General features: G+C 37.5%; 9 protein-coding genes across 20 annotated transcripts in view; 4 read left to right on the forward strand and 5 right to left on the reverse strand.

The window, feature by feature from the left end:
* jag1a (jagged canonical Notch ligand 1a) overlaps positions 1 to 10,351 on the forward strand; it is a 56,820-nt gene extending 46,469 nt beyond the window's left edge. For 2 of the 3 annotated variants that reach the window (XM_077246081.1, XM_077246079.1), the window contains exons 14-26: positions 1 to 71; positions 161 to 274; positions 395 to 508; positions 1,472 to 1,585; positions 1,672 to 1,788; positions 2,357 to 2,384; positions 3,217 to 3,302; positions 3,408 to 3,521; positions 5,071 to 5,180; positions 5,290 to 5,514; positions 5,633 to 5,764; positions 6,803 to 6,956; positions 7,649 to 10,351. The exon at positions 1 to 71 is cut by the window's left edge and continues 94 nt beyond it. In XM_077246081.1, coding sequence (XP_077102196.1) covers positions 1 to 71; positions 161 to 274; positions 395 to 508; positions 1,472 to 1,585; positions 1,672 to 1,788; positions 2,357 to 2,384; positions 3,217 to 3,302; positions 3,408 to 3,521; positions 5,071 to 5,180; positions 5,290 to 5,514; positions 5,633 to 5,764; positions 6,803 to 6,956; positions 7,649 to 8,202 — 1,933 coding nt within the window. In that variant the 3' untranslated portion in view covers positions 8,203 to 10,351. The remainder of the gene's footprint in view (positions 72 to 160; positions 275 to 394; positions 509 to 1,471; positions 1,586 to 1,671; positions 1,789 to 2,356; positions 2,385 to 3,216; positions 3,303 to 3,407; positions 3,522 to 5,070; positions 5,181 to 5,289; positions 5,515 to 5,632; positions 5,765 to 6,802; positions 6,957 to 7,648) is intronic. The other variant, XM_077246080.1, reaches the window with a different exon arrangement.
* A 13,681-nt stretch (positions 10,352 to 24,032) lies between these two features.
* On the forward strand, positions 24,033 to 25,979 carry LOC143753593 (uncharacterized). Of its 2 annotated transcripts, XR_013207773.1 has the most exons (3): positions 24,033 to 24,101; positions 24,356 to 24,609; positions 25,338 to 25,979. XR_013207773.1 is itself a non-coding variant. In XM_077246083.1 (2 exons), the coding sequence occupies exon 2, from the start codon at positions 25,373 to 25,375 to the stop codon at positions 25,526 to 25,528; it is 156 nt and encodes a 51-aa protein (XP_077102198.1). In that variant the 5' UTR covers positions 24,471 to 24,609; positions 25,338 to 25,372; the 3' UTR covers positions 25,529 to 25,659. The 2 variants fall into 2 exon arrangements, 1 of the variants encoding a protein (XP_077102198.1); XM_077246083.1 differs by lacking the exon at positions 24,033 to 24,101 and having other exon boundaries at positions 24,471 to 24,609; positions 25,338 to 25,659.
* On the reverse strand, positions 25,919 to 29,994 carry srd5a2a (steroid-5-alpha-reductase, alpha polypeptide 2a). The gene is made up of 5 exons (XM_077246082.1): positions 29,605 to 29,994; positions 28,090 to 28,253; positions 27,627 to 27,728; positions 26,434 to 26,584; positions 25,919 to 26,189 (listed from the first exon to the last, which is right to left on the reverse strand). Exons 1-5 carry the CDS (start codon positions 29,877 to 29,879, stop codon positions 26,123 to 26,125), a joined length of 759 nt encoding a protein of 252 aa, XP_077102197.1. The 5' UTR covers positions 29,880 to 29,994; the 3' UTR covers positions 25,919 to 26,122.
* A 1,787-nt stretch (positions 29,995 to 31,781) lies between these two features.
* Positions 31,782 to 40,929, forward strand: psen2 (presenilin 2). The gene is made up of 11 exons (XM_077246084.1): positions 31,782 to 31,910; positions 33,044 to 33,211; positions 35,577 to 35,785; positions 36,566 to 36,707; positions 36,820 to 36,887; positions 37,681 to 37,901; positions 38,433 to 38,531; positions 38,678 to 38,728; positions 38,861 to 38,980; positions 39,165 to 39,280; positions 40,316 to 40,929. Exons 2-11 carry the CDS (start codon positions 33,077 to 33,079, stop codon positions 40,469 to 40,471), a joined length of 1,317 nt encoding a protein of 438 aa, XP_077102199.1. The 5' UTR covers positions 31,782 to 31,910; positions 33,044 to 33,076; the 3' UTR covers positions 40,472 to 40,929.
* A 2,127-nt stretch (positions 40,930 to 43,056) lies between these two features.
* Positions 43,057 to 45,776, reverse strand: dpy30 (dpy-30 histone methyltransferase complex regulatory subunit). 2 transcript variants are annotated; one of them, XM_077246085.1, is made up of 5 exons: positions 45,698 to 45,776; positions 45,369 to 45,409; positions 45,073 to 45,120; positions 44,776 to 44,927; positions 43,057 to 43,270 (listed from the first exon to the last, which is right to left on the reverse strand). In XM_077246085.1, the coding sequence occupies exons 1-5, from the start codon at positions 45,705 to 45,707 to the stop codon at positions 43,198 to 43,200; spliced, it is 324 nt and encodes a 107-aa protein (XP_077102200.1). In that variant the 5' UTR covers positions 45,708 to 45,776; the 3' UTR covers positions 43,057 to 43,197. The 2 variants fall into 2 exon arrangements, with proteins under 2 accessions (XP_077102200.1, XP_077102201.1); XM_077246086.1 differs by lacking the exon at positions 45,073 to 45,120 and having other exon boundaries at positions 45,698 to 45,773.
* Positions 45,777 to 46,274: 498 nt separating this feature from the next.
* spast (spastin) lies at positions 46,275 to 58,498 on the forward strand. Of its 3 annotated transcripts, none has more exons than XM_077246087.1 (17): positions 46,275 to 46,772; positions 48,932 to 49,015; positions 50,124 to 50,207; positions 51,031 to 51,102; positions 51,195 to 51,340; positions 52,111 to 52,256; positions 52,719 to 52,812; positions 53,243 to 53,317; positions 53,412 to 53,483; positions 54,401 to 54,476; positions 54,560 to 54,651; positions 54,733 to 54,812; positions 54,894 to 54,936; positions 55,576 to 55,655; positions 55,751 to 55,821; positions 55,939 to 55,979; positions 57,864 to 58,498. In XM_077246087.1, the coding sequence occupies exons 1-17, from the start codon at positions 46,448 to 46,450 to the stop codon at positions 57,987 to 57,989; spliced, it is 1,707 nt and encodes a 568-aa protein (XP_077102202.1). In that variant the 5' UTR covers positions 46,275 to 46,447; the 3' UTR covers positions 57,990 to 58,498. The 3 variants fall into 3 exon arrangements, with proteins under 3 accessions (XP_077102202.1, XP_077102205.1, XP_077102204.1); XM_077246089.1 differs by having other exon boundaries at positions 46,295 to 46,772; positions 51,201 to 51,340; XM_077246090.1 differs by lacking the exon at positions 51,031 to 51,102 and having other exon boundaries at positions 46,292 to 46,772.
* ugp2a (UDP-glucose pyrophosphorylase 2a) lies at positions 58,413 to 78,749 on the reverse strand. 3 transcript variants are annotated; one of them, XM_077246092.1, is made up of 10 exons: positions 78,684 to 78,749; positions 75,306 to 75,433; positions 71,859 to 71,966; positions 68,698 to 68,883; positions 65,668 to 65,801; positions 64,556 to 64,853; positions 62,343 to 62,540; positions 62,015 to 62,257; positions 59,852 to 59,956; positions 58,413 to 59,766 (listed from the first exon to the last, which is right to left on the reverse strand). In XM_077246092.1, the coding sequence occupies exons 2-10, from the start codon at positions 75,402 to 75,404 to the stop codon at positions 59,659 to 59,661; spliced, it is 1,479 nt and encodes a 492-aa protein (XP_077102207.1). In that variant the 5' UTR covers positions 75,405 to 75,433; positions 78,684 to 78,749; the 3' UTR covers positions 58,413 to 59,658. The 3 variants fall into 3 exon arrangements, with proteins under 3 accessions (XP_077102207.1, XP_077102206.1, XP_077102208.1); XM_077246091.1 differs by lacking the exon at positions 78,684 to 78,749 and adding an exon at positions 75,628 to 76,250; XM_077246093.1 differs by lacking the exons at positions 58,413 to 59,766; positions 59,852 to 59,956; positions 78,684 to 78,749 and adding exons at positions 61,300 to 61,330; positions 75,628 to 75,781 and having other exon boundaries at positions 61,950 to 62,257.
* A 668-nt stretch (positions 78,750 to 79,417) lies between these two features.
* On the reverse strand, positions 79,418 to 87,349 carry mdh1aa (malate dehydrogenase 1Aa, NAD (soluble)). Of its 2 annotated transcripts, none has more exons than XM_077246094.1 (9): positions 86,832 to 87,349; positions 84,092 to 84,190; positions 83,425 to 83,521; positions 82,431 to 82,606; positions 82,125 to 82,247; positions 81,622 to 81,798; positions 80,739 to 80,852; positions 80,534 to 80,623; positions 79,418 to 79,838 (listed from the first exon to the last, which is right to left on the reverse strand). In XM_077246094.1, exons 1-9 carry the CDS (start codon positions 86,883 to 86,885, stop codon positions 79,716 to 79,718), a joined length of 1,053 nt encoding a protein of 350 aa, XP_077102209.1. In that variant the 5' UTR covers positions 86,886 to 87,349; the 3' UTR covers positions 79,418 to 79,715. The 2 variants fall into 2 exon arrangements, with proteins under 2 accessions (XP_077102209.1, XP_077102210.1); XM_077246095.1 differs by lacking the exon at positions 86,832 to 87,349 and adding an exon at positions 84,782 to 84,961.
* A 27,881-nt stretch (positions 87,350 to 115,230) lies between these two features.
* The window catches only part of otx2a (orthodenticle homeobox 2a), a 47,187-nt gene continuing 18,238 nt past the window's right edge, over positions 115,231 to 144,179 (reverse strand). For 2 of the 3 annotated variants that reach the window (XM_077246099.1, XM_077246100.1), the window contains 3 exons: positions 117,957 to 118,074; positions 117,627 to 117,778; positions 115,231 to 116,337 (listed from right to left, as the gene is read on the reverse strand). In XM_077246099.1, the coding sequence (XP_077102214.1) occupies positions 115,606 to 116,337; positions 117,627 to 117,778; positions 117,957 to 118,074 (1,002 nt within the window). In that variant the 3' untranslated portion in view covers positions 115,231 to 115,605. Of the gene's footprint in view, positions 116,338 to 117,626; positions 117,779 to 117,956; positions 118,075 to 119,760; positions 120,351 to 144,179 lie in introns of those variants that run through there. The other variant, XM_077246101.1, reaches the window with a different exon arrangement.

Below are 144,179 nucleotides of genomic sequence, written 5' to 3' on the forward strand. Positions count from 1 at the left end.
TCGAAGCCACGCCGGTGGGCATTTCAGCTGCGAGTGTCAGGAGGGGTTCATGGGAACGTACTGCCATGAGAGTAAGTGCCATGTTCAGCGCTATCTGTGTTCTTTAAAGTCATAGAACATAGAATCTTTTAACATCATATTTCTCACTCTTTACTCGCAGACATCAATGACTGTGAAAGTAGTCCCTGCCGCAATGGTGGTACTTGCATTGATAAAATCAACACTTACCAGTGTATCTGTGCTGATGGATGGGAGGGACCCAACTGTCAGACCAGTAAGTGCATCTCTTTTTTTAATGTCACTTGAAATGTAATTCAATTATTTGGAAATTGGAATGCAATCGTAAAACAAATACGAATATTTAGCACTAAAACATTGTTTGTTTCCAAAACAGACATTGACGACTGCAGCATGAACCCCTGTCGGGACCGAGGAGTGTGCCGGGATCTGGTCAATGACTTTTACTGCGAGTGTGAAAACGGCTGGAAGGGAAAGACCTGTCATTCACGTAAGCCACACCTCCTCATTTGCATACCGTTTACTTTGGACTAGATCATTTAACTAGCAAAATTATATACAAAAATAAAATTAAAAGAGAGATTTTGTTGTCAGGTAAATTAAAAATGTTTGTTTTAAGAACTAAAATACAGTTAAAACCTAGCATGTTTTGTTCAGTGTTATTTTAGTATCATTGAGATGCTTTTTATTTTATTTTTTAATTAAGTTTTTATTTGTGTATTTTCTGTTATTTTAATTTTAGTTAAAGTATTAGTAATTTTGTTGTGTTTTTGTCATTTTATTTTTAAATTGTTTTTATTCATTTTTATTTATTTTAGTTTTTTAATATTATTTTTAATTTTTCTTGTTTTAGCACATCAAGTTAAACTAAATTAAATGAAAACTCTTGCCTTGGCTAATAGCTGAAATAAAATCAGTTTGTTTTTTATATTTTATTCCATTTCAGCTAACATTTTATTTTATTTTAAGTTACAAAAAGTTATAAAAAAAAATGTTTTTTTAATGATTTTAGTTTTAGTTAGTTAAAATAACCCTGTTTTCTATCTCAAAAAAATAGTGATATTTAAACTTTTAATTTTATTCAATCTTTAGAAATAGATTGTTTATTTTAATAAAATATTTAATTGAAATTAACCTTTTATAATGACATTTATTCTTTTTAATTTAAATAACAATATTTATTTATTTTTATATAACAATTTAATTTACAAGTATAATATATATATATATATATATATATATATATATAAATAAAATAACTATACTTAGAAAAATATGTCATTTTTGCTACTGAAGTTTAAATCAGAGACACTTTTATCGTATACAGTCTAATAAATCGTGATATTGATGATATCGCTTAATTTGAAATGTGAAGCAAAATCATCCCAAATATATAGTAGGTTTCTCTGAATGCAGTCCGTTTGTCTGACAGCTGATTTCCTCTCGTTTCTAGGCGAGAGCCAGTGTGACGAGGCTACTTGTAACAACGGTGGCACGTGTTCAGACGAAGGCGACTCGTTCAAGTGCATGTGTGCTCCTGGATGGGAAGGCGCTACCTGTAATATAGGTGAGCTGCTAATGACCGGAAGGAGCTTTTCTGTGAGCTGGGCTCTGAATCCATCCGTTATAATGAAAGTTTATCATCGTCTACAGCAAAGAACAGCAGCTGCCTGCCGAACCCCTGTGAGAACGGAGCCACGTGTGTCGTGACGGGTGACGGCTTCACCTGTGTCTGCAAAGAAGGCTGGGAAGGGCTCACCTGCAGCCAGAGTACGGCAAAACTTCCTGTTCCACTTCCTTACTCCTTCCTGTCTTGACTCCTGTCTACCTCCTGTTTCCAACTCTCACCTACTGCTGCTTAAGGTTCTCTTCCAAACTATATACTAACTGGATAGTTCCTTAAAGCTCAAGTGTGTCATTTCTGCGCTTCGTCCCAAAATAATGACTGACCTTATCTATGAATTACTTGTGTCTGTATAATTCACTGGGATAGAAGGAATTATTTAAGTGTAGATAAATGACACTTTTACCTTTAGCTGCAGACCCACACAGAATCTGCACTGCAGAACTCCAGTTTTTCACAAACAAACACAGAAAATGCCCTAAATAGTCCATAGATTCTGTCTGTGCCTGTTTAGTAGTTTCAGCTCAAATATCATTAGCAGACGCAACTTTAATGAATGATTGTTCAGGTTGGATTATGAGCTAGTATGTTACTATGGTAACAATATTGCGACGTGTTGATTTCACTCTAAAAAGAAGAGTTTTTAAGTGATTTGCTTTTTTTATATCCGTATTCAATCTATAATAACAAAATGTTTGATGTTTCGTTTTACAGATTCCAACGATTGCAACCCACAACCATGGTAAGCTTAATTCTGTCAATTAATTTAATTTAACTTAATCTAATCTAATTTAGTTAAACTTAATTTAATCTTAAAAAATGATATTAAATTTTTTTTTTAAATAACAATGTATAACAATAAAATATAAATTAGTGCTGTCAAATCGATTAATCGCGATTTATCGCATCTAACATAAAAGTCTGTTTATATAATGTGAGTGTATATATATCAATTAATCATATATATATATATATATATATATATATATATATATATATATATATATATATATATATATATATATATGTACACACACACACACACATACATACATATATGTATGTGTGTACATATGTATGTATACATATATGATTAATTGATTTGTCAGCACTAATAATATACACAATACATTTTGATAAACAGCAATATTCACCCACATATATTTTTACTTTATGAATTTAATTAAGTTTTAATTAAAGAAAAATGGTGGAAACTAAGTTTTTATTGTGAGCATTAACTGTACGATTTAGTATATACATATTTTGTGTATTGTTAATGAAGAATTGTGATTTTACCAGAAAATGCAACAAATTCAATACACGAAGCATCCAATTAATAAAATAAATGTTTAAATTAATTAATTTAATAGTTTCTTACAAAATACTATATTTTGTTAAATATTTATTACAAATTAATATAAATATAAATGTAATCATTACAACTTTTTATGTGAAAAAAAAAATAATCCTGACAAAAATGATGCACATCACAACGTATTTGACGTCCAAACTTGTAGCATGTGTCCTGGTGAACTTTGACCCCATATCTGATCACGTGTATGATCTCTGTGCAGTTATAACAGCGGCACGTGTGTGGACGGTGATAACTGGTACCGCTGTGAGTGTGCCAGTGGATTCGCAGGGCCGGACTGTCGCATCAGTGAGTGATTAATGACGCTTTATCTAATAAACTCAGTATATAGACATATATCGACACATAAGATGGTGATTTTACAGTAATCTAAACGTGCGTCTCTCCCTACAGACATCAATGAGTGCCAGTCATCTCCCTGTGCGTTCGGTTCCACGTGTGTGGATGAGATTAACGGCTACCGCTGCCTGTGTCCCCCCGGCAGGACCGGGTCCCGGTGTCAGGAAGGTACAACTCCCATTAACATGAATATTATTAGTCATGGTTGCTTTTGCTTATACAGAGTTTGAGGTTCTTCAAAAACTTTTGTGAATTGACACCTCAAATCATGCGTTTATTAGAGGAACTTTTACTTCCTAACTTTTTACTTTTTAGGATTCTAGGGAATCATTTAAATGTAATTTTTTTTTTTTTTATTGTTCTAGATTTAAAGGATATTTTTCATTTTTTAAATCATGATCTCAGCATAGATCTCATATTATTATACTTTAAAAATGATCATGATCTCAGAATAGTTTTCAGGTGTCTAACGAAACCCTTAGTAATTTAATTTGAATAATTTTTTCATTATAGATTCAAAAGATATATTATAATGGCTTTTACACTTTTTACAGTGACTATTGTTTTATTATTATTTTAGTAGGTTTGTTAGGTGTTGTTACCGAAACCTTTAGTATTTTAATATTGCTTAATTATTTTTGTTCTAGATATATTATAATACCTTTTAGTTTTTTTTTACTTTGACTATTGTGTTAATATTATTATTATTATTCTTTTTTTTCTTTTTTTTTCATTTTAATCATGATCTCAGAATAGGTTTGTTAGGTGTCATTACCGAAACGTTAGTATTTTAATTAATTTCATTTATTCTAAATAATCTAAATAATTGAATAATTTCATTTATTCAATAATTTTAGTATTTTAATAGTAATTTTAACCCAGAATGAATCAATTTCTTTGTATTTTCTTTGTATTTTGTAATAAGTACTAGCATACTTATTGTATTAGCAAAATCAAGGCTCTCAGTTTTTTTTCTCAAAAAACATAAACATCATTACCATCACAAATTGAAGGTGGATTATGGGATGTGTACATTTTTTTTTTTTTTACATAAATTAACCATAATTTGAAGAAGTTTCATTTTTCAAGATTTAAAATCGTCAAAAGTGGCCCTAATTAAAGAATAAAAAGTATACATGTCACTAGGACAGGGACGGTTACCGCATTACCGCAATACCGCGGTCACGTGACTCCAACCGCGGGTCTGAGCTCGTCAACGTCATCACCGCAAAAAAACAAAACAAAAAAAAAACCTTGGCCTGCACATGTGTGCACGTTGTGTCTAATGACATGGATTCATTGATTCTAATGACATGGATTATGTCTAATGATATTGTGGCTTACATGGATTCAAGGTTTTCTAAACAAAACTTATCATCAAAAGATGGAGCAAATCCGACCTTTCGCGAGTAGCGAAATGTTCCGTGACGCATAATAACATTCCATTCGTATTAGAGATGCGCGGATAGGCTATTATTATTTCATCTGCAACCGCATCACAAAACTCATCATCTGTCCGCCATCCACCCGCACCAACATTTTTTGATCAATTTTCGAAACCGCATCCGCGGCGCTGACTGTTTTTTGCTGGCTATTTAAAGCGGTTTACCGCCATACCGCGGGAAAATCTTGCTTTTCAACCGTGGTTAGAAAAAATCCATACCGCCCCAGACCTACATGTCACATGATTTTTAAAGTGGCTTGTTTTTTCTCTTAGTCACCGGACGTCCGTGTGTGTCCGGAGGTCGGATTGCTGTGGACGGAGCGAAGTGGGCCGAAGACTGCAACACCTGTTACTGTCACAAGGGGATTGTGACCTGTACTAAGGTATGTATTGTAGCTGTTGTTTAACTGTTGACAGAAGTTCATAGTGATGCGTTATCATTTCTGAATTTGGTCTCTTACAATACTTACGCTTCCTTCCTCTCGTGGTCAGCTGTGGTGTGGCCCTAAACCCTGCCGCATGCTCGGCTCCGGGCGAGGTGACTGTCCGCTGGGTCAGCTGTGTGTGTCGCTGCGTGACGAGCAGTGTTTCGTAAAGCCCTGCTCGTCTCAGGGCGAGTGCATGTCTGCTCACCGGCCGGCCGTACGCGCGCGCTGTCACCCCGAGAGCGACTGCGCCAACGTCACCTTCACCTTCAACAAGGACACCATGCCACAGGTGAGGCCACTGAGACTGATTGTCAAAGTCTGGTGATGGGGTTGCATGTATATTTAATTAATACATGCATATTAAAATGTGTTCTTATCTTATGATGTGTATGTACTTTGGCTCTCAGGGAGTGACGGTGGAGCAGGTGTGTCGTGAACTGAGACATCTGTATGTGACTAAGAATGTTTCGACTGAGTTTTCCATCTCCATGACCTGTGAACTCTCTTCTGCCGCCAATAATGAGATCCATGTGGCCATCGTAAGTGATCTAACGCAGTATTTAATTGGCTAGAAATTGATGCAGTTTCTATAAAATGCTATAATATCCTTATAGTTATAAAGAACGACTTGAAAAATCATTGAATTACAGGGCTTGACAGTAACTTTTTTGCTCACCGGCCACTGTGACTAGTGTTTCTCCAAAATTTCTAGCCACTCTGCATTTTCACTGGCCACAATTTAGACATCGATACCATGGGGAAAAACTGCCAAATAGATATTTTTAACATGATCTCATAATTTGGCAGCAGGTATATTAGGCTGCTGTCACTTTGAGATCTGACGCACGCATCCATTATACTGTTAAGGCCATTGCACACTGAGTCCGAAATTTTCGTATGTGTTTTTTCGTATTCTTGATTCGGTGGCTCTGAATTGTCAGAGACCATTGAAACACCATTCAAACTGCTTGCCACGGATGCGAAAAGCGCAGAAAATCGAACCCGATCCGAATTTTTTTATAACGGACGAAAGTTTCAGAGGCAGTGTGCAAGCGTGATTGACATAACGTGAGGTCGATTTTTTATTTATTTATTATAGTGCGAAAATTTCGGATGCGAATTTTGGACTCCGTGTGCCATGGCCTGTTTACGTTCACTTAAAACATAACTGACTGTGTTTACGTGAACACTCACCAAGATCGGCATTTTGACTTTTTGTGTGTATTTGACTGTTTAAACGCAATAAGCAACGAAAAATAACTAAATTTAGTACTGAGAGGTGGCTTTATGTGCCTCACTTTGGGTGTGAGCCCAAAATATGCTGGAATGAGTAAAATACACGCAATCACACAGCGAAATTCAAGTCTGGTTCAATGTTACAAATCCACCCGCATTTGACAGGTGTTAATGTCAAGCCCTGTATATATATGTATTAATGTCAAGCCCTGTAAATATATATATGCATACAGTTGCCATGTACAACGGGCATACAGTTAACTGTCTGTAATTTTCTAAATCTAGCTAGGTCAGTATTTTTTTTTAAAGTTGCATTTTAAAGGAAATATTGTGTTTTCCAGCATGTGACTGAGGATGGGATTCACGGCCGAGTTCCAGTTAAAGAGATCACAGACAGCATCATCGATCTGGTGAGCAAACACAGCGCGAACAGCACCATCATCGGCTCCATCGCTGAGGTCCGCGTGCAGCGCAGGCAACCGCAAAACCCCAACGGTGAGACGCGACAGGAACTCCTAAAACCTCACAGGAAGTAGCCGTAGGTCAAAACGAGGGGATCCTCTGATTGGAAATTAAATTACTATTTTAGAACAAATACATAAATATTGAGATATAAAATACAGATTCAAAACTTTGGGTGAGGGAGTTTAAAGAATGAATACCTTTATTTAGGAAGGATGCATTAAATTGATCAAAAGGGACATTTGTAATGTTACAAAACATTTCAATTTCATATAAATGCTAGTAGTTTTCCACATTAAATTAATAAATGTTTTTTGAGCATCAAATCATCATATTAGAATGCTTTCTGAAGGATCATGTGACACTGAAGAATGGAGTAATGATGCTGAAAATTCAGCTTTGATCACAGGAATAAATAACGTAAAAAATATATTCAAATAGAAAATGTTTCTTTTAAATTGAAATAATATTTTAGAATATTACTGTTTTTACTGTATTTATTTAGTCAAATAAATGCAGCCATGGTGAGCAAAAAATCTCCAAACCTTTAAATGATAGTGAGTGTATATACAGTGTTAAATTACATGAGATGAAAAATATTAAGATTTTGTTGTTATTAAATATAATAATGAATAAATAGTGTAAAATACTAAATGCTTTGCACACATTGAATGGATGTCATATTTTGCCAGCTTGTTTTGATTAATCCATTGGTTCTCGTTCAGTAGACTACTTGGTGCCACTGCTGGTTTCCATTGTGACGGCGATCTGGGTTTTGGCCCTGGCGTCGGTGTTCCTGTGGTGTGTGCGGCATCGACGCAAACAAAGCTCCAGCCCCACCGCGATCAACCCCGCCACCCCGTTCTCCACAGGAACCCCAGATGAAAACACGGTGAACAACGCTCGTGAGCAGCTCAACCAGATCAAGAACCACATCGAGAAGAACGCGTCTAACGGCAGCCTGCCAGGAAAAGAGCACCACTGTGACGACAAGAACACCGTTAACGCCAAAATCAGGACGCATTTCTCGGAGTCCACCAGACTGACGCAGGACGACTCCAACGCGCGGTTGCAGAAGACACGCTTTCCACGTCAGCCGGCCTACGCGCTGGTGGACCGAGACGACAGGCTCAGCTCCAACGAAACGGACGGTAAAACCCCGCACTGGACTAACAAACGCGACAACAGAGACCTGGAGTCGCAGCACAGAGCTCCGGATTCACAGCAAAGAGATCCGGACACGCAACACAGCTTGCACAAAATGGAGTTTATCGTATAACAATCATTGACGACGTCTCGAAAGGTCAAAGAATAGCCAATGAATCAAAAAACTGTGACGACAAGTCCGGACAGTATTTGTTCAGACGTTGCGCTGCAGTGGGACCACAGGCTGGTCCGTTTTATTTTAATGTGCGTCAGTCAGTGTCTGTAGGGCCTGAAGGCATTAGCCTGTGCAGAACTTAAAGCCTCGAAGACAAAACCTGAACGTGATTGTAATTGGCCAAAATCTGCAAAAAAAACATGTCCTGGTCACATTTCACCCTTGAATTCATAGACATTATTAGATTATATGAATGACAATTAAGCACATTTGTCTCCCAAATTCTCATTATTGTAATCTTGTTTTTTTTTTGTAATGTCGTTTTTTATTTTCTTCTCAAAAGTGAAATACTGCCGTTTTATACAGTAAAAAATACTGTAATACTAGGATTTGTTTTTGCAAATCAGCATGAATTTAGGGTTCATTCACATGACTACAATGCACTACAAATGGTAAAGTTTTTCCTTTGCATTTTTGAAAAGTTTCTGTTCGCACGGATCCACGAAAACAATTAAAAGAAGTGCTGTGTTATTCATGCCAGGCCAGTAGATGGCGATGCCACATTGTAAAGAAACACTTAGCGCCTAAAAACGTAACACGAGCATTTTAGTTTACACTGAGACGATAATGGTTTTGTTTTTCAAAAACGTGAACCTTGAAATCCAAGTTTTCAGGCCCCAAAAACACAGCTGATGAACAACCAAAATGCATAACATTTTTCAGTATTTTAGTTGAAAGTGGTGTCGTGTAAACGGCCCCCAAAGGCAGTACAATAAATTCTACAATAAAAATAATATACCATTATTTTATTTTTTCAAATAATGAAAATTATGCCTGAATTATGCTGTTTTTGCTTTGCGGAAATGAGAATTACAGGGTAATGTGCTTAAACTTCATAGTGCTAAACGTATAAAATATAGTGTCTTTTTACTTTCTAATGACTTTGGGATGAAATTAGCCATGGAAATGTTCCTGGGGGTTTCGTGAGTATTACCCAACTGTTGAACTGAACGGCACATGCAGACTGTACCAGAAATAGCTTGTAAATCAATGATAACTGGTGCATCATGTGCTTGAAGATTGTATTTAACTCCCATTTATTGGGTTTTTGACTGGATTTTATTTTCCCGCTCTTTCCAGCAGTTCATTTTTATTTATTCTGCTCTTTTTTTTTTCTTTTCTTTTTTTTTTACATGTGTACAGTCATGCTTAGAAGTTGCTGTCCATATGAAATTCACTGTCAATTTAGATGTTGTATAGATGACTTTGTACATATTTTCTAATTAATCATTGTGTATATTTGATTTATTAACTTAATAATCGAGAGCCTATCGTTTGTTTTTATTTATATACATTGTTTAGGTTTGATAATGTGTCCAATCTTTGTATTTTTGGATGGAAAATATTGTCTCTTGTTTCTGAAATGCCAAAATAATAGTTTATTTTTGAAGAATAGCTTGTTTATGTGTGTCTAAATCCAGAATACAATGTGCAATGTTAAGAAAACGTGCATGGCTTGTGTTTGTACTGTCCTGAGACGTACTAGATGGGTTTTCCATCTAGTGTTGATGCAGATACACTTTTCTAGATGTTATGACTTTAAAACCATTCCTGAACATTTTTAGCATACTTTCTGCTCATAACTGTGTTAAATGAATTTGGCAGACCAGGATATCAAACAATGCTTGTCTAGTTTTTTTCTGGTAAACCACAGTGTTCAAATGAACTTGAACCAAAACGTCTAAAGGGAACGAACAGTATTAGAAGTGCAATGTAATATGAAATATGAAGAAAACAGAACTGAATGTGATAAGCGAGACAAACATGAAATCAAAATGATTTTAGTAGACCATTTTTATTAATTGACTGTGGGGCTTTTCTGCTTCAGTCTGTGTTACTACTGCCATGTTGTCTAGTTCATTTGTTGAGTTTGTTCCTTTGATTGTTTATTTCTTGTGTTTGTCTATGAAATGCTTCTATGAAAAAGCAGAGCCATGAAAACAAATCATCCTGGGGTTTGTCAAAACATTTATTTCGATTTTCATTCAGTTGTTGACATTTGGATCCTTAAATCAAATAAAATTTCACTTGGATGTTTTGAATATAAGAATTTGGTCTTTTCTTTTTTTGGAAACAATCCAACAACGAGTTTTGGTTTGCGTGTCATAAACCTTATTTTTATCAAATAATTTTTCTAATAATTTAAAGGAAACTCTATGGTTTAAATACGAATCCTAAACTGTCTATTATGCCATAAAAATACATTTTACACTGTAAAATATTGCACTGGATAAATATTTGTCTTGTGTTGCATGAAACTTGCTTACACATGAGGTCTGATTCGTCAGTGAATCATTCTGTGAGTCAGTTCATTTAAATGAATCAGTTGAACGGGTTCTCAAATTGATCTGAATTCACTGATTCATTGAATGATGAAAAATCCTTATCCAGTATTCACTAACATGTAAGATCATGTAAATTAATTCATAAAAAAGTGTAGGACTCTTCAAATGCTGATATACAACATAAATCTATATTAGTGCTGTCAAATCGATTAATCGCATCTTACATAAAAGTTTGTTAATCGATTAATCGCGCCTAACATAAAGGTTTGTATATGTGTATATATATATGTATGTGTGTGTGTGTATAAATATGTACACACACATATAGTTACAAACTTTTATGTTAGATGCAATTAAACATGATTAAGTGATTTTCAAAGTTTTATATTAGATGTGATTAATCGATAATTGACAGCATTAATGTATATATATATATATATATATATATATATATATATATATATATATAGGCACATATTTACACATATTTTGCTCTGACTTTTATGTTTAACTGAATTGACAACACAAATCTGTATGGAATTTAACGTTCTAAGTGCATACTAACAAATGGAGATTATGTATCAAACGCCGTATGATCTCCTGTCTAGTTCTAAGAATATTGTAAATGTTTCCTTATTTATGCTTGATATAATGTAACCCAGGTTCTGAATTGCAGGTCTGACACGTTGGACACAGCCGTAACCGTCCCAACAGGGTCCACATTGTGTGTGGCTAGACGTTCAGCTGAGCGCGGCGGGTGGGCGACCATGTGAGACAGGTTATGAAAGGCCCTCACACTATCTCTCTCTGCTGTCGTGGGAAAGCTGAAGATGCACACCAAAATAGACGGCATGAGATGCGTTTGCCTAACGTGTTTGCAAAGGCATTGCACAAAGAACGTCTTCTTCTAGCTTTTCAGCTTCAATCAGCTTTTCTTTGGAAACCCCGCGATGACCCTTTCTCAACAGGCCTGATTCGCTGAAGCACTGAACATGTGCAAAACTGTTTTTCTGGAGCTAAAGTGACTGACATGCACTGATCATTAATCATGTCACTGAAATGACGCATTGAGAAAGTATTTGGACACCTGAGACATTTAAAAATGTATGCATGGCATTGCATTACAACAAAAATATCAAACCATGAATTTATTAAAGCACAATCACACTTTTCAAGCATAAACATGAGTTTGTTAAAGGTATTAAACAGCCCACGTTGACAAGTTGACAAAATTCACTTTTAGCACATATGCACATTTAAAATATATAATGACAGATGACATTAGTGGGAAGTCAGAAGTATTAGTGGGAGGGGCATGTTTATTCCAGAGAGTATTTGATTGGACAAAAATGTGTAGTTCAAGATGAGTCATCAATATATTGGGTCAGGATTATAATTTAGTATATACTATATATATATATATATATATATATATATATATATAGTATATACTAAATTATAATTATATATATAATATATATATATAGTATATACTAAATTATAATCCTGACCCAATATATTGATGACTCATCTTGAACTACACATTTTTGTCCAATCAAATACTCTCTGGAATAAACATGCCCCTCCCACTAATACTTCTGACTAGCAATAGCAAGTAGCAAATCATTCATGTGCAAAGTTATGAAGTAAAATAATGAATGGTGACTAAAATGGGATGAGCCCTTAGAAATGTCCTATTGTTCCAAAAGGAAATGTCAACACGGGAAACAACTGCGCACGTCAAGCAATTTCACTTGGTCATTTAGCAATAAAACACACAGATATGCTGTTCAAAAAGTGTTTCGAATCTTTCTTGTCTAACATTAGTGTATCATGTTCAGCTGTGAGAACTTGAGGATAACTAAACTTCATCCATCAGTTGCTTAAATCTTTTTTTTTGAAAACTTAGTTCTGAGAAAAGCTCTAGCAGCATTTAAGCACAGATGACACTTGGTTTGACATTTTGAATGCAATGACAATGCAATTTTTAAGTACTGAATAATCCAAATGCTTTCAGGGGCCACTCATTTTTTTTTTCATTTTAACAGATGTATAGCAAGCAGAAGCAGTCAGAACAAATGCCTTCTGTGAGAGTCCCACAGTTGTCTGAAGACGTAGAGAAATCCATAAACACATTCTGACTATTAATCGAACTGACCCTTCGTTTCCTGGTCATCAGAACAGAAAATATGACCATTTCGCCGACTTCAAAGCCTAAGAACTGGGTCAGGCTGAAGGAAAGTCTCTCTGAAACTTGACTTGGCCACAGTCTCCAACGCTAATGGCTCCATCACGTTAACAAATTTGTCACGGTAACTGGACTCAGTGTCCGCTTCAGAACAACACTGCCAGGGCTGAGGTGATGAAACATGAGCTTCCAGAAGGAGTTTTATCGTCATTTGTTCTATAAAAGCGTATTAGAAACTGATCTCTGTGTGTGTGTTTGTACTGTTAGGAGAGTTATTCCAGAGCAGAAAGTACAATTCCAACACCATTGGCCACAGAATTTTCCGTCATTTATGAGGCAAGTTTCCCCGCCATTGATGTAATTCTCACATCAGCTCAGAGATCCAGTCAGTGACGATCACACGTTGACCTGATTGGTTACAAGGTAGTTTGTGACGTCAGAAACACCAGCGATTTCAAACCGTGTTTTTGAGACTGTCTTTGGTTCACTGCAGTTTTAAGTAAAAAATACTCAGCAATGGTGTTGACTTATGAATTTGCGCATGGTTTGTCTTAAACCGTATTAAAAATATCACACAGACATATAAACAACATTAAAAGCTTGATTTTCACCACAGGGGGAATTTAAATGTCACTACATGTTTTAGAACATTCAGAGAACATTCAAACATTGCCATGATGAATTCCATATGATGAAATGGAATGTTGCCTGAACATTTCGAACTAAAACATTTCAGAAAAAAAAGTTCCATAATCGATGTATAAACAATGTTTGGTGCTAATGCTGTGAGAAAATCGTCAAAGACTAAATCTCTGAACAAACATTGTATTAACGTTACTGGAAGAATGTTTGTTCATAACTTTGAAAGAATCTTTCCAGAACATTAGCCAAAGATTTGAGAACTAGGCTACCGATGTTAGATGGGTATGCAGCATAATAATTCCTCATTTTGGCCAAATTATGAGGCCTTCATGGAGAAAGCAAACCCATAATGCATTGCAATGTGGTAGGTGAAAACATCCATCCATTCAAGATGGTGGAAAAAGTGGGAGAACTGTCAATTATAAATACCTAATACCTAAAGTATCAAAAGAAGTAGACCAATTGTCTATTTTTGTGCCATTGTTAGCTTAGCAACATGTTAGCGACCAACTATTTTGAAATCAACTGTGAGTTAAGTTTCCTGTGAGGTGCTCTACCGGTGTGACTTCTTGCTGGGCAGTACGTGCTTTTGGAACAGAACCATTGTATGAATTTCAGACGCCATATACACTCACGCATTCTCCTAAACGCAAACCAACACAGGTCTCTTGACAGACAACTCAGTACACATGCACAGATTCGCGCACCCTGAGGAGACAGGGGCCTATTCCTGCAGAAACACTTTCCCAGCGCAGCCACACCCGGGGTCAATAATTAGGCCCGTATCATGACTCAGCTGTCTCACATTGTGTGTGAGACAGCGAAACAGAGACACGAGACTGCGTGGGAACTTATGTGTCCTCAGATGATGATGTCGACTTTCTTTTAGGCCGAAGAATGTGCACAATAAAATAAGGAGACAGGGAGATAATGGCAGAAAGAATAGCAGCCGCCCCTCAGGCTTTAGTCAGCAATTTAGACTACAGTTGCATTGACAAATAGCTTATTTACAGACTAACAGAGGCAGTTTGCCACCGATTGTATAGTGATTTGCAAGCACATGATGTTGTTGTACAGGCTATTAACATCATATTAACATCAAAATCATAATTGACTCCATTTACTTTCTCAATGCATGTCCCTGGCAGGGTTGCCAGGTTTGCATAACAAAATCAGCCAAAACCCGCCCAATTGCAGCCAAAACAAGCCCAATCTCGTTCAACGGTCGCTTTACCCGTGCACTAAAAAAACAACTCGCAGTAAGTTTAAAAGTAATTACATGTTATTTGTGTCTATTTTCATATGACCATTGTTGTTCCCTAGTTGAGTTTGTAAATTGATATTGTTTCATAAAATAATAAAAAAAACAGTATAAAAGTAGCCAAAGAGGGAAAGCCGCAGACTTGGTAACAAAGGTCCATGGTTTTATTGTGCATGATTCATCAATGCATGTGTGTTCCAAAGAACAAAAAATGTCTTAATAATCTTTCATCAAAAAACAAAACATACATAAATATAGAAAACAATGAATATTTTTCTATCTATATAATCTATAGCCTATAAACTCAACCAATAAATAAGCAAAAAATGTACATGCCATGATTCACTCTTTTTCAGCCCCACTCCAACGACCTGGTTCATCTTACATTTTGACAGTGCTGAATATATATTCAGTTTCAAGCTAAATGGTCAGATTATTATTATTATTGGTCACTTTACATTTCGGTCAGACAAACCTGCAACGTGGACCAGACTACATTAGACTTGTGCACACATAACTTAACATCTTGTGAAGTCAAAATAGAAATCACATGCTTTCATGCTAATAGCATGAGATCAGTGAAAACCCCCATTTAAAATGGAGAAAAAATAGGGAGAAATGCCAAATACAGTTACTTTAATACCTAAAGAGTCCAAGTTTTATATGCATGCATTGTTAGCTTAGCAACATGCTAAACATAAACACCAGGCTTGTGCTAATAATCATACAGTCACAAAACCACACATTCTTCCATGAACTGATCACACACACTGACACACTCCCGTTTCCTCCGTTCCTTTAATCACTCTGAAACATGAGAGTGTTTAAGAGAGGTCATAAAAACAACATACAGCCTTGCAGCAGAGAGAGAATTTGGCCTTTATCTATAATGTTCCTGTGTCATGGTTTTTAAGGTCTCTTTTATCTGAGCCAAAAACAAAAGCTGGATCTTTGGTTTCGGAGTCAGGAAGTGTGTGATCAAACAGACGGCCGGTGTAAGACAGTCTAGATTTCAGGGCCTCGCCGTTAGCGATTAGCTTATCTGCAAGGCGTTACTGCTGTGTTATTCTTCAGTGTGATAACAGTCTGATTTGCTTCTCTGATGTTGTAGATATTTCCCACAGTATCATATCCTCGACATAGAGCTACACAGGTTTACTTAAACACTTCACAAGTGGCTCGTTGACAAAGAGGTTACCATGTTTTTGAGTAGGTTAAATTCACACATAGCTAATGAACATCACAGCAAAAGCAAACAAAATAATTACTTCACCACAAGTCAGATATAGGAACATGGATGTTTCTGCTCGTTGCATAGACTAATGACATAACTAATATTTGACATAACCAAGGCATTGCTAGGTTTTACACTGTTCTGGATGATTTCTATAGTGTTACTATGCAATTGGGTCTTCTTCGGGTGGTTGCTAAATTGATGCTAGTGTCTTCTCAGTGGTTATTTGGTTATTTATATATGCTGTTCTGGGTTGTTTTTAGGATGTTCTGGGTGGTTGCTAGGTGGTTTCCATGTCATTGCTAAGTAATTGGTAACATGTACTACTAGGTGCTTGTTTCTTTCCTTAAAAAGGAAATAGCAAAAAATCATTCCTTCCTTAATATTGCGTACATCTGAGTGTAACAGATTATTCGAAAAAAGATTATCGACAGATTATAGTACAATCTACAAATGTAGATTCTATGCATGGTTGTTGATTGTGTGCAGGCATATGTAAATGCAAGTTTGCAAGGTTTGTTCAAGAATATTATTTAATCAATATTTTTGTCTTATTTCTCCAGTGTAAATATTTAAACATTCATAAGAGAAGATAAATTTACTTGAGAAGCAAAATTGGATGAGATGTTCAGGCTTGTTGTCAGAAAATAGAACCTCTTATTTTAAATCAATGTAATTGTTTTTAAGAAATAGACTCTGAAATAGAATTTGTTCTATGTTCTGAACATTTAAATTATTTTTACATTTAAAAAAAAAATGTCCTTGGTTATTACTAATCGTTAGCTACAACATTAAGAGGACGTTCCATTGTATAATTTTGCAAACATTATGGAAATATTTTTTAAATGTTATCTGAACAATCTGAAACAAGAAGTTAGTAGCATTTAAATAGCGTACATTAGATGAACGTCCAACTAAATTCTGAAAAACACTTGTGAATAATGTATAAATAATATTTTGAGAACATTATTAACTCTTTCACAGCCAGTGTGTTTTAAAAAAGTTGCCAGTCACCGCCAGCATTTTTGATAATTTTCTCAAAACTTTAAGTGTGCAAGAGCTGATCCTGTTGCAGTGTTTTAGATGGAGTATGTGGTGCTGAGAGTCCAGCTCTCTCTGTGGACTCACCACTGGGCTGTTTGTGTGTATTTTATCACCCTACAGTGCAAACTGTTGACAAACCGCATGCTATTGCGGTGCACGAGGAATGTAGGTCAGGCACAAGTAAAACTAAAAGTCTGACCTGTTCAGGCCCTCTGAAGTTCAAAAACAAAGTGGACTAAAGTCCAGATTCACAGATGTACTGCAAGCACTCGAGAACACACACACACACACACACGCAAGCACGCACACACTCATTCACCCCAGCAGTTGTCATACGTGCTTATCCAGCCCCCACATCTACACAATATATATATTCATTTCTGTGGTATTTGTCAGGGAGAAAATTTTTAGCCCAAGTTTTTTAAATGCGAATGCAAAAATGACATGATGATAAATCATGTTTTAGTCAAGCAGTGATGTTCAGTTCCCAGAACAGCGGAGAGTCATCTTTGATTGACGGCGATTCATTCATTCCCGTCTAACAAATTACTACCTCCACCTTTGATGACAACATCAGGACATCCTTTCTTACATCACATATGAGAAGCTACTGGATTAAGGTGTGTCCACCAAACACACACACACACACACACACACACACACACACACACACACACACAAACACACACACACACTGTTATCTCGGTTTAGATACATCTGCAGTTACAGGTAAAACTTTTGGGTGTGTCCGTGCTGAGTTCCATTTCAAGTGTTCTGGAACAAACCTTCAAAACAAAGTTAACAGAGTCTAGGCAGAAAGCTTAAAAACGATTTTAAAACATTAAATCATTGTTGTACTTACTAATGTGTTTCTAGCTGTTGCCTGGGTATTCTAGACTGTTGCTGATATGTTGTAAGCTGTTGCTAGGACATCTCTCGACTGTTGCTGGGTAGTCTGGAGTGTTTCTAGGGTTTTGCTGTATAGCTGCTGTTGCTAGTGCATTGCTAGGCTGTTGCTGCACTGTTCTCGGGAGTTGTTACTGTGTTGTTAGGTTGTTGCTGGACTATTCTAGACTGTTGCTATGGTGTTGCTAGACTACTGCTGGGATGTTATAGGCTGTTGCTATATCACTAAGCTGCTGCTGTAGTGTTTTAGGGAGTTGTTAAGGTATTGCTAGACAGTTACTAGGCGTTACTAAGCTATTGCTGGGGTATTCTATAGGCTGTTGCTAATACATAGCTGTTGCTGTGCACTAGGGGGTTGTTAGGCTGTTGCTGGTTTGTTCTATGCAGTTGCTAGGCTGCTGCAGTGGTGTTCTATGCAGTAGGCTGTTACAAGGCTATTTCTAGGGTATTATAAGCTGTTGCTAGTGTGTTGCTGTGCTGTTCTTGGGAGTTTTTAGGGTGTTGTCAGGTTGTTGCTGGACTATTCTAGGCTGTTACTAGACTGCTGCTCGGATGTTATAGGCTGCTGCTTTGACATTGCTAGGCTGCTGCTGCAGTGTTATAGGGAGTTGTTAGGGTGTTGCTAGGCTGCTGCTGGGGTGTTCTATGCAGTAATTAAGGTGTTACTATCTATTGCTGAGGTATTCTATAGGCTGTTGCTAGTGTATTTATGTTGCTGTGGTGTAGTTACTAGGTGTCACGATGAGGTGGAAGCAAGGAGGAAGCAGGATCCAATTGCAGCACACTTTATTTAATAAACTCAAACTACATAAAGACACTGGCTAGGGCACAAGACTAAGGAACAGAACCACGAACATCAAGGTACAACAACAACATTATTAAGAACTCACAAAGACTGGACTGAAACACAGGGCTTAAATACAAGGCCAAACAAGCTAAACAAGATAACAAGGGGGCGTGGTATACATGAACACAAACGAGGAGCGGGAAAACTGAACAGGACTGAACCAAAAGCACAAAGACCGGGGGAACACAGACAGACATTACAACACTAGGGTGTTGCTAGGCTGCTGCTGTGGTGTTCTTTGCCTGGCTAGGCTGTTATTGGGCAATTCTGCAGACAAACAAAAAATATATGATAGGTCATATTTTAATTTCAAATATCATTCGAATCTTGTCCCAAACATTTTATTATTATTAGTAGTAGTAGTATTATTATTGTCATTATTATTATTATTTATTTATTTATTTTTTTCCAGTGAAGGTTTGAGTTTAGATGTAGGGTTAGAGTTTCAGGATGTGTGTGTGTGTGTGTGTGTGTGTGTGTGTGTGTGTGTGTGTGTGTGTGTGTGTGTGTGTGTGTGTGTGTGTGTGTGTGTCTGTGTGTGTGTGTGTCTGTGTGTGTGTGTGTGTGTGTGTGTGTGTGTGTGTGTGTGTGTGTGTGTGTGTGTGTGTGTGTGTGTGTGTGTGTGTGTCTGTGTGTGTGTGTGTGTCTCTGTGTGTGTGTGTGTGTTTCCTATTTTTCATGTACTGTAGGTGAAGGAAAATTATGCACGTTTCCTCTTAAAAATTTCCTGGGAGTGAGACAGAGAGGGAAAAAAAGGGAAAAGAGTGGGTGAGAGAGGGGAAAGGTCTCACACTAATATCCGTGGTTACTGTCATCTAGGAAATTGCCATGAAGTAGAAATGGAGAAGCTGTAGTACCAGGTGTTACACTCACACAACACACCCAGGCAGACACGAACACACACTTTTACATTTTTTCATAGAGATGTAACCTGGAGACTGTTGTCCTCCAAAAGTGGTAGTCATTATGAAAAGGAGGTAAAGTAATAAGTCTTCAACATTGCTGACTAACCACAACAAATGCACATGTATTTGCAAACACAGAAGACTGGACTGTGTATACAGTGTTTTATTGCATTCTTTTCCATAATACCAGTATAATAGCAATTGTTGTTTTTTTTACAAATAATAATAAAAAAAAATATTTTGAATGGAAGATCATTTTAAATAATACGCATATCAGTCGGGGTTTTCCCAGTCTTGTTTTGAACAAGGTGGTCAAGTCAGCCGAGGTATGCTGGGGTGCCTTGACAAAATCTGGTGTACAACAGCCTTCGATAAGAACAACAATTACAGCAACATCTGTCCCGGGGAGCAGGTGTTTTCTACAAGGCCCTGAGAAACTTATCACTTGGGCAAGAATGAGTTTCAGAGCCATTAAGTCAAGATCACTGGTGCTGAAGAAGGGAAAGCTGGTGGATACATTTCCGCTTCTTGCTATCTGGAAAGACGCATGCCTCTAGTCCACTAGCCCATTTAGAGGTTATTTTTATAGTAAGCTCTTTGATTCCGCACTGAAAGACTCTAACTGCTATTCAAAAGTCCAACAAAGAGCTTGAAGATTGTCTTAAGCTTGGATCTACCAGCATTGCATTCTGCCATGAGTCATGTGGCCTTTGCTGGTCTATGCTGTCCCATTGTCAACAGTTGAATCTCTAGAGAGGAATACCAGCAGATTTCTCCCTCTAGGTGGTTGAGTTTTCCCTGGAGCTTGAGTAGTGGAGAACTATCTGAAACCAGTAATGCTCTGCAGATCCCATTCACTGCTCTCACTGAAGAGTTTATGATGGCATGAACGAGAGAAGCCCAACAGTACAAAGATCCAAGAGACCCAAAGGTGTCACCAGCCAGAAAATGGAGGGCGGAGAATGCCTTAAAGGTGGAGGAGTCCCAGCTAAAGCAGAAGGCATTGGTGGGAAATGTAGCAACTGGCTGAGAAGGTTTGGGATATTTCCCAAAGGTCCAAGTTTGAAAGGCTTGGGGCAAAGATTGTCACACCTGATCCAGCAGAATGTCCGAGCTGGTTTGGAAGAGGAGTAGGTTATGGATGACATGGGAAGGCATATCTCAGTGAAGGATCACCTGGACAAACATCATGCATGCAGACTACTTTCATGTCAAGTTCCTTGTCCAGGGTGTGTATGACCAAGTCCAGCAAACCTCTGTGTCTGGGGCAAGAGCGAAACACCCTCCTGCTCCCTGTGTCCAGGGAAAGGCTCATTGAAACATTTTCTCAGCGGCTGCCCAAAGGCCTTGGGGGAAGACCGTTACCAGGTGCTTGGGGCAGTTGCTGATAGTATAGCTAAGGCCATAAATACCAGCAAAAACCACTGTGCCCCCATAAAGTCCTTCCATTTTGTGAAAGCGGGAGAGAATCACTAGGTACATGCTAAAACAAGGTTGGGCCTCCTCTAACTTGCCTCTGTTGAAAGTTGACCTGGGAAAACAGTTGAAGTTCACACCGCACGCTGTAATAACATGACTCCGGCCAGACACGATCATTAGCTCTGAGGCCACAAAACAGACGGCCATGCTGGAACTTACAGTGTCCTGGGAAGAGCGGATGGAAGAGGCAAATGAGCGGAAACATGCAAAGTACCAGGATCTGGTGAAGACTTTAGCTGTCTGTGGGTCACTGGGGCGGCAAAGAGAATATAAGCCATCAAATCTGCAGAAACAGCCACTAGGTGGCTTAAGAGAGCTGATCCAAAGTTAAAAGAAAATTGAAATTGAAAGATGTAATTGTTGTCATAGCAGGTGTAAACAAGACCTCTGAGTCTCCACAAGCCCAGAGAGAATGGGTGCTGATTGGAGGATTACCATGTGCGAGTGTGTGTGTGTATGGGGTGGGGTGTGGTGGGGTGGGGGGTGTTGGGTAGTTTGGGCATGTTACTGTAACACAAAGTTTCCCACACTAACTACGTGTGTGTGCGCGAATGTGTGTGATGACTGCCATATAGCCCTGAGCTTTTTAGCCAGTTTAAACTGTTCTGTCATTCCTTCAAAACCTGCCATTTCTCTTTCCCAGTCTCCTCACTGCATGGGAAGATGGCAACTGTTTAAGGAGAGATGGAAATAAACAATCACCCTAATACTGGGAATGAGTATGACACATGTTTTCTGTGAAGTGACTTTGTCGTGATCCATTACTACTGTCTGTTTCTGTGAATCTGAGACGTGAATGAAGGCTACAAACCAAGACTGAGACGGACACTCCCTCTCATTAATCTTTATTTAGCATCTTATAGTGATCGAGGCCTATAGAAGTTGTCTTGACACACACACACACACAAACACACACTGTGGGGGAACCTGGCATGGGGGGATTACTTGTGCAGTTAAAGTGTGAGGGAAAATTCTCATGGGAACTGCAGAGATGCTGGCCTGTTTTAACAAATACAGCTTGTTTACCACACAGGCTAATTACAGAGTAGGCCTGGTGTCGAAATGAGTTGGAATGCTGTATTGTGAAGAATATTTCCAGAGAATTGGATTTATGGAAGCATTAATGGAAGAGTTCACCCAAAAATGAAAATTCTGTCATTATTTTCTCACGTCATTCCCAAACACATACGTTGTGATTTGTGTGGTGAATCCTCACATAAATATTTTCCAAATATTCCGGGAACATTCGGAAAACCAGAAACTAATGTTATGGTAACCTAATGGGAAGCAAAAATAGTTAGTATCGGCTGTTGTTGTAGGCCAGAAAGAGCTGCTTGAAGATGTTCCTACACGTACGAGCATCACTTGCAATTGAGTAAGAGCATCACTTGCAATTGAGTTTTCCTGTAATTCCTACAGTCATGTCAGTGGATCGGAACTATGTGGAACGAATGATCTTGCGTTTAATGTTGGAGTATCAAATCCTCCGAAAGCTCCACACCCTATCATTAGTGTCAGGGGCGCGGCTAGAAATGTTGGGCCCTATGAAAGAATATGAGGTTGGGCCCCCTACCCCACCCATTCCATTAATAACATCGATCTCTGGGGGCCCCAAAAGTGTGTGGGCCCTTAGAATCGTCCTAACTTTTCCCCCCTTAGCGGCACCCATGATTAGTGTCTTTAAACAGATAAGACCCAGATGCTGCACATTCCTGGCATTATAAAAGAAACTTCACAGACTATAATAATACATGAATGTCAGTCAGAATGTCATTACATTTTATAGATGTTTTTGGAGATTGTAAAAGCTGTCAAAGCAACAGTTTTGGCTTTGACTAACTTAAAATTAAAATAATAATACACACAATAACACGAAACAACAATACAAGTTGTATGCACTTCACTAGTATTCCCGTACGAACTATTGCTCATAACTTTTTCAATCCTGTGATCACGTACATGTTTATACTGTATATGAGGCTATAATATATGTGAGTAGCTCCCTCTGCTGGTTCTTTATAGGCGTTACATTTTTTTCTCAAATGAAAACCTACCTGTTTGATTGATTGATTTTCTTTTGAACCAATAATATCCTGCCGCATGAAAAGTTAACCAATTAAAAGTGTCCTGTCATTCAAGAGTTTACAGCATTACTTTAAGGATCAAATCAGCTTTTAAGTCCCCCTTAAATCAACGATTGTATCCCTTAAAACTCATATTTGATCACCAAAATCAAAATGACACACTCACACAAGCTCAGAGATCCACTCGTTGACCTGATTGGTTACTATGTAGTTTGTGACGTCAGAAACAACAGCGATTTCAAACCGTGTTTTTGAGACTGCCTTTGGTTCACTGCAGTTTTAATGAGAAAATACTCAGCAATGGTGTTGACTTGAATTCGCGCATGCTTTGTCTTAAAGGATATTAACACCACATAAACATTAAAAGCTTGATTTTCCCCACATGGGGACTTTAACAAATCTACGGCTGTGGCCGAAATTGCCCACATATACCCTTAAATAGGGCCCTATTTGAGGGTACAGACATTAGTGAACATTATTCGAGTGCACTAATTCAGTCCTGTGTCATGCATGTTAATGTAGGGAATAGTGAATTAGGGTAGCCTATAGGGGGCGATTTCGAACAAAGCCTACATTTTGTTTGTAAATAAATCAAACCCACTATTATAATAATAGAGTCACCCGTTAACAAAATTGATTAATTTATCCTTTTCCTTAAGTAGCTTTTTTACAAATAACCCCCAAATGAGCGATCTAAAAGCAACTTTAGTAAGGAAATTCTTCGTAGGAATAATACTTTAATAGATAGATTTTGCATTACTGTAATAATTTAAATAACATTTAAATGCTTGCGTTGCATTAACATATTTACCTTCAACGGGGGGATTTTCCTACTAATATTTTTAGACAGGACACTTATCGGCGACCTAAGCCTCCATCGTCAGGACCCAAAATGGTGGCGATGTGAAACAAAACGTTGAAGGTGAGTGAGAAATTATACAATCATGTCTACATTTAACACTTGATCGTCTAGAGATATTTAATTTATACACCAGCGTATTTACTTCTAAACATGTCAAAGTAATAAACTAGACCGGTATACAATATTACTGCGTCTGAGTGGATTAATTAACATAACAGTTAACAGAGGAGGAGGGACCCGTCACTTTTCAACTGCAGTGTTTTTAATCTGGCATTAGTTTATTCATGTGTGTTTATGTCTTTTGGTGTCTATAGACATGAGTAAGCTCCGGAGCTTTTGGGATAACTATAAAGTCCTGATTGTTATGGGCTCTGGCCTCGGCTTGGTTCACTGGGGTTGGTACTCGATCAAATCCAATCCACTGCTGAAGAAGAGCAGGGAGGAATATATTCCCGAGCCGGGCATCGTGTCGTACATCGACCCGTCCCCGCCGCCCCTGCCTCCTCTGCCCGAGAAGAGTAGAAAGAGAGAGAGCAAAGCCAAGGAGTAACTGCAGCTACTGCTCGAGGTGGAAAATGTTTTACTTTAACTGATATTTCATCCCGTAATGAAAGTTCTGTCATCATTTACTCACCATGAGAGGCGTTTCTGTCACTTCAACCTTGAGCTGTAACTGACATTGTGCTGCAAAGATTTTGTTTTTGATTCAAGTAATAAAGTCATTGGGGTTTGGAAAGAAATGAGGGAGTAAATTATGACAGAATTCATTTTAACTAGCTCATAGATAAGTGTGTCCAATCTGTTATCAGTCACTTGGGTTCATGTCACTATTTCTAGTTGTTTACAATAAAATATGAGATCACACTGATCTTTCCTCTGATGAAATGTTTAATCTTATCTGTGAAGATAACAGGATTTTCTTGATAATGACAGGTTTGGTCAAAGTGTAGTGTGTGCTATTTTTATAATGGCACTTCTCTGTTACTACCGGGCAAAATTCCCAAACGCTTGTCATAACAACACGCACCCAACACTCTCACCGGCCACTTTATTAGGTACACCTTGCTAGTCCTGGGTTGGACCCACTTTTGCCTTCAGAACTGCCTTCATTCTTCGTGGCACAGATTCAACAAGATGCTGGAAACATATTATCATGACATCATCATCATCACGCAGTTGCTGCTGATTTGTCGTCTGCACACCCATTATGCGAATCTCACGATCCACCACATCTCAGATAACAACACCTCTATTGATTAGCTTTTTCTTTCCTAACTTTCTCACTTGCATTCGCAGGTCCTGAGCTGCACCTCCCCTTGAGGACAGAGAAGATGAGAAACCAGAGCTGGCTTAGGAAGAACTGGTTTTGGGTTGCCGGCGGTGCATTTGCTGGCATCCATTTTAGCACATGGCTCCTGCAGAAGGCGATGAAGAGTTCGGTGCGCACGGAACGGCAGATCAAAAGCAAGATGGCTTCAGAGGAGTGACCGCAAATTCTATGTGCATTTGAGTGATTATAGGGTTTATCACAATACGTTGTTTTCTGTTCGGTGACAAATTAAAATTACACACTCTGTTTCTGATGCACACATATATGGAAATCATTTGAAAGTAATTCAATTTTAATTCTAATCTATCGCCATGAAGCATTTACTAAGGGGAAAACAATAGTGGTGCGTATCGACCGCATTCAGTGAAACGCTTCAGTTCAGTGGACTTTAAACGGCAGCTTTGCTCGGTTTGCGTTTCATGTTTGAGCACCAATGACACGACATAATCATTTACTCATGTCATAATCATTTATGACGGATGAATAGTTTTATGACAGGTCCATGCTCAAATGGGAATATGTATATAAATGACCATTCTCCACTATGTACAGTTGTAAACAGGTTTTTAATGGTGTATTTAAAAATAATAAATACAAACCTTCAGAAATGTCTCCTTGGGTGATGTTTGTGTGTGTGAGCAGGATATGCGGTAACAACATCCGCACTTGCAGTTCTTATTTAGCCCATGGCTTGTTTTCATGAGAACTTTGTAGTTTTTTCCCTTTATAAAATGTTTATGGCCGCCGACTGTTACAGCAGAAAAGGGATCACAGCCTTTCTTGATTTGGGGTAATCTTTAAATTTCTCCAAGTAATACCTGTGAAGAAGACAAGCAGGCATTTACTTTCAGGTTGTTAGCATAAGATAAAGACATAAACACTTTACTATAATCCATTAATGTAACTTTGTGTTCTGGATTGACTTAAAAAGTCAGTCAACATTTAAACGTTAAGATAATGTCATGTATCCCTTTTTATCAAAACTTTTTGGTTTTGAATGAATTATGTTTATAAATAAATAGTATAATCAAAAGTAGAAATCTTTTGGGGTTGGAGGAGCACCTGTGATGATGGTAGGCTCGTGGCCCAATGGAGCAGACGGTGAACAGAGCGAAGGAGAACGCAGGAAAGGACCAGCTGGCCACAGCGTATCCACACCATTCAACGATCTCCCCAAAGAAGTTTGCGCCGGAGACCAACTCAAACATTCCTCCTAAAGATAACACAATGCAAATATTTAGTTTACAATTGAATTAAGAAATGAGGAGGTTCAGTCCCACACAAAACCTTTTTAGGAGTATATATATATATATATATTTGTGATTTTTTTAGACCATAAAGAAATAAATATGAATTGTCTTTATGCTATAAATTAATCATTTATATTGGTTACACTTTATTTTAAGGTGTCCATGTTACAGTGGAATTATACATTTAAGTCCTGAGTAATAAGTACATGTACTTACTATAGGATTAGGGTTTGGTTTAGGATTAGTTGCATGTAATTATGCCTAATTTATAGTTATTAATATAGTAAATACATGTAATGTGTAAAAAGGCACATTAAAATAGTGTTACCATTATATTTATAATAATTATATATATTATAATATTATATGTATAGTAATAGTATAGTAATGTATTTATACCTACCAATACACACATATACAATATAATGTATGCACATATTTATATTATATATGTATTTATATAATTTTATACTATATACTAGATATAGTAGAAATTATTTTATAATTTAGATTTCTTTTCTATTATTTTATATATATATATATATAATATAATACATGACTGTATATTTTATAAGAAATATAATTTATTAATTTATAACAATATATATATATATATATATATCATTTTATATTATATAATATATATATATTTATAAATAATAATAATATGTATAATACATGACTATATTAATTTTATAATATAATTTTTTTATAACAATTTATATATATTTTATATAATATATTATTTAATATTTATATTCTATTATCTATTATTTTATATACTGTACATGTATATCTAAAAGTATAATATATATAATGATTGTATATTTATTCATAAGAAATATAATTTATCAATTATATATATAATAAAATTATAATTATACATTTAATAATATTATATATAACTCATGCAATTAAGTTTTAGTTATATTCAATATAGTTTTTCTTTTCAATTTTTGTACTTTCCCTCACATAATTATTCATAAATCATAATCAAACACTGACCTATAGGGATTTTATAGCTGAGCTCTCCTGGTTTCCGCAGGTTTCGTAAAATATAGTCGCTGTGGATGTTGATGGCCATTCCAGAGAAAAACATCAACACACCTGGAAGAAACATTCATTTCAATTGAGTGTTTTTATTATTTATTATAACCAATGAAACAGCAGCACTAATTGATTCCATTCAAATGAATCACGTAGTTGATCAAAAAGATCGGTCACACTTTATATCAGGTGCTGCTATTGAGGTGGGTGACAGGTTAGGAGGTTTAAGTGTGGGTTAAAAATAACCCAAGGTAAAAATAAAAATAGTCCAAAGTACAAGTACAATGTAAAAACATGCATGTACACAATAAATGCTTTGTATTAAAAGACTTATTGAAACATTAGTACATAGTAGTTAAAGACACTTAATATAAATTGGGACCAAAAGATCTAATGGTCTATTATTATTAGCACCATGTACCAGTTATGAAGCGTGTGTCTCTGTGCCATTCGGTGTGGTACTGAGTGCAGTGGAGCATGAAGTGACCCTGCAGAAAGCCATTCACAGAGCAGAAGATGGCCGCACTCACCACAATGTGGAGAGGAGACGGTCGGCCTTTGGTCAGTAAGGAAAACACAAAGGTCCTGCAAAACAGCAAAGAGTGTGAGCAAACAGTCGCCGCAAAAAGTGATTTTCTTTCATCCTGGAAGAATGTTGATTTCAGCTGGGATATGTGACTGTATCATACTGTATAAACACAGACTTACAGGATATGTATATAGAAAAATAGTATGTTATGTTTAGAGATTTGATTTGCATGGTTCTGGCATTTTCGGTAAAAAAGACAATGTGCCTAAAAATAGACATGTGGGCAGTAAGCCTGAGTACTGAATGCAAGTACATTCCTGTTTTAACTGAAAGCAAGTGCAAACCTGTTCAACTTAAACTGTGTCTAGATTATGTTTCAGTAACATACTGGCGGTTGAGCAATAAAATATTACAACGATGGTATCTTAAATGTTGCTTCTTCAGCTCAAATCAGGATAAAAATGTTTATATTTCCAGCTGGGTAAGTCAATGAGGATATGAGGATGATGATTTTTTAAAATGTATTAATCACATCCATCTTCATGTAAAAGCAACAGTGGTTCAATTGAGTAACAAAAAGATGTGAACGTGATATTTGCCTTTGTTGGTGTGCATTGTTGCTCTGTTATGAAAAGAAGCCAGTTGACTGTTGAGGGGTGCTGTTACAAAACATATTTCCTTCCCGTTCATTCCACTGAACTGAGCTGAACCTTAACTGAAACAGAAACAACTTCTGCCTGTACACCAAAAAGACATAGAAACGTACATCACCGGGTTTAATGAACTTGAGTAACTGTACTTTACTATGCTAAAGTAGTATGTTTGAGAGTTTGAACTTAGTTTGAAGTACAAACTACATTTGTGCAGGCTATCATTCCTTCATTTAATTTGCCCCATTTTATTGAGTTGGTATGCCGGTTTAAATCAAATTATGATCAAATTATACTGACTAGAGCAAGATATATGAATTATAATCACTGCTGAAGATGGACAATCTTAACTCAAGTGTGAATGCAGTCAGTGAACAGCTATTTTCAATTGCTGACTGTTATAATATCAACTTCTTAACAATTTAGGTGGCAGATGTCCACTAATTATAATATATAGGCTAATATATTATTTCAGTGCATCTTACAACTTGTTATGGACGTAAACACTATGATAGTGATTATACTTCATGCACCGCTCACTTTCCTATTCCAAAACTTTATCTGATTATCTGATACCGGCAACAAGCATGCATACAGTCCTGCCTAACCGAAACTGTGTTTAGATTAGCCTATGTTTCAGTAACATACCGGGTGAAACTCAACTGTGCTTCTCTAGAACACTCAAGTTCCTTGTCAGTATTAAAATGTAATGCTTGTTAAGGTATTGCTAATCTATAAGTGAAATGTGAGTTATTACCTTTGAAAGTAGTGCAAACAAAAGGTCCAGAGCAGTAAATGTCTTCCTATCCCCGGCAAGCTTTCTGTTGTCAAAAACAAGAGCGCAGGAACAAGGAATGATGGAAGTTCCTGAATAAACCAGCCCACCCTGGCTGGGACCATCATCTCGGGGGATTTTGTGTCCACATAACGTCCGTACGGCGTGTGCGTGGTGAATTGCCGCAGGAGGTAAAGCAATCCACCGACTACAAAACCCCAGCTGCAATAGTGAATGGTGTTTTCCTGGCAAATCATTGCTTCTTCTGTTATGTTTCTCAGTGCACAGTGTGCTCTTCTCGCAGTTTTGAAACCACCCTCATGTAAAACACTTGGGTTCCTCCCACCACATGTTATTGGCTCTGTACAGTATGTGCCTGAAATGTACAAGAGCAAATAAACATCTGGAATCAATGAGTGACTGCAGTCAAACAAAGAAAGAATCCCATGACAACACTGAGAAACTGGGATCCTGTGAGATGCTCTAAAATACTCCTGAATTTCTGAAATCCATTTGGTACACTCTCAGAAAAAAGGTACAAAAGCGGTCACTGGGGCAGTACCCTTACACTTTCAAAATATGTACAATTTATAGTACATATACCCCCAGTTTCACAGACAAGGGAGGCTTAAGCTAGTCTCAGGTTAAAATGCATGTTTGATCTGTTTTAACTGAAAGCAACTTGCACTGACATATCTTAAAATATGTCAGTGCCATTGTTTTGCGTTAAGGTACTAATATGTATCTTTTAGTGGTAAATATAGTACAAATGTGTACTTTTTTAAAGGGTACCACCGCAGTAAAAGATTCTGTACCCACAGAATAACGTACAATCACTAGACTAGTGATCATCAAATCCCTTTTAACAGTTTATTTCACAGACTTAGACAAGTTTTCTACTTTTTTCCCACAAAACCTTTAGTATCATTACAAACACTGAATTAATACCAACATATAAAAGTAAGAATAGGACATATCTGATTTTGGGAATTGGACAATATTTATAGAATAGCAATAGAATAGCTTTACAGTCAACTGTTTTTTTTGTTTTTTGTTTTTGCAGTAGCTACTATCTCATATTAATAACCGTTAAAGCAAGACTATGTAAACAAAAAAACACAGCAACTGTCCATCATGTTCTATAAGATCATCATGTTTGTAGCATGATCCAGGGGATTACACATACAGAAATGTAATATATGTCAATATAAGTAAATTTCATATAATGTCAGTGCCCATGTAGCCCATGTCTGCTTCCTATATGAGAATATATGCAAAATTCATATAAAACAGACATATATGAAACAATATAGCAAAAATGGCCGTTTTCATGTAAGTATATGCACATAAATGTTAAATATATGTAGCCTAGACGCATATATGTGTATATGCAATGCATATACAGTATGTACTTATTTCAATGCATCAGTATCACATGCATCTATGTTTACATACATTTATTAAATATGTGGGAAACAAATATGTATGTCACATATTTATACTTAATGTTGTCCATATATGCGAGAAACCAATACCAATATATGTAGATATATATCATATATGGATGAACTCAAATATTTTCTTCACATGTTTGGACACATAAATGTTCATATGTTGCAGGCATAGGCTATATTGTGTTCTCAGATAAGTCAAATATATGTATAGATATATGTCACGTTATTTAAAATATAAGTACATCCATGGCCATATATTAAATTTTTGTATGGGTAAAACGTACAAAATATATTTCAGGGCTAGTGGAGTTGGTAACTAATAATAGTAATAAATGTGTAAAGTTGCATAAAATGGAAATACTCAATAAAGCAAGAAAAAACTACCTAAAATATGTATTTAATTATTGGATTGACTGTTATCTGTGCTGTTGTCCAGTAACTCCAGTTGGAATTTTCACCCCAAAATGGCGGCCGCGCTACCGAAGCGCCACCTAGTGGCTGTTTCCAAAAAAGCATCAGAGTTTCGCCTCTTGTTCTTCTATACTCTTTGTTAGTATTGACACATAATATATTTAATGGACTGACTATGAATAATTAGTTGGGCCAAATATTGAAACAACTAAAACTCCGACCACACTCATAAAATAAAATAAAATGTAACTTGTTGACACCATAGCCAGCTCTGGTTGACACGAATGTGGTCAGGTGACGTTACGTAGGGATCAGCTGATCGGCATCACTTCCTCATTGGAATTCGTGATGTTTTGACGGAATCCTTCTACAAATAGCACTGCTGGATCATCCTTCATGTAAATAAATACCGTCACATTAAAGGTATTTCATTCTTCTCACCTGTACGTTTCGGCAGATGTTATTTTTCTTTAGATTCGTGGAGGAACTGGGTTTCCAGACATTAGGAGACGTTGGGAAATCATGGATCAGGATGAATGCTTTAATCTGCGGAACATTATTGAAACATGACAGTAGCCTAACTTATATTAATGAATAAGAGTAGGGCTGTAGAAGTAATTAAAACTGGGGGAAACGCATATATTTGTCCCAGACATAAACTTCCTCTTTTTAAAGATGCATGTTTTCGGTGTTTTAAAGGCACAATCCACTTACTGTATTGTGGAAGTATTGTGATACTTTCATGTTGTGAATTTCATAACAATATATAATAATAATTAGAGATGCAACCATATAGAAATGTAGCCGATACAGATGGATATTATAAATCTATGTTCCTCTGTCTGTTGTATAAAATTGTTCACACTGAAGCTCCAATCTTTAATATTTCATCAATAAAGGTAACGCCACTAGGGAAACATGATATATCAGCACCATATCTGTTACTGACTTACAATTTACTTGTTTCTATATAAGATTTTTATAGGAAAATTTAGTCTTTTTTAATATAAATTTATAATATCAGTTATTGGTCATCGTCATTAAATTAAAATAATTATGTGTGCATCACTAAAAATCACATCTCTAAACAGTTTAGTGTCTATTTTAGCCATAGAAAATATTGTAATGTATTTTAAATATTGAAATATTTTAAATAAGCCCTGATAGTATCCGCTTAATATTATAACCAATTTAGGCAGATACATATAATAATAATAATAATAATAATAAATGGTGCAATTCCAATAGGGTTCTCTCACCATCGGTACTCGGGCCCTAATAACATTTTAAAGATATGCTATTATTGGCCTATACTGATATTGTTACTGAAATACTGTGCATTATATAATGAAAAGTACAATAATTTTCCTGTTTATAACTAAAAAAATCTTGAATCTTGTATAATATCTTATTCTTATACCATGATGCTTAAATACAGTATGGTATTACTATAATGCTGAGTTCCACAAGAAAACAACAAACTATGGTATTACTATGGTTTTTTATGGTTATTACATGCTGTCAGTTGTATTAATCTGGCGTGATGCATCTTTCAGCTCTGGGCATTTGGCTTCGGTCACATTCTCTTCATGAATTCCTCAGACAGTGAAGAGGACTCTTACAACGAGAGGTCCGCTCTGGTCCAGTCCGAAAGCCCAACCATCCCTTCGTACAACCAAGATCATGGTGATATGTCTCTGCCAGAGGAAACAGACACTAAACGAGTAAGTGTAGGCTTTATATTACAGTGGACATGTTAGCTCAAAGAACTAAACTTGAAGTGTGCCAAAATTGACAAAAGATTTTTATTTACATATCATTTCAGTCATGATAACTCTCTGAATAATTTTAACGTGTTATCTAATATGCCAATGTTAATGTATTTGGTCTTGGCGGACTAGATCTTCTGCTGCTTCTGCTACAAGTATGGACTTGCTACAGCTAATAGATACACAGATGCGCTGCTGCTGCATAGAAATACATAGGCTAAATCCCATAGCAGATCTAGGCAGGTGGAGCTGGGGAGGTGGAGGACTTCAGAGGACTGGACACGGGCCTGTGGGCCCGTGTCCATGTTGGTGCCTTGCCCGTGTCCGTGCCAGTGTGCCCGTGCCAGTGTCCGTGCCGGTGTCCGTGCCGTGTCCGTGCCGTGTCCGTGCCGGTGTGCCCGTGCCCATTCCGGTCTGTCCGTGCCTGTGTCGTTGCGTCCGTGCCGTTGCCTGTGCCAGCACCGTTGTCCGTGCAGGTGTGCCTGTGGGCATGCCGGTGTGCTCGTGCCGGTGTCCGCACCGGTGTGTCTGTGCACGTGCCTGTGTGTCCGTGTCCATGTTGGTGCCGTGCCAGTGTGCCCGTGCCGGTGTCCGTGTGTCCGTGCCAGTGTGCCCGTGCCGGTGTCCGTGCTGGTACCGGTGTGCCCGTGCCGTGCCCATTCCGGTGTGTCCGTGCCTGTGTCGTTGTGTCCGTGCCGTTGCCTGTGCCAGCACCGTTGTCCGTGCAGGTGTGCCTGTGCCCATACCGGTGTGCTCTTGCCGGTGTCCACGCCGGTGTGTCTGTGCACGTGCCTGTGTGTCCGTGTCCATGTTGGTGCCTTGCCGGTGTCCGTGTGTCCGTGCCAGTGTGCCCGTGCCAGTGTCCGTGCCGGTACCGGTGTGCCCGTGCCCGTGCCCATTCCGGTGTGTCCGTGCCTGTGTCGTTGCGTCCGTGCCGTTGCCTGTGACAGCACCGTTGTCCGTGCAGGTGTGCCTGTGCCCATGCCGGTGTGCTCGTGCCGGTGTCCACGTCGGTGTGTCTGTGCACGTGCCTGTGTGTCCGTGTCCATGTTGTTGTCTTGCCGGTGTCCGTGCCGGTGTCCGTGCCAGTGTGTCCGTGCCAGTGTCCGTACCGGTGTGTCCGTGTCGGTGTCTGTACCGGTTTGTCCGTGCCGGTGTCTGTACCTGTGTGTCCGTGTAGGTGCCGGTGCCCAAGTCAGTTTCCGTGCTGGTGTCCGTGCCGGTGTGTCCTTGTATGTGCCGGTGCCGGTGTCCATGCTTGTGTCTGGTGTGTACGTGTAGGTGCCGGTGTCCGTGCTGGTGTCCGTGCTGGTGTGTCCGTGTATGTGCCGGTGTGTCCATGTATGTGCCGGTGTGTCCGTGCCGGTGCCCAGACCGGTGTGTCCGTGTAGGTGTCCGTGCCGGTGCCCGGACCGGTGTATCCGTGTAGGTGTCCGTGCCGGTGTCCGTGTCTTTTTCAGTGCCGGTGTGTCCGTGTATGTACCGGTGTGTCCGTGCTGGTGTCCGTACCAGTGTGTCCATGTAGGTGCCGATGCCGGTGTCTGTGCCGTTATCCGTGCTAATGTTTGTGCCGGTGTGTCCGTGCCGTTGCCCATGCCAGTACCAGTACCAGTGTCTGCGCCGGTGTGTCCGTTCTGGTGTCCGTGCCGGTGTACCAATGCTAATGTGTCCGTCTCCATGCCGGTGCCTTGCGTGTCCGTGTCAATGCTGGTGTCCGTGTCGCTGTGTTCTTGTCTGTGCCTGTGCCGGTGTCCATGCCGGTTTCCGTGACGGTGTGTCCGTGTCTGTGTCCGTGTCCGTGTCCATGCTGGTGTCCTTGTCCATGCCGGTGTCGTACCAGTGTGTCCGTGTAGGTGCCAGTGTCCGTGTCCCATGCCGGTGTCCATGTCGGTGTGTCCGTGTTGGTGCCAGTGTTCGTGCCGGTTTCCATGCCGTTGTGTCCATGTGCCTGTGCCGGTGTGCCCGTGCCGGTGTCCATGTTGGTGTGTCCGTTTTGGAGCCGGCGTCCGTATCGGTTTCCGTGCCGATGTGTCCATGTCGGTGTCAATGTCGGTGTCCATGCCTATACCGGTGCTGCTCTCCGTGCCGGTGTCTCTGTGTCTGTGCCGGTGTCCCTATTCTGGCTCCTTTCATTATTTGTTCATTATTTGTGCTTTAAAGCCTGACTGTTGTTCGTGCCATGACAGGAATAAATTACATTTTTACATTACATGAATATATAAAAATAGAAAACAGTTATTTTAATTTGTAATAATATTGTCAAATTTTTCCGTGTCTGTGTTGTCCCATTTTTCTCATACGCACCTTTAATTTTCCGCAGCGGCAGCCGGTCAGCTCAGGCTTGGACGAGCCAGTGCCAGTGGAGAGAGAGAGAGTGGCCACTCCTGATGGAGAGGAAGAGGAGCTGACCCTTAAATATGGCGCTAAGCATGTCATCATGCTCTTCATCCCCGTCACGCTCTGCATGGTGGTCGTCGTAGCAACAATCAAGTCCGTCAGTTTCTACACGGAGAAGAGCGGACAGCGGCTGTACGTGTTTTGTTACTTTAAAGTTCAGCAAAAAATTAAAATACTGTCTATTCACCCTCATGTTCTAGACCTGTATGCTGTTATTTTTCCATGGAACTGGATTTCTTCTCTATTTAATATTTTTTATTTTATATATTTAAAATAGAGATAAAACATTAAACACAAAGGAATATTTCCTCTTTTTAACATTTTTGAAAGTGTCATTTAAAAAAAAAAAAAAATTTATCCAAAAATGGATTTCAACATGAATATTTCCTTTTTTTTATTGTTTCTGAAATATTTAAATTATATTATAATATCAGCCATTTAGTGGTTATATGCCATAATATTAAAATAACTACTGGCGAGCATTGAAAAGCGTGCAAAACCTAACGATTTCGTGATTTTATTGATCTTAGCCACTGAAAAAATATCTGCATCCAATATTAACTGATTTAGGCAGATACGTATTAAAGTAATTTGATAGAAATGCTATTATTGGCGTATACCGATATTTTACTGATATTTTGTTCATTATAAAATGAAAAGAATGAAAAAAGTTTTTCTTTTTTTTAATTCTTTTATTGTCTTTTATTAATGCTTTCTTTTTTTTATTAAATATATATTATAATATATAATATTTATGTTCTTCTTATATTGTTATCATGTATGTCTTACAGCAGGATGCGATCACAAAAAAAAGTAACAGATTTAAGGATGAATAAAGGACAGATTTTTCATTTTTGAATTCATCCTTTTAAAATGAAGCAGAATTTTATGAAGGAAAGTCATGTTTTGCAGCATCTACACTCCGTTCGAAGAGGATCCGAACTCTGTTGGTCAGAGGCTCCTGAACTCGTTCCTCAACACCATCGTCATGATCAGTGTCATTGTCTTCATGACGATAATACTGGTGGTGCTTTACAAGTATCGCTGCTATAAAGTGAGATCCTCTCTATAACTAAAACACTATAACACTATGAAGTTCTGTGCTTTTGATTTTGACAAAAATCATTGTATCTTTAGAGAGGTGTTTATTTTCTCTGTGTGTGCAGTTTATTCAAGGCTGGCTGATTCTGTCTTCACTGATGTTGCTCTTCTGGTTCAGCTTCATGTATCTTGGGTGAGATTCTGCTGAGATTTGCTTTCTTTTCATATTGCAACTGTATGTAACCCATCTCATACAGCAGGATGAGTCAATGTTTGGCAATATAGCTGAACAAAATTATATCTCTATATTTTTAGCCTTTCGATAGGGCTGCACGATTAATCATGGTCACGTTTTTTGCTGCTTTCGATTAATAAAACATTAGCCGCTAAAATTTGATTGGCTGCTGGCCATGATTTTTTAAGTATCCAAGTCATTCACACCATGTTTTAATTACAGTAAATAAAGCTCCGTACGCTTTCGAATTGCTCTTGCTGTACTTTGATGTCATACCCTGATCGTTCTGTGTTCAAGTCGAACAGACCTTAAATCTTCAGTGGTCAGGTGGAACACGTTGTAATTACAAGCACATGAAGGCTTTTTACAGTTCAGAATCGTTACGGTAATTACGACATGCTGTGAAAGCACTGATATGAGAAGATATGTTAGGACACCCACCAAAGAAGATGCATACTTAATGATCCTGGGGGAATTTTGTTTCTAGCCCTTTGGGTTCCAAAGTTGTGATGCAAAATGCGAATTGCCTTATTATAGCGCCACCTAGTGTTGCCCATCGCATGTTTCTGTGCTCCTGAGTAGTGGTGCACGATTGGGACCATCGTGCCAATTTTGGAGTCTTTACGATTAACAGTCTCTGAGACGCCCAATCACTTTTAGGGCAGAAAAATAAGAAAGTAGAAGAAAATCAATAGTTTGGTTTGAGCTGATTTAAATGTGTAATACTTTCGCCAAACCTTTTGCTTTTCAGAGAGGTGTTCAAAACATACAATGTCGCCATGGACTACCCAACGTTAGTGATGATCATCTGGAATTTTGGTGTTGTGGGAATGATCTGCATCCACTGGAAAGGGCCGTTGCGGCTCCAGCAAGCGTACCTCATCATCATCAGCGCCCTCATGGCTCTCATCTTCATCAAATATCTGCCCGAATGGTCAGCATGGGTAATTCTGGGAGCCATCTCCATATATGGTACGTTTGCCTGAAGATTGATTGACAGTCCATCATCTGCTTCTACATTTGTTCTTCAACTTCTCCGTCTCTTTCTATACTGTGATATAAAATTATTTCTTCAAAGGGATAATGACCCATGTCATTTCGTTCCTAACCAGTATTACTTTCTTTCTTCTGTGAAACATGAAAGAATATTTTGAAGAATGTGGATAATTTTGTTTCCCATTGACTTCCATTGTATCTTGTCCATCCAATGGAAGTCAACCGTATGTCTATCAACATTCTTCAAACAAAACATAGAAAAAAATGCATACAGGTTTGGAATGATATGAGGGTGCATAAATTATGACAGAATTTTCATTTTTGGGTGGACTATTTCTTTAATTTTTTCAATGTTAAAATTTTAGTTCTTAAAGGTACAGAGCATAATTTCTGTAATAAACATAACGCCTTTTTCCCAAGCCAGGTCTTTTTTTCGCAATAATGACACAAATCACAAACTTGACTTTTAATCACTGGAAATGCTCATATCGGTGTTTGTTTTTCCAGATCTGATAGCGGTGCTGTGTCCGAAAGGCCCGTTGAGGATGCTGGTTGAGACGGCTCAAGAAAGAAACGAGCCAATTTTCCCTGCGCTCATCTATTCATGTATGTCCTATAGAAATGATCCCATCTTTGAGACTCAGAGTAGATGAGACTGTCTGAAATTTAAGCCAGTTTCTATTTCCACATGTGGGCTCAATTTAAGTCCGGTCAAGATGGGTCATGCACTAATAAAAGTTTCTCTTTCTCAGCTGCCATGGTTTGGATGGTTGGAATGGCTGATGTTAGTAATCCAGATTCAGGTGAGCAGCATTTTAGTTCTTTAAAAGCACTTTACTAGTATTTTAGTTCATTTTAAAAGACTTTGTGTAGAAAGTAGAGTATAATACCTTGTAACCTAGATAAAGGTGAATAAAAGGTTGTTGTCTTCCCAGCTGGTGAAAGGCAGCGCGGCGTGGGCGGAGCCAGGGCACAGGAAGGGGTGGAGTCAGAGGATGATGTGGTTCAGGGAGGGAGCCGGAGGTATTCGGCAGAAGAGGACCTTGAGGAAGACCGTAAGTGCTTTCTACGTCAACGGCCTCAGTGTCATACAGATCATATTCTTGGTTACAAAACATGTAAATAGGGCTCAGATGTACTGAATTACTAATGACAGTGAGGTGAACTAGTTCAAAAATGCCCTGGGGAAGCTTTACAAACAGGTTTAACAATTATTCTTTTCTCATGCCTTTGACACAGGAGGGATAAAGCTGGGTCTCGGAGACTTCATCTTCTACAGTGTCCTGGTGGGAAAGGCGGCGGCCACCGGAGGAGACTGGAACACCACACTGGCCTGTTTCGTGGCCATTCTCATCGTGAGTATTTCAACTAGACTGTGAGCTTCACAACTGACGTTCACTACTGTTCTAAAGTTTGGGATCGATGCGTCTTTTAAAATGATTTTAAGGTCTCAAGTCTGCATTGGTTTGATAAAAATATAGTAAAAAAATAAAAGTGAAATATTGTTTCTATGTAAAGTAAGTGTTTTCTATTTGAATATATTTTCAAATGTAATTTATTCCTGTGATCAAAGCTGAATTTTCAGCATCATTACTCCAGTCTTCAGTGTCACATGATCCTTCAGAAATCATTTTAGTGTGCTGATTTATTTACAGTCTTTGTTGTTTCTACATTATTTTGGAGATTCAATGTCAAAGTATTACAATATAAAAACATATATTGAAAACTTTAATGTTAGATGCGATTAATCATGATTAATTACAGAAAAATGTGTGATTAATTAGTTAATTGACAGCAATAATAATAATATATATACACACACACTCATATATTAACAAACTTTTATGTTAGATGCAATTAATCACGTTTAATCGATTTTACAGCACTGATTACATTATAATTTTTTCTAATATTTATAATCAGTAAAAAAAAAAGTGTAATCTAATTAAATATTGACTGTCATACACATTCTTTGTGTGTGCTATGTATTGAGTGCATATTGTTAGCTGTACATGTTCCCATCAAACATTTGGAGTTGCTGCCTGTGTTGAATGTCCCATACCAGTGAATGATGCCTTAATAGGGCACTAGATCTAGTGATTTAGACGGCTCTCTAGGTTTTGGAACAGACCCTAAAGGTGATGATACACAGGGCAACTTTTTGAGCAATATTGCTGGGCAATGTTGCCCTCAACGGGCGACCAGATGAGACACAGGGCCCACGACCGATCTAAATTATCCAGATAGAAATGTAGTGCCCATTTTCAATGGGAAAGTGTCCAAGCAACAATCGCTCTGCAAGATTGCCCAGCAACATTGCTCAAAAAGTTGCCCTGTGTATCATCACCTTTAGAGTTTAACTTGATTAAGTTGCTGTGGTTGTTTTGTAGGGACTGTGCCTGACGCTCCTCCTGCTGGCCATTTTCAAGAAGGCTCTGCCGGCTCTTCCCATCTCCATCACCTTCGGCCTGGTCTTCTACTTCTCCACGGACAATCTGGTTCGCCCCTTCATGGACAGCCTGGCAGCCCACCAGTACTACATCTGACAGAAACCCGCGGACACGTGAAGGACTTTATGAGAACGTGATAAGCGCCCTTCAGTCATTGTATTTCAACTGTTTTTAGTTCTTATAATTCTGAGCTGGTTTCTGATATTTCTGAGACGCTCTAGGTGAGTGAGTGAACGTGTGAAATGCATCAAAACAAGCCAACCGATATCAGTTTTGAGTTGTCGTGCATCTTTGCATTGGCATTTAGTTTTTTATTGAGCAGCTACACATTAGCTCTTTGGAATTTACTGTAGTTTTACTAATTTTTTGTACTTACTGACAAGATAAATGACTTAGGAGTGTGACCAGCATCCAGACAGGTGTCTTTTTCATCGTATATTATAAAGAGAAGAACCAATTGCAGCTAGATTCAGCCCTAAGACAGAAGCCTGTATATGTGGCCCACGTGCAGCTGATGTTCTGTTTCAGCGTAATAAACGAATGACATTAATAGAGTTTTTCCTGCATACTCTCACTTTTAGAACCACTAACGTTAGGGCAGGTAAAAAGTTGCATAACGTAGATTTATCATGATCTCGGCAAGTTGGTCGTAGCTAGGGCTAGGTGATATATACAGTATATATAATATTTACAATAATTTTGGTGGATATATAAACTTAAACAACATTGTGATGTTTTATGTGCTCCTTATTTGTCATTTACAATTACATTTGACTTCGTTGCATTTTGGTTGCAGTACAGTGTTCTAGAAAACACCTAAAATTTAGCACAATAGATACAATTTCGCGCAATTAATACACAATTAATTATAAATTATAATTTAAGAACACAAATATATTTTACTGCCATTTTTGCTACTATATATATATATATATATATATATATATATATATATATATATATATTATTAATGGTAACACTTTACAATAAGGTCCCATTATTTGTGTGTTTTTTGAATGTTATTTTGAATGTTTTTGTGAAATTACAAGTCAGAGATGTTTTAATAGTGTCTCACATTCACTAAAAATAGTAGCAAAAATGGCAGTAAAATATATTTGTGTTCTTAAATTATATCTATATATATATACAGTATATACACACATATGTATGTATATATACAGTGTGTATATATATATATATATATATATATATAATTTAAGAACACAAATATATTTTACTGCCATTTTTGCTACTATATACAGTATGTATATATATTATAAATGGTAACACTTTACAATAAGGTCCCGTTAGTTGACATTTGTTAATACAATAAATAACATTAACAATGAGCCATAAATTTGTTACAGTATTTATTCATCTTTGTTAACGTTGAATAAAAACGGTTCATTGTTAGCTCAGGTCATTTAAATAATATCAACAGATACAACTTTTAAAATTAATAATGTATTCGTAAATGATGCAATTGACATTAACACTAATATTAATAAATGCCTTAGAAGTATTTTTTATTTGCTAGTTCATGTTAATTAATGTTAACAAATGGAACCTTATTCTAAAGTGCTACCGAAATAAATAAATGTCAATATATAAACGGAATGATGTCAATATTCTCATATTATAAAATGTATGATTTATACAATGTTATTTCATAAGCTGTATCACCCAGCCCTAGTCCTGTTTTTTTTTTTTTTGGTTATATAGATGAAACGCACATTTGTTGGCTTCAGTTTACGAATCTGATCAAGTCTTTGGTTTACATTAATCTAGAAACTCTTGCAGACAATGTCACAGGCATTTAAAGAAGTACACTGGAAACGTGAGCCTCGTCGCTCCGTTTATATGGAGGTTTTCTTCTAGACCCATATCAGGTATACCAGCTCATAGAAGTTGTTGGTGCCTTGATTTGTTGTTTTTCTGTGCCATCGAAATTGTGCATGCGAACTAGTGCACTGACGCTGCAATACGTTACTGAGACTCAGAAAGCAGAAATTATTTTACTCGTTTACCGATTTTCAGGTCAATTTTTCCCAGCATTTTCAGTTTAACATCATACTCAATGTAAAGACTATTTATCATCACTTAATATTAGTCTAAATTTTCGGAAAAACATGTTGGTTGTTGTATATTGTGCTGAGAGTCATTTGCTGTAAAATTATCCCCTCTGTTTATTACATCTGAATTCCTTTTTTATCAGCTGATAACTGAATGAAACAAACTGTTTCAAATACTGCTTTATGAAAACAGAGCTTTAATGGCCATGGTGATTTCAGCTGCTGAGAAACAGATCTGCTGTGAGTGCTTCAGGATTCTTTTTTTTTTTTTGCATATGCTAAGAGTGTCTAATCTTTATACAGAAAGAGGAAATTATATTTACTACTGATTCAAATTTGAGTTGTTTTTGTATGTTCACAGTTAAATGAAATTGTTTCCCTCACTAGTTTTTGTCTGTCATTGTCATGCACAGTGCTTGGTGTCGTGTAATAAAATATCAAGCAAATTAAAGGGGAATGAAGCCGAGCTGGATTTTTGTATATGACGAGCCACATTTCTAACACAGTTTGTATGTAAATGTAAAAAAAAGAAGAAAAAAAAAGAAGTTTTAGCTGCCCAGCAACTTGTCAATACTCAAACAAAGAAAAACCACACCATTGAAACGTACATCACTGCTTGAACATTTTATTAGTTTAAAAAACTACAGTAACATTGGGAAACAAACAATCTGAAGAGCGTGACACCATTACATTTAAATTCACAACACAAAAAAAAAAGAAATCCTAAGTCTTCCGCAGCACGCTGTGCCTTTAATTCCGTTCCTCAAACTGGGACTTGTTCTTCAGTAAGAATGCCGCTAAAAACTCGATGGGATTTGGAGGCCTGAAGGAAGATGAACAGTGAGATTAGATAGGCCTACATGTTCTTAATTTATACAAGGAAGGAAATTTAATTTTGATTCTTGTACAGTATATTCATCTAGCATTCATATTTCATTATATATTCAGTCACAGTGTGCAAGGGTTAAATTTAAAAATATCAAACACTGATGGCAGACATTCCTTTGTTATTGTATATATATATATATATATATATATATATATAATTTTTATTTTTTTAGTGCCTTTCAAACAACAGGGGACCTCAAGATGACTTAAAATTAGGGATGCACCGATATATATTGGCCAATAATCGTATCGGCCGATAAAAGCAATTATTTTCGCTATCGGCCGATTGTATCTTGTCAATCAAATGTCAACAAAACTTGTCAAACTGCAAGTCATACTGTTTGTAAAGAAAATCTCTCGTGTTGAATTTAGGGCTTTCGAAGTTACAGTAACACACGGACAATTGAAAATAGTGACGTTAAAGCAGGCTCTATTTGACCCTGTGACTCACACGTAGTTGAAGCCAGGATTGTCAGGTCTGTGTTTTTTTCCTACACCAATCATTATTTGTAGCGCCTCCCATTCAATAATCTCAACGAGCGTTGTGCTCTGTTACTTCTGATAAGAAAAAGTCTCAGCTTTCAAATTCTTTTCATTTTATCACGAAATTCAAACAATAAATGGCGTTTTGACGCTCCTAAATGTGACGTGACAGATCTGTAGAGCCTCAGATGAGTCTTTTCTTCCACTTTAACACAAATTATAGCAAGAAAAAACATGCATGAACATCAGAAGATATGTTGAAAGATACAATACAACTTACCAAACTGTATCATGTCTCATGTAATCACTCAATAAGTGTTTAAACCACGGAAAGACGTCAATAAAACTGCTTGAGAACAATGTCACTTAACATTGTATTTACCTCAGGAAAGTTTTCCAATGTTCACAGTTCATTAGTTAACTAAAAAAAAAAAAAAAAAAAACACTTGAGAGGATCTTTTTTTACGGTTAATTATATATGTATGATTTAATAAATGTCATGAAGACAAGCGTTTCTGAAAACTACCTTATGTCCAACCGAGTTGTATACAAACATTTCAGGTTTTATTTGAGTAATTATTATATCTGAAAATAAATGCCAGTTGAATATAATAGCTGTTATTCATTTTAATTATAGTAATGTACCAAATGAGAGGGTTCCCTATATAGTAGTTTTCTGCATTATTTGCGACAGATTTTTTTCAGAGATCGATATCAGCGTAGAAATTTAGTATCGGTGCATATCTACTTAAAATTGTTTAAAATAAGACAAAACAAGCATTAAAATAAGCTAAAATAACTAAAACTCAAGATATTTCTTAGTATTTGTTTATTTTAATAGCAGATATACCTCTTTTAGTTAATGGTTTGAAGTCAAAATGGTTGAGATACACTGGTTTAGGGCAATCGTGATCCATACAATGACATGAATTTGAAAAATGGTGCATTGATACAGACCTTTCCTTGGCCAGAACCGACAAGCCCTGCAGGAGAATAGGAACCACCGTCTGATCCAGATACGCTCGTGTAGGAAGCGTCTGCAGGGTCTGAGGGTCCACCTTCTGTTTGGTGACTTTTTCAGAGGTTGTTTTCTCACCCTCCACTATTCTCTAGAGGAACACACAGAAGCCTAGCCGTTATACTACAATCATAGAACTAATGCTTTAATCACATTTCAACCAATTCGGAACTGTTTATCAAATAAGATTCTCAATATAAATTCAACTTCCTCAAATTTAAGTACTGATGTTGTACCTGGATGTTTTCAGTGAGGCCATATTCTGCATGAGGATTTTCTGGGACCTAATATAAACAAGAGACATCTTGTGTTTTGCTTATTGTCTATTTTGTTTTTATTCCTCCATCTTATTCCCTTTTATATATTTTTTATTTTATTTTTACTTTTAATCATTGTTCAGCACTTTTGTCAACCTCGGTTGTGTTTAAATGTGCTCTATAAATAAACATGGATTGATTGATCAACAGATCAAGACAAAGTACTTCAATCGGATGAAATAAAATTGTGAATGAAATTGTGCAGTGATACTCACAGCAGTGTGTCCCTCCATGCTCTGCTCAGCATCAGTATGTTCTGTTAAAATTAAATTACAGTAGTTTGTTAATAACAAGTTTAAGAACTCATGCACAGTAGGCTACTACATTATATGCGAGTAGTGCATAATGTAAAGTCAAATACTCTAGTGAATGGCGGGATTCAATCAGTCGCTGCAGGACAACGCTACCAATAATAAACAATCAACCGTTTGCCAATAACTACAACTCTCCCTACAGTATGCTAACATTGACGATGTCTAAAAATATAATCACTGTACAATTCCTGAGAGTAAAATAAACCACAAAGCTCAGAAACAGCACTTACCGTCCGCCATAGTTTGTTGTTGGTTTCTACGCTGTTGGCGTTGCGCATGCGCAAAACACACTTGAATGACGCTAGAGTAGGTTCTAAACCGGGCGGGGCTTGTCGGCCAGACGTTGCCTCTGATTGGTCAGGTACAATCAGGTTTAAATTATTTTAACTATTTTATGTGTATTTAATTGTGTACAGTGTTTCTCAGTTATTGATATTCAGTCATATTATTGAGGAGTAAATCATTTCATAGAAGCTGCTGAAGTCAAACCTTAACGCGGTGTGGTCACGTGACATCTGTTACTGTTCCAGTCAGACATTTGTTATTACGAGATTTATAGATATGGATACTTTCCGTTGTACAAATGTCTCCAAAATTATGCAAAAATTACATAAAAACATAAAAAGATGTCAGAGTATAATAAAACAAAATAAAACAAAGAGATGAAATGCTGCTTCACTTCCTTCATAGCTTCGTAAAATCATTAATTTTTAGTAACTGCTTAAGGTTATGTATAAAAAAATGGTTTGGAGCCAGATCGCTCATTTGATAATATTTTTATAACATTTGTCGCCCAATGTCAGCGACGCGATGTGGTTCACGTCATTAGCGCGAGACCGTATTCACCAAAAACACACAACAACAGACTTCCGCGATCGATGCTGGCCAAAACAAACCGGGGAACCGACATCGCAGAGAAATAAAACTCTCCGTTGTCAAACACCCGGCCCATTATGGTATGGAGAGCCCGAATAGGGTGAATGAATTCTGGGGACAGAGCGAGACAACGAGGATCAGCGCGTGCGGGAGGACGCACCTGCGCACAGGTGTCTGACGGAACCGGCCGGAGTCCGCTACTGGACCGACTGCGCTCCTTCATCCGAACCCTTGCCCGGCTCCCGCTGTCCCTGCTCCGGGCTCTGCTCCTGCTCCTCCTGTGCCTGTTCCGGCAGACCCGACGAACCATGGCGGCTAAAGACCGCGGCTCCGACGGATGCGACGAGACCGGAGAGCTGATACGAAACTATCACAAACAAGCGTTTGAGTTCATTTCTTTGGCTCTGCAGATCGACGAGGATGAGAAAGGTATCTGATTTTTTATTTCTGTTCTGTAAATATGCTGTGTATATAAAAAAATATGTGTGAAAGTTAACTGTCCCCTTACAAATTAGCTTACCTAAGTAGTTTGTGCGTGTACCATGGGATAAAGAATATGAATACTTTACAGTTATTATTATTATTATTATGAGTAATGATGATGATTAGGTTATTATTATCATTATATAAGGGTTTTATCTTTTAGTTATATTCATTTGATCTTTATGCACAGTATTTTCAACTTTGTTTTGTTGTTCCTGGTTCTCATTTGCTATTGTAGTAAGTTATGTAATCTATAAACATTGTTTTTTATACCACTGTGCAATGCTTTATCGTATGAGACCCATCAAAAGTCACTATTTATCTCTAGACCCGATACTATGAAACTGAAAATCAATTAAGTAGAAAATGTGTATACCATGGTATATAAGCACAGTAATTACTGTGGTACCGTGGTATTACCATCTGATACCATCACTTTACCATGGTCTCGCCACAAGACTTTTTGTAAGGCTGACTTATGTTTTGTACTACATTCCAGCACTGTAAAGTAGTTCTGGTGTTGCTTTTACTTTCACTTCGTCTGTTCAGAAGGATCCTGCACTTCGTGTGACCCATTGGTTTGAAGCGTTGAAGTGTTTAGACTCTCGACTGACATGACCTAGATTGACATAGATCAGATGTTGGACGCCAGCCATGATAACCCCGGTCCCAAAGCTGTGTTTGCGGTCAGTAGAGCGGTTCAGAACACAGTGTTGTCAAGCCCAGATCTGCTTGATCCCTGAGGTCAGTAGAGTTGAGAGGCCTGATTCAGGTTGACATGGATTGTCCTCATCAGCAGTCGCGTGGAAAACGAGGCCCCATGTCCTGACAGGCTTTGCAAGGCTGTCCATATATTTTGATATCATTGCATCTGCTTATAATTTCTTTTCTTTGGCCCTGTTTACACCTGGTATTAAGATGCGTTTCGGTCGATGGGATCACAAGTGGACGCCGCCTACTGACCTGATGTGTAAACATTATGGGAAACGCGCTAGCCAGACAGGATTTAACCCAGAGTTAAAATGTTCTTAAACGATAGTTTAAACCTACTTTTAACCAGGGTTTGTACACATGTCATTTTTAAAGTTGATTTGAACCATGCAATGTTGTTTAGCAACTGTCAACCAATCATAAACTGCCTAAGTAAAATATTGCAATAGTCTTAAAAACATTTGCCTTAAATTACTTTATACAAAAATAATTATTTATGGTTGGAAATCGATACACTACCATTCAAAATATTTGGGGTCACTAAAAGCACTTTTTTTGTTTTTTAAAAAATTATACTTTTATTCAACAAGGATGCATTAAATTGATCAAAGAAGACAGTTAAACACTTATAATGTTAAGAAAGCATTTCTTTTATCAATAAATGCTTTTCTTTTGAACTTTCTATATTCATCAAAAAAAGTTTCCGCATTAAGCTGCACAAATCAGCATATTAGAATGATTTCTGAAGGATCATGTGACACTGAAGACTGGAGTAATGATGCTGAAAAAAAAATTTTGATCACAGGAATAAATTACATTTGAAAATATATTCAAATAAAACTCTTATTTTAAATTGTAATAATATTTCACAATATTACTGTTTGCATTGTATTTTTGATCAAATTTGAGACTTCTACAAACCCCCAACTTTTGAACAGTGGTTTATATATATTATTCTATGATTTAAAAAAAAAGAAAAATTGTATGTATAAATATATTTTCATGTGATTTATTGTGACCTGGATTTGTTCCATTCGTCATATCTCAGGACATTATGTTGTTTGTCGCTCTGTAGTCTCATCGTGTGCCAGCGGCATCAGTGAAAACAAAGAACTCTGTTCAATAGATTCATCAGCTGTTTCTCAATCCCATCATGCCTAGGGTCATAATGCTTGGGCCGTCATGCATGACTGTTAGCACGTACTGTTTTATTTGGAGAGCATCTTTCCAACTAAAGCATTGACAACAAAATCTAGACAACAAAAAATCTGTGATGTAAATTGTATCTGAAAGTTTGACAGTGCTGAAACTCATGAGAGTTGCAGTATCAGTATTGTGTATGTATAATCCCTACAGGATGGAGAATGATCTGTAATCTGTGTAACCTGTTGTAGGTGATAAAGACAAGGCGGTGCAGTGGTACAGGAAAGGCATCACTGAACTGGAGAAGGGCATCTGTATCCAGGTCACTGGAGCTGGTGAGATTCAGTCATATTGATTTCCGTTAGTGTGTAAACAAACTATGTGATGACGTGTTTTAATTACATTAGCTTTCACGATTTATTTCGAGACAGATTGTGTTTGTGTGTGTTCAAAAGTTTGGGATCAGTAAGAAGTCTCTTCTCACCAAAGCTGGATTTATTTGATCAAAAATACAGTAAAAACAGTAATATTGTGAAATATTATTACAATTTAAAATAACGTTTTTCTATTTGATGCTGTATTTGTTTATATTTTAAAATGTTATTTAGTTATTTGATCAAAGCTGAATTTTCAGCATCATTACTCCAGTCTTCAGTGTCACATGATCCTTCAGAAATCATTCTGATATGATGATTTGATGCTCAAGAAACATTTCTGATTATTATCAATGTTGAAAACAAAAGCCGTTTTTGCTGCTTCATATTTTTGTGGAAAACACATGATGCATTTTTTCAGGATTCGTTGATTAATAAGAACAGCATTTAACTGAAAATCTTTTGACATTATAAATGTTTTGATCAATTTAATGCATCCTTGCTGAATAGAAGTATAAATTTCTTTATTTTTTAAATCACCCAAAAAATGTTGCCCATTGAATTAAATTGTCATCATTTATTTACCATCATGCTGTTCCAGACTCATGTCACTTTCTTTTCTTCCGTTGTACACAAATGTGATTTTTTTTTTGTGAGTGTGAAAAATATTCACGCCTTTCTTTTGTGAATAAATTGCTATCAAAGTCTAAAATGAGTTGTTGTAAGAGTATCATAGAATTGGCCCGTGTGACTTGTGAAGCGTTTCTAATGGTGACATTTTATTTAAGAGTTTCTGTGATTTAACCACTTTCATTTCTTTATTTCGATCACACAAAGCTCTAAACTAGGGCCACTTTTATGGTGCTTTTTTGTTTCTAATCTTCTAATTTCATTATATTGAAAATGGATAAGAATATCTTCCTGAATATGGAAGAACAAAAAAAGTCAAAACGCTTTGGAACAACATGACGGTGAGGAAATGATGACAGATTTGTGTGAACTATCCCATTAAGCGTAGATGAAGAAGTTTTTGTTGGACTTGATAAAAGGTCTTCATTGGCTATTTCAGGTGAGAAGGCAAAAAAAGCCAGAAAGCTTCAGGACAAAATGATCAGCAACCTCACCATGGCCAAAGACCGGCTGGAGCTTCTGGGTAAGCGGATACAGTGACGAGGATGTGTGTGTGTTGATTCATCAACTCTAATAAGAAATGATGTCATGTGTCGAGCTTGTGCTCCATATCCTACACGCGGGTGTGTTCACATCACACTCTTCTGTAAAAGCCTTCGTGATTGTTCAATGATTCACGCAAGTTTTATGTTTGATCATATAAAGGTGAAGGGATCTTTAATTTCGGAGGTTTTGGCTTACTTAGTTGCACATTAAAGTGGGATAGGAGAAAGCATTTTAAAATGACACGCTTCACTTATATCGCATGCACACACTGTTCTTATTCCTCCGCAATCAGCATTGAACACTTTCTGTGTTTCTGCTTCGGTTCTTGTGTGAATCGGTCAAGAAATGTATCCAGAACATGCCCAGATCACCTCAAAAACAAATTAAATTTTGCTCAGAGTATGAAGACTATTTCATTTTATTTTATTGTTTGTGACATTCTTATGATAAAATTTAAATTTCAAGCACATTTTCCACCACAATTGTAATTTACTGTAAGGAAAAAATTTATTGCTTTTTATTTATAATATTGATATTAACTTAACAGTAAATTACTGTTTTTTTACTGTAGTATTGCAGTAACAAAATGTGAATAAATGTCATGTAATAATAAAAGGATAGGCTTCACTTTGCAAAAATAATATTTCTCTTCCTTTTTTTGTATTTTGAGGTGAAATGTGACTTGGACATGTTTTTCACCCTCTTATAACTTCTGTTCTGCTTTATTATTTATCTTTGGATGTTTTGTTTCCCTTTAAATGTCTTCCTCTCTGTCTGTTTCCTGTTGTGCAATCACAAAGGCAAGCTGGTTTCAAAGTCTCCAGCAGAGGGCTTCTCTGATCTTTCTTTCTCCAATGGGAACCTGCGTCCAGGTGCGTGTTTTGGGGATTCTGGGAGATCTGTGTGCTGCATGAGAAGGCGATCAGAGTGAAATTTCTGTTTATGTACGAGCATGTGTTTGTAGTTGCAGGCGGTGGAGCAGTTTCCAAAAAGAAGGACACTCTCACAATCACAAGTCAATCCCATCTGCGGCCCAAAAACCCTCCCAAATCTGCCCTGCACCGCACGCCTTCGACCAGCGGCAGGACCGGCCCTCAGAACAACCAGAAGGTTCGTCTCACAGGGGTCTTCATGTAACTTCTTCTGGCCATGTGCCACCTTAAAGGGATAGTTTGCCTAAAAATGTTATTAATAAAAAAATATACAAATTATAAATGATAATATATATATATATATAAATTAATATAAAAATTTGTTGGTAATTTACTCACCTTCATGCCATCTGAGATGTAGGTGACTTTTTTTCTCCAGTTGAACAGTAAAGAAGTGGTATTTGGTGATTTGTATAATGCAAGTCAATGGCTGCCGTCACTTTGAAAGTCAAAAAAACATACATAGGCAATCCTATGTAATCCACAGCCTGGGCAAACGGTCTTGAGCGCGTTCACGGCAGTCTACAGCGCGAGCTTCCTGTTCTGTCGCATAATGATGTATGTGCGGGAGCTCAAACATTGAGAATCTGTGAAAAGCATGTATAGGTTGCTCTGTCAAGGATGATTTTGATGAACAACACAACATACGCGTCCTCCCTCTCTGTTGTAAACAATCACAGCATCAACTCTCGTGTGTGTTTGCTCCCAGGCTACGTCATTATGTGTCAGGAAGTTCGCGCTGCAAACTGTAGTGAACACACTCAATTTGGCGAGGCTGTGGATTACAGGTGATAATGTTGTAAATAGTGTTCAGTTTCGCTTGTATATTAACTGTAAATTTTCATTTTTGGGGGAACTAACCCTTAAAGATTCTGTCTATGTAATGTAGGCAGCTGATTGGTTGTGGAACAGAGCACATGTGGCTGAACTTTGTTGTTGTGTTTGTAGGGGCCTCCGGCAAAAGGAGGTGTCAGACATAACGTGAAAGCCAGCAACGCTGCCACTGCGTCACCTCAGAGGAAAAATTACATGAAGAACTTCAAAAATGTGGACAGCAAACTGGCCAACCTCATCCTCAACGACATTGTAGACAGGTAGCATTACAACCATTCAGATCAAGCATGTAGAATATGGATGCATCAATCTTTGTCAGAAATTGTTGAATTGTTTAGAAAAAAATACATAGGCAAATATGGCTGTTTATGACAATGTTGTTATATTGATGCATATAAATGATTATGTCTGTGTTTTTTGTAATGGAAAGGATACATTTAGTATATTACATCTAAAAGTGATCTATTTAAACACATGAGCACATAGGTAAAAATTAAATATAATATATAAATCTAAGATATTTTATTAGATATAGTCTCCACAAAAATACTAAGCAGCTAAACTTTTTCAACATAGTAATATTAAATGTTCCTTGAACACCAAATCAGCATTTCTGAAGGATTATGTGACATATCTAAAAAAAAAAAAAATTGAGATATTTGTTGAGAAAATGGTGATGTTTACATTGAGGCTGATGGTTTGTGTGGTTGTGTTTGTTTCAGCGGGTCAGCGGTGCAGTTTAAAGACATAGCAGGGCAGGATTTGGCGAAGCAGGCGCTGCAGGAAATCGTTATCCTTCCTGCTCTTCGCCCAGAGGTCTGTCTGCACACCTGTACACATCTATATTCCCCCACCACCACCACCACCAAGTTTTAACTTCTCACAATGGGCCAGATTTACTAAACAGGGTAAATTAGCATGAGAGTACATTTCCAAAAAAGCGTCGGGAGTGGACAGTTCTTCGCGAGATCTACTGGCGACATGCAAATAAAAGAATATGGAATTGGATAATTTCCATAATGACCAATACAATCTACCAAGAGCAGCGCAAATTAGCGTCTGCTTTAAGACATGCTTTGTTTGGGCGTTAAATAATGCTGCAAATACCAGAAAATTGACTAGCGCAAACCTTAGTAAATCACCTGGCATGACGAAACTAGTATTCTGTATAGAAAAACTGGTTTTGTAACGTTTATAGTTTACTTGCGTTACGTGTTTACAATGACATTTGTGCTGATCTGCACAGCTGTTCACTGGTCTCAGGGCTCCTGCCAGAGGACTCCTGCTCTTCGGACCCCCTGGCAATGGGAAGACCATGCTGGTAAAACACAAAAAAACATTTTTTGTTTTTTAGATGAATGTATATTTATATACCATGAGAACAGAACTATATTGATCTTTCCATTTCCTCACAGGCGAAAGCTGTTGCGATGGAATCTAATGCTACGTTTTTCAACATCAGCGCTGCCAGTCTCACCTCCAAATATGTGAGTGATCATGAGATGTTTCATAGAGACTGTCTACAGTTAGACTAATGCACTGTCATTGTTTATTCGGGGCCAAACACCAAAGGAATCTTTTTCTTCTTCTCCTGAAAATGTTGTCCAAAATTAGACCAAAATTAGAAAATTAGAAAAAATCATTTTTCGTAACTTTGCTTGTCCAGCGTTTTGAAATATATGAAAAAGTTTTTTTTTGGTCACACTTTAGGGTCCTATTCTCACTATTAACTATGCCTCAATAAACTCCTAATTACTGCTTATTAATAGTAAAGTAGTTGTTAAGTTTAGGTATTGGGTGAATTAAGGGATGCAGAATATGGTCATGCAGAATAAGGCATTAATATGTGCTTTATAAGTACTAATAAACAGCCAATATCCTAGTAATATGCATGCTAATAAGCAACTAGTTAATAGTTAGAATTGAACCCTAAACTAAAGTTTCACCGTTTTTTGCTATTCCTCCTCCAAATCTTTTTGTTCAAAATGGGCTCAGTTGATCTTTGGTACAAACCGCTCAGAAATGACCAGAAATATTTAGATTTTTGGTATCATTACTGATAAACACCTTTCCAAAGTTGACCGGATCAGTGTTTGTTGTCCTGTGCTATTTCTGCTTAGCACGCTAATCATAAGCTATTCTTCCGAATATGGCTTGAGGGTTATTCAGGCAAACTAAGGTTACGTTAACAACTAAGTTAGCTTAGCATGTGAAATAATTAGCATGTAATTATCTAATGCATCTGCGCTACTTTTTTTCAATGTAAACACCTGCTCAATACATCTCTAGACTTTTTGTTGCGCTTTTTTTCATTCCAATGACAGCAAAAACGCGTTCTGTGTGAACATGTGTTATTCTGTCTTAAGGAACCCTTATTCATTCATGTTGTTGCGTGCGTGTTCAGGTGGGCGAGGGTGAGAAGCTGGTTCGAGCTTTGTTTGCGGTTGCTAGGGAACTGCAGCCGTCAATCATCTTCATCGGTAAGCACTGTCAGTCGGACTCCTCTGTGCTTCAGGGCTTGTGTATTTGTGTAAACGTGTCATTAATGGTGATTTGGATGCAGATGAGATTGACAGTCTGCTGTGCGAGAGGAGAGAGGGCGAGCATGACGCCAGCAGAAGACTCAAAACAGAGTTTCTCATCGAGTTTGATGGAGTAAGTGTGTGTACTTCACAAGAAAGTGTTACCCCGATCTAAGGTGACGACGCTCATGGTGTGTGTGTGTGTGTGTTGTAGGTGCAGTCTGGAGGAGATGAGCGTGTGTTAGTAATGGGAGCCACTAACAGACCTCAGGAGCTTGATGAGGCTGTTCTTAGGTACCTTTGACCTGTAATCTGACACTTTCTTTCAAAGACTTCATCATTCTGCTTCCTCTAATGGACTCGTGTCTCCCACAGGCGATTCGCTAAACGCATTTATGTGGCTTTACCTACAGAGGAGGTACTGTGTTCACACCAGGAATGGGCAAAAACATTGCTTCTCTTTCACTTCACGAGTGTGAATTTGAATTCAGTTTCTCGAAGTGTAATACTGTCAAAGCATCAATATTTTGCCATACAGAATCAACTTTAGTGACATCAAAGTTTGGAATAAGTTGTTCTGGGAAATTCAATGTTTTCACACCATTTAAAAGTTTGGGTTTGGTAAGATATTTGAATGTTCTTGAAAGAAGTCTCTTCTGCTCTCCAAAGCTGCATTTATTTAATCAAAAATACAGTAAAAACAGTAATATGGTGAAATAGTGCTACAGTTTTAAATAAATAATTACTTGTCTTCAGTGTCACATGATCCTTCAGAAATCAGTCTATTATCTGATTTGATTTGAAGTAATATTTTTACTGTCACTTTAAAAAAAAATGTTTTACTGATCCTGAACTTTTGAACAATAATAATTCAATGGGGAATAAAATATAGGTGGAGTGTCAGACGTTGCTTATAAATATCTTATATATTAATCTTAAAATAGTTTGTGTATGACAACGTATTGATGAGTAGTTCACGCCGAATTAACTTTAAAGTTTCTATTTGATTAATGATAAATACAGGTGGTAATCGTGTGTGTGTGTGTGTGTGTTTCAGACTCGTTTGGAGCTGCTCAAGAACCTTCTCAGTAAACACAGAAACCCTTTATCTCAGAAAGAGCTGAGTCAGTTAGCCAGGTAAAATACGGATTCATGTTTATGAGTATGCAAATAGGACTAATGATTATTAATACTGTGTTTAAAAAGGGCGTTATGTTGTAATGTGTTTTCAGGATGACTGAGGGATACTCCGGCAGCGATCTGACCTCATTGGCTAAAGACGCTGCTCTCGGCCCGATACGAGGTACGATTGTGAGATGAAGATATTTTATTATGTATCAAGACATTTTGCCTACTAGACAGTTTGGTTTAGAAGGGGACTTTTCATCAGATAATTATGTCCTGTTCGTTTTTAATACAGAACTGAGGCCTGAACAAGTGAGGAACATATCACCCAGTGAGGTAAAGAGTTTTCCACTTCTTAATAAATATATATATATATATATATATTATTTTTGTTTTTTTCTGCTTTCATTTTTCATTTTCATTTTTTAGTTTTTGCTATTTTTAATCATTTTCATTTCAGTTTTAGTTTATTTTAGTTAGTTTTTAGTTTCTGTCACTACTGGTTATTTTAATCAAGTTAAACTAAATGAAAATAAGCAATGTTGCTTTGTCAACTAGCTGTTATACATTTTTTTGGGGAGTATTTTAACCTGTTAAGTGTCACCCCCCCTTTTTTTGAATAGACATGAAAATGCACATTCCAAACTTAAATGGTATAGGATAAGAATCCTTTGGAATATAGACATAAAATTGGTCTTGTTTTAAAGAAGACATTTGGCAGATTTTTGTAGAAGTGAAATAAATTAAGAAAGTGAAACAGAAAAAAAGTTACAGAAGTTTGAGTTTATGAAAATGTACGATTTAAAAAATTAATTATTCATATTTTATATAAAATATATATTTTCAAAACCTGGACAACTCTTAAACTGCAAAAAAATCAAAGCCAAAAATCTGAACAAGTTGTGTTTCAAATTTTAGGTTGATATCTCAAGAAATGAGCTTTCAGTAAGATTTTGTTTGGGCGCAGTACCAAACTTTTTCACTAGGTCACAACCAGACTCCATTACTGCCCATATAAGGGCGCCCTCCATTTCCATATGTGGTTTGAGTGATCTGAACCATCATTTTCACAATTTTCATACAATTTATAAAGTAGACATCCTATTCAGAAGTAGTATTGGAAGTTTGGCAGATTTTGATATGAATTAAACCTTGAATAAACACATAAAATAACACATATGTGCGTTTTAGCTCGCGGCCACATCACAAATGGTGAATCTATTATTTTTTCTTTATATTTAAAACATTTTCAGACCTTTTTTTTCTAAAATAATTGAATGCTTGCCATCTTTTGAACTCTTGGCATGAAAACAAACTGGTTTCTACCCTTCTTTCATGATTTTTCATGTTCATTGCTATTTCAAAATAAAGGTCTGAACACGCCTAGGAGTATGAAAATATTCTTGTTGCAAATTAATAAATTACGGCTCCTCTGTAATTTGTTTTGAGATTCAGTAACCAAATATGGAAACTAGAGATTGTAAGCTTTCAAATGATATATAGTTTGTCAAGATTAGTTTAGGTTTAGTATAGGTTATTACTGTTTTAAATATGTAATGGATTTGGGCCCACCGGTGGGCCCATGACATTTAAGAGGTTAATACAATTGTTAACATTTATTTATTTAGTTCATTTTAATGGTTTTCGATTTAGCTAACTATAATAACCCTGATATCTTATTAAAGGGATAGTTAATAAAAAAAAAATACAAATTCTGTCACCATGTACTGCATATGATAAAACTAAAACAAACCAGTTTTACACAAAAGTCAGCTAGCTGAGTGTTCATGCTGGTAACAAGACGTTTGTATACAACAATTGAAAGTATTAAGGCCCGTTCACACCAAAGACGATAACTATAAAGATAACGATAAAAATCGTTCTCATTATAAAAGACTAGCAGAGTTCAGAATCCATCCTGCTGTAACATTATAAGTGACAGACAAACACATGCTTAGAATAAGCAGAACGATATCGTCCACTAGTGTGAACGCTAATATAGTTATCGTTCTTGGTGTGAACGGGCCTTTAGAATAATAAAAAAATAATTTTAGATCCAAGATGAAAGCTGAATTAAACTTGTGCCAATGCAACATTCTACACTTGATACATACTGTTATTTTATTTGCTACTTCTGAAAAACTAAATTCCCATGCTATTTTTGAACAGCATGTAACATGCTAAGTTTCTCCCTCGTGTTCTGGTGTTTTTCTCGTTCAGATGAGGGACATCCGTTTTTCGGACTTCGCCGATTCCCTGAAGAGGATAAAGCGGAGCGTGGGTCCTCAAACGCTGGATCAGTACGTACGCTGGAACCGAGAGTACGGCGACACAACCGCTGTATGACACCAACACGCACTTCAGAACTGGGAGGAAGTCAAATGTTTTTTTACTTGGAATAAAATTGTCTTTTCTATGACTTTTTGTTTTTGCCTCTTACCTGGCGACCTGGAGCTCAGTTCCTGCCCGAATTACGCATATAGAGAGCTTGAGATCTCAGATGATGTGGACCGTAAAGCATGACAAAAGATGTTTCTACAAAATCAGGAAACTTGTTTTCCGAACAAGTTTAAATCTGTTCCTTGATAAATGTGTTGATTGATGTGTTTTCCTTGAATGTCAGTGTGATGTGCTGAAGGATAGAGGTGACTAATGCACTGCTTGATCTTGTTATTAATCTCCAGATTTAAATTTACAGACACTAGGGGGCATCAATTGAGACTGTCAATGTCTTCCCAAAGAACTAAAAACATGATACACCTGTACAAATGTTTTCAGCTGCGTCTTTAATGTCAATTTTTGAAATGTTTGCAGTGAGCCATTGAGCAACCATAAAGATTTATATAAAGATTGTACTTACTGAGTTGGTGTTAAATTATGCTTTATATTTATGAAAATTTAATATACTCTATATTATAATTTACTTTTCAGTTAGGCTATAATTTATAATTATTCTATTATTATTTATGCAGTTATTGTCATTTGAGTAATTTTCTACACACTACACTTTTTTTCTTCTTTTAAAGTGTTTTTTCAAAGGGACGTCTCCTGCTTCCATCCTCTGCAACTTCTGATATTCATCTTTTACTGAGTGAGCTAAATAGCTGCAAACCAGTCTTTTCAAAAACTGAATCTGCAGGTTTCTGCAGGTCTTAAAAAGTCTTAATTCACGCTTACACAAATTAAGGTCTTAAAAGGTCTTAAATCGGAGAAGAAAGTGTTGAATTCATAAAGTTATGGCATTAGTTGTTGCATGCATTGCAAACAAATGATATTTATTGCAAATATTGAAAGTATTTTTGATACGTTTACCTGAGATGCAAATGTAAAATGAAGTCTTGAAAAATTTAAGACAATGAAGTGAGTTTATGCTTAAAACAAGAACAGATATCAGTGAGTTTCACTTTGAATTAAGTTGATTTTTCTTGTTTTAAGCAAAACTCACTTTGTTTTCATCAATTTCACAGAAAACAAGACTTCATAATCTGTAATTTTATAAATCCTGATTTAGAAAATTGCACTGGAAAACAATACAAAAATACTGAGGAAGAACACTTTTTTTTGGAGTCTGATCAGAAGATACAGTAAAAGTTATGTCCATATTCTAGTGGTTGAGAGCAGAGGAATTTATGCTACTTTTTTTGTAAAAATTAGTTGAAAAGTAATGGATATCTATAGGAAGTTGTGTTTTAAACTCTGAAGTGTTGCTAATGCAACTCATTGTGTTTCTCCCCAGACAGTTATATTTTCCAGAACATATTGATGTATTGTGTTCCCTACAATTTTCTTTATTTGCTCTTAAAAAGGTCTTGAAAAAGTCTTACATTTACATTAATAAAACCTGTGAATTTACAGCCCTTTTTGAAATTCACTGTGAAAAGAATGATCGTTTTCTTATGGGAATAATTAATTAATAGTAATCAGATAGACGGCTTTTGAAAGTCACACTCAAATCTGACACACATTTCCACACATACACATAGAAATGTCCAGGTGAAATGTGGTTGTAAAGGCCTCAGTGGTCCAGGATGCGCAGGTTTCCTGAAACGATCTTGTTCTCTAGCATCGCTCCAGCCGGGATGTCAATCCTGTCTCCATGATTGGCAATAATGATAACCGTTCCCTGTTGTACACAAACAGCAAGTTAGGATACGTACACACAATGTGTGTGAAAGCTCTCAAATTCCTACATGCGTATCAGTCCGTACCTTGACCGTGACTTGTTTTCCGAAGGTAACGTCCCCTGATACAGTGAGGTGATCCAGTTCCAGCATGTCTGGGATGCTCTCAACCCTTTTCAGGAAGTCTCGAACCTAGAAAGTTCAATTTCTTATGTGCTGATGTGCAAAAGTATGTTCTTACAAAGTAGGCTTAAAATAAAAGTATTTAAAAGTTACTTATTACTGAACAAGTAATTCAATGTTTCAGGCCTTGAATAACTGAATTATGTCTGTGAAAATAACTTTTAAAATCAAAATATATAAACATTTTAAATCTAAAATATATGTTTAAATATGAATAAATTATTAATAAAATATTTTAAAAGTATTTAAATACTGAAAAGCTCATTTTAATAACTTTATATTTATTTTTACTAAGGCTGTCAAGCAATACATTTCTTTTTATCTAAATTACATGATGTGGAGATTAGTTAAATCTAATTAATCGCACCATATTTGGCTGAGAAATTATGTTAAATGAGAAAAGAATCAAACATAAAAAGTAGCTTTAGAAACAAAATTATTTGATTTGATTCAACATTGAATGTATTACACATAAACGTTTAGGCTGCAAGGGCCATTAGGGTGAGTAAATGAAAGAATTTTCATTTTTGGGTGAACTATACCTTTAATGTTTTTTTTTTTTATTAATATGGAAAAATGAAATGTTTTTTAATGAAGTGATACTCTAAATAAAAAACTAAAACTGCCAGTAAGTGGCGGTAAAGGTCTAAATGAGTGAATCATTGAATCATTCAATTCAAGAATGAAGTAAATGACACTTTATGAATGAGCCATTGAAACATTGGTTCTCCCGATTGATTCGCTCAAAAACAAAACGCGGATTCATTTCAGAAACGAAGCACGCTGTGTGTTGCTCGGAGACACACAACAGTTCTGCTCTGGCTTTATAGCTAATATTTTCGTTGGCATAATTGAGCAAAAACAGACAATATTGTGTCTAAAACATAACACAATATTAAATTCTTATTTATTTACCTGTTGTATAAAATCAACTTTACATTTGTACTTGTGCTATTCGGGACAGTAACGAGCGAGTGATGTTACTTCTTGCTTAACTATATCTTGATATAAATATGAGACAAAAACTCAAACAGGGGCATTTTTGATCTGATATCTTGAATTTTAGGGTCATAACTGCATTCAATAGGGTCTTATCAGTTATCACACAGTGGGTGTTTGCCCTGCTTCATGTTTGTCAGCAATCAACTTTATGAAAAGTAAGATGAACTAACTTTACGTAGGTTTGATATGGGGTGGGTGCGTTAATAATTTGAATGCGACATTTTTTCCCATAGCTAATGAATTAAATTAACACGTTAAATCGACAGCCCTAATTTTTACACAAATTTCTTTAATGTTTTAAATATATAATTTATATTGCAATAATATAAATGGCCTAATATTATGATATGGAGTGACTGGCTGCTTTACCTTAAAGGGTTAGTTCGCCCATTTAAGACATGAAGTTGTATGGAATCCTTACCAGCACTATAGTGTATACACACTGACCCACTCTGTAGTCAACTCCCTGGTCAGAGTTCTGGCCGCTGGAAGTTTTTCAAGAAAGTACTCCCGGTTAGTTTCCGGGGCCTCAAAACTGTGCGTTTTTACGTGAAAAAATTATTTGCGTTTCAAAGCTTGATTAATTTAACACACAAAAAACACGCCGGTCAAAATTCATACCTCAGTTTTAATCGGCACTATTTTCTTTCCATTTCTATCAATCCGCGCTGCTGTCAACGTCAACAGTGCGCACGTTACGATCAGCTGTTCATAGCGCGACTCGCTGACAACATGTCTGACTGCGAAACTTCTGATGATGAAACCAATTGTAGCACAATGTCAGACGGAGCAGATGAGGATGAAAGTAATTTTAGCACAACGCCAAAGGGATACCTTTATGAACCGGAGTATACCGATTCCGAACTTCAACAGATGGAGATAGAACAGGAAGAGAGAGAGCGAGAGGACAGAGATGAAGTTGTCCGAGTTGACGCTGGGCCCACAGCTGTGCCATACAACTTCATGTCTTAAATGGGCGAACTAACCATTTAAAGTCAAGTGCTCTCTTCCTGTATAAGTGACCAGAATAAGCTTTGCAGTGTATAAGTGTGCGTCAGTGCGTACCTTGGTGAAGGAGCTGCCCAGTTTGACGTGAGGTGTTGAGGGGAACTCTCTCTTGGGGCTCATGGTCAGAGAGCCAGCGTCCATGGTGTACAGGTTAGACATGACCAGCAGGAGGTCCGAGGTGGTTTTGACGGGCAAAAAGCGGCTACGGGGCACGTTGATGCCAAGCGCGTTGTCGAAGCTCTTCATGGCAGAGCCCACGGCCGTCTCTAACTGAATGACATTCAGACCGCCATCTAAAGTCTGGAGGCAGAAGAGGAATGCTATTTCATACACAAACGTCTACACGACTGTTGACATGCGTTAATGTGGAGGGTACGGTGTTCACCTTAGGGTTAACAATGATCTCCATGTCCATTGCGTTCTTTTCGTGAAGCCTTTTAATGGCCGGCAGGCTGATCCACAAGTTGTTGGTGTTGAAGATCTTGAACTTGGTGACGGATTTAAACTCGTCCACGTGAGCTTTGGGCACCTGAGCGATCTCCAGCAGTCTGAGTTTACCATCATACTGCGTCAGCGTCCCACCCTGAAACAAACAACACCAACCTGATCTGCATTGGCTAATGAGATTCAAGGCCCTTATATACTCACTCAGTTGTTTTTGTTCTTCGGTTAGGGGTACGTTTGAAATACTTTTGCAGCATTATGCTGTTGGCGAACCATCTACAACCATCCACGCTGCTGAAAGAGCCGTTTAGATGGATATGTAAGTATGTGACATGCTTTCCTCACAATAGCAAAATTACACACCCAAAAAACAGCAGATAAGAAAGCATCTGGTGTTAGCGATGTGGATTTGCACAAGCTCTACACGTCACATTTATTTATATAACACTATACAATAGATTGTTTAAAAGCAAGCAGCTTTACAATACTAAACATGAAAAAAGACAAAAAGTCAGTTACTTTTGATTAGAATTACAACTTCAACTTCTACTAAAAATGCAGCTCTACAATGTGTTGATGTTTTTATGCGCGTCTGACCTCGACAGACTGAACAGAAGAAATTAACCTATCTAGAAATTAAGTAGATTTCCATGTAAAAGAAGGTGGATTTAATATAATATAATATAATATAATTTTTAGAAACTTTACATCTGTGCTATTCTTTAACTGGAATATTTGTAAATAAACTTTTCCCATCTTTTTTTTTTCCCTTCAATTTGACTTCAATTCCAGTCAAGTCATGTCACGTTTAGTTATATAGCACTTACATTACAATATACTAAAATATTGTTCTTCAAAAAGCAAGCAGCTTTACAGTATTAAAAAAGAAAAACAGTGTCAGTGTCGCTTCCAATAAGAATTAGAGCTTTCATTTCTACTACAGGTGCCGGTCATATAATTAGAGTATCATCAAAAAGTTGATTTATTTCAAGAATTCAGCTTAACAGGTGAAACTAATATATTATATAGACTCATTACATGCAAAGTGAGATATTTCAAGCCTTTATTTGTCATAATTTTGATGATTATGGCTTACAGCTTATGAAACCCACAAAATCAAAATCTTGAAGGATTTGCACCTGCCCACATTGCCAAAAGACTGAAAAGACTATAACGTGATTCCTTGTTTATTTTACTTGAGTTATTATAGTATGCTACTTAGACCCAATCATTTCTCAACATTCCTAGGAACCTGGTTTAATTGCAATAAAGAAAGTAGTATTTGGGTGTAATAAAACTTGAAAAAAAAAACTCTAATGAAGTTAAAATTGGGTGGAAATACTGCCTTGGTGGCACTTTTTTCGGTCCTCCAAAACTAGGGTCCTGGAAATGCGTTCCTGGGACTGCGGTTCTCCGACTCGGTAGGTGGCGCTGTCACAAAAAACTAGGGTCCTAGAAATGCGGTCCTAGAAATGCGGTCCTGAAAATGCAGCCTCCGGGACTGCAGACAGATAATATTGCAGACGCGGGCTGCAATGGCGGAATTCTCAAAACGGCCACAAGATGGCGCCGTTTATCGGAAAATCCGATATTACAAAACCGATTCCCGATTATGGGAAAATGCTTAAATATCGGGAAAAATATCGGTCGATCACTAAAATAAAGGCTTGAAATATCTCACTTTGCATGTAATGAGTCTATATAATATATTAGTTTCACCTGTTAAGTTGAATTCTTGAAATAAATCAACTTTTTAATGATATTATAATTATATGACCAGCACCTGTATAAAGCAGCTCTCTAGTTTGGTCATGTTTTCACTTGCATCTGACTTCTACGGACTGAACAGAAGAAATGAGCCGGAAAAGGTTTCCACGTCAAAGGTGGCAGAGACACAGAGCACACCTTTTTTGAAAAGTTTGCTTTGGCACGCTGTTTTGAACTTTGTTCTAAATGACATAACACCAGTTCGTTCTTCAATTTCACTTGAAGTCCATCGGGGGACCATTTCAAACGAAAATGAAAATTCTGTCATTTATTCACCCTGTCATTCAAAACCCATCTGAAAAATATGAAGAATGCTGCTGCAATTCATGATGCTCTGTTTCTGTGTTCCACGAATGAAATGAGGAATACGTTGGTAACAGCCCTCACCTTCACATCAGCCCGTGTCTTATCGGTGACCTCCATGACGAATTCGCAGCGTTTGCCGCTGGCCTGGCTCACCAGGTGGTTCAAGATGTGCAGGTCCACCGTGGCACCCAGGTTATCAATGTTGGACACAAAAATGTACTCTTTCCCTTCAGCGATGAGCTTGTCCAGCAGGCCGGAGTTGTAAAAGCTGGCGTAGATGTCTCCGTGCCCGGGCGGGTACCAGGCTTCTTCATTCTCACCCGTCAGGCTCATGTTAGTGGCCACTGGTAACAAAGACTCCTTATTGATCCTGGGATACCTGTGCAGGAGCGGAAAATAGACAAGTTGACAACCCACAAAGCTGCGGCCAAGCAGTTGAGTCAAGCAAATAATAATAATACCTCAATTACTAATGTTTTATTGTGAAAACTGATGGGTGAATCAATCTTGAAATAACAACAAACTTGAAATAATATTACCTCAGTTATTGATGTTTTATTGTGAGAACCAATGTTCCCTAAAGCTGGCTGATATATATTTTGCATATATTCAATATTTTTGGGCAAAATTAACAGAAAATACCACCGTGTTCTTTAATGTGGCCATTGAGTGTTTCATATTTAAAATATCAAACTTTATATTTACAAAAACACTGGAACAAATTAATTTTTAAGACATTCGTTTCATTAACACTGTTCTAAAATACTGAATTTGACAAAATATGAGTACCGTATTTTCTGGAAAATGAAAAAATAAATAAATAAACATGAATAAGTCGTACCGTGTATAAGGGACATTTTATTATTACATTCAGGAATAATGTAAAATACTGGTAAATAAAACGAAGCGTTTACAAACAAACACCATAAACATGTTTTGGTTCCCCTCATATTCAGAACAGAGGCCTAAACTCAATTATTTAAAGCAAAACTGAAACTACCCCGTTTGTTAAATGCACTATACAAATACACTTGTTCAATCATTCAGCACAAAAACAAATGTTTTGTGTGCTTGACTTTAATAGTATTATTTAATTCGCTCTGGAAAAGCAGTCTCTGCATGTTTCAGATGATAAAAAACTGCCCCATTGATTCCAGAAAATATAGTAATTTGCTGGATTAGGATGTGTGTACCTGCTCTGGTTGAAGGTGTGTATCTTGACGCCGTGATGTGTGTACTTCTGCAAGATCTTCTTAGTGTCCTCATCTGTGTTGAAGGAATTCATCAGCACCAGGGGCACGTCTGCATTATACGACTTATTTAGATGCTGAAAGAGAGAGATTCAAATAAGATATTTAATTCCACACACCAAAATTCTCCAGTCGCTTTATTTTTGCTGTTCATTTGAAATTCATTTTTTAATATAAATATCATATATCTATATTACTGTATGACCAATTACGTTAGAGCATATGATGGCATTAAGTCACTCATTTAAATTATTCTAGATGTTAAAATACATTCTTCTCAAAGCCGGGAGCAAAAATCTCAAAAAAGAAAAAGCCAAGCACTGGTAGCCATTTCAATATAGGTATATCATAGGCATTTTTTTGTTACATAACAAAATAGTATTTCTCAATATATTACTATGTATTTCTTTTATTTTGTCACGTGGGAAAAAAAAGGTTATTTATTATGCAACTCTGGGGTAATTGGTCATTGGCACAGAGGGAAACGTTTTACCAAAGTCTGAAACTGCAAACAGGGTCTTACATCATCTTAAATAGATTGCAAATAATCCAAAGAAATGTCTAAACCCGCTAGATGACACATCATCCACTGTTCTGAAGTTACACACAATTCAGTTCTGTTCAATTATAAAAACTTAAAGAAATGCTAAAAGATTTATTTTTAAAGAGACGTATTATGCCCTTTTACAAAGTTGTGATTTAATGTTTGGTGTCCACTAGAACAGGTTTTCATGCTTGAATGTAAAAATGTAAAAACCCCCAAATATTTTTTCACATATTTCAGATTGTTGCAGCACCTCTCTTCTCAGTCTGTCAGTAACGCTCTGTTTAGTTCCTGTCTCTATGAAGCTTCTGAAAAGCACACTGTGCTCTGATTGGTCCGCTGGACGAGTGTGTTGTGATTGGTCAACCACTTCGAGCATGTTTGTGAAATGTAGCACCCCTTAGTATAACGGCGAGTTTCAACCATAGACTGTAAAAAAAGATGGACGACGCCCCTTCGCTCTCTTCCATTGGCGAGAAGTGAAGCCGCCAGTGTCCCGGTATGGCGCTGACATCTTGGGACTTGAGTTTGCGCAGTTGCGATTTCGGGACCAGACATGCGCAGTAGTGAGCAGGAAGTAAAGCCGCGAAATCAACGTCGTGCCCTCACTCTCGCTGAATCAATCGCAAGCACGCGCCTCTGCTGCAGAACAACCCATTATGTCGGTGTGAAATAATTAATTATAGAAATTTAGATATTAAATTTAAAGCTCCAATCTCCTCAGTCCTCCAAAGATCCTGAAAAAAATCCGTTGTTACTTCAGTGACTACTTTGCTCAGAGAACCTGTCGATCACAGCTGTCAATCATGATCGCCACAGCGCCGTTTTTATAGCATCAAATAACTAACTAAAAACTAACTTATTTTAAAAACAAACACTTGAAATTACATCAGCGTGATGAAAACTACAGTAAATGACAGAAACTATCTTTGGAAAAAAGAGATGTGAAGTGTAATTTAATTGTTTAGTTAGTCTCACGTCCCATTGAATAACATGGGGAGGCGGGGTTTATGACCTATACTAGGTCACCGGGGGGCGATCGAGACGCTTTGGCTTCGCTTTTCTGGGCTTTTGCGGCACGCTTGATTTCAACACACTACTATCGCAGCTTAACCAGGTCTCGACTCGTTTTTTTTGTGTGTTTTTTTTTTTGCATATGCCCCAGGCGGGAATTAGGAATATTCTGTCGTGTTTGTTCCCGCAATAAAACTCGAGACTTCAATGGAGGGGTTGTAAGGGAGTTCAGAAACAGTGACACTGATATAGAGAATAACTCCAGCTCTAGTGACTGTGCTTTGTAACTTCAAAGACCTTTTCATGCTCAAACAGCAACATTACACACTAAAGAAAGCTGAAAAAGTAAAAACATTAAATTGATCAAAAATGACAGTAAAGACGGTTACAAAAGGTTTCTATTTAAAATAAATGTTCTTTTGAATGTTCTCTTCATCAATGTATCCACAAAAAATGATGCAGCACAACTGTTTTCAACATTGATAATGATAAGAAATGTTTCTTGAACATTCAATCATCATATTAGAATGATATCTGAAGGATCATGTGACACTGAAGTGTGGAGTAACGATGCTGAAAATTCAGCTTTGATCACATGAATTACATTTTACAATATATTCAAATATAAATTAGTTATTTTAAATTATAATAACATTTCCTAATATTACTGTTTTAAAGGGATAGTTCACCCAAAAATGAAAATTCTGTCAGTAATTACTCACCCTCATGTTGTTCAACCCCGTAAGACCTTCGTTCAAACACGAATTAAGATATTTTTGATTAAATCTGAGAGCTGGATCACTCCTCCATAGGCTTCTAAGGGATTGACACTTGCCAGCCCCGAAAAGTCATTAAAGACATCGTTAAAATAGTCCAAGTGACTACAGCTGCTCAATCCTAAGTTTATCAAACAACGAGAATACTTTTTGTGCGCCAAAAAAACAAAAATAACGACTTTATTTCAACTATTCATTTCCTTCTCTGTGGGCCTCGAATCAGTTAACTAGTTTAACAGCGTAGAGCAGCGTAGAGGCCTACTGACTGTAGTCACTTGGACTATTTTAACGATGTCTTTAATAACTTTTCGAGGAACAAGTCTCAATCGCTGAAGAAGCCTATGGAGGAGTGATCCAGCTCTCAGATTTCATCAGAAATATCTCAATTTGTGTTCCAAAGATGAACGAAGGTCTTACGGGGTTGAACAACATGAGGGTGAGTAAATACTGACAGAATTTTCATATTTGGGTGAACTATCCCTTTAATGTATTTTCTATTAAAAACAAATTTTAAAAAATCTTACCAACCCCAAACTTTTGAGTTAAGTGTTTAACGTGACAATCTCATCACCAGTTTTTGCTGTAAATCAGTAATGCTCTTGTTATGAATAACGGCAGGAAGCATGTGTGATGTAATACCTCAATCTGCTGTACAGTCAGGTCCAGGAAAGTGTTTTCATTCCGGACGCTGATGAGACTTTTGGGTCCTTTGCAGCCCATGCTGGTCCCCAAACCTCCATTGAGCTTCACCACAGCCAGTTTATTAAGACTGGAGGCCACATCGGCAGGAAGACCCTTCAACTTGATCTTCTCATAGGGCTGGATCTGTTGAAGCGAGAGAAACAATGAGGGAGTGAAAGACACCCATATCAACCATCAACCATACGTGTAAACCATATCATTTGTCCATTGAGCTTTACCAGTATCCAGGAAACACACTATTATTAATAATTTTTTCAGGATACAGAAAGCTTGTGTGGAGTGGACTGAAGACAATTAATTATCTGAATTCTGCCTCTTTGTACTGTATAAATGATGTATAAAATGATGCGATAAAGACTTTATCTTTTCCGTCCAGGGTTTATTTACTCCAGTCAAACAGAGCTGGCCCTTTAAACTAAACTCCAAAAACCAAAAGTCATTAACCCGGAGATCATGACATGAAGAGCAGCACACTGTGAGAGATTTGAGAGACTGAAACAGAGACTTACATACAGTATTATTCTATATGAAATATGAGCTGATCAGATCTCTCAGAATTTGGGTGTGAAGCTTTTGATACGAGCTTCCAGCCCGCAACAGATCTAGTTCTGCACACACATCCACCTCAGATGAACAAAGCATGAATTAAAATTGCGTAAAGCAAGTCTTCCTTCAGCAGTTTCATCACAGTGCCAACTGATGAATTTAGTTCACTGCTGTCAAGGCAAAAATGTCAAAGTTCAATGACTCAGAAACTGCAAGTTCCTATTTTATTGCTTGTGGTTCACAAGTGTAGTCTTTACTCTGCCAGTTTGCATCAAAAACAATATAAATGATTTAGATCTCTAGGTTAAAGAAATATTACAATATAAACAAGTTTTAACTGACAGTATTTTTGGCATAATGTTGATTACCACAAAATTAACTTCCACTTAATTTCTTTCCTTTCCTTTTTTTTAAAAGCAAAAATCTTGTTTACACTGATAATGGAAGAGAATGGTGCCAATTTGCAATGGCGCGTGACGCAGAAGCAACAATAGTCTTTTCTTCCCTATTGTGACGTTTATCCGAGCGAAACTGCGTTAAGAATGATTTTGTCCATTGGGAATTGGTTGTGATTTGCTATTGGTTGATCTTGTGTGAGTGACAGGTTGCTCCGCCCTCACGCCAATTAACGCAACAACAGAGAAGAGATGGAGGGAAAGTTTGTTACTATTAAAGATTATGAGGGCATATGGATTCATAAAAAATAATGTTGTGCACGGATAAATAATTAATACAAACACTGCAATATTCCATAAAAAACAAGATTTTTTATACAGTACACTGCATTTATCAAATCAATTTCTCTTTATATAACCCCTTTATAAGAAGTATACTCAAGGTGACTGTTAAAACCACAGGCCAAATATAAGGTTTCAAACCACCTCTCTCCTGACTGAACAACTGCCAACTAAACTAAACATCTGAGACGTCAGTTGTACACAGCTGACCGATCGGGCATCCAGCCAACGAGCGCTTCCCCGCATGAGGACTGAACTAGAACCATTGAGAATTATGCTTTACGCTTCAATGCCGATCTAGAAGCAGCCGTGAAGTTTATTTCGTAATGGGTCTGATGAGTGTCGATCTAATGGAGCTGATTTCAGATCAGCCTGAACTTTACTAAGTGCTGTAACATGAGTTTCACAACGGCTGTGTGAAAAGAAATGTCAGCCAGAGTTGTGGGATGCTGGAAGTGCTGTGCTATTCATAGTTTAACCTTCAGTGTTTGTAGAGGGGCCGTGGGTTATTTGGGGAGGGGATCAACAGGGAAATGTCATGGGCTTGATAAAGCACCCATACACAAGCAAGTCATGCTGCTGCTGCTCTCCCTGTCTCGCTGTTCAGGGGTCCTGTGAATGCAGTGATAGTAAAGTTGCACAAGGACATGTATATGTAAGAAGTATGTCATATTATATAAGGACATCTATTTAGGATTACATTATATGTAATCTACATCTAAAATGTACAGTGGACAGATCTATAATACTAAATAATAATTATAATAATAATAAAAAAATGGGAATAATTTTATGCTAGTTTTGAAGTAAAAAATGAAAAGATTTCATTGTGTTCACAAAAGTTGTTTTTTTAAAGAGGTAATATTGTTAGTTAAAACTAACATTTCTGTTAACTGAAAAAAAAAGATGAAATAAAATATAAATATTAGTTTGAAAACTTTAAAAAAAAATCAGAAATGTCGCCTTGGCAATAAACTGAAATAAGTTTAATTTGAAGAAGTACAATGAACTGGAAACAAAATAACTAAATAAAATTTAAAACTAACTAAAAATAAAACTGAAATAAAAATAAATATTAATATTAAAAAAACTAATAAAATGGCAAAAGCACAATGAAATTGTTAAAAATTAAACGAAGATTAACATAAAAACTACAAATATAAAAATAAAAGCTAATTCAAAATATTAATAAAACTAATATAAAAACTAAAATAACACTGGTTATAATATATGTAACATTGCTGAAACAATATCTTTTTTAATATAAATTCTTTTTTATATATATATATACACAGTAGTGGCCTAGCAAATTTGACATCTTAACTCTTTATTCAAATATTAATAAAATGTGTTAAACATTTTGTAATCATATTGTGTAGTTGTGCTTGGAGTAAATTGTTTTATTTGCGATAACGCAATGAAACGTGCAGAATTGTGCAGACATCATTTTTTGGCCAGGCTGTCATACAAAGAAATTTTGAACACATGCAAAAACAAGAAAGAACCAATACATTATTAATAATTGATAATGTTGTAGTAAATGTATGCTTTTGAGTTTTTTGGGGAGTTTTTCTCTTTTTGCATAGTAAAATAAAACCTGTAGCTGAAACAAAATAATTTTGTCATACGAATACCTTAACCAAGTTTTGGGTTTTGTTCTTCCTTTATTCTTGAAATATATATTATTTAAACATGACATTCTTTCCTCATATTTTGATTTTAGAGTCATTAAAACAAATATCCCCTCCAGACATCACTTTTGGGCAGTACTGTATATCTTATTATCTCATTTTTAATTCCACTCATCTGTCTCACCGAGTCTTCGGGTGGTCTCTGGATCTTGGCCCAGTCAACAGACGGTCCCTTCTCCTGAAGGAAACGGTGAAAGAGCTTCTTGAAGCCCTCAAAGTCCTTCCTGGAGATCTGCAAGAGCACAAATAAGCAGATTACAGTTTTTTTTTAAGTTTGGTAGAATGTTAAGCTCTATATCCTGAAGTTCAATATTCAATCATTTGTATAGTTTCAGGGCCAATGGGGAAAAAAAGTCTCTGGAGTCACACTAGACAGGCTGACAATTGTGAGGGTTTTGGGAAGCTGTCGGCCTAAACTATATCGACCAGACCTATGAATAGAAACTACAACTAGAAACTACTCTTGTCCCATAGACTGCCATTGCGAGTGCATTACTGTACAGAGTATACAAATCTTTCCTTTATTTTTACAAACTGAACACTACTCCATAGAGATGAACTTGTATTAAACCTGGAATATCCACCTTCCATTTAATGCTTTATTAAATTAATAAAATAATTTAGAATATTGAATCTGAATGCTTTATAACACTGAATCAATACCTTATAGAGTTACGGATGTGTGATTAATCATATTCCTAATTACTCAGTATAACACTGTGCAGCATAAAAGCATAATTAATACTCTGAAGATTCTCCTTTAACCTTTAGACTAAACCTTCTGGTGCTTCATCATGGGATGACAGACAGTGATTAAGATTCACTGCCTTCATTAGGTCACAGTTTCATAAAAACTCATGAATAAGTCTGCATGCTGTGTGTGCCATAACTTATCACATTATTAACAGCAGTTTCATTGTGAATAAACATTTCAAAACTAGGCTGCATAAAATAGATTTCCAATATGTGCACAAGACTTCGAATGAATCACTTCCAAATGAGTTTAGTTTTTTTTTTTTGATTAATGTCAAGATAAAAAAAAAGATGTTTATATAATTTGATTTTTTTTAAATGCATCTACCAAATTATTGGAAATTTAAAGTTTCATTATTTTCAACACACTGAAGAGGTTACTGACGTCCCCGAGTACTGAAGCCATTGCCTGGTACTCCCCAAGAAACTACGACACCTCTCTGCATGGGTGACACCCCCCCCGATCCCCCCCCCCCCCCCCCCCGATCCCCCCCCCCCCCCCCCCATCGAGCCCTCTATCGTCCGGCACCTTAACCCGTCTCAAGATGGGCTGCTCGCCCCTCCTAAGCCTGTTCTCCCCGAAAAAATGTATCGCTTTTGCGCGTCAATCTACCAGGCCTCTTATAAAGCCTCGGCTTTGTCTGTAAGAGCACGAAACGTCTCCTCCCTAATTTCCACTTACCAACCGAGCTCCTGATCGACATGGGAGAACAACGGGAGAAAGGGACGTGCACTCTCTGGAAGGAGATTGTCACTATTAATGGCCTCGTTCTAATGCCTGTAACTGTGGCTTAATCTATCTGGTCTCCCCCATAGTGAAAAGTGGCGCATCGCTGGAGTGCCGGTTGAACCTGGCCGCGCTTTCTTTGGTCTTGTCGTCGCTTTAATACAACAACGTTGCGATGTCTAGAATAAGGAGGACGAGGCTTTCAAACTTTGCCTTCTTAGAAAGCCTGCGCAGCGCCACACTCCCGCTGTGCTTCCACCTAACACCCCTGCTACCGTACGCCATTTCCATAATGCAGACAGGGCTATTAAATCCCGCAGCAAGCCACCGGCTCAGCTTCGTATTCCCTCGTTCAAAAGACGGAGACAATCTGTCGGCGAGGTCAGCACCCCCTCGCCGGTGAGTGCCCACCTCAAGTGTGCACAGGCTTCACTGATCCCCGTGGTGCACAGGCTTCACTGATCCCCGTGTTGGACAGTGTGTGCTTTTATCTGGGTTTTCTTTCTGAAAGCCGATGTCCTTCGAGGCGGCTTTGCTCTTGGCCTTGGTATCAGCTAAACGTGGCAGTGAGCTACAGTACATGCACTCTCGGTGCATTCCTCGTGCACTAAATTCTCCCTTAGGTTTTCCTTAAGCCCAATCCGGCTTTTATGCCTAAATGCTTCCCTGCGTTCACATCGGAGGTGTTGGAACGGTTAGCTTTTTACCCTCCGGGGGGATCAGGGGCTAAATGCTCTGTGTCCTCTTCGTGCCTTAAGGTCATATATGACCAGGACCAGTGCTTTCCGGAAGAGCGACCAGCTCTTTATTTCATGGGCGCCCCCTCACAGGGGGAGTCACATATCTAAGCAACACCTCTCACATTGGCTTGTGGAAGCCATCGGTTTGGCATATGAATCTAAGGTAGTGACCTTTTTTTCCTTTCCAATTACATATTGGAGTAAAGGAACAAAGGGTGAATGGGCCGTCAGGCTACGCACATTCATATCACAAAGCATGCATTTACATTCCTGCCTGGGTGTGTGAATATATATATGTGTTGCAGGGTTTACTTTCATGTGTGTGCCTCATACATATTTCATGTCCTTTATGCAGTTATGCGTGTGCGTCAGGGATGCAAGGTGCATGATTATGGGACGTGTCAGACACCGCCTCCTTGGGGCGACCGTCCTTCTCTGGCTTACAGCACCTCACTGTGAGTGTATTGGATAAACAGGGAGCTGTACATGTCTCTCCCATAGGTGGATCTCAAACATGAGATAATGAAAGAGAACAATAGGGAACTGTCGTAACCCTGGTTCTCTAAAACATTGAGTGCAGAGATCCACCAGCTTTGCCCCAGTTGCCGCCCGAGAAGGGAATATACTTACTGGAGAACAGCAGCACATGCAGGCCTTATGCTCTAAGGTGAGGGGGTGGGGCCTCGGCTTGGGCGTTGGCTGCGCGCTCGCCATTGGCTGGTGCAATTGGATGCTTCTGCAGAGGTCAGGTAACGATGCCCTTCCAATAGGTGGATCCCTCCACTCGATGTTTCAGAGAACCGGGGCTACGACAGTATAAAGTCCAATTCTGAGTGGAAAAAAGACTGACTTTTTCTCAGAATTGTGACTTTATAACTCGCAATTGCAAGTTTATATCTCGTAATTCTGAATTTATAACTCGCAGTTGCATTTTTTTATCTTGCAATTCTGAATTTATAACTCGCAATTCCGAGTTTATATTACCGCTGTTCGAAATTTAAAACTCGCAATTGCGATTTTATATCACGCAATTCCGAATTTATAACCCGTTATTGTGAGTTTATATCACGCAATTCTGAAATTAATTTATAACTCGGAATTGCAAGTTTATATCACGCAAAAGTCGCAATTGCCTTTTTTGTTTTTTATTCAGTGGCGGAAACAAGCTTGGTTGCTGCCCCTTAAAACAATAAGTCTATACCATGTTTCCTTTCTGCCAGGTAAACATATGAGTGATGATATATCTGGGTATGTGTGAGTTGGGCGTTAGAAATGCATCAAGGACAGAAGAACCACTGGGACGTGTTTGTCACCTCAAACGAGCACACAGTTTGCAGGACAAGGGTCTCACCTCCGCCTCCGGTGTCTTGGTGGTGGTCAGGAGCTTCTCCAGCTCTGTGTGCATGGAGTTCTCTTGCTGCAATCTCAGTTTCTCCTGAAACTCCACCATGCCTGCATTAGAGCTGCTTCTATACAGATCTGACATGCAAACACAAGGAACAAAAAACATAACTTCCATTAAAAACTGATGATTATTAGGAATATTTTGTCCTACCATGGTTTTCGGTTCTCTGAAGTACCATGAGTATCATGTAAATAATGCATATATCAGAGTAGCATTATTATCATCTAACATCATTACCACAACAACAGGCTATGAAGAAAAAACTTACCAGCAACAAAAGACATGTTCAAGAACTTCTGACAACTCCCAGATTAAAAACAAAACAAAACAGTATCAATCCTGAATGGATTTCACCAGTCTAGAAAGGTCCAAATCATCAACTGCTGTAAGGTTCCTTCTATTACATTACATAAAACTACAACAGCCTCAATGTAGCAGTAACAAGATGCTTTGAGAATCTCAGATACTAAAAAAGAAAAGCTACAAAGTGTTCAAAACAGTGCAGCATCCGAACTCGAAGCGAAGCCTCTGTAGAGCCTGATCAGATGAGATTTCAGACACATTCACCGACCGTCATGCTCAGGCAACCCGATCAGGGCTTTGTAACGGACTTCTGCAATGACCGAACCGCTGAAGGAGATGCGCAAAGAGAGAGAGAGAGAGAGAGTAGCGCACGATTCTTTTAATAAACTCCAGCACTGCCCAGTGCCCACCCGTCACGTCATGTCACGTCACGGACTCGGGAAAAAGTAAATAAGTCCAGAAACAGTGAACAACTCTTACAGGTACAGTATTTAATGCGTCAGTTGAATTATTAATCGCTTCACCATCGCTTTGTCACGTGCAGCAAGAACTGGACGCTGTTGACACCTGAGACACTGGATGCGTTCTGACTGAGAGCTGGACGTTCGAATAGAACGCGTTCTCGAATCTGACTCTGCAGGGATTTTGATTCATCCGATCCCAGTGACAGGAATCTTCTGAATTCATTCACTAAAACGTTCGTTCACTCCCATTTTCTGTTGGTAAAATGATTTGTTATAAAGTGAATCCGTTTCGTTTAAAAAACACAGACTTTACTCAAACAAAGTCATTCTTCTTTGTTAAATTTGTGACATTTTAATTGTGTTTGTGTCTGTCAGTGATTTTCCCGCCTCCATTCTGTCCTGGTTGTGAATGAGAATTCTTGTTCAGTGAATCGCGTTCACACTCAAAACTGTTCAGTGAAATTGTTATTTTAGTATCGAGATACTAGCCTATTGTAGTTTTAATTTTTTTTAAATTTCCTTTTTCAAAACAAAATTGCAACTACCCTTTTTTATTCCGTGGTGGTAAGTAATGCCAAAGCTGCCGAAATAATAAATAAATTCATGAATACATAAAAAATATATATAGCAACAAAGAAATGTAAAATGTAAAATAAATATACAAATATTTTTTTTTTAAATAAATGTGTAGCCTATTTACACTTGTATTTCCTTATTTATGTATAATTGTATTTTCCCCCACATATGTATTTTTCATTTATTTTCACATTTATTTATTTATATACTGTATGTATTTATGTGTACCTTTATTTATTTACACATTTATTTATTTATACATTTCTTTGTCCATATGGTAATAAGGGGGGTGTGGTTTACCGCAGACGTAGCAATCGAGCTCAGAGTGTTAAGTGCAACCGCAAACTCAATTCATTTTCAAGAATTCTCTTAAAGCGCAAGATAAAACGCTGCTGCTTGTCAATGACAAATCAGATATTACATTATTCACAACAAATAAAACTGCAGTTAGCTTTATATGATCTAAAACAACACAATATAATACTCGCATTAATTACTCATTGATTACTAAAACAATTAACGGCTTAATGTACTAAGACAGTGATATTGGATGACCAAATTCAGCACACAGCTTATTAATAAAGCATACAGATGAGCAGAATAACTTAGAATATGAAAGCAGTGAGCTTATTTGCACGTTAAGCATTTTCCTCTCAAAACCGTTATAAAGAAAATGCTGGATATGGCTTAATCTACTTTCCTGTAGTAGGCCTACATCTTATTAACAATCTGTATACTAAATTTGGTACTTCAATATCACCGTCTTAGTCCATTAAGACGCTTAGTCCATTTTCTATGGTTTTATATGCGAGGAAAACGTTTAACATGCAATTGAGCTTGTTGCGTTCATATTCTGGGCTCTTCTGCCTGATTGTACATAGTATGCTTTTTTAATAAGTTTAATGAATATTGTCTTTTAAACTGTCTTAATGTACACACTTCCGTGTCTGTTATCAGATTATGTGAAGACATTTTAGAAATGGACGATATTTACAGCCATGTCCTGGATAAAGAGTATGGTCAACATTATATACATACAGTTATGGTGATATTAAATGACTTAAACGTGATATAGGAATGAGGCTATATTGCCCATCTTTAAGTCATTCATTCCCTGTCTCACTTGCAAAGGCATGTCCGCAGACCTTTTGCAATTTGTTTTGGTCACACCACAAAATGTCACTGTGGCCTCAAAGCTTCTCTATTGCCACTCTGAGCTCGATTGCTATGTCTGAGGTAAAAGACGCCCCCTCATTACCATGTGGACAAAGAAATGTATAAATAAATAAAGGTATAAATAAATAAATGTGGAAATAAATAAATGTAGACTTAAAAAGATATATACATAAATGTGTAAATGAAAAAATAAATGTGGAAAAAAATATGATACACAAATACAGAAATAAAAGGAAAAATGCACATTCATTTTTTCATTTATTTGTATATTTATTTATGCGTTTCTTACATTTATTTTATATAGCCTGTTTATTTCTTATTTTGAAAGTTTTGGCATTCCAGCTAACTCCCATAAGCATGCCACTTTAGTAATTTTACCACTCTGCATTTGTTTTAGCACTTCGTGATACTTCTAGCTGTTTTTGAACGCAGTAACTGTTTGAAAGCCCCCTTTAAATGTCAACTGAACAATTACAGTTGACTGTGAGTTTTACTGATATAGCACACAGCAATGGGATGAGGGGGAGTAAGCTTTTTCTGCTAATACAGACCTAAATAACTGCTTCTGTCTGTCCAGACACGAAAAGTCACAAATAACCTCCTTTTCCAGTTGATAGAATTAAATATGTCAGGAACTTTGCTCTACAAGAACTCCAAACTCAATGGCCCCTTGCAAACAAACACAAGCACTGCCCACACAGATAGTGGTTTGGAGGGGTTGGGGAACAATAATACTGAAACACAACTAGACAGCAGACAGGCTTGCTTTTTCTCATTTTTTGACAAGCCATGCGAGGATACTCACGTCCTGTGCACAACACGCTGCTTCAAGGGCGGAAATGTCACAAGTAAGCGGTGTGTGGGAATGATGTTTGTTCACGGACCAATCAGAGCAGGGGGCAACCTGGCTCGACCAATCAAATAACAGCTATTTGGGTTTCTTTGACGATAGCGTTCGACAGCTTAAGCATGTGAAACAGCGTCATCTCTTGGTTATGGTTGTAAACAAACACACAATATATTTTTATTTTATCCGTGCTTTTATTTTATATTAAAGTTTTATAAGAAAAAATTCATGCTTTGGTAAATCATTATTAATCACAATTATGACATAAAATTAGAAATTATGACCAAGTCATATTTATGAAAGTCGAAATTGAGTTATAATTATGACATAACAGTCGAAATTGACCAAAAACCATTATCTTGAACTTTTGTCAATTGGAATTTAAAAAATCATTATTGTTTTTCTTATGTGGTGGAAATAGGTTAACCATCCTACAATCCTAGAAGGAAACAGGAGAGTAAGACTGAAGATCCAAGCTTCTCCTTGAGCCAATTATGGAAACATATTTACACAATTTGAGCTAAATATTCAAGTAGCTTGCTTATATATATATATATATATATATATATATATATATATATATATATATATATATATATATATAAAATATTATGAACTTCTGTGTGTTCATAGCTAGAGATGAGATGGACATGATCTTGCATGAGAACAACATAATCCAAACAAATCTGAGATTTATTTTCCACATGGCATTTTATTGTTGCATGACAGATGATCATTATTTTGGTCAGGACAACCTTGTGTGTAACAGTTTTAATTGGAAATGTTTTCCTTCAGGTGTTGCCCCGGACACTTCAAGCAGAGTAAGTTACATTGAAAATGTTTCTGGTGAAGCAACACACGCACGCACGCACGCACATGTTAAGATACACGAATATCCACACACACACGGTCAGCTGTGACATCTACAGGGCGTTACAGTCGGGGATTTGGGGACTTGGAAAGGTCTAACGGCTGCTGTGTTGTCTTGAGTCACGCTCCAAGGAAAGTGAGTGCCGTGTCTCTCTCATCGACCAGCTCAGTGGTGGTGGCGTCCATCTTACCGCGGGAGAAATCGTTGATGGCGAGTCCGTCAACCACCTTCCAGGTCTTGTTCTGTTGAGGTCGACATACAGAAACACATGAAAATGAGTAGTACTTACATATAACTTATAAATCTACTATATTTTTTAAACTACTTAATGCTTTGATTTATTTTATTCATTATTTTAGTCTCCTACAATAGGTTCACATGCATCGAATGGCAAAAAACACTTTAATTCTCTCATAATATACATTGCAGCATCATCTCATCTCATCTCATCTCATCAGCTCTACTCCGATTGGTCAAATGGTTCAGTCTGTTGTGACTGGTCTACTCTGATTGGTCAGATAGTTCAGTCTGTTGTGATTGGTCAGATGGTTCAGTCTGTTGTGATTGGTCTACTGATTGGTCAGATGGTTCAGTCTGTTGTGATTGGTCTACTGATTGGTCAGATGGTTCGGTCTGTTGTGATTGGTCAGATGGTTAGGTCTGTTGTGATTGGTCTACTCTGGTCAGATGGCCCAGTATTTTGTTATTGTTCTACTCTGCTCTGATTGGTAAGATGGTTCAGTTTGTGATTGGTCTACTCTGCTCTAATTGGTCAGATGGTTCAGTCTGATTTTTTTTCAAAACAATTTTTTACCCATCACTGTAACCTTAACCAATGAAATTAACTGCAAGGCGGGATGTGAAAAAAGCATAATTGGGGTTATTTATTTATTTAAATGGTTTAGGAATTCAAAACTTTCAGTGATGAAGGACAAACCTTGATCTTAACAGGGAAGGAGTACATGAGGTCATCATCAACTCCATAGGAATTACCAGAGGAGTAGACGCCCATAGACACCCATTCGCCCTGCTCAGAGACAGAATGATTTAGCATTAATAAACTGGAAATATTTAGGAATGTTTTACTTTCTATGTTTTATTTTCTTCTGTAAAGGGTTCACTTCACAGAGGTGCAAACTCACATCAGGAGTGCCGAACCAGATGTCCCTCATGTGGTCACAGATGGCTTTGGCAGCAGACATTGCGCTGGAGAGCTTCCTGGCCTTGATGACAGCTGCACCTCTTTGCTGCACCGTCTGCCATATAGAAATTAAAAGACTTACAGATGGGTAAATTAAAGCAATAAGATACAAGAGGTCTAGTAGTGCAGCGATGTATGAAGCAGAGCTCACATAGAAGTCACGCAGCTTTCTGCTGGTCAACAGGGAATCTGACTTATGGGGAATCTGAAAGGGGAATTCTTTTGCCCCATACGCAATTCCTGATTACATGGATTTCTATTGAATCATCACCTGTGAAAATTCACAGAACAACGATGAATATAATGCCCCTTTAACAGTGACTTTGCCTCAAATCTTTGTTGCAGGGTGATTAAAACCCCACTGAACAATAAATATTTAAAATTGTTAATAATAATAGTAACTTTAATGTGGCTCATCTAATCTAGGGCTGCATGATTTGGGGATCAAGTGTGATTTTTCTAATCTTTTTTTTTTTTTTTTAAATATCCAGGTTTGCTGTGCTTGTTAGTAGGCCTGCACAATTTGGCCTATATTTTGTTATCATATTTTAATATCACTATAAAATAATAGTAATGATAATTATTATTAATATCTCTAGTTGGAACTATCCATTTTATAATGAACATAAGTCCCGACAAAGGCAAACATTTTTTCACCATTTACAAATGTGACGTTTTTTTTTTTAAATTGTTCTTTTGTGATCACTTATTTGTACTACAACAAGTTAGAGTACACAGACAGCAAGTTATGGCTTTTCAGATTTCCCTCCTAGATAATAAAAGGCCTGATAATCTTACAAAAGTGGTTCAGATGTTGGACTTACGGAGATGAAGTCGCCCTTCAGCCAGCTTTCGTCATTCACAGCGTCAAAGGCTGCCATCTCCTTCCCATGGTGGTTCACAATAGCATGGTGCACATCTGGGTACTGAGTTGAGGAGTGATTTCCCCAGATAATCACATTCTTCACATTGTCAGAGGACACACCAACACGCATCGCCACCTACAGGCATGGAGGAAAACTGCAGATGAGCAAGAGGCCTGTATGTGTGATATGTGCTTATCTGCATGGAGGGCTAAAAGTTCCTCAAAAATGGCATATGATGATCACACAACATCAACACCGAACTCACTCTGATGGTCTATGAACTATTTTAGAGTACATACCAAAAAATGGCTACTCTAGAACTAAGCTATATGTGGGACACTGCCATTGAGTTTGACAATAAAGAAGCTCAGTTACCTGCAGCTCTGGAAAGCACAAAGACTTAGAGAGTTTCAATAAAGCAGAACAACAACTGAAGGTGAATGAGGCAGTGGGGTTCGGACCTGAGAGCGGGCCCTGTTATGGTCCAGACGGGTCAGGCAGGAGAAGTTCTCCTTAGGAATGGAGGGAGCAGATTTAGAGGCGATCAAACAGTTGGTGTTGGCTGGGTTCCCGACAACAAGCACCTATGGAAAGAAAAGAAAAATTGAACGCCATAACAGCAGACACCAAATACTGACAAGTGACTTAGGCCTGTATCGAATTATCACATTGTTGTCTTAAATTAAATGGCTAGAAAACCAATAAAACTGACAAATCAAGTGAACACAAAACTCACTCAAGCTGCATTATTTGTTGCAGACATTTACCTTGACTGTCTTCTTGGCGTACTTCTCCAGTGCTTCACCTTGGGTTTTAAAAATGGCCACGTTGGCCTTAAGTAGGTCCTTCCTCTCCATGCCCTCTTTTCTTGGCATAGACCCCACCAAGATGGCAGCGTCAAGATCCTTGAAGGCCACCTCAACCTTATCAGTAGGAACCACATCTGTGAAAGGGGAAGACAGAGAAACAGAAGGACAGAGATATAGTATCAGAGTAACATCAACCCTAACCTTATTTTTTTTTAAATTCTTGTTGAACTAACTACCTGACTGGACCAGGAGAAAAAAAAAAGTATTCTTATTGTTTATTGTAATAAGTTATAAACTATTTTAGTTGATCAAGCATGGGAGAAATGCATGTGACTGAGAGATAAACTCACGTAAACTGCACATGCAAGCATTTTAGCATCAGTATTGGGAAATGCAGCCTCATTATGCCTGTACCAAGACTATTATTTAACAGGAGCATGTGCTGACATTATCTCCTGACACTTTCATATCACATCACCATAAATCGTTTATGAGACTTCTGATATTTCCTGAATTGGCTCAATTCATCGATAATCTTCAGAATGACAGTTAGTAAAGATCTATTTATCAGAATGGACTTCAACCAAAGCACAACTTCTGTGATAAAAGTTGTTCTTTGGCCGCCTCCTCTCCGCTTCCCATTGTTGGAGCACCATCCCGTTTCCCATTGGTCAGAGACTATCCCACAGTGCGAGCCAATAAGGTGAGTCGGTGCTGGTTACACCTCCCTGCTCTTAAAACACTGTGTACCACATGCTGTTTTTTTTTTGTGCTACTGCTGCAGATCCATTCTGCAGAGTCACGCTTGCTCTTCTGCATTTTAATACATTCCAGATGTTGGCTATAAATAAACCAAGTTGCCGTACAGAGTCTCTAAGTGTCCCTTAGGAGTCAGATGAAAACTGTGCCACCGTGATGAGGTTTGTTTAAAACAAGAGAAGCAACCCCTCACCCCTCAGAAGAGGAAGAGCACAATCCTGCAGCTCCATTACGACCCCATCCAGCACGGGCAGCATGGGAGTGATATCCAGAAGCACCAAGATGATTGGCTGACAGAGGAGGCAACAAGAAACAACATGCATGTTACACTGCATCAGCCACAGACAGAAAACATGTTCGGAATTAAATATGAGCAGGATAGTATACGATTTAGACAGCGGACATACAATTACACAAATTCAGTAGTACACTTCGTTCATGTCTTTTTTGAATTTCAGGTTTAAAATTAGTGCACATTTTGCCAAGAGAAACAGGGAGTAGTCTTGGAACGATATGACGGATGCAAGATCAGTCAGTAAGAATATTTTATTGTTATATAGGCTATCTATATGATTAGGCTATAAATCATTGCATATTGTATTATCAGAATCATTAACATGTATCTAATAATCGGTTCAAAACAATACATCTCAAAATTACTAAACATCAGCTTTCAAGTGTTTCATGCACAGTACATGTATTACACACTGCATAAATGATCAGCGACTTATTCTGAGGGATCAAAAGAGTCGCATATTTTTAATCACACATTATATAACACAAGAGCATGGTTTACAATCCAGTTTGCTCCACTTGCAGTTTCCCCCCCAGTGTCGTGTTACGCAATAACCCAGTCTCACCTGGTCCTTGCCGAAAACATCTCCTTTAGCAATGCTGTACAGCAGAGAATATGCGATCTGTCCCGCTGCGCCAGTCACCAGGACTCGGATCGGCTCGGCCTGCAACAAAACACACGGTCACTGTCCTCTACAGCATGACCTATTTATTGGAACAAAGGCCTAACTATCTGGAATCAGTAAACAAATTATATCAGAAGTGGCAGATTTTACTATTTAATAACACATAATTGTTGCAGTGAATGGGAATTCATTCATTTCTTTTTACATCCTCCTAAATGACTGAATGAATCAGTGATGCAACGGATGCTCCGCGCCACCATGGTAACGTCACTATGTGCGCGAGACTGTAAATTCGACGAAAATGTCCACTTCGAAGTATTTGCAAATATAATCTGACAAAATTGGGACAAAATAGCGCCAATGGTAACAAAAGATGGCACCTCAATTACACACACCACAAGAACGCGGAAATGACCGTTAAACGTTGATTTAACTGCTTCAAAACAATTCAAAATAAATCGTTACCTGATCACAGAGTTCACATTAATCAAGATATCAAAAACTAAATATGACCCAAAATTGTTTGGAAGATCAAACAAGCCCGCCATGCTATACAAAAAAACATTGCGAACTTGATTTGTTTATGCTAACATATCGTGCAGGACTAAAATGGAGGGATGAGAATCTCACCATGTTTCGGGTCTGATTGTGCAGGTTGAGATGTGCGATAAAGATGTGCTGCTGCTCTACCTCAGACTGAACGGAGGGTCACCTCTATTCTTGTATGGAAATGTGTCATGTGCTTTGACAAGCACAGAAACGCTGTACACTGGGATATGTAGTTTATATTGCTACTCTCCCACACCAACCAACTTAAAAAAGGAACTAATTTACCCATAAGAACCCGCGCTGAAGCCCTCCCATCCTACACGCCCCCAGCACTACTATATATGGAGCAAAAGCCTTGGAAACCGTATAAAGGTCGAGTTTTGAAAGTCCCTTTGAGTTATGGTGTTAGGTTCGGGTCCTTGAACTACAAATTGTCTAATAACCAACTGAAAACAGATTAGTTAAAGTTATGTCATTTGAACCAACAGTCAAACAGAATAAGCATCTTTTACAGTGATAAAGAGGACATTGAAGACAAAAAATAATCATGTAGGCCTATGTGTATACGTGCGTCCTTTACAATAGACATTAAGAGGTCATTAAAGACAGTTTCTTTGAGTGTGTGTGTGTGTGTGTGTGTGTGTGTGTGTTTCTAACTCTTTAATAACAACATATCCTGCTCAAATGTTGACACAATGTTGTCACCTTCTCAGATGACATTAAAAGCAGCGTATGCGATTTGTTCCAGAAACATTTTTTGTTATGCTGTTTTAACATGTCCCATTATAAGATTTCTAGCAGAGGTTGTCAGGTTTTGATTTTTTATCAGATAAAACAAAACAAAAGAGCTTTTTGGTAGCAAACACTTAATATGGGTTTGGTTCTGCACACACACACACACACACACACACACACACACACACACACACACACACACACACACACACACACACACACACACACACACACACACACACACACACACACACACACACACACACACACACACACACACACACGATGTGTTTGGAGCCATCAATAGCAGCCATCAGATTTTTTTTATTGGTCAAGAAAATGCACTTAATATGACTTGTTCTGAATGTTGTTCTTTTATTATGAACAGACGTCTCAACCGTTTGGTAGAGGATTGTATCTAAAATACTGTAGGGTCTAATTAAATTTTTTTTTGGATTGTTGTTATTGTTATCATAATTGAATAAAAGATGCAAAGAAATTTTGCTTTATTCATGGTGCGTACCCAAGATAACATGATTACACCATACCTCAGGATTAAATAATGACCCTGAGTTAACCAATGTAAGTTTTAATAGCCTCTAATATGCTTGGCTTCTACAGGCTAAATTATGCATACTATCACAGTCTCCCTCTGCATTTCACTGGTGTGACCAGCATGAGTGTGTGTTTAAAACACAGAGTATCGCTACAGATCAGCCACACACTCATGCAGATATTTGCTGTTATTTGGGACAAAGGCACTTCCGCCAAGTTAACATTACATAACACGCTGTTGGAAAGGTGGAGGTCCAGACGGAGCGAGTGCTATCCATGGTGCTAGACTCTGCTTGCCAAAAGCATCCTAAATTAATCATCATGCCCTACTGCCGTACTATAAGATTTCAAGGCGTGCATGATGAATGAGACTAATGCCAGTATCAACTAATCCCTACAGGAAAATCCAGCTTAAATGTGTTTTTAAAAAATAGCTGGTTTCTAGGTTCAAGCTGGTCATTAGCTGCTCCTAAATGGTTTATACTTGATCTAACATGGTAATTGACTGGTTTACCAGCCTGATGATCACCTTAAATTGCTATGTCCAGCAAATTACCATCTTAGACAAGCTAATGGCCACCTTGGGCCAGGTAAAGACTATTTGGACCACCTATAAACCAGCCAACACATTCCAAAACACTGCAACCATTTTAATATGAAATTTCTATCATGAAATCAATTGCTTTAAATAGAACTATCAGATATATGTTGAATAATGCTTTAGCATGCACGGTAAGGATAAATCCTGAATGATATTTTAACGCATACCGCTTGTGTTCAAAGAAAAATCGTACGTTTATGGTGCATCGTACTCCTCCGTTGTCAAGGAGAGGCGTCTTACCTGCGCCGAAGCCGTGCGCACCACCAAGTACATAGCCGACAACAGGGTCAACATTTTCAAGCAGTTTGTCCCTCGAAGTGTCCGATGGAGTCTGTTTTCCCTCACCAAAATACAAAAGTGGGTGTTTTTGAGGGACGCACTGAGACGCAGAGCGGTGTCGCGGTAACCCGAGAACAGATACACAAGAGTCGCGTGGTGTGTTTTCAGTTACCCTTCCGCACCTAATGAGCTTTAGGAGACAAAAATAACTCTACATCGAGTAATCTTTCCACCATTTCTGATCACAAGGCTAAATTAATGAGGTAGTGATCGGAGCTGCGAAATTTGGGGGTGACGTCAGTCAGGGTATTGATGCTGCAGCGCTGAGTTGCTGCGTGAAGAAAAACATCCCTCATGGGCTTCAGCAGGACATGCTGCGGGTTTACATGAGTGGACACACGGTCACAGGACAAGGGCTTTGATCATGTAACCTTAATTATAACAATGACATGTTATTGTGGGTTATTTATTTATTTCATGCCATGAGAGGGGGTAATTTCTACATTGCAGTACATTGTCATGTTCCCCCATTGTGTCTTAAAGGGATAGTTCACCCAAATTCTGTATGACTTAGGCTACTGTCTTCAACAGAGCACAAAATAAGATATTTTGAAGAATGTTGGTAACCATGTAACCATGCAGTGGAGGGGCTCGAGGACGCAGCTTCAACTCGAGCTTATATATACCCCCCAGTGGGACTATAGACTACTAATGCTTGGATGATGAGTATGGTAGCAAGATGCCTAAATTATATTGGTGGAGTTGGGGAGGTGGAGGGATGCCAAAACAGCTGATGCCAAAGCAAAGTGAACGGCTGCTTATGCTCCGGCAGTTAATTGAAAGATTATGGGTTCACTCCTACCCAAATTACGTTGTGAACTTCACTATATATTCCAAACAGAAAAGATGGGTCCTGACATGAGGGTGAGGAAATGATGATAGGCTTGTTATTTTGGGGTGAACTATCCCTTTAATACAATGTATAGAAGACAATAAACTTAAAACGATCAATTTAAAGGTAAAATCATAATTTAAAATCTTAGTCATCTGTGATCACAGTTAAGTGAACATGGGTGAATTTTAAAAATTACTTCTAAAGCGAAAACCAATGAGTTAGGCTTACTAAAAAATACCATATTTTTTAATACAAAGCATGTTTTCGGGGAATATTGGAAGTGTTTTTTTCCCTAGAGTCCTTAATGTCACTTTTCATAATGTTGTTTTTTTGTAATATCCCTCAATAAACAATAAGTAAAATTTACTCAGTTTTTCTTTTGCAAGTTTAGTAAACTTCACACATCGGAATTAAGAAAAAAAGTATAATGAACAAATTGAATAAGAAGCAATATAGGCCTATACTTTTTGTTTTTACTCACTTTATTAAGGCAAGTGTTTAAAAAAAGCAAAATGAATTCATCTTAATTTTAGATATACTTAGTCTGTCACTGCTTGCCATCGCACATTAGCACCTATACGTCCCTTGAATGAAGCAATGAACAATAAAATTACTATTAACTATCTATTCTACATCTATTATTATCATTATTATTAACTATGAATCGGAAGTCTCACATATTAAAAAAAGAAGCCTACTTCCGCGTTGCAAAAAAAGGTGGATATAGTATATATACTGTAGGCCTATGTAATTTTCTGTGAATATGGAATACTGAAATACAAATTTTCAAAAATGTGCCAGTGTGGTACCATGACCACACGATGGAGGCGATACCTTCCAAGTATGTCTACCTTCCTCAGTCACGTGACAGCCAGGAGTTCTGCTGCACTGCTTGCATCCACCAGAAGAGGGCAGCATAGCGTGGCGATTAAAGCGTCTGAGGGACTTCTGTTTAAATACTCTAAGTTCTCAGGCCTGCTTTCAACACCTGCCATTTGAAACAGTGTCATTTCACAGCCAAACTGATCTCAGCATGTTAAGCACGCAGTGTCAAATTATCACTGAATTTCACCCTGTGAAAAGAGACGGCATTCCTCACTCTGCACATCATTGACAAACTTCTTATGCTTGATTAAACAGCCAGGAGCCATTTTACACAAGCCATAACCTGACCTCAACACACTACCCCACTTTACTCATTCACACAGCGCATTATTATCACCTGTCAGAAGTGTGAACTAGGAGGAGCCACATGTAATTTTGTCTGGACAGTATAGAACAATATCTTTTGTCTGGAATGACTGACAGTTTCAAGGCATGGAGAAGGACATCACTCGTTCAGAGCCTAAGACATCTCCAATCTCTCTGGTTTCTCTTCCTCTGTCAGTCAATGCCAAATGGCCAAAAGACAACTGGAAGAGCTATTTTCGATAGTTGATGGGTGTGAGTGACTTGTTCCTGTCCTCTGTAATTACACCAGCCGTGACCGGGGCTGTCAGGAGAAGATCAGAGCAGCAAGGCATGCTGGGAATGTTGACTTATTTGTATATTTGAAGAATCGGCTGTCATCAAAATAAATAAACAAATACTGTGTATATATATATATATATATACATGAACAAAATTATAAAGGCAACACTTTTGTTTTCGCCCCCATTTGTCATGAGCTGAACTCAAAGATTTAAGATTTATGTACACATAAGGCCTTTTTCTTTCAAATATTGTTCACAAATCTGTCTAAATCTGTGTTAGTGAGCACTTCTCCTTTGTCGAGATAATCCATCCACCTCACAGGTGTGGCATATCAAGATGCTGATTAGACAGCATGATTATTGCACAGGTAAGGCACACCTGTGGCCACAATAAAAGGCCACTCTAAAATGTGCAGTTTTATCACAGCTGCTTACTGCAGGAATGTCCACCAGAGCTGTTGCCCGTGAATTGAATGTTCATTTCTCTACCATAAGCTGTCTCCAATGGCATTTCAGAGAATTTGGCAGTACATCCAACCGGCCTCACAACCGCAGACCACGTGTAACCAGACCAGCCCATGATCTCCACATCCAGCATCTTCACCTCCAAGTCAGTTAGTTGCCACGGCAGTATTTCTCATTTTCATTTGAGTTTTTCATCTAATATTTATATTTTAATTTATTAAGATGTATTCCAATTAATGAAAATACTGTCATGGAGATCATTTTCATTCATATAATAACAGTTAATATTAGTGCCCACATTTGTCCAAAAACAAAACACAGCAAAACCACATAAAAATCATGTGTAGTGACTATAAGTGATGTCGGCCTAGGAAAATTGACATCTTCACCCTTTATGCAAATATTATAAAAAATGTGTTAAAGATTTCGATCATATTGCATAGTTGTCCTTGGAGTCGATTGTTAAATTTGCGATAATGCAATTAAACACGCAGAATTGTGCAGACATAATTTTGTCATAAGTAGAAATTATGAACACATGAAAAAACAAGAGAGAACCAACGGAATATCAATAAGTGATTATGTTGTAGACAATGTATGTTTTGCCAAGACATATTAGTAAAATAAAACCTTTAGCTAATTTTGCCTTTTTTGGTCTAATAATTTGGTCAGCTAAATACTTTAACCAAGTTAAGGGTTTTGTTCTTCCCTGATATTTAACATTTTTAAAAATATAAAATATTTTCCTAATATTTTGATGGTTTAATCAAACTTGTAGGGTCATTAAAAACAAATATCCCCTCCAGACATCACTACTGTAATTTAAGTCTTCTGACACCACACGCAGACTCAAATTTGAGTTATTTATAAACCTTCTTTAAAGCACCTTCTTTTGTGTATTATGGAGAAAATAGCCCACAAAGGTGAAAACAATTTCTGGATTCCCAATCCTGTAAAGCTGATCATTCTCATGATTAAGACATATTTGGAAAGCAGTTTAAGAGATTCAAATGCAATAAAATGGAATTTTGGATTCATTCCAATGGAATCCATTGATCTGGTCCTCTGAAGCTCCTCCATGTGTGATATTATGGTCAGAATGTGGACAGTGGAGAACTGTGGGCATTCTCTCCTTGACACACACTTGAACCCTGAGCTTGTGATCAGGCCTGTGATTGGTGGGTTTATCAAGAGCTCTGCGTGAGTGTGAAAAGCTGCCCCACGAGCTCGACGTGAGCTGTTTGTGCTGTGACCCGATGGCACTCGGTGTCTTGAACTTACACAGAACTGCACAACTTTTCAGCTCTCATGCTTCAGCCCCGCTGTGTCCTGCTGCTCAACAACAAGCTTTGTTGCAAAAACACATCTCACTGTCTACATAGGCAGCTCCCTTCCTAAGGCAGCATTCTACTCTAAATGGAACTTCATAAATAGTCATTTAGTCCACATTGATGCCGTAGAAGAACCATTTTTGGTTCCTCAAAGAACATCTCTGAAACCATTTTTTTGTGTGTGTGAAGAACATTTTAATTATCTAAAGAACCCTTTGTCACTATAACAGCGATTTTTTTTTTCCCAGCTGATGAACGATGAAAACTTTAACACCCAATCAGAATCTTGAGCTTGAGCGTTTAAAGCAGCAGGCAACAAAACTGCAGGGCGCTTAAAATAGACAGAACGATATCGTGCATTAGTGTTTACGCTTATAGTTATTATCATTATAGTTATCATTCTTGGTGTGAACTGACCTATAGAACCACAGAAGGCAATAAAGAACATTGATTTTTAAAGTTGGCAAGAAAAGAAAGTTGCGATAGACTTTTCTTGCCTATTGGATGGTTGTGGTTTGCTATTGGTGCATCTCATGTGAGTGACAGGTTGCTCCGCCCTCGCGCCAGTAAACGCATCATCAGAAAAGAGATGAGCTGCAAGAGGGAGGGGAAGTTATTTTGATTTCATGGTAACTTTAATAGTGCATACATTGCAGTCTCAAGCATATCGGTAGAATTTTATTAATACTGTAAACAAAACAAAAAAACGGTATAAAACCGATGTCCATGTTTACTTTAGTTTAACATGTTGCTTTTACATCACATTTACTCAGAGTTCATTTGAAGGTAATATGTGCGATCAGTATCTTAATACGGGCAACACACTCACACACATTCCGACAGGGATTAACCAACAGACGCGGGATTGCTATCTGCTTCTGGATTATTGTAGACCAGCTGATAAACCGATATGAGACGGTCATGGAACAGAAGCAATCGTTCCTGGTTTTGTTTTGGATTGGATGTTTTCGATACTGCAACAGACACAACAGCTCTTGCAGACATCTTGTCGTCTCAATGACAATGTTGATATTCCAGCGCACGAAAATTACAAAGGTTAATGTGTGAAAGTCACATTTTCTTAACATTTTCTGAAAAGCATAATACTACTGTTAATAACCCAACAGGGACCATTCTCAGAACAGTGCTCTGTCAAAGATATATGCAAAACATCTTCCAAAAGTCTAATATTTTTTAAATGTTACTTGTTTCAGAACGCTCAGACAACATTCAAAAGTAACATTCCCGTAACCTTTGCAGAATTCTAAAATGAAATGTTTCCTTAACGTTCACATAACCAAAAAACTGGACGCTTTGAATGTTCAGAGAAAACTCAGGAATAACATTTTCATGTTCTTTATTTAACATATTTTAGTTAGCTGGGATGGTGCAGTGGGTTTTTGTGCCACTAGTGACACCAAATACAACTGCAGTCATGAAGTCTACATGATATATCTAATAAAAAATATGATGTAATGTTATTATACTGTACAATGCATTTCAAATTTTTGGGGTCAGTAAGAAATGAATACTTTTATTCAGCAAGGACGCATTCAATTGATCAAAAGTGACAGTAAAATGTAATAATTTGTTCCCCATATACAAATCACACAAGTTAAGTTAATCCTTTTTCATGAATTATGTTTATAAAGTTTATGGCTTTATTGCTTTCCAGAAATCCCACAAAATACTGTTTTCAACATTGATAATAATCAGAAATGTTTCTCGAGCAGCAAATCATCATATCAGAGTGATTTCTGAAGGATCATGTGACACTGAAGACTGGAGTAATGATGCTGAAAATTCAGCTTTGATCACAGGAATAAATTACACTTTTAAATATATTGCAGTAAATGTTTTACTAATGTTATTTTATAGATAAAGTTTATAAGTCAACTTTACAGTGCAGAATTCAGCTCATTCACTAAGTGTGTCTGATTGTGTTCAATGACAGGTGCTTTCATTTTTGTTTACAGACATGGATGATATCTTGTGCGCTTCTGACTATACTGAATAGTTTGGGGTGCATCTCATCATCTGCGCTCAGGCACCAAAGAAGGATTTTTACATGGGCTATAGCATGAATGACGATACACACCTGCATACGCACACACTTACCCTACGAGCTGTCTTGTCTGACATTATTTTTTAGAAAGTGACACTTGATCGGCCACTAGGATGGTTGGGCTTCTAAACACTTGCTCTCTCTCTCTCTCTCACACACACGCACGCACACACACACACACACACACACACACACACACACACACACACACACACACACACACACACACACACACACACACACACACACACACACACACACACACACACACACACACACACACACACACACACACACACACACACACACACACACACACAGGCGCCGCCCTGTCCCTGTCCGGGGCTGAATGGGAATCCTGTGCCACCGGGTGCGGTTGTCCGCTTGTTTTCCTGCCCTCCTCATCAGCCTTTTCTTTATCTCCTTCATGTCTCCTTTCTTCTCCTCACCCTCCCTCAGGGCCTGCAGAGCGAGCGAGAGAGAGAGAGAGACACTCTGAGGAACTGTAACTTTAGAACGGAAATTAGTGTGACGCAAATTGGGGTTGGATGTCTTTTTTTTTTTTTTTTTGCAGTGCAAATGCACTGAAGTGTTCAGTCTAACAAGCAAAACAACCCAAAGTCTCAAAGGCCGCAAACACAATGTAAAGCTTTAGGAGTGACTCCCTATTTCTTGTTCTGAATGTGAACCAGAGTACAGAATTCACTTCTGAATTCATAATGATTGATACACTCACACACACACACACACACACACACACACACACACACACACACACACACACACACACACACACACACACACACACACACACACACACACACACAACTGATTCTTAAGAAATCATTCTAATATGTTGATTTTCTGCTCAATTATTATTGGTTCTCAAATAATAATTTTACCCCAAACTTTTGGATTGGTAGTGTATCACAGTTTCCACAAAAATATTAAACAGCACAACTGTTTCAACGTTAATAATAATCAGAAATGTTTCTTGAGCATCAAATCATCATATTAGAATGATTTCTGAAGGATCGTGTGACACTGAAGACTGGAGTGATGATGCTGAAAATTCAGCTTTGATCACAGAAATTTTTAAATATATTCAAATAGAAACGTGTTATTTTAAATCATAATAATATTTCACAAAATGACTGTTTTTCCTGTATTTTTGATCAAACAAATGCAGCATTGGTGAACAGAAGATACTTTTTTCAAAAAGAAATATGAAGCTTAATTTAATAATAATTTGATGACACATGCAGCAATTAAAAAACAATTGATTTTAGTCTTTAGTGTTTTATTTTAAATTTATTTTGACAAAATTGTAAAGAAATTAAGCATCGGCCATAACATAAATATAATTAACGGCTTATCCTTATCAGCCAGAATTTTAATATTAGTGTATCCCTAATCAACACGAAAATGTATTCTTTGTGATATGACCCATTGAAATATCACGGTATACGTGCAGCTTCTCCGTGATTTATTTCACATACAGCCAGTTTGTCTCAAATCAAACGTGCGATAACAGCTCTGCCATTTCAGGAGAGATATTATCAGGCGATGTTAATCAAATTGCGAGATTTGTGCCATCAAATCTTTCATTGTTGCTCCGGACAACTGCAACCGATCAGATTCATCTTCCTTCTCGGTCTGAATGAGATTAGAGCGTATCCACACACCACAATACAAGACTCATGAGGGCCGTAATCCAGATTACTGTTCAAACGATCGTTAGCTCAAGAGATTGTTGTGTAATCGTTTTGTTTGAGCATCCAGCAGGATCGATGGTATTTTAAAGCATTTTAATCCCTCTGATGCTCATTTCTTTGGCTGGTATTGAGGCTCTGCTCTTTCTTTCTAATGGTCAGATAGACTGATAGAGAAGTAATCTATCCTATAGTACAGGCTGGATCAGGAGTGTGAGAGTGATAAGACTTATACCCCCAACGTTTTTGACTCAAATCCCTTTAAAAAAGCCTTGATTATTCCACTGACCAACATTATCCAGCTAACAGTGAATGCTCTCAGACCTTTAGCTAATGTTCTGACATGGTCTCTCAAAGTTTTGAACAAACATTTGATCTGGTCTTTAATAATGTTCACAAAAACATTGTTTATACATTTTGATACGTTTAAGGGCGGTAACAATACACTTTTCGTTCCATCCATTTCCATTCACATGCATGCAGAAACCTTATGAGAAGAAATTTAGTATTTTGCCGTGTTTCAAAGTTTCATGATCTGCGAATTCGGCCCTGTCCCAAATGGCACACTTCATGTGCACTTGGGGTTTTGTGGACTTAAAATGGCCGCCGCGTGCACATGTCCGTTAAGACCGTTGGGTGTCCTATTTGTCGTCGATATGCGCCCTCAACTTTTGCTGAGATCACAAACCTGTGAGCTACACGGACTCAGAGGAAGATCAGATTTAGGGTTCCATTTGGGACAGGGCCATCATATGACGTGAAGACGTGTGACCAATAGAAGATCAATACGTCATGGCGTGACCTCTTGTCTGAATTAAAAGAATGCATATTTTTTTTACAGTAAAGCGGTTTAGATTTGTTATATGTTAACTTTATGTTTATAAAACATATGCTACAGAGTATAACGTCATAACACGACCGTTGCAGTGTACGTAGAAATTTTGCGTGCTCAAAGTCTTGCGTGACTGCAGCTTGAGTTGGATATTCGTATTCTTTTAGATGTTACTACTTGTAACCATGTTCAGGTGACATTCAAAAGTAACGTTCCCATAATATGTGCAATATGATCAAATAAATTGTTTCCTGAACTCTTTCTCGCCATTGACAGAATTTTCCGGCGTTTAATGTTTTCACTGTTATGCGGTAGGGGGCGCTATTACGCATCTTCTGAAAGAGGACAGAATCTCTAACTCAAAACACAGGAAAAGAAGAAGCAGAAACTAGCGATAGAAGCATTGCTTAAGCACATGTAAAATCATCAAACATGATTTAGCATATAGTAAATCAAAACCTAATGTTACCGAAAGAAATGTCGAACCCACAAAGAGGTATAGAACTGTGAAGCTGAAAAAACACTGAAGGACTCAATCTATGTTTTGGTCATATTTCTGAATCTAATCCGGACATAGATTTTCTTAGCTTTTTGTTCAAAATGTTGCTTTTTTTATGAAACTTATCCACAAGTGTATAGATGTAAAAAAAGAATTCATGAAGCTAGAATATTTTTTGTTGCTGTTTAAAAGCAGATACTCTGTTCTTTTTTTTAAAAAATATATTGTATGTTCAGATATTAATACAACAAAATATTTTGGGGCCCATGAAAGTTTTGTGAAAATGATCAAACAAGCTGGTGCTGGCTGACAGCTTAAAAAAATGCTGGCGGGGAAAGAGTTAAAGAGATTTGCATAACCACTTTTTTTTTAAATCATTTTTTAAAAAAACTGGACGTTTTGAACGATCAGAAATAACAATTTCATAGGAATATTAACAAAATTTTCTTATAACATATATTTTTTAGCTGGGCACAGAGATGAACAAATGCAAAGTATTAGAAAATAATAATGTCACAATGCTAAATTGTATGGTCCTACGAATATATTTTATTTTCTTTAAGCAAAATGTAATTTCTTTGCATTTTCTTGTAGTTTAGCGGTGAAATATGACTTTGGAAGGTGGAAAATGCTTCAAAAAACAACAAAACAATTCTCATTTTGCACAAAAAATCAAAAAAGCATGTTTTGAAGTTCCCTACCCGGTTTTGGCAGATGCTGTATACTTACAACCTACCAGCAGTGACTCAACAAAACCTTGGTGACAATGCAAATTGATTAAATAAACTTTTGTTTCACAAATATAATGCAATGCAATTAAGTTGAAGTTCAAGAATTGTGTTTAATTTTTAAGAGTGAAGTGTCAGATGGGCCGTATTTTAACTTGATCAGTTTTGTGGCATAGTTGCTTCCTCTGGTGTGTGTGTGTGTATGTGTGTGTCTTTCCTCTTCCACACATATCTAATTAAAGTGTGTGTTGTCAAATGGCTGATCTTTAGCGTGAAATCATCTTAGCGGATAGAAGGCCTGGGAGAAAAAGAGAGCGACAGAAAGAAAAGAGACAGGGACTTCAATCAGCTCCAGCTGGGACGGTTGTTTTCATTGTTGCTTGTATTAGCTGTAGTTTAAGCCTATTTTCTACTTAGAGCGGCAGCTTTTGCACAAACGTTATTGCGAACGCTCTCACTGCGCTCTTCACCTGCTCTGATTACTGAAGCCAAACATTTGTACAGCACTCACCAAAACTTATATCCACTATCATGAGAAACACTATCAGAGCAACACAAGCATGATTCGAGTTTAGAATTTGGCCTATATATGCATTGGTCCATTTTTAACCCTCCACTGTAAAAAAAAGATATGATATAATCAGGAAGTCACGGCAACTTATGTTTTTACAATACTTTAATCAAAATAATTTCATATTCAGCTAGATTTTTTGAGCTAGTTTTTATTACTTCCTGTGTTGATGTATTATTTTTATAATGATTTGTATTTTTCTTGTAAAGAATTTTGAGAAGCTTAGGCTACTTTAAAGGCACAAGATAAATACAAAGTTTGTTAATGTTTATTAAGATAGCATTGTTTTGAAATTAATGTCCTTTTTACCACAAATTTCTGCAGTTGTAATGTAATGTAATGTAATGCTTAGACTCCATTCAGACTTCCAATAACCACTAGCACAGTGTAATGTATTTTGTTCACTTGTGTACTTACATTATCCCAAATGTTCACGCTTTATTTCATTACTTCTTCCATGAACATGATTTGCCAGTCCCATCGGATTTATTTCTATTGGCAGTGGAGGTGAAGACGACAACTCCCATCATTCAACCTACGCATTTGTTTTTTTATGTGCGACCTCTAGTGGCAAAAATTACATACTGTGTCTTTAACTTTACTTTTAGACATAGGCTGCATCCCAAATCGCATATAGAAGGCGAAAAACATGTGACAAAATAAGTGTGTCCGAATTCACAGTACTCATAAGAGTAGGCAAAAAGTACCCGGATGACCAACTACTTCCGGAGAGATTCTGAAGTGTGCATATAATTGACACTTTACAATCCCATGAGGCCACGGGAGATGATTTATGATTGGTAGTCAAGCGACGCAACTGACGCTGGTAGATCACGTTATAATGAAGACATTACAAATGTAGTACTTCCAGATTACATTCATACTACACACATTCATACTATATGACATACTAATTTTGCGGTCGTGAAGTAATTACTTATTCAAAATAAGTACCTACTCGAGAGAGTATGCGATTTCGAACGAAGCCGTACACTTGCGAAACTTTCCTAATCACTTCTCATCAGGGGAATCCTCGCCGCCATTTTGAAGTATATGTTAGTCTTAGCACTTAGCCAAGTGCCGGTAAGCTTATTTGGACAGACCCTCGGGCGAGTCTACTCATATATACTGTATGTAGCCTACACTTCAGGCAGATCCAGAGACCACAATGCAACACGATTGTGACATCACAACAGCAACTCGCAGTTCTCGCGCTTAATTTACCCACACACTTTCAACAAAGTTTTCTCACACGATTCAAACGATAGAGGGAAAAGAAGTTCACAGCTGTAAGTTAAGCCAATTAAGCAGTTTAGAAGAGTTATACGGAGAAGACAAAAGCATGGCAACAACAATCCATTTACATTGCAAGGGTTCTGCCAGTAGTGTGCACTCGTGCAACGTAAGAGTGAACGAGACAGAGGGAAGTTAGCGAGGGAAGGGCACAGAAAAGAGCAGACTTAAATGCAGCCTGATTGACTCAATATTCACAGTATTGATTCTTCATGCTAACTGTTAGCCAGTTTCCCTCTAGAACATTTTTACTTTACAATTCTTACAACCATAAAAAATTAAGTCCCTAGAAGTGGACAGTGTTGACACTACATGCTACTTGTTAGCCTAAAAAAATGCCCTTCCAGGACAAAATTAGGTATATGAAAAAATATGAATTTCCTGAAGTATTTAAGACCAACATAAATGTTACTGGATTAAAATCACTGCAGAACACTTAGCAGATCTGTCTGGGCCAACGGTCTACAGTTCATCCAGCTAGTCTAGCGTAGCCTTACCTTCAGACTGACGATAACCTACAATAACAGACTGGCGTGCATCTAATAAATTATTAATTCAAGAAAGTTGTGCAAGTTTACTGGAGCTGCAAACATCACATACTTTTGAAAATCCAGCGTTTAGTCAATCCTGGTAAGTGCTCATTGTCCCACTTGTAAACACACGGCGTTCTTCTACAAGAGGGTTTGGCATCACAACGGCTTTGTTTTCAGGCAGACCGTTAAAGAACGAAACACACGCGTGTCTCCTAGACATCCTGTAGAATTCAACCAATCAGATTACAGCTTTGAAAGTCCTGAAGTGTTTCCAGTTAAGTGTGCCGAATGTATCAGACTTTCAGCCAAAAGTCATAGGGAGTGACTTCGGAGGCTGAGACTAATGTCCAACTAACAGGAAACGTTCTCTCAAAGTTATGAACAAACATTCTTCCAGTAATGTTATTAGAAAGTTCACTCAAAGTTATGTAGCCTGTAATATTGTTCTCAAAACATTAGCACAAAAACATTATATATACATTGTTTATACGTTCTTTTATGAAAGGATTTAGTTGGACGTTCTCTAACATTTTTAAATGTTACTTCTTGTTTCAGAATGTTCAGACAACATTCAAAAGTAACACTGCCAAAATGTTTGCAGAATTCTAAAATGGAATGTTTTCTTAATGTTGACATCAAGAAAAAAAGTTTTTTGAAATATTTACAAAACTGGACGTTTTGAATGTTCAGAGACCTTAATGGCAACATTACAAAAACATTTGTAAAAAATATTTTTTGCTGGGTACTTGCATATGAACTTTCACTGTAATCTCTTAAACGCACACACAGGGAGATTCCAAAGATAGCAACAGTTCCAGTTGAGCAGCTCTGAGAAAGTCACTGCGGTGTGCCCAAATTGAAAGGGTGGGACCGGGGCCGCCAAGCATGAAAAAGGATAGAAACGAGGTAGGGAGAGAAAGAAAGCATGAAAGAGAGAGAAGAACAGGGAGGGCGGCACCCTTAAAGGACCCCATCCCGCTCTCTTAAGGAAGATGAGAGAGTGCGAGAGAAGAAGGATGAAAAAGAAGGGAGAGAAACAAATTATTAACACCCCACCGACCACTTTAAAGAGGACAAAAGCAGGGAATGAGAGAGGAGAGGTGAAGACACAGAGGAGAGGAGGGACGCTAACGTTTCACCGTTACACCCACAGGGGTTTCCACCCGTTTCATTTAGCCACAGATGATAAACTGACCAGATCAGTGTATGTGCATGTTTATAGCCATAATACTTACATGATGACTGCATTATTCCTCAAAAAAGAAAAACAACACAGAAATTGTTATATGAAATAATTAATAAAGTATAATCATTTTACTTATTAATAAGAATTAATATAGCCTGTTAACTGTTATGGTCCAGGTATAGAAGGACACTTGGCATGCTTTTTTATTGACTTTTTTCCCCATCACATATTTTAGTAATCATCATAAGTTAGGTATCATTCGAAAAACTCAAACTCTCAAAATTCATTCTGTGAAATTGGACACTGAGTTACAATAGAAACGGTTCTTCAAACCCTTTTAGGGGGCTTAGCCTATTTTTGTGATATCAACTTCAAATTTGGTACACAACTCGGTTAAGGTAACCTTTAAGGTAAAAAAACGTTTTTCTAGTTCAGTACATTTACAGTAAACTTAAACTAACGTTTTTACACTTTAAATTTTTGAAGATCATTTCACTTTTGCAATAATCAGTTGAATGTCTACTTTTACAAAAAGCCCAAGATTAGGTCTGTATTCTTAAGCATTCATGATTTAAAACCATTTAAAGGGAAAGTTCACCCAAAAATGAAAATTCTGTCAGTATTTACTCACACTCATGTTGTTCCAACCCCGTAAGACCTTCGTTCATCTTCGGAACACGAATTAAGATATTTTTGATGAAATCTGAGAGCTGGATCACTCCTCCATAGGCTTCTAAGGGATTGACACTTGCCAGCCCCGAAAAGTTATTAAAGACATCGTTAAAATAGTCCAAGTGACTACAGTGGCTCAATCTTAAGTTTATCAAGCAACGAGAATACTTTTTGTTTGCAAAAACACACAAAAATAACAACTTTATTTAAACTATTAATTTCCTTGGGCCTCGAGTCAGGTTACTAGTATAATAGCGTAAGCTTCTGTTGTTGTACGTCACACGCATCACACACACGACCAGCGTCAGCCAATAGTTGGCCTACGTGTGACGTAGCTCTACGCTATCACACTACGTTAACTGACTCGAGGCCCACAGAGAAGGAAATAAATACTTGAAATAAAGTCGTTATTTTTGTTTGTTTTTGCGCACAAAAAGTATTCTCGTCGCTTGATAAACTTAAGTCTTACGGGGTTGGAAGAACATGAGGGTGAGTAATTACTGACAGAATTTTCATTTTTGGGTGAACTATCCCTTTAAGTTAAGATCTATGTAAAAAAAAAGTATATATATATATATATATATATATATATATATATATAATGTTCCCTTAATGTTTGCAAAATAATAAAATAGCACATTCCCGTAGTGTTTTCTCTAACGTCCGCATAACCAAGAAAAAAATTTTCGTAAAAATTTCAGAGAACAAATTAAAACATTAGTATTTTTGTTAGCTGCATGTCCTTGGGCAACCTGCATTACCAGCTAACATGTGATAATGAACATCTGGACAGCAACAGATCAGGTTCATTAAACTATGAGCTTTTTATTGTGTTATATCAGTAGCAGACAGATATACTAATTAAAATAGTCAGAGTACTACTCTCAAAAACTAACTAAAAGTGTGTTTCAAGTACACTCGTAAAGTGTACCCCATCAGAGCCTCTTAGAAGTTCAAAGGTTCAAATATTGTCCGAAGTCTCATTCAGGACCATACATAGTCATAAAGCGCGTGCGAGTGGTCCTGGCAGATGAAACCTCGGGGTTTGTTTATGCTCGGCCAGCCTTAATCCTGCAGCTCTCCGCTGTCACTCAAAGTCTGACAGTACCCAAGGGCTGCTGGGAGATCCCTTTACGCTCTTGCTCAGACACGCAACACAAAGCAAACACACAACAAGCTCAGCTGTAAACACACTTTGGGCAGAGTTGTGGCATGCTGGATAAAGTTTCAAAGTCGGAACATTGACGCATGTGTGCTCAGAAAACACACAAACAGATTGGAGAGGTCGAGGGAGTCATCTTTAGTGCATTTGAACATACAGCTCATGAAAACCCCAAATTCCTATCTCAAAAAATTAGCACATTTCATCCGACCAATAAAAGAAGTGTTTTTAATACAAAAAAAGGTCAACCTTCAAATAATTATGTTCAGTTATGCACTCAATACTTGGTCGGGAATCCTTTTGCAGAAATGACTGCTTCAATGTTTCTTTCTACTTCCTGCTCAGCTACTGTTCGGACGCTCTCGCTTACTGCTCCGCGCTTTGCTCTATCGCTTTTATATTTCTATATTTTATCTCCTTTTATCACCTAATTTTAACTTCAGCAAATCAGCACAGTGCTCAAACGCTTGGATTACTACAAAAAAAAAGCAGAATTATTTTATTCAACCAGCCTCCCACTGAAAGCTTACATTCCGGGGAAGAGAAAACAAAACTGCCTACATTCATAAGGATAAGAAAATGCCTCCTCTGGAATCTACTTGCTGCTCCAACTGCCACAGACTTTTACAAAGGATTGCAATTCTTGAAACAAAGTTAATTGCGGGACCACCAAACCAGACGGAACACACAACAGAGCTTCGTCATGGACGTCCTCAGCATACAGCCGGTGAGTCCCATGAATCTAGTGCTTCTCGACAGGCCATACTGAGTGTAGAGAAACAAGCCGATCGTTTTACTAATCGATGGCACAAACAGGGTGCGAGACCCAAAGGCACTCGAGACATCAGATTGTCACGAGCATCACATATTACTGCAGTAGCATCCTCTACCCCAGATACGGCTCTGACAAGGACTGCAAACACTGGTCTCCTACCACCGCCTATACATCTTGAGAACAGATTTGAAGTATTAATGAATGAGGAATCCCCAAATTTGATGAATGTGATTGAACACAGACTGAATCAACCAGTAGCTAACACTGATGCTAACTGGGGCTCAAGGTCGAGCAGACAGCGGCACTCAGCTCACAGTGCAGCCGAGCCCAGGACTCTGATAGTGGGCGACTCCGTAATCAGAAACATTAATAGCAGGGATACAACAACGTGCTGCCTTCCACAAGCAACAACATCTGATGTAAACAGGGAACTTCAGAACATTCTGATGAAACATAAGACTGCAAATCGACTGATCATTCATGTGGGGAAGAATGATATTCATAAAGAGCAGTCGGAACTTCTTAAAAAGGATTTCAATGAACTTTTTGAAACACTTAAAAGACTGAAAGTTCAAACATTCATCAGTGGACCACTCCCAGCAAGAGGAACAAACAGGTTTTCACGGTTGCTTGGGCTTAATACATGGCTGCAAAAAACCTGCAATATAAAAGGAGTGAACTTTATTGACAACTTCAATCTTTTCTGGAGTCAGAGGCAACTGTTTCAACAGGATGGCCACCACCCAAACAAACTTGGTTCAAGAGTGCTAAAGGACAATATCTACTTCTCCCTCCGTCATCCTTCTGCAATGTGTGCCAATCCACTCAACCTGAATGGCACACACACACCTGGATACAGTATGAATGACCACAGGATTTCACTTCAGCCCCTGAATGGACATGCGGTTGACACATCACACAAGGACAGTGATAACACCACTCAGCCACAACAACCTCTGCTCACGGACACAATCTCAGCTGAGCCCTGCCCACAGAGCTCACCACAGACAGACTGTGACATACCAGCACTGCTCCAATATACAGCACCCAAGGACGACTTTCTGGAAAACAGCCAGGGAAACCAGGACAGCATATTACAGCCTCCAATAACACCAGAGCAAAAATCACTCTCACTGGAAACATTATCACTCTCTCCAGCATCTCCACTTCTGTGCTTCTCAGAGAAAATGGAACAACTGGTGCACGCTGGAACTAGACTATCCCACTCTTTTGCTGCGAGCCCCCAGATACCAACCAAAAAACGCCAGGCCCCACAACCACCAAAGCCTACGGGCCCAGCTCGCCCTCCCCCTCCCCCTGTGAGAGCTCTTCGGCCTCTGCCACAGCGCCAGGGCCCACACCCTCCTCCGGCGGCTCGAGGTGAACCAAAAACAACTGATACCAGCTCTCAGTGATATGTGTCGGGTCCCCGCTATGATAACAATAACTTTCTCAAATGTTTACAGAACAAGCGGGAACCCAGTGTGCCTGTATGTTTTTCTATTGCTGTTCAATTACATGATAGAAAGTCTAAGGCCTTCAAAAGCCGTACAGCAAACCCATCTAATCTGGTGCCTATTACACGACATACCAAGATTGCTGTGGGGACAAAAAGTAAGACTGTTAAGTTAGCACTTTTAAACATCCGCTCACTTAAAAATAAATCACTTTTAGTCAATGACTTAATAACCACATACAACCTGGATTTTATGTTGCTAAATGAAACTTGGCTAGAAGAAAGTTGCAGTGCAACAGTCCTCAATGAAACAGCCCCTCCTAACTTTACTTTTATGAGTGTCTGCAGAGCTGTCAGAAGAGGCGGAGGTTTAGCTGCTCTTTATAAAGATGTCTATCAATGTAAGCAAATATCATTTGGGAATTACCCGTCTTTCGAATATCTGGGTATTGTGTTAAAAGGTGCTCCACGCATTTTACTTATCATTGTTTACAGGCCTCCAAAATACTCTCCAGCTTTTGCTGAGAACTTAACAGAACTGTTAAGTTCTATTTCCTCAGAGTTTGACTGCTTTGCCATTGCTGGAGATTTTAACATTCACATAGATAATGCAGAAAACAATATGGCAAAAGAAATCAAAACTGTTTTAAAAACTTTTGATCTGACTCAGCATGTACATGGAGCCACACATAATCGTGGACACACTCTAGATTTACTTATCAGTAAGGGTCTAAACATTTCATCAATTGTTATTAAGGATGTAGCACTGTCTGATCATTTTTGTATTTTCTTTGATATATTGATCTCTCCTGCCATTGAAGCTAGATCTGTGTCTGTCAAGAAGAGATGCTTAAATGAGAATACTAGTGTACTATTTATGAAGGCTATATCTTTAACACCAAGCATATCTGCTGACTCTGTTGATTTTCTCCTTGATTCTTTTAACTCAAAAGTTAAGAGTGTAATTGATGATATTGCTCCTGTGAAAGTCAGGAAGAAGAGTGGCAGACAAAAAGCACCTTGGAGAAACTCAACAGCAGTGCAAAATATGAAAAGACAATGCAGAAAAGCAGAGCGCATGTGGCGGAAGACAAAACTTGTAGTCCATTATAACATCTACAAAGACAGCATCCATGCTTTCAATAAGGAACTAAGCAAAGCTAGACAGACTTTTTTCTCGAATATTATAAACAGCAATATAAACAACACGCGCACTCTTTTTGCTACTGTAGAGAGACTGACAAACCCCCCAAGCCAGATTCCCAGTGAAATGCTCTCAGTGAGAAAGTGCAGTGAGTTTGCTTCTTTCTTCTCTGAGAAAATCAATAATATTAGAAAGGTGATCAGCTCATCCTTGAGTTGCGCTGGGGTCAGGCAGATCAAACAACAGCACGAGAAAGTAGCAACTATGTCTGATTTCGAAGAAATTGATGGCAAAATTTTGGAAGAAACCGTACAGCAACTAAAAACATCAACCTGCGCCCTTGATGCACTTCCCACATCTTTTTTCAAAAATGTGTTACACAGCTTAGAAGCAGATCTCCTAGAAGTGGTAAATGCCTCACTTCTCTCTGGGAGTTTTCCGACCTCCCTGAAAACTGCTGTTGTCAAGCCCCTCCTGAAAAAGAGCAATCTGGATAAGACCATATTAAACAACTATAGACCGATCTCAAATCTTCCTTTCATAGGCAAGATCATTGAAAAAGTTGTCTTCAATCAGCTGAACAAATTCTTAAGCTCGAATGGATACTTTGACCATTTTCAATCTGGTTTCCGACCGCACCACAGTACAGAGACCGCGCTCATAAAGATAATAAATGATATTCGCTTAAATACTGATACAGGCAAATTATCAGTGCTGGTACTACTCGACCTCAGTGCTGCATTTGACACTGTCGATCACAAAATACTTCTTGACAGGCTGGAAAACTGGGTCGGGCTTTCTGGGATAGTCCTAAAATGGTTCAGGTCATACTTAGGAGGCAGAGGTTATTATGTGAGTATAGGAGACCATAAGTCTGAGTGGACATCCATGACATGCGGAGTCCCTCAAGGCTCAATTCTTGCGCCACTCCTATTCAACCTGTACATGCTCCCAATGAGCCAAATAATGAGAAAGAACCAAATCGCTTACCATAGCTATGCAGACGACACACAGCTCTACTTAGCCCTATCGCCTAACGATTACAGCCCCATTGACTCCCTTTGCCAATGCATTGATGAAGTAAACAATTGGATGTGCCAAAACTTTCTTCAGTTAAACAAAGACAAAACTGAAGTCATTGCGTTTGGAAACAAAGATGAAGTTCTCAAGGTGAACGCATACCTTCAGTCTAGGGGTCAAACAACTAAAAATCAAGTCAGGAATCTGGGTGTGTCTCTAGAGTCAGACCTTAGTTTCAGTAGTCATGTCAAAGCAATAACTAAATCAGCATATTATCACCTGAAAAATATTGCAAGAATTAGATGCTTTGTTTCCAGTCAAGACTTAGAAAAACTTGTGCATGCTTTCATCACCAGTAGGGTGGATTATTGTAATGGACTTCTCACTGGCCTTCCCAAAAAGACCATAAGACAGTTGCAGCTCATACAGAACGCTGCTGCTAGGATTCTGAGCAGAACCAGAAAATATGAACACATCACACCAGTCCTCAGGTCTTTACACTGGCTGCCAGTTACATTTAGGATTGATTTTAAAGTATTATTACTGGTATATAAATCATTCAATGGCCTAGGACCTCAATACATTGCAGATATGCTCACTGAATATAAACCCAACAGATCACTCAGATCATTAGGATCACATCGGCTAGAAATACCAAGGGTTCACTCTAAGCATGGCGAGTCTGCTTTTAGCTACTATGCCAGCCGCAGCTGGAACCAGCTTCCAGAAGAGATCAGATGTGCTCCTACAGTAGTCACATTCAAATCCAGACTCAAAACACATCTGTTTAGCTGTGCATTTACTGAATGAGCACTGTGCCACTGTTCGTCCGACTGTTTGCACTGTATTTTATTTTATGTTTTAATTATTCTGATTTCTGTATTTTATCTTTTATTCTAAACTGTTTTAATTATTCTGATTTCTTTTGATTATTTTAATTTCTTCTATGTAAAGCACTTTGAATTACCATTGTGTATGAAATGTGCTATATAAATAAACTTGCCTTGCCTTGCCTTGCCTTGCCTCAATGTGGCGTGGCATGGAGGCAATCAGCCTGTGGCACTGCTGAGGTGTTATGGAGGCCCAGGATGCTTCGATAGCGGCCTTAAGCTCATCCAGAGTGTTGGGTCTTGCGTCTCTCAACTTTCTCTTCACAATATCCCACAGATTCTCTATGGGGTTCAGGTCAGGAGAGTTGGCAGGCCAATTGAGCACAGTAATGCCATGGTCAGTAAACCATTTACCAGTGGTTTTGGCACTGTGAGCAGGTGCCAGGTCGTGCTGAAAAATGAAATCTTCATCTCCATAAAGCTTTTCAGCAGATGGAAGCATGAAGTGCTCCAAAATCTCCTGATAGCTAGCTGCATTGACCCTGCCCTTGATAAAACACAGTGGACCGACACCAGCAGCTGACATGGCACCGCAGACCATCACTGACTGTGGGTACTTGACACTAGACTTCAGGCATTTTGGCATTTCCTTCTCCCCAGTCTTCCTCCAGACTCTGGCACCTTGATTTCCAAATGACATGCAAAATTTGCTTTCATCTGAAAAAAGTACTTTGGACCACTGAGCAACAGTCCAGAGCTGCTTCTCTGTAGCCCAGGTCAGGCGCTTCTGCCGCTGTTTCTGGTTCAAAAGTGGCTTGACCTGGGGAATACGGCACCTGTAGCCCATTTCCTGCACACGCCTGTGCACGGTGGCTCTGGATGTTTATACTCCAGACTCAGTCCACTGCTTCCGCAGGTCCCCCAAGGTCTGGAATCGGTCCTTCTCCACAATCTTCCTCAGGGTCCGGTCACCTCTTCTCGTTGTGCAGCATTTTTTGCCACACTTTTTCCTTCCCACAGACTTCCCACTGAGGTGCCTTGATACAGCACTCTGGGAACAGCCTATTTGTTCAGAAATTTCTTTCTGTGTCTTACCCTCTTGCTTGAGGGTGTCAATGATGGCCTTCTGGACAGCAGTCAGGTCGCCAGTCTTACCCATGATTGCGGTTTTGAGTAATGAAACAGGCTGGGTTTTTTTAAAAGCCTCAGGAATCTTTTGCAGGTGTTTAGAGTTAATTTGTTGATTCAGATGATTAGGTTAATAGCTCGTTTAGAGACCCTTTTCATGATAAGCTAATTTTTTGGTTTTCATGAGCTGTATGCCAAAATCATCAGTATTAAAACAATAAAAGACCTGAAATATTTCAGTTGGTGTGCAATGAATCTAAAATATATTAAAGTTTAATTTTTATCATTACATTATGGAAAATAATGAACTTTATCACAATATGCTAATCTTTTGAGAAGGACCTGTATAAGTGAAGAGAAGTGAACTTATAAGTGTACTTCACGTCATGCTTTTGTACCAGGTCATCATAGAGCTCTGATGCCACGAACAGGCATGATAATAACAAAGATTTGACTTATTTTATTCACAGAATTGTCCTTTATGTTGTATTACTCTATATATTCAGATATTATATAATCATTGTTTGTCTGCCCCCTAACTAGGCTTTATATTCACTTTCACACTTATGAGTTTTGGCTGAACTGAATTGTATGCAAGATGTGCAATATCTTTTTATACAGTTGAAATTGAAATTATTCAACCCCCATTGCTAATCAGGTTTATTTGCAAAATTTACAGACTTTCAGCTGCGTAATTGAAATAGGACAACACAACAAATGTTTCAAGTGGTTTCCCCAAATTCAACTTAAAATTCTACTTTAAATGACTTCTGCAGTCTCAAAATTATTCAACCCCTTCATGGCAAGCATCTTCAGTACTTAGTAGAACACCCTTTTGCTGTTATGACCCGCTGCAAAAGAGATGAATAACCAGACACCAGCTTCAGGCAGCGTTTCTGGGGAATCTTAGCCCATAAGCGATGGCCTCCAGTTCAGTAATATTCTTGGGTTTGCATACTGCAACCGCCTTCAAATCTCTCCAGAGATTTTCTATTGGGTTCAATAAAATGACTGTGATGGCCACTGTAGAAACTCCCAGGACTTCTGCAACCAAGCCTTGGTGGAATTTATGGTACGCTTGGGATCACTGTCCTGTTGGAAGGTCTAATGATGACATTTTCTCCTAAGATTTCCTGATACTTCAATGAATCCATCTTGCCTTCCACACACTGCAGGTTTCCAGTACCAGACGATGCAAAGCAGCCCCAGAGCATCACTGAGCCACCACCATGCTTAACAGCATATGTTTCATTCTTCTTCCTCAAGACATACTGCTGATCCATAGGGACGAAAAGTTCCAGTTTTGTTTCATCGCTCCACAGAACAGAATCCTAAACCTTCTGTGGCTTATTTATATGACTTTGAGCAAATTGAAGCCGACTTTTCTTGTGCTTTTGGGTCAGTAGTGGTGTACGACTTGGAGTTTTGGCATGGTTTAGTACACGTCTTACTGTGCAAGCTGAACGAAAGACGGTGGTCTTTGACAGTATAGTGTCCCCATCACTATACTGGGGTGTTAGGACCCACACAGACCACAGGGTGAGCGCCCCCTGCTGGTCTCACTAACACCTCTTCCAGCAGCAACCTAGTTTTCCCAGGAGGTCACCCATCCAGGTACTGACCAGACTCATCCCCATAGGCATCGATTTCGGATTTCATCATGAGTCATTTTGTACCCACCACTTTTTGAAACATTGAGGCACAGATGTACCTAATACAAATCAATGAAACATCTCCAGTTAACCAGCAGAACATTAATTTAATTCACTATTAAATAAGAGATCTAGCGCTAAAATGTGTTGTTTTTTAAATCCAGCTGAGCGTGCGTTGCCGCTGCATGGGTACAGTGTTCTCTTGTGGCTCGCGCAGTCTTCACTCGGACGCACGCTTCAATCTATCGCTGTTGTGGAGACTCTCTACTCATTCCGGTGAAATCACAGAATAAAATGCATACAAACTTGTCCCTGTTTGATACAGACTGTAACCACTGATAAACATATTCAGTTTTGATGAGAGAAAAAAAAACTGTACGAGTTTTTAGAACCCGTAACCTCTGACACACTTGGCAAAAGATCTACCCCGAGACCACTTAAGAACTCAAAATCGTTGGATTTATTTACGGGTTGAGCAGAGAGGCTGCACTATTTGACAAATTTGTACCCAGCACTTTTGAAAATGCACTTCCGGATGCATTTCTGTCCCCAGCACATTTCAAATCAAACTGGGGGCGTGCACCTGAGACACATCTCTCTGTAGGCAAAGGCGTGGTTAGCTGGTACCCTCAACTTCCAATAGGAAAATTCAACTGCAGTAGCTACCATTCAACCTGAAGAGGGCAGCACTCAGACGTTTTTACACCATATATTGTAGAATTAAAACACTTTAAACCAAAATGTCAAAAAATGTACTTGAATCAATGAACAGCATTTATGAAGCTCCATTCTTACAGATCATAAACTACAAAAAGTCGTTTAGTTACCCTTTAATTTAAAATCTTTTTTTTTTTTACATTCAGTCACAAATGGATTAAAACGTTGGGCAGATTGATATAATATAATATAAAATGGTTTTTTTAAATTCGAACAATATTTCACAATATTACTGTTTTTCTCTGCCTCTGCGTGACTGTGCAGATTAATATAACTTAGCCTAATTTTTTAACAATGGACTGTTAGAGAGCTGTATGCTAAAGTAGGCTAACTGTATGGTCAATAAAATACCTTATTCACCAGTTGAGTAATAAAAAGACCATCTCTGTGTAGCTTTTACATCCTTTCAAATCCCTCAGTTCTTCTCACCACCATCTCCGAAAAGCCAAGCCAATGTTGAATCTGGTTTTGTTCTTTTTGCCAGCAGACTCTCCTCCGTTCGGTGTTTTTTCTCAAAACAGCTGATTTCCCGTATGTTTGAGATAGGGGACTGTTTAAACAATACCGTTTTCAACTAAAAACGTAAAACTTTTTAGGCCTATGTTTTGGGTGCCTGAAAACGCAAACTGTAGAAGATTTTGAAAACGTCTCCGTGTAAACAACAAAAAGGCAAATCTCTGAAAATTATGACGTCATACACATGTTTCATTTTACCCCTGGCATTGACTATGTATGTTCTTAAAAAAATAAAATAAAATAAATAATAATAATAAATATATATATATATATATATATTGTATTCATCGCCTTCTACTGGCCTAGCAGCAGAATACAGCGTTTTTAGTCGTTTTCGCGGATACTTGTGCATGGGATTCGTTTCGTTTTCGTCTGTAGGCTACGCGGGTAAACTCGAAGCAACAACTTCTCCATTTTAAGCATAGGCTATTGTTTTCGTGTAAATGTACCTGCTCCATGTCAACCTCTCTCGCTCGTTCGTTATGAAAACTAACCTCCCCCACACCATACACGTGTCAAAGTAGCCGAGCAACTTTTATCGTATGCATATGACAGACGTGCACTGTCAAGTGACTCATGTACGCAATTTCCCGCGAAAACCATCCCCTCCGTCAAAAAATATAAACACTTATCCTCCTGAGACCCAGAAATTTTTTGTTGTTGTTGAATTTAGTATTTTTTCATGTCATCACATTGTTTAGAGCAGGGGATACTCAGTTCTTGGAGGGCCACAGCCCTGCAGAGTTCAGTTCCAACAAGCTCCAACACACATACCTGTAGTTTTTAAATAAGCCTGAAGGACTTGATTAGCTGGATCAGGTGTGTTTAATTTGAGTTGAAACTAAACTCTGCAGGGCTGTGACCCTCCAGGAACTGAATTTGACACCTTTGGTTTAGAGCATAAGAAACTAATGGTAAAAAAAAAAAAAAAAAAAAAAAAAAAAATATATATATATATATATGATCAATTATATTTTATTTATACAGTATGTTATTCTGTGCCCTCTTTAGTAGACACCAGGACACCAATGACTCTGAAAATAAAATGACATGAAATTACATGTAGAGGCAGAAACAATGGGATTTTTTATTCATTCACCAATACATTTTTGGGTTTCAGGATTTCTTAAACCAAAATTTCTATAAAGATTATCCTCAACTATGTTATGAAAGATATGACGGAATGAATTGATACACCATTTTACTTTATGCAAAATGTGGGTAAAATGGCAATAAATTAATATTCCCATTCAATACAATGTATTTAATTTGCATATCAATGTGTTCTTGGGGCAACATGTAATGAAAGAAGAAGTGTAATAATGGGAGTAATAACTGGCAACATTTTAATAATAATATCTAATATTTCACTTGTTGTGTCTCCCAAAATGTCTGATAAACATGATGTTTAGTTCTGGTGTCCACTAATGCCCTGTTCTGTATAGAAAGTCATGTTTAGATTTGAAACCTCATAAAGTTTTTTTGAGATGTTGGTTTATAAAATACAATTTGAAAAGTAATCTGATTTAAATGACAATACATTATATTATCATATGTTCATAAGAGTGCTACATTTTATCAATAAATTAATGTGAGTCATTTTTAGAGACCATGGAGAAGTTGTTTTCATGGTGAAACCTCCAAACATGTGGCATCTCTGAAACTCCCTGAATGTGCTCTTTACACTCTAAAAAATGCTGGGTTGTTTCAACCCATGGTTGGGTCAAATATGGACAAACCCAATAGTTGGGTTTAAAAATGCAATTAAAAAATTGAATCCAACGCTTGGATTTGTCCATATTTGACCCAACCAGGGGTTGTGGCAACCCAGCATTTTTAAGAGTGTACAGGACATCCAAACTAAAACTGTGACATGTATGGTGTCAGAGAAATTCACTAAAATATAATGTCCACTACAGTGGACAAAAGTCTATTCGGGTGCGAGGAGGATATAATAGTCTTGCCATAGTTATTCGGGGTAAGAGAAAAACACGTTTTAGAAGGAGGGATGATGTTATTTCAATTTTGTTAATTTTGAACAAAAAGTTACATATACCGTACATTTAAACTAATATCACGTTTCCATAAGTGTTACAGCACTCCACCAACGACAGCACTCTTTTTACTTGACTATCACACAGTTAAAGTCCATGTTTTTTATTTCTGTTTTGTCATCTCACTCAAAAAACGTTGCATGACACCCTGTCAACTTAACTGCATATCGTTTCCCTAGGAAGTTCATTGCATACATTTTAAGATTTGATAAACAATTTCGGTACTGTTGGGTTACCACTTGATTTGCAATGCAAAATCTGGATCCTAAAGTAAGACCTGTTTTATTTCAAACAATTATGAAGTGTCTAAATACCAGGATAAATGTACGGGAGATGGTGTTATGTGTTGAGAACAGGTGTTTGGATTACTTCAGTCCAGTTTTAACTAGACAACAGCATTCCTCAAACATGCTCAGAGATTAGTTGAGCTTGTCTGATGCAGATTTACCAAATCCCATGATGTTTGCGCCTCAGTAAGATGCCATGCAGCCACAGCACAGCAGGATTCCACTGACCAAACAAGCAAACATTACCATCCCGTTTATCTAGCCCTATTTGCCCAGCTGCATCGCAGAGAGTCTTGAGCTGCTGATAATTAAAATCGTGATTTGTTGTTTTTCTGTTGGATAAATACATCTGCACATCATTGCAAACCACTGATTGCCGGTCAGTATACCAATACGTGTTCATCAATGTGTTGATATGACTTAATTATTGTTTATATGACTTGTGAGCTTTTCTCTTGGATTGAATCTAAGCCACTATTTTATTCCAGCCAGGACTGAACAAATCAAATTACGAGCAGTTTACTCAATTATTAAACTGTGAAGATATTCTCAATTTACACAATTTTGGCTTTATAAAACAGAAACATTTCAACTGTTAAATTGCTGTAAAAGTTCCTACAACAACCTACAGTTAACAGGCTAACAATGATTCATATTAGTTTGGTGGAAGAATTGGTGTTTTTATCATAATGCTGCCACCACCATTTTGAGAAGCAACAAATTATTTGAATGCCGTATGTTATAGTGATTTCAACATGATAAAAAGACTTGTAGGCCCTTCACGTTCTACACATGGCCTTGGGTGGCTTATTGCGTAATTACAAAAAAAACTGGATAAACCACTTCTGAAGCTATACACATATATTTATGACGGGTAGACAGAACATCATTTTAATTATATATATATATATATATATATATATTATATATATATATATATATATATATATATATATATATATATATATATATATATATATATATATATATATATATATATATATATATACAATGTCACCTAAAGTTATGTTTATGAACTTTAGTATTTGATGGAATTAATATTTTGATTTACCATGGTAAAAAAAAATCACAGTAATTCATAGTCTCTTATGGATTATAGCTTTTAAAAATTAAATAATTATTACCTTTATTGTGGACCTTACTCATCCTTGTATGTGACAGATTTTAAAGCATAACATTCTTTACTGACCAACTTTCTTTTGTGTCTGTTTTGAAATATTAATTATTGAGAATTTTTAGCAAAGAAATTATACAAAGAAAATAAGACCACAATTTCTGTTACCCGATACTTTATGCACAAAGCCAATAAAGCTTAAGGAAATAAGGAAATGAAAAACAATTGTCTCAGTTTTAAGCTTATATTTATTAAATGAACATGAATGTAAATTAGTTTATAACGTCTCACATGAGGCTGCAAGTCACCTTTTCCTCTGGAAAGAAAATCATATATAAAAATTATTATTGCCTTCATTGTTTCAAACACCACGTGTCTCATTCATTCAGTGCGTCATGCCGGGAGTGCCCTCGCTTCTAACTCAGTCCGTTGAGGGTGACGAAGAACCCGTCTCGATTTTAAAATGCACAAGAAACTTTGGTAACCCGTGTTCCTGCGGCTGGAAAAAGTTGGCACAAAAGTCTCAACTTCTTCCCAGTGGTGTCCAATGTTGAGGAAGGGACAAAAACAAACGAGTAAACGTCAGGAAAACGCATCAGAAGCCCTTACAAAACCTGAAAACGCCAGGCGGCCTGGTCTTTGTAGTCTAAGCAGTCGGCCGCCGCAGAACTGAAGTTCAGTTTCCACGATGATGCCACGGCAGCCTGCTCTTTGTAATCTTTGTAATCCAGACAGTCTGAGGAGCTGAAAGGCAGCCCAGTGCCGCCGTACCCCTGGTGAGGGTGGCTCTGCCCGATGTGGTGATGCGGGGCGGTGCTCAGCTGTGTGTGATGGGCGTGCGGGTGATGGTGGGCATGACCTGGCATGGGCGCCAAGTAGGATCCGCAGTCCATGCCTCCAAAATAAGAGGCGGCGTTCGAGGTCGGGTAGCCCTGGGCGTAGCTGGGAGCCTGGTTGTAGGGCATGGGATACGACGGCACTCCCGTGGAGCCCCCGGCGGCCGAGATGGCCCTCTGCATGCAGGACGCACTGGCCGGGGGAGAGATGTCGGGGAGCGAGGGTGGAGCAGGGAGAGGCGAGACCGGAGCGGGACTCCAGATGGACGAGACAGGTGTTGTTCCTGAGGACGAGCTGTTGATCAGAAGGCCGGAGGGGTTGGAGCCTGAGGACGAAGACGAGGACGACGAGGAGACGGCGGGAGGAGTGAAGTGACCGCTGTTCTCTGACCCCGGGCTCTCACGGGACGGAGAGGGTTTCTTTTTCGCCGGACGGATCTTTGAATTGCCGCTGCTCTGCTGCTGCTGCCGACACTTTGCCCTTCTGTTCTTAAACCAAACCTGTCAACAAATACGTCACGGGATAATGATTGTTATGCTTATGGATTGAAAATTTGCAAATATTGTCAATGACCTAAAATGATAAGAAAATAACTGCACTGACACTTTCCGATAAGATCAAAATTTGAACTTTGGAAATTTGAACTAACTTTGCAACATCGACACTTATTGAGTTGAACTAAATCAACATTGAACTGACTTGAGTTGAATAACAACACTATTGTTTTCTGCAAGCTGCTTTGTAGCTGAATTGAACTTGTTTCATAATTGAAGAACTTTGCAAATTTGACACCATAATTGAGCTTAATTGGAACAACACTGACTAAACTGAGCTGAATGACACTTTCAGATGAAATTTTTTTTTAACATCAACACTGTTATAGAACTTAAGTGAAACAATATTGTACTGAATTGAGTTGAATAACAACACTATATTATAGCAGAATTGGAACTTTCTGTTCCAACTGTTCCAACTTAATTGGAACAACATTGAACTAAACATAGCTGAATATTGACACTTTCGGCTGATTACAAAATTTGAACCGAATTGAGCTGTATAATCACACTAATGTTGTAACATCAACACTGTTATTTAACTTAACTGAATCAAAATTGAACTGAATTTAGTTGAACAACGAAACTATTTTATAGCAGAAAAACTAAACTAAACAGAAGAATTAAACCGAGCTGAATAATGACATTATTAGATGAGAATGTTTTTTGAACTGAATCGACCCGAATAATGACACTAACTTTGCAACATCAACACAGTTAATGAACTGAATTGAACTTTGTTTATAAGATGAACTGTGCAACACTGACATTTTCCGAACTGAATCAGCATTGAACTAAACTGAGCTGAACTGAAAAAACATGGAACTAAACTGAAATGAAAAATGACTATTGGATGAGAACAAAAATTGCACTGAATTGAGCTAACAAAACTCACTTTGACACATTGACAATATTATTGAATTGAACTAATTTCACAATCGATGAACATTGCTTCACTGACACTGAACTGAAACAACATTGAAATAAGCTGAGCCGAATAAGATTCTATTGTCTTCCGTAGAGCTGCTTTAACTTGTTTTATAATTGATGAACTTTGCAAAATTGACAGAGTTATTGAATTAAATCAACATAATTGATGAATTTTACAATTCTAACACTTATTTTCCTGCTTATTAGCTACCTTGAAACAATCTGTATTGTATGCAGCGCTATATAAATAAGTGTGACGACTTGAAATCTTTCAGCATTAAAAAAATTAGGACAACAACACCCACCTGCACTCTTGATTCGGGCAAATTGATTTTCAGGGCCACCTCCTCACGCATGAAAATGTCTGGGTAACGCGTCTTAGCGAACAGGTTCTCCAGTATGTCCAGCTGAGTGCGAGTGAACGTGGTTCTCTCTCTTCTCTGTTTACGAGGATTTGCTGCAATAAGGAAGACATCCAAAGTTACTAAATCAAGTCTAAAGAGTTACATACAGATGAAGTCAAGGTCATTTGCCCAAAGTGTTATTGAATCATTGCAGTACTGAGAAGTTATTATATGTTGCTTATTTGAATAAAGATTCTACTCTTTAAAAGTTTATCTTTCAGGGATGCTTACTCGGATATCCCACAGAGGGATGAAGGAGGTCCATGGTTGCCCCGCTGAGCCCCAGCCCGTTCATGGCATACGGGTTCTGTTTGAGGTATGACATCATTGTTGAGCTCCAGAGAGACAGCTGCAGCGAGAATCAATTATTAAAAATTGAATAAAACAATAATCCCCAAAAAATCAAAATGTGTTGCTTTTAACAAGAGGACTGACAAAGTGCAGCAAATTGCCTATTTTTTTATTTATTTTTTTATCATACATGCATCCTATCACACAGTGCAGCATATATAAACAGCATTTGGATATATACCCCCTTGTAAAAACCTGTAAAGCGCATCAAACGCATGTCACGAGACTGATCATCAGTCTGAATATGACTAATGTCTTGCATTTAATGATCTCTTTTTTCACACTCGACTAATCAAGGGCTTCACACACACTAATTGGCCATTTGCATGTCATGCCCAGTTAAGCGTTCCTGATGGACGCAACGCCGCGAAGCGTTTGATCTTTCCTTTTGTTGGCGGTACAATTATGAATTTACTTAATGGTCGTTTTAATCTAACAGCTGGTAACAGATACATTTAAAGGCTTTGTAAATTTGATTTATATATAGGCCTACAAAATAAATTATTTACATTAATAATTTAATCATTTAGCTGATTCCAGTTTATGGAATTACTGAACTCACTATATTGTTCTATCTATATTTAAACACACACACACACACACACACACACACACACACACACGGTAAAAAAGTAGCTGCCATACATTTTTAAGTACAATCAACTTTTTTACAATCAAGTTTTTAAGTAATTTCAACTTAAATTTTAAACTGACTTAAAAAAATAGTTGAATCTTGTATAACCTATAAAAAATATAATTGCTTAACTTATTTTTAACAAATTTTACTTCTTAGAAAAGAATATACTGAATTGGTTTTCTAAAATCTTCTGCTTTCCCGAGAAACAGCAGCACTGAAGCGCTTGTTGCGTTTGTGGAGTTTTCCGCTCGGGATAAACTCGAGACTTATGCGCATTTGGAATTATTTGGGAGGACCAAAATGTGTTTCGCTGCAATTGTTATGAGGCAATAGTACAAATGTATTAAGACAAAAGCTCTGTAAATGACATGTTGCGCTTTTTCTGGGTCGCTCATGCCTGTGAATGGCCCCATTAATCCCACGCTGAGGACAGATAACATGGGCCTAAAGATTCCACAATCGACCTTTAACTATATGTAAATGACCACCGAGTGTGCAAATTATTCTCCATAGCCATTTAGATTAGACCCAGAGGGGACTCCATTTGCAGAAGAAACCTTATCAACTAAATAAACGACACAAATTCTCATATTCTCCGTGCACACGGAATAGGCTACTCACAGTTTGTTAATTAAGACTGCAATTGCGCCAATATGTTCTGAAATAAATAGTAGCTAGGAAAAAATATTTATATAGGCTATCTATAGGCAAAATGATTTATTTGTGGCCTATTTGGACCAATTATTTTCTTATTATTTTTCTGATCATTCAAATGTAGGCCTAGGCTACTTACAATTGCTAAACGCAATTTCATGAATCCACTAAAATTGAAAAATTAAGAAGATTTATTGCTGACTATTATTATTATATTATTTATTGCACTTCTAAATCACCTTTAAAAACGTATAAAATCTGGTCGGACTGACTGAAACTTTTGTGACAAAATTATGTTGTTAAAAGGAATAATAGGCTACAATAACAATACATCCATCTACCTTCGCATTTAGATAGGCTACTTAAAATATATTTAAAACATTTCTACTATACCTTTTATTATTGGTCTTCTGTGCTCTTTTCTTCGAGATCCACTGAAAATCCACAAAACCAAGAAACACTTTAAAAAAAATAGAAATCTGAACTCCAGTTGGTTGGAATTGTAAGAAAACGAATTAGCCGCAAACTTCAAAAGTTCCCAATATGTTCACAAAGTCCTTTTGCACTGAGTCAGATGTGGCTCGTTGTATCCACGCGTAATATGAAGGTGATAGCAAATGCTGACGAATTGAGATTGATCACCTTCTTGATGGCCTGTCCGTCTATGAGCAAAAGACACCTGCGGACCCGCCCACCACAGCCAATCAGAAGTCTCGCTTGTCCTTACAGACGACTGCTCTAGCCAATCAGAACCAAGAAGTGCTCATTAACTCCTCCTTTCGATGTGACGACATATTAACCTGCCGTGTGAATGAGCGACTCCCGAGAGAGTAAACTATTTGAATACACTTTTAATTCGAGCCTTAAGTGAGCGTAACACTGCGGGAAAGGTAATACGAATGATAAGACAGCAATTCGTAAATCGATTTACCGTTTGGTTGAGGAAAATGCGTATTTTTTAGTGACGGAATATTTAATGAGCACCAATTAGGCCTATCAACATGCATAAAACAATTTCATCCTCACATTTGCATTAAATAAAAGTTAGCTTGTATAAACCTAACATAATTATTACAAGCATTTTCATAATTTTAAATGAGATGGTGACAAAGTTTTAGACATGCGCCTTCCTTGGCCTTCCCAAATGGCTTATTTATTTAAATCTTGATTTATGTATTAGGCTACATTTAAAAATATGTAGAATTTATAATTATAATATAAAAATATAATTCAAGCAAAATTAGTGAAGTTAGTATCAGAACTAAATAGCCTAAGTTCTTTTTTTTAAGCCTTTAACTAATTAGGCCAAGTTAGGTTAACCGCGGGCGAAGAAAAACCGACATTAAAATGCTGACATGACATTCATACAAAAATAAACCGTGATATAAGTAGGCCTAGTTTTATATGATCATGTGGGCCTGTTATTAAGAAACACAAGTAGTGAAACTATTCTTTAAAAAAATAGCCTATTGACATCTGGCCCTATTTGAAAAATTATTTGTCTGCCAAATCAAAGTCAGTGTGCCGTAACCAACATGTAGCCTATATTTTTGTTGAAAAAAAAAAAACATAAAACAGAAGTAAACGAACTTTTTCTGACGTTTTAGTCGGAAGCCAACAAACTTCTTGATGTCGACCCAATGTAACAGCGAAATAAATAAATAAATAAATAAGAATAAAAGTAAAACACTCATGTTTTTTTAAGAAAAGTATGCTAGTAGGCCTATACTTTTATGACATTTTAGTGTGCTAAATTAATCTATGTAGCCAATAGAAAACGGCCTATAGCCTAAACTTAAAATATAAACAACGATTTTAATTAGGCTAATAATCAGTTATTCATATAAAGTAGGCCTAACGAATATGTGATTAAGTTAAATAAATGGATCATTAAAATTATCAAAAGGGCATTATATATTTAAACAGTTATAGCCTATTATCAGATAAAAATTATTGCTCAGATGTCATGAGATTGTGTTGCGCACCCACAACGATGAGACACATTACAATAAAACTTCCTAAACAATTTTGCGTGCATCAAAAGCTGTTAAAGAGGATCGATCCCGTAAAATCAAGATATCTGCTTCTGCTGGCACTAACCTATTGTCCAGGGGTATTTGTGTAATCCCAAAATGCAGTAGAGTTTCCTGAGCACTGAGCAGTATAAACCCGTAAAGCCGTGGGATCAGCCGGCCTGAAGCGAGTGTGTGTGTGTGTGTGTATGTGTGATTGGTCTCTTTGCCAGGCGGATTGTAGTGTCTCTTGTAAATTGTCGGCGCTTATTAAAACGATGGTGCATAAAATCCCCTGTAAATCCCAGAGTTGTCAGAAAGCACGAGCGCAGGACGTGTTGATCTGTCACTCACCGGGACTTCAGGGAAAAGAGGAAGAAGAAGCGGGAAAGTTTTAGGCTACACCTGGATCGCGGAGTTCATGGAGGAGGATCAGCAGGTATAGCCTATAGACTTCACAGGACCAGCTTTAAATCATAAAAGTATATGAGATTTCCAAAAGACTTCTTTTCTCGGTTTAATCCACATATATTTTATAGCCCAAGGCATATTTATGTTTTTATTTGAAATAAATCGGTAACGAAAACGTTGCTCTTGTAAGTTCTGTCGTCAATATTGATAGAAAATAAAATAAAACTTGCAGGCCTACTTTTCCTGTGTCGTTTCCTGTGTTCTAAAATGCCTTATATAAAACTGTTTTTGTTGTTGTTGTTGTCAAACTTTTACTTTGAATTGCCATACTTTTACGATTTTAGATGTAGCCTACTAATGTAAAATAAACCTTAAAATGTCTACATAAGTTATAATAACATAATTTTAGATTTTAAATATTGATATGTATTAATTTAGGCCCTATTTGTTTGTTTTCTTTTTTCATGAGAAACAAAACATTCACTGTAAAAAAAGTTGCTGCTTTAAAATACAATCAACATGTATGTTAAAGTCATTTAAACTTAAAATACATTCAACTGACTTTAAAAAAATGTGTCGAATCTTTTATCTTGTAAAAAAAAAACGTAAAAAAACGTATTTTAATGAGCATAAAAAATTTTACAAGCACATGTTGTTATAACGTATTGATCATATCATTGTTTACAGTGTTCTTCATTTAAAAAAATGTTTCAGAAACTTCAGTTCAAACATGCCTCAGATATTTGTTTGCATTGTTATAAAATACTGATCCAAAACTAAATCCAATAGCTTGGAGAGATAAGTTTAAACATAAAAAATGCTTTGATTGATATAAGAGATGGGCCTAGTTATCCAAAAATAAGATGAATTCAACAGCTGCATTTAGATATCAGTTCAATGGTGTCAAAATGCCTTGGCCACACCAGTTGATTAAAAACAGTCAAAAGTTATACTTTAAGAGAAAAGTGCTACAGATAAATGACAGCAGTGATTGTACTAACTGATCCAAGCTTTTGTTCAGGGGAAATTTCAACTCAAGCTCTCGCCTGCAGCCTTCAGCTGATCTCAGTTCAGAGTTTGTATTTTAAATCCAGATAACGTGACTGCTTCGAGACCCAGATCAGAACTATAATCTGAGTCCCTCAACACTTAACCTCAATACATTATTCAGAGGACTAATTTGAGGTTGTCTGAGTTGTGTAATATTACAAACATTACACACACGGTTCTTTATTGGCATCTCTGTTTCTCTGAGGAAGCTTTAACATCCACGGAATCTTTCCATTCCACAAAAGGTTCTATAAAAGTTCTTCAGATTATTAAAATGTTCTTCGCACTAAAGAGAAAAAAGGTTCTTTTAACATGTTCACTGAAGGTTTGAGGAACCGAAAGGGTTCCTTTTGGACCCTTTATTTTTAAGAGTTTTTTGATTTTTTCCCTATAATATACCATGACTTTTCCAGCTGTTCAATATAAAACAAACCATTTGTTTTACAGTGATTTAAAAAGAAATAAAGAAAAGAAATTACATGACTTTTAAAGACTTCATTGATTGATTATTTTCATTTGCCATGTTTTTCCATGACGTTGGAACCCATGTTATTAATTACATAACATTACGTAATTAACCTGGTGAAAGAAAGCTGTTTCATGTGATGAATTTCTAAGCAAAAATATTTCATTTCATTGGTGATGTGACGTCCAGTGCTATTTTAGTATAAAATATATATTTTACAGGTATACACACACACACACACACACACACACACACACACACACACACACACACACACACACACACACACACACACACACACACACACACACACACACACACACACATATAATCATTATTATATTGTGACTTTTATTAGTTTAAAAAAAAATCTATATAATTTTTATTTATTAGTTTTATTTATTTTAGCCTGCTACAGGGTAAACTAAATGAAAATAAGAAATGCTGCCTTGGGAATTAGCTGAAATTAAATAAGTTGACTTTTTATATATATTACATTATTTCAGTTATCGTTTCTTTTAATGGTTTTAGTTTTAATGATAATATCCCTGGTGACGTCACTTAATGATGGAGGGTAAAAGCCAAACACTCACTGTGAGTGTGGACATGAAGATAATGGAGAGGAGGGAAGAGCAGGGGAGTGTGGAGCTGTCAATCACAGCACAGGGGTCCCGCCCCCCTCATTAGGAGGGTAAACAGAAGGGAGGAGTGATGAGAGAAAGAAGGAGAGAAACAAGACTCAGGTGGAGAAACCAGATACACGGCTTAACACACACACACACACACACACACACACACACACACACACACACACACACACACACACACACACACACACACACACACACACACACACACACACACACACACACACACACACACACACACACACACACACACACACACACACACACACATCAACAACATACTCCACATAAAATCATCAAAATTTTCTATTTAGCCTTAAATGCATGAATGTTTCGCCAATCATTCTTACATATTCATGGTCTTTAGACACCCGGACCTATATCTAACACGGATAGATCTCTACCTGTCATGATAATATAAAACTCTCCTGATATTAGAGTGACAATTACAGAAGAATAAAATAAAGCGCATTTTATTACATTTTGGAGCTGGGAAGGGTTCAGTTTGAGCAGATGTTTTAAACCACCATCATCCTGGTCTCCTTCAGAGCTCTTTTCCCAGTACATTCAGCATCTGGTTCATATTCGACATCTCGGACATATTCTCAAAACTATCATTTTCAGCGTCTTCAAAATCAATATTTTGATCACTGACAGCTTCTTCAGCAGATCCACCATCAAGTGACAGTGACAGTAATAGTTGATTGCATAAAATCGCTGAGCCATTTCAAGTTTTGCTGATTATTCTTCCTATTCTTTTGTTTTCTGCCTGCTGTAACTATGAGTGAAACGTTACTTCATCATTGTGTATCAGACATAGCCACCTTGTGGAATAAAGGTAAATTGCACTTACTCAGTGATCAAAGATTCAATTATTGTTGTGCAGAAAATATATACTTACACTGTTACACACCTCGGGTCGTTAGCGACCCTATACAATTTATACAAAAAAAAAAGAATGGGAAATTGAAAACAGGCATTCTTTTATAATTGTATTATTTTTTTCTTGTTATATTGTTTATAATGAATTGATTGAGGAATACTAGGTTAATATCTAACTTTAAAAAATGAATGAGGAGGAGGATAGTGAATGACGTCCCGGGTCACTAAAGACCCGAGTTATGCGTTTAAGGGTTAAAAGCATATTAGCTGCCATATAACCTCCAAAAATGAAAATCTTGAAATTATTTGCGAGTGACAGACTGAAATTTCAGTTGCTATTCAATGAATAATGACTCTCTCAAACAAACTGTATGCCTTCATTGAGTAACACTTTTTAAGGTGACATAGTTACACGTTACATGTACTTACTATATAACAGCAGTAAATTATGCATTGTTACAAGTAACTAACCCTATAAGTACATGTAATTAATATTACTCAGTACTTATTTGAGTAAGTACAATGTAACTACATCACTTTAAAATAAAGTGCAACCCTTCATTGCTCTTCAAAATATCTCTTTTCGTGTTCCATTGTAAAATAAACAGCCTATGGGCTTGGATCAACATCAGTGTGAGTAAATGACAGAATTAAAATTTTTGCCTGAACTATTCCTTTTCAAGCCAAGTTCATTTCTGTCACTCCATATATATCGCATCTCAGCATTTCAACTACATCTCAAGACTTGCTAACAAACACAAGTGGTTCATCTCAACAGGAAGTGCACAAGATTTAGCTGCCAACAGATGGAAGAGTGTGTTTCGTTTCCTTCAGGTTCTTCTTTCTAGGCTTGCGAAGACTCACGTTATAACTTGCATGGCTGCCATAATCCTTCTCTCTGTCTAACAATGCGGTTCACTGGTTACCATGTGAAGCTCACACAGCCCCTCAAGAATGTGCAGGTTCAGATCCTCATGACCCGCCCCACCGAAACGAGAGAGAAAACAAAAAAGAGAGGGATTAAGACCTGCCTGCAGGACCCAACGGAGAGGAGAGGGGAAACTTAAAAGTGGGTCTATTGATAGACAGTCTCAAAACTAGTTTCCAGTGAGAGGAAAATGCCATCTTGGCTGTCGTGATATTGATCCAGTCGTGTAAATTGCAGAAAGCAATTAGATTTGTGCTTCCAAAGCATGAAAAAAAATAAAAGTGTTTAAGTTTTAGCTGCTTTCAGGTTGTCATGACACTGACAGGCATCTTGTTTTCTATTGGCTAAGTATGAGAATTAATGCAACGTGACACTTGCATCTTTGCGTTGTAAAGGCAGCTTTAAATAGTATTTTAAACAATCTTTTTTGTCGTTTAAATTTTTGCATTTTCCTTTTTACAGTTTTACTAAAACTATATATATAAATATATGTATTTAATAGTCAATTAATCAGTTAATTGTATCTACCACAAACATTAAATATAAACATATAATATGTACATATATATATATATATATATGTGTGTGTATATATATATATATATATATATATATATACATATAATACTTGGATATTAGATGAGATTAATCAATTTGACAGCACTTATATATATATATATATATATATATATATATATGTATATACTTATTTTTGTTTTACTAAGTTATTGTATCACATCAAATTAAACTAAATGAAAATGAGCAAAGTTGACTATTTATCAAAGTTGAGCTATTAATTAGTCAAGTTATTAACTTAAATAAGTTCACATTTTAGTTTAAGTTAGCTATCCAAAAAAGAAGACCAATCATAATCTAACATGATATGATGACCTCATCTTTATCAGTTACATTTTACAAGCTGAACATTCTATCAATGTGCAAAGTCGGCTAGATCTTAAAATTCTAAAGATTATATGAAAAAATAGTAGCTAAGCACATTTGAACGAATTGTTCCATAAAAATCTCATACAAGTTGTAGAATGTAATTGTGGAACATCAATGCATCCTTGCCTATTAAAAATACTTCTGAATGTGTAATTTATAAAAAAATCCATGGTGCCAATATCATATGGAAACTGCAGGCATAAGTAAATGCTTTAAGAGGCCGTTTATACCTCACATGATCCTTAAAAATGACTTTGGTGGATGTATCTTACTAGTCAGACTGATTCAGTCATATTTAATAACAGTTCACGTTTGTAGTTGTCCAACAGGTCACTTTGTAACCGTCCATAAACGTGGGCAAACAGCAGTCACTTCCTCCTCGTATCAAAGCACCTACTTAATCTCTGTTTCATAATCTCATTACTTGATATCACACCAACAGATTATGAGAGCCAATCTCCTAATTACCATGTTAAAAAACATAGCATTAAAGTGAATTGAAAAAGTTAAGCCGTCCGGTCATCAAACTAATTGCAATCTATTGATTATGGATCTGAATCTTTATCTTGAGCTCAGTGGATTCACCAAGGCAACCGGTGCGGCGCTGGCAGGTTACCATACAAACGTCAGAATCGATCAGATGGAAATGGACTATTTAAAAAGGCTGAGCGACATATGGACGAACCCACTGGAATAATGCTTTCATACAGGCCATTCCTGCCCCGCTACTGCTGTTCATAATCAGTGGCCAGTGTGTTTTGCCTGGGTTAAGCCGGTTATTGTCACTGAAACATATGACAAATACAGATAACAAAGACTCTCGTTTATGTAATCAGTGTTTTGTTCTCAGCATTTTTAAAAATCCTTTAGTGTCCCAAGGCAATTATCCATCAGGAACCACTGATAAACCAACTGCAAAGTGTTAGCAGGCAAAACCAGGTGACATATCTATATTCAGACACATGCATCATTAAAAAACATTAGCTGATAACCATGTTGTTGTTGTTTTGTTTTGTTTTGGGGGTGGGTGGCTTGTTTTACAACATTGTGTACAATAATTCAGAAAATAGTACAATTTTACAAAACCAAAAAAACCACAAAAAAAATATATATATATATAAATTTTATATAAATAAAATAATTTATATAGCTTTTTTGTGTTTTTTTATTATTTATTTTATTTTATATATATTATACTAAATTTACCTATAGGCTATATATATATATATATATATATATATATATATACACACATACATATATACACACATACATATATACACACATATACCCACACATATTATATATTAACAAACTTTTATGTTAGATGAGATTAATCGATTTGACAGCACTAAATATATATATATATTAAACTCACTAGAATAAACTCAAATACAATTATTTCATCTCAAATAATCTGTGAAGCATCAACATGTCAGAATTTTGCTCTTTTGGGCTTTCAAAATGTACGTTCACGCTAATAAAAATATAAATACTAGTTTTCTATATTAGCTGGCTCAATATTAGCAGTTATCAATATTTAGTTAATGTGTGTAAAAGGAATTTGACTTATTGTATAAAATGTGTGACTTGTGTTATATTTGACACTTCGACACTTCCTTACAACACTTTCATTACACATTAATGCATGTTCTTGCACTTATCCACATGTAAAATTACTTCACACACATCCAACATGCAGTCAGATAATAGGACAGTCCTGCCATGTCATAAATGAATATTCATAGAGAAAAATGATTTGACTAGGTGCATATTTTCCTGGCAGGCATCAACTGTTAAACCTGTATTAACAGGAACAACAATCGCAAACATGCAGAACCTTTTCGGTTCATTTTTGCAACATTTCTCGATGGCTTTCCTCCTTTTGTGAAGGGCAGATATTACATGCATACGACTTTCACTTAATCTGCAAAGCTCTCGAAAGCTCCTTAAAAAAGCTCCCTCTAAAACTTCAGTGCTTCACAGTCTTTTGTGCATCTATTTTATTGCGCTTCACCCTGTTTGCTTTAGATAACAAATCTGCTGCTCACCCTCAGGGTAAAGGGAGCATTACAAATTAATCCCAGCTTTAATAAGTCCAGACTAAGCCCGAGTTTTACCTCCGTAAAAAAAAAGAGGGAGAGAGAGGGTGGGTCAGTGGGGAAGATGAAAAGGAAGAAGGGAAAGAAATATATTAAAGCCTGTGATCACAGCCGGCTTGTCTTGTTTGTCATCCCCTCTTTTTTATTTAATCCTTCGCTCTGTAATCCAATTTGTCTATCGGAGTTTCGTCAGGGCCTCAACCTGCCCCATCCACATCTAAAAGGCTTGCGTCTGCCCTCTAAAATGATATTTCCTCTTCCTGCTTCCATGAAGGGACCCGGTTTGATCCCAGTGCACACAATTTTATTTACACCGGGTTTTTTCTGTTTATTTGTATTTGTATGTACAGAGCCATAAAAACAAATCGCAAATGAAGAATTTTTTTGTTTTTTGATCTTTGAGAACTAAAATTCAAAGCTATACAAAAACATAACGGTATTTCTTGAGGGTTCATGTTTTTGCAGGAATGGGAAGGTGTGCGAGTCAGCATAACGCTGGTCGTTGAGGGAGGATTATAGATCTTGATTTAATTAGAGGATGAGTGCTCAAGCACACTCATTTAAGAGCTGTGCTTGATGACGAATGAGTGGAGAGGAGGAACTCTTCATTATGACATTCTTACTCTGCTTTCTAAACTCTCGTCAGAAATTATTTCAATATTGACAGCCAGTTTTTTTATTTGATATATATATAAAACTGTCTGTCTATATATGTATATCTGACAGTCAATAGTAATAATATTAATATTAATAACAATATTATAGGAAGAATGAATGGATGGAACGAAGGATGAATAAATGATGGATGGATGGATTGAAAGAATGATAGAAAGTTGGATGTATGAAATGAATGAATAATAGACAGAACGATGGATGGATCGATGGATTGAACGAACAAACCATAGACAGAACGATGGATGGATGGATGAAACAAATAAACCATAGACAGAACGATAGATGGATGGATCGATGGATGAAAACAATGAATAATAGACAGAACAATGGATGGATCGATGGGTGAAATGAATAAACCATAGACAGAACGATAGATGGATGGATGAAATGAATAAACCATAGACAGAACGATGGATGGATGGATGAAACGAATAAACCATAGACAGAACGATGGATGGATGGATGGAACAAACGAATGAACCATAGACAGAACAATGGATGGATGGATGAAACTAATAAACCATAGACAGAACAATTGATGGATGGATGGATGGATGGATGAAACGAATAAACCATAGACAGAACAATTGATGGATGGATGGAACAAACGATTGAACCATAGACAGAACAATAGATGGATGGATGAAACTAATAAACCATAGACAGAACGATGGATGGATGGATGGATGGATGAAACGAATAAACCATAGACAAAACAACTGATGGATGGATGGAACAAACTAATGAACCATAGACAGAACAATGGATGGATGGATGAAACTAATAAACCATAGACAGAACAATTGATGGATGGATGGATGGATGGATGGAACAAACGAATGAACCATAGACAGAACAATGGATGGATGGATGGATGGAACAAACAAATGAACCATAGACAGAACAATTGATGGATGGATGAAACTAATAAACCTTAGACAGAACAATGGATGGATGGATGGAATGTACAAACCAGAATGATGGATGGATGGATGGATGGATGGAACAAACGAATGAACCATAGACAGAACAATGGATGGATGGATGAAACTAATAAACCATAGACAGAACAATGGATGGATGGATGGAATGTACAAACCAGAATGATGGATGGATGGATGGATGGATTAAAGTAATACACTATAGACAGAACAATTAATGGATGGATGGATGGATGGAACGAATGAACCATAAACAAAACGATGCATGGATGGATGGAACAAACCCACAGAACAATGGATTGATGGAATGAACGAACGAACCATAGATGGATGGATGGATGGAATAAACAAACCATGGACAGAACGATAGATGGATGGATGAAATGAATAAACCACAGACAGAACGATAGATGGATGGATGAAATGAATAAACCACAGACAGAACGATAGATGGATGGATGAAATGAATACAGAACGATAGATGGATGGATGAAATGAATAAACCAGATGAAATGAATAAACCATAGACAGAAAAATGGATGGTTGGATGAAATGAATAAACCATAGACAGAATGATAGATGGATGGATGAAATGAATAAACCATAGACAGAACAATGGATGGATGGATGAAATGAATAAACCATAGACAGAACGATAGATGGATGGATGAAATGAATAAACCATAGACAGAACAATGGATGGATGAAATGAATAAACCATAGACAGAACGATAGATGGATGGATGAAATGAATAAATCATAGACAGAACGATGGATGGATGGATGGATGGAATGAATAAACCATAGACAGAACGATAGATGGATGGATGAAATGAATAAACCATAGAGAGAACGATAGATGGATGGATGAAATGAATAAACCATAGACAGAACAATGGATGGATGGATGAAATGAATAAACCATAGACAGAACGATGGATGGATGGATGGATGAAATGAATAAACCATAGACAGAACGATGGATGGATGGATGGATGAAATGAATAAACCATAGACAGAACGATGGATGGATGGATGGAATGAATAAACCATAGACAGAACGATGGATGGATGGATGAAATGAATAAACCATAGACAGAACGATAGATGGATGGATGAAATGAATAAACCAAAGACAGAACAATGGATGGATGGATGAAATGAATAAACCATAGACAGAACGATGGATGGATGGATGAAATGAATAAACCATAGACAGAACGATAGATGGATGGATGAAATGAATAAACCATAGACAGAACGATGGATGGTTGGATGGATGAAATGAATGAATAATAGACAGAACGATAGATGGATGGATGAAACGAATAAACCATAGACAGAACGATGTATGGATTGATGGATGAAATGAATAAACCATAGACAGAACGATGGATGGATGGATGGAATGAATAAACCATAGACAGAACGATGGATGGATGGATGAAATGAATAAACCATAGACAGAACAATGGATGGATGGATGAAATGAATAAACCATAGACAGAACGATGGATGATGGATGAAATGAATAAACCATAGACAGAACGATGGATGGTTGGATGAAACGAATAAACCGTAGATAGAACGATGGATGGATGGATGGATGAAACGAATAAACCATAGACAGAACGATGGATGGATTGATGGATGAAATTAATAAACCATAGACAGAACGATGGATGGATGGATGAAATTAATAAACCATAGACAGAACGATAGATGGATGGATGAAATGAATAAACCATAGACAGAACGATGGATGGATGGATGAAATGAATAAACCATAGACAGAACGATGGATGGATGGATGAAATGAATAAACCATAGACAGAACGATGGATGGTTGGATGAAACGAATAAACCGTAGATAGAACGATGGATGGATGGATGGATGAAACGAATAAACCATAGACAGAACGATGGATGGATTGATGGATGAAATTAATAAACCATAGACAGACCGATGGATGGATGGATGGAATGAATAAACCATAGACAGAACGATGGATGGATAGATGAAATTAATAAACCATAGACAGAACGATAGATGGATGGATGAAATGAATAAACCATAGACAGAACGATGGATGGATGGATGGATGGATGAAATGAATAAACCATAGACAGAACGATAGATGGATGGATGAAATAAATAAGCCATAGACAGAACGCTGGATGGATGGATGAAATGAATAAACCATAGACAGAACGATGGATGGATGGATGGATGAAACGAATAAACCATAGACAGAACGATGGATGGATTGATGGATGAAATGAATAAACCATAGACAGAACTATGGATGGATGGATGAAATTAATAAACCATAGACAGAACGATAGATGGATGGATGAAATTAATAAACCATAGACAGAACGATGGATGGATGGATGAAATGAATAAACCATAGACAGAACGATGGATGGTTGGATGAAACGAATAAACCGTAGATAGAACGATGGATGGATGGATGGATGAAACGAATAAACCATAGACAGAACGATGGATGGATTGATGGATGAAATTAATAAACCATAGACAGACCGATGGATGGATGGATGGAATGAATAAACCATAGACAGAACGATGGATGGATGGATGAAATTAATAAACCATAGACAGAACGATAGATGGATGGATGAAATGAATAAACCATAGACAGAACGATGGATGGATGGATGGATGAAATGAATAAACCATAGACAGAACGATAGATGGATGGATGAAATAAATAAGCCATAGACAGAACGCTGGATGGATGGATGAAATGAATAAACCATAGACAGAACGATGGATGGATGGATGGATGGATGAAACGAATAAACCACAGACAGAACGATGGATGGATTGATGGATGAAATGAATAAACCATAGACAGAACTATGGATGGATGGATGAAATTAATAAACCATAGACAGAACGATAGATGGATGGATGAAATGAATAAACCATAGACAGAACGATGGATGGATGGATGGATGAAATTAATAAACCATAGAGAGAACGATAGACGGATGGATGAAATAAATAAGCCATAGACAGAACGATGGATGGATGGATGGATGAAATGAATAAACCATACACAGAACGATAGATGGATGGATGAAATAAATAAGCCATAGACAGAACGATGGATGGATGGATGGATGAAATGAATAAACCATAGACAGAACGATAGATGGATGGATGAAATAAATAAGCCATAGACAGAACGATGAATGGATGGATGGATGAAATGAATAAACCATAGACAGAACGCTGGATGGATGGATGAAATGAATAAACCATAGACAGAACGATGGATGGATGGATGGATGAAATGAATAAACCATAGACAGAACGATAGATGGATGGATGGATGAAATGAATAAACCATAGACAGAACGATAGATGGATGGATGGATGAAATGAATAAACCATAGACAGAACGATAGATGGATGGATGAAATGAATAAACCAGACAGAACGATGGATGGATTGATGGATGAAATGAATAAACCATAGACAGAACGATAGATGGATGGATGAAATGAATAAACCGGATGAAATGAATAAACCATAGACAGAACGAAAGATGGATGGATGAAATGAATAAACTGGATGAAATGCATAAACCATAGATAGAACGATAGATGGATGGATGAAATGAATAGAGAACGAAAGATGGATGTATGAAATGAATAAACCGGATGAAATGAATGAACCATAGACAGAACGATAGATGGATTGATGGATGAAATAAATAAACCATAGACAGAACGATAGATGGATGGATGAAATTAATAAACCATAGACAGAACGATGGATGGATTGATGGATGAAATGAATAAACCATAGACAGAACGATAGATGGATGGATGAAATGAATAAACCGGATGAAATGAATAAACCATAGACAGAACAATAGATGGATGGATGAAATGAATAAACTGGATGAAATGCATAAACCATAGATAGAACGATAGATGGATGGATGAAATGAATAAACCATAGACAGAACGATAGATGGATGGATGAAATGAATAAACTGGATGAAATGCATAAACCATAGATAGAACGATAGATGTATGGGTGAAATGAATAGAGAACGAAAGATGTATGTATGAAATGAATAAACCGAATGAAATGAATAAACCATAGACAGAACGATAGATGGATGGATGAAATGAATAAACCATAGACAGAACGATAGATGGATGGATGAAATGAATAAACCATAGATAGAACGATAGATGGATGGATGAAATGAATAGAGAACGATAGATGGATGGATGAAATGAATAAACCGGATGAAATGAATAAACCATAGACAGAACAATAGATGGATGGATGAAATGAATAAACCATAGAACGTTTGGATGGATGGATGAAATGAATAAACCATAGACAGAACGATAGATGGATGGATGAAATGAATAAACCATAGACAGAACGATAGATGGATGGATGAAATTAATAAACCATAGACAGAACGATAGATGGATGGATGAAATGAATAAACCATAGACAGAACAATAGATGGATGGATGAAATGAATAGAGAACGATAGATGGATGGATGAAATGAATAAACCGGATGAAATGAATAAACCATAGACAGAATGATAGATGGATGGATGAAATGAATAAACCATAGACAGAACGATAGATGGATGGATGAAATGAATAAACCATAGATAGAACAATAGATGGATGGATGAAATGAATAGAGAACGATAGATGGATGGATGAAATGAATAAACCGGATGAAATGAATAAACCATAGACAGAATGATAGATGGATGGATGAAATGAATAAACCATAGACAGAACAATAGATGGATGGATGAAATGAATAGAGAACGATAGATGGATGGATGAAATGAATAAACCGGATGAAATGAATAAACCATAGACAGAACGATAGATGGATGGATGAAATGAATAAACCATAGACAGAACGATAGATGGATGGATGAAATGAATAAACCATAGAACGTTTGGATGGAACAGTGGATATATGATGGAATGAACAATGGATGGAACGAACGATAGACAGAAAGATAGACGAACAGACAGAATAGATGGATAGATAGATAGATAGATAGATAGATAGATAGATAGATAGATAGATAGATAGATAGATAGATAGATTCATTAGAACCATTACAACATCACAACAAATGAAGGCTTTAATAAACGAGCACTTCAATCTTCTGTGAGGCAGGAGCCACACAATGACAAACTCAACCTGAGCTCTCTCTCTCTCTCTCTCTCTCAGTAGGTTACGGACCGAACAGAGCGGCATAACATATCCTCATAATCTCATGACAAAAGCTAAAAGGTGTCCTCCTGTTCAGTGTGTGATACGCGGGGCGTCCCGCAGCTCTCGCTGTCTGTGTCTCAGAGACACTGGGACGACAGAAAGCTCTCATCTCCGTCCTCCTCGCTCCTCAAAGAGCTTGATGTTTCAGAGGGGGTCAATCTGGCTTTCTTTTCAGAGGGAAAGCTTAGAAAACACACTTGTGGATCTGTGTGTGAGTGTGTAATGTCACTGCCTTTCATGTGAAGTATGTCATTTTTGAGGGGGACGAAAGAAACGGTCTTTTACTAATCTAAGATGGAGAGCGTGGAGGTAGAAATGATGTGGTTCATATCTGGGCGTATAGTATCACGCTATAGCTTGCTGTGACGGGTTGACTTCTGTACTTTTTATACTATTGTATATATTTGCATATCGTACAGTGGCCCCAAAAATATTTGGACACTTTAGTCACACTTAAAAATGTGTGAATTTCATTGCAATCATGTAGCATCTGCAAACGCTACAGCCTCTTTTTCAATTATTTTTAACCAACTGGTGTCAAAGTAATTTTTCGTGGATGCATATTTCTGCTAAATAAATGCCATTTGTTTTGATTTTATGGTATAATGCAAACTTTATAAAATAATATAATATAATATGGACAGTATATATACAGTAATATAATATAACTCGTTATTCATTTAAGTTTATTTAACAGGGAAAATGGACAGTATATATACAGTATTATAATATAATATAATATAGTATAATATAATTATTTATTAATTTAAGTTTATTTAACTGGGACAATGGACAGTATATAATATAATATAATATAATATTTTTGTATTCATTTAAGTTTAAATTTTATTCATTTAAGTTTAACAGGGACAATGGACAGTATATAATATAATATGATTTTATAAAGATTCTGGTTAAATTATATTTAACTAAAACTTACCTTAACCATATAAAAAAAAAACACTACATTACTTAAAATAAAATAAACACTATCTGAAATAAAAAAAATAAAAAATTCAGCTAGTTACCAAGGCAAAATTTCTCATCTTAGTTTAGCAAAAAATAAAATCAAAATGGAATATATATATATATATATATATATATATATATATACACATATATACATAATGTCATCAATTACTCACACTTGTGCCATTCCAAATCTTTCTTTCTTCCATGAAACACAATCGGTGTGGAATATTCTGGTTGCTCTATAATGAAAGCGAACAGGGACTGAGCAAGGCTTTCCATGAAATTTACGTCTGTTTCTCAAAAAAAAGTGATTATATGACTTAAGAAGACTAATAATATAGTGGATGAGTCATACAGACTACTTTATAATACATTTGGGGTACTTTATTTGAAATTGTGGAGGTTCGACAGCACCCGTCTCACTTTACATTCATTAACAAGATTGGCCTGGACAATCTGCCTAACAAGCCCATTTGTATTCTATGGAAAAAAGAAGTCATATGGTTTGTAACAACATAAGGATTTATAAAACCACGAAAAATCCTGATAAAACTCACTAACGTTTCTCTAATTGGCCTTTCGTTCTCGTGCTCACGCGCTGACTCCAAAAAGAGCAACATTTCACATCTAATTACACAAAGCTTCTTTTTCACATGTTCTTAATCTCTAGAGAGAGAAAATGTATACAAACAACAATAAAAGGATCGGCGCTTCTCCGCAGACGTTGCCTTTTCTCGCCCGCTAAAAAGACAAACCCTGACCGGCACCAGATGTCACTGGACCGGCCAACATTGAGAGCAGTCAAAAGCAGCCGAGAAGCGAGGGAGGAGGGAGAGAATAAATTAATCACTCGCTTTTCTCTCTCTTTGATGGAATTAAGCTCACTCGCTTCTCAACGATCTGCCTTGCTGTGTGAATGTCCGTGCGTTTAACATTTTTTTTCTCTCTCTCTTTTTACTGGCACCCCCTCCACGCTCTCTCTCTCTCTGTCTCCATTCCTGATGGGAAGCATGAGGCCACCCAGAGGAGATGAAGGACAGAAAGAGAGAGAGAGGTAATCCCTCAGTTGTGTAGGGGTGCGGGCCCCTGTCCTTTACCCCCACATTATCCTCTAAAAAAAATCCTCTCTGCACCCCCCCCCCTCCCCCTCCTAGTGTGTCTGCATTTACATACAGCAACAATGTGTGTTGCACTGGACTGATTAGTTGAAGGGGGAGGTGTTTGGTGTATGTGTGTGTGTTTGTTAGCATTGGGAATCGAGAACCGGTTCTGGAACCAAAGATTTCTATGACATTCAGTTCCGTTAAGGTTTCTTAAAGTCCCCATGAAATCAAAATTGAAGTTTTTTGGCTTAAAGTATGAAAATGTTAGTCTTACGGTTATCTATAAGCTAATGTGCTGCAAAACAAAATTCACATTTAAAAGATATAAGCAATATAAGCAATTCCGCTAATACGGATCAATGATTTTGATGACATCACTCTGAACTTCAGCTTCTCATCAGACTTTCTGTCCAATCAAATGCTCTCAAGAATCTAAAGCGTCTCGCCCCCTATGCTGTAAATAAAAGCTGAAGCTGCAGGTAAAATCGGTCACTTGTTCACACATTTACTACTTTCTACATGGCGAATGGCACATAGTGCACTATAAAGGGGATAGGGAATGAATCAGACGTGTAAATATGCTTTCCATTGGGGCGAATGAAGTCTGGATTCAAGTTAGTGTCCCGGGAACCGCCACAGCTTCGGTCCAGAGACATGATAGCACAGAGCGGATCATATGATCGAGTTGGTGGAGACCACAAAACGTATCGGACCTATTTGAATTCTGCACAGAATGCTGTATTTTAAAGTGATATGGAGGAGACCAGGAGGAGACACACATCCTCAGCATGACTGTTCACTGTTTTGCTTTAGTAACAGTTTCATATTAAGAGAGTCTAATAGAGTCTAACAGTTAGACTGTAGCTGTCCAATGCGGCTTTGCCAAGCTCAACAGCTCTGGCCGAGCTGTGATAAACAAAAGGCTATTGGCTATTTTTTTTTAAAGGGGAGGAGCTGATCAATATGTCCCTCTCTTCCTGTTTCAGTGGAAATGACGTCAACACACTGAATTACGCTGCACGTTTCAAGGCACTTCAATGGCCTTTAAATGGCCGTGTTCTTCTGCTAATGCAGATGGTACCACTAAAATACTTAGTGTATCCTATAATCAAGTACACTTTAGCACAGTTGACCACGTTTGTAGTCAAAGTATGGGCAGGCCATAGTCAATGTAAAGCATATTGTTGATGTTTCGTCCCTATTAGTGAATGTTCCATAACTGTTTATAATCCGCCATCATCGGTGGTCCTGCTTACTAGCCTGCGCGTTCACGGCAGGCTCCGCTGTGGGGGAGGAGCTGTGGAGGGAGGAGCTGTGGAGGGAGGAGCTGTGGAGGGAGGAGCTGTGGGGGAGGAGCTGTGGAGGGAGGAGCTGTGGAGGGAGGAGCTGTGGAGGGAGGAGCTGTGGGGGAGGAGCTGTGGAGGGAGGAGCTGTGGAGGGAGGAGCAGTGGAGGGAGGAGCTGTGGGGGAGGAGCTGTGGAGGGAGGAGCTGTGGAGGGAGGAGCTGTGGAGGGAGGAGCTGTGGTGGAGGAGCTGTGGAGCGAGGAGCTGTGGAGGGAGGAGCTGTGGAGGAAGGAGCTGTGGAGGGAGGAGCTGTGGAGGGAGGAGCTGTGGAGGGAGGAGCTGTGGAGGGAGGAGCTGTGGGGGAGGAGCTGTGGAGGGAGGAGCTGTGGAGGGAGGAGCTGTGGAGGAGGAGCTGTGGAGGGAGGAGCTGTGGGGGAGGAGCTGTGGAGGGAGGAGCTGTGGAGGGAGGAGCTGTGGGGGAGGAGCTGTGGAGGGAGGAGCTGTGGAGGCAGGAGCTGTGGAGGGAGGAGCTGTGGAGGAGGAGCTGTGGAGGGAGGAGCTGTGGAGGAGGAGCTGTGGAGGGAGGAGCTGTGGAGGGAGGAGCTGTGGAGGAGGAGCTGTGGAGGGAGGAGCTGTGGGGGAGGAGCTGTGGAGGGAGGAGCTGTGGGGGAGGAGCTGTGGAGGGAGGAGCTGTGGAGGGAGGAGCTGTGGAGGGAGGGCTGTAGCGCAGCAGAGAGCAAGGGGATTGGACCTGTAAGTTGTGCTTGTTCAAATTTTCAGGCTAAGTCAACATTTTCTCAAAACTCCCTACTGCAGCTTTAAATGCTATTCGTTGAACTTATTCGTGCTTTTTTGACCTACTTACTGTAGTACGACTGAAGTACGGAGCCACGCACATGACATGCAGGAAAAAATAGTAAATCGTGCCCACAACGCAATAATTCGTTCCCTCATTTTACTGAATCATGCGCACGATTTACTAATTCGTTCCCTCGTTTTAAGTAAATCGTCCGCATGATATAATTTGTTCCCACGTTTTACTAAATCGTGTGCACAATATAAGAATTCACTCCCTTGATTTATTAAATCATGGCCATGTTGCATTAATTCTTTCCCTCTATTTCATTTTACTTAAACGTGGTCACAATTTAGTAAAATTATTATATTGTGCACACGATTTAGCAAAACAAGAGAACGAATTTATACATACATATAAACAGGGCATACATATACAAGTACTAAATAAATAATTAATTATTGAGAATTCATGAAATTAACTGAATTCATGAAATACATATAATTCTACATTTACATATACATTTTACATAGTCTGCGTATGTCTGTGTACATAACCATATTTTTGGGTACAGATATGTACACTATGTATGATTTAAACATAAAAATGTTAAAATAAATACAGTTACAGTTTTCTGTTAGTGTTAATATTTGGGTTATAGTATAATATCAATCTATGCAATGTCCCTGTTTAGATATAGCTAAGTTAAAAGTGTGTGTGGGTGTGGTTGTGTTTGTGCGTGTGTTTGTGTGTGTCAGATTCAGACTCCACCTCACCAATTAGTGAGGGAAACAAATCAGTGCAGTGTCACATTACACACACACACACACACACACACACACACACACACACACACACACACACACACACACACACACACACACACACACACACACACACACACACACACACACACACACACACACACACACACACACACACACACACACGCACACACACACTTAACTTAATGAATTAATCTCATACTTAGGCATCTTAAGCTAACACCATTAACTAAATTTGACTCAGGGGTGTCGGGAATCTCCAGAGACCCGTGTGGAAAATCAGCTTGTTGTAGGATAAGAACATCTCTCTGGGACTACAAATCATTTAGATTCAAGTCCAATACAATTAAAAAGTGCAATAAAATCCCCCCCCCCCCCCCCCCCCCCCAAAAAAAAACAACAGCAGCATTTTCCCAGTCCCATCAGGACATTCACATGTCAATCAGCAAACCCATCTCAGTGGACGTCCCTCAAAACACAAAACAAACACAACAGGCACTAAAGAAAACAAGAGCGCTGAAGTTTGAAGTCTGCCTTTATCAGGGTGCAGGTAAGAGCGTCTGCGCCGGTTCACATGTGAATGGACCTCTAATTAGCTGCATATCTAACATGGAGAGCTCTGTGGAGTTAATGACGCTCCATTTAGGACAGAGCCTTTGGCTAAGACTTCAGTTTCTTCGGGATATCCTGAGTGTTTGTTTATCTGATACTGAGGTGGGAGGGAGAAGGAGGGAACTGGGGAATGAGGAAGAGAAAAAAAACAACACTTATAAAAGGGAGAAAAGGGAAAGAAGTATTACCATTCCACGCAAAAAAAAAAAAAAAGGTACTGTGGGAAAAACTGTGTCAGGGAAGCTACTTTGAACCAGATAGTAAGTAGACAAAGCAGATAGCAACACTGTAGCTATTTAGGGAGTCGATATATATATATATATATATATATATATATATATATATATATATATATATATATATATAAAACATAAATCATTACGTTTACAATCGAAACAGTAGCCTATTTATGTTGCACAAAAATGAGAAAATTTGCAAACTAAAACTATAAAAATTTAAATTTAAAAACAACAATCAACTGTAAACGCATAGACTTTTGTATAGTGGTTCAAATCAGTGAATCAATTTTAAATGATTGATTTTAATGAATCGTTTCAGTAAGATTCAAAAAGATTCACTGCAATGAATCTGATTTTCCAATCAGACTTACTTCTCTTTTCTTACTTTTCTTTTGTATGGCATTTTAAAGAATACACTGAAAATTTGGTGCAAGTTTTAAATTTTTCACTCAGGAATTGCTAGATAATTTCACAAATAACTACAAAGAAAGAGCAAGTAACTTTTGAAATAGAAAGACTGAAGTGGTATTTTCTATACAACTTCAACCACAGTCATTAGACTAAAACATTCGACTAATTACAATATTTTCTAGTGTTATCAGAAAGCGGATTTACTCATTGGTTTTTGTGCAAGATAAATAGGCTGCTGATCTGATTGTAAAAATAAATTAGAGGATTTACATAAAATCTAAACATGACTTTACTGTGGCAAATGATCAAAACTAAATGGCTTTACCACAATAATATGTTATTGCCATCTTAGCACCACGATACTTTTAATCGTAAAAATAAGAGGATAAACAGTAAACAGATGTGATACTCGCTGTGCAAGATCACTGAAACGCAATGCAATCAGAATCATAATGCATAAATTAAGGGGTTTATTTTGCAACAACGACTCTACATGATACATGGCTAGTCAAATAAACTGATATAAAATACTGATTGGAGCTGAAATTACTTTCAAGAAAGTGAAAGAAAGTGAAGAAAGTGTGTAAGTTAAATAAAAGGCGTGAAACTAGCACAAGTACACAGTTTAGGGTCACTATACTAAAATATGCCACGACTGACCAATCAGAATCGAGTATTCCACCACCGAGGCGTGTAATAAATATGCATATTTTTATCAGGCTACTTTAATGTGTTATAGTGCCATTCATCTCCTCTCAACGCATCTGACGGATCAGTCAAAGATGAACGGCAAATCTGAGCAAGTGAGCATCCGGAGAGTTGGGTCACATGTGTCTCTTGAGCTGGACGGTGACTGTGCTGAGTAAGAACATACACTCCTCTAATGAATGCATGTTTGCCCCCAGCCTTTCAGATCAGCACCCCGAAACACACCTCCCTCCCCCTGCGCTCTGACCACCTGCCCCTTCCTTCTTTATCTCCAGATTTCCAGACAATGCCCAAGGGATCCTGATGCCTAATCCTCTCCATCCCTCTCTCTCTCTCTCTCTTTACCTCCATCCCCCCATCTTTTCTCCCAACACCCCCCATTTACCCAGACTCCCCCTCTTTTCTTTTTCTTTTTTTAGACAATGTTTGGGCATGTGATACCAGGAATTAGCTAAAAATGTGATAACAATGATGAGGATGCAGATGCTATGAAGTAACATTGAAGAAGTGTGATCTAAAGTAATCAGCTTTGGAGTGAGAGTTTATTAGGCTTGGGAACTGGAAGTGTTCGGCTTCATTTTCGAATAAATACGGCAAATAAGTGATTTTTATGATGATTGGTTCTGCTAATGTAAAGCGAATTGTTCATAAAGACTCAAAAACTGTCAGACTAACGACTCACTGAATCTGTCAACATGGTTCTCGACTTAAAGCTAAAGCTCGTTAGAATTACATCGACAACTACTGACTGATTGTACATTTGACAATGTTCAGTTAAATATAAACATTTGTTTAAAAAACATTAAAATATGCTTTAATATATATATATATATATATATATATATATATATATATATATATATATATATATATATATATATATATATATATATATAGGACAGTTGGTTCTGCCTCAAAAGTACTAAAATAATCATTCATGGAATTGTTGAATGGAATTATAATTGTAATCAAAATCTTTAAATTCCTTATGATTTCCAGCTCTACATAGTTTATTTTCATCTTTTCGATTTTTTCCTCCTGGTTAAACTGTAGTCAAGTGAGCTATTTAAAAACTTGGTTAGATACTCACAAAGCTTCTAACACAAAGTTGCTAACTGACTATTTAAGGGGGTCAGTATTTTTAAATACATAAACTACCGTTGTTTGGGATTGATCGATTTTTTGAAACTCTGCTCATCAAGGCTGCATTTATTTGTTAAAACAAATTAATATTGTGAAGAGTTATTACAATTTAAAATAGCTATTTTAGATTTGAATATATTTTGAAATGTAACTTATTCCTGTGAATCAAAGCTGAACTTTCAGTGTCACATGATCCTTCAGAAATCATTCTAATATGATCTGATTTGATGCTCAAGAAACATTTCTTATTATTATCATCAATGTTGAAAACAGTTTTGCGGTTTCATATTTTTGTGGAAAACGTGATAAATTTTTTCAGGATTCTTTGATGAATAGAAAGTTCAAAAGAACAGCATTTATTTGAAACAGATTTTTGATCAAATTAATGAACT

The sequence above is a fragment of the Siphateles boraxobius genome, unplaced genomic scaffold, assembly GCF_051911475.1.
Source record: "Siphateles boraxobius isolate OS27281-9 unplaced genomic scaffold, OSU_SipBor_1 29, whole genome shotgun sequence".
NCBI classification, from domain to species: Eukaryota; Metazoa; Chordata; class Actinopteri; order Cypriniformes; family Leuciscidae; genus Siphateles; species Siphateles boraxobius.

Bases quoted from the DNA above. Each gene is read 5' to 3' on its own strand.
- ugp2a (XM_077246091.1), bottom strand. The intron at 64,854-65,667 runs GTACACACATCC...GCTCCTGCACAG, and splicing joins CACACCTTCAACCAGAGCAG to GTATCCCAGGATCAATAAGG. The intron at 62,541-64,555 runs GTGAGGGCTGTT...TGTTTGTTTCAG, and splicing joins AGACACGGGCTGATGTGAAG to GGTGGGACGCTGACGCAGTA.
- mdh1aa (XM_077246094.1), bottom strand. From the start codon at position 86,885: ATGTTGACCCTGTTGTCGGCTATGTACTTGGTGGTGCGCACGGCTTCG. The intron at 82,248-82,430 runs GTAAATGTCTGC...TTCTTTCCATAG, and splicing joins ACGCCAAGAAGACAGTCAAG to GTGCTTGTTGTCGGGAACCC. The intron at 79,839-80,533 runs GTTTGTCCTTCA...CGACCTCAACAG, and splicing joins CCTTCCCTGTTAAGATCAAG to AACAAGACCTGGAAGGTGGT.
- psen2 (XM_077246084.1), top strand. From the start codon at position 33,077: ATGAATTCCTCAGACAGTGAAGAGGACTCTTACAACGAGAGGTCCGCT. The intron at 36,708-36,819 runs GTGAGATCCTCT...CTGTGTGTGCAG, and splicing joins ACAAGTATCGCTGCTATAAA to TTTATTCAAGGCTGGCTGAT. The intron at 37,902-38,432 runs GTACGTTTGCCT...TTGTTTTTCCAG, and splicing joins GGGAGCCATCTCCATATATG to ATCTGATAGCGGTGCTGTGT.
- LOC143753593 (XM_077246083.1), top strand. From the start codon at position 25,373: ATGAGAAACCAGAGCTGGCTTAGGAAGAACTGGTTTTGGGTTGCCGGC.
- spast (XM_077246087.1), top strand. From the start codon at position 46,448: ATGAATTCTGGGGACAGAGCGAGACAACGAGGATCAGCGCGTGCGGGA. The intron at 55,656-55,750 runs GTAAAATACGGA...ATGTGTTTTCAG, and splicing joins GAGCTGAGTCAGTTAGCCAG to GATGACTGAGGGATACTCCG. The intron at 55,822-55,938 runs GTACGATTGTGA...TTTTTAATACAG, and splicing joins TGCTCTCGGCCCGATACGAG to AACTGAGGCCTGAACAAGTG.
- srd5a2a (XM_077246082.1), bottom strand. From the start codon at position 29,879: ATGATTTGCCAGGAAAACACCATTCACTATTGCAGCTGGGGTTTTGTA. The intron at 27,729-28,089 runs GTACATGGTGCT...TGTTTCTTCCAG, and splicing joins AGACACACGCTTCATAACTG to GTGTGTTGATGTTTTTCTCT. The intron at 26,190-26,433 runs GTGCTCCTCCAA...TCTTCTTCACAG, and splicing joins CGAGCCTACCATCATCACAG to GTATTACTTGGAGAAATTTA.
- dpy30 (XM_077246085.1), bottom strand. The intron at 44,928-45,072 runs GTACAACATCAG...GTGTTCCTCTAG, and splicing joins GCCTCACTGAAAACATCCAG to AGAATAGTGGAGGGTGAGAA. The intron at 43,271-44,775 runs GTCTGTATCAAT...ATCTTCCTTCAG, and splicing joins TCGGTTCTGGCCAAGGAAAG to GCCTCCAAATCCCATCGAGT.